Consider the following 144,179-nt stretch of genomic DNA (forward strand, 5'->3'; position numbering starts at 1 on the left):
TTTAAACCTTAAACAAATCCACTAATTCTCAATGGAGCATTAAACATCTGAATTCATTTTGCAAAGCTGAATGTCAAAGTGGCTTTTTAAAGTGAGAATAAACATAAAGCCATTTATTACCAGTGATCACACCAGCAGTTCTAACAAGTGGACTTGGCCAATTAGAGGTCAGGGCAAACCCTGCATTTTTTACTGTGCTAGATTAATCCCATCAGTGTGAAAGTGGATTAATCATTAATGTCTTCAAGATGATGCAGGTGTGTGTTTTGAGTCAATTGGTGTTCTAAGTCATTTGCCCTATAGAAGATTTGCATTTTTGTGTATTTGATGAATGTTTATTGCATGCCTATCTTCTTTCAGATGCTACATTTACAGGGTGTGTTTTGTTAGACTACAGTAAGCTGATTTCCACAGAAACCTCTTAGAAATTTGTTTCGCCTGTTCTTTCCCCATTACCAAGAGCCCACCCTCTAAATAGTGTACTTCATCAGCTAGCTCCCCGCGTGACATATCTATGCAAGTGAGAAGGAAGGGGTTAACAGCTGATCTGCAATCCAGCCTTTCTTACCCAGGGGGCGCACCAGAGAGAAATGACCAGTCACATGTCCTTGTGAATTTGCTAATTGGACTTCCTGATGGTAATTGCCAGTGGGAGTCCTTATCTATAGAATGCTTTTGTCAAGATATACCAGGTTTCTCTAGGCTTATTTATGGTAAACACACCTAGAATCTGTGAATTTCTGGAGAATGGTCAGCTGGTAAATGGCGTTTTTAGTGATCATGGTATAAAATGAAGATGTTTCATGACAAAAATAGCTCCTTTTGTGAAAATAGTGTCTCTCCACTCCCCACCTTATGACACTTAGAGAGATATCCTATGTTAAATCTGGGCCAGGATCATTTCACCCTACAGCTGTAATTCCCTGGGAACAGACAGCACATCTTAATCCTCTTTGTAACAATGTCCAGCACAGCACACAGCACCTAGAAAAGACTCAATAAATATTTAATTTATTTTAAAGAATATACATACATAACATAACCCACTTATAAATGGCCGTAAACTACTTGGTTAGCAAAACCCACACAAGATCATAACAGTTTTAACCACAATTATTGCAGCCAAGAAAATGTTTAACAGTCAAATAAAATGAGAAGTCACTTAGAAAAAAAAAAAAAGACTTTTAGGTTGGGTGCAATGGCTCACGCCTGTAATCTTAGCACTTTTGGAGACGGAGGTGGGAGGATTGCTTGAGCCCAGGATTCAAGACTAGCCTGGGAAACATGGCAAAATCCTGTCTCTACTAAAAATATGAAAATTAGCTGGGCATGTTGGTGCACACCTGTAGTCCCAGCTACTTGGGAGGCTGAGGTGGGAGGATGGCTCGAGTCCAGAAGGCAGACGTTGCAGTGAGCCAAGATCATCGCACTCCAGACTGGGAGACAGAGCTAGAAAAAAAGACTTTTTTTTTTTTTTTTTTTTTTGAGACGGAGTCTCGCTCTGTCGCCCAGGCTGGAGTGCAGTGGCCGGATCTCAGCTCACTACAAGCTCCACCTCCCGGGTTTACGCCATTCTCCTGCCTCAGCCTCCGAGTAGCTGGGACTACAGGCGCCCGCCACCTCGCCCGGCTAGTTTTTTGTATTTTTAGTAGAGACGGGGTTTCACCGTGTTAGCCAGGATGGTCTCGATCTCCTGACCTCGTGATCCACCCGTCTCGGCCTCCCAAAGTGCTGGGATTACAGGCTTGAGCTACCGCGCCGGCCAAAAAAAGACTTTTGAATAAAAGGTAGGAGTCTTTTGGATGAATGTTTTTCAAACTTTAACGTGCATATGAATCACTTGGGAACCTGCGATCTTGTGAACATGCAGATTCTGATTCATCTGGGATGAGTCCTGAGATGTGCCTTTTCTAAAATTTCTAAAGGCTTGTTACTCAAAGTGTGGTCTGGGCACTTCAGCATCAGCATGACCTAGGTGTTTGTTAGAAATGCAGGATCTACAGCTCTATCCCAGCCCTTCTTAAATCAGACTCTGGCTCCTTTTTCAATGATTCCTTCAAAAACACTCTTGGCAAAGGTCCAAGGACTTCTTATTGATCTTCTCTAAGGTTACCTGGCCCTGCTTAAGAACTGGTATTTCTTTGATGGCTCTATATCTCCATTATAATTGATTGGCTTGTCCAAGCTTATTGCTAAGGGTACACAAGGCACATTTTTATTCCTACTTTTTCTGAAACCATAGAACTTTGAACTTTCAGTCCCTTTGATTCAAGCGTGTCTGCTTTGGGACTGCCTAGCAAACAGTGTAATACTATTATACATGCTGTTTACTGGAGGTCAGGAAAATACAATATTGGCTAATGAGTCCCACGGGCAAGAAAAGGAACTCAGAAATTTCATGTGTAATCTAGTCAAAGAACATTAGATTCAATAAGTAGCAGAAAGATGTGCCCGGGGTAAATAAAATGTGTTTGGATATAGGAAGCTCAGAGTTACCTTTTTTTCCCTGGACTCTTAATAAAAATGTATATGATTTTAAGTCATGAAATGAAAGCATTAATGGGTATAATTAGCCAAAACTCAGTGCTACAAATTCAAATTCAAAGATGTAAGTGAAGAAGAAAATACTCCTGGAATGAAGGTGAAGAACTCAGCAGAATTTCTGTCTTCAGAGAAACAGCAATATGGAAAAGAAGACTCAAAAAGGAAATCCTATTAACATACACAGAGATGCAGGCTGAGATGAAAGAATTACATGCAGTTAAATCCAAGTCTGCCAATACTTACAAAATACCACTAGCTTTAAGCAAGTATTATCTGCATACTTACATTTAGGATCTATAATGAAGTCCCCTAAATACATAGGAACCTCATAATGCCCCTGAGGTCTACTTGGATTTGCCCCTAAATCAATGAAAGCCAAAGGCAGGTGTATGTCCTGCAGGTAATCACGGCCTACTGCCAGGAGCTTGTGTTCCAAGGTGTGTGTGGGTTGGCTGAAGTCCTGCTGAGCAGCGAGCAGAGAGCAATAATGGCTGGTTGTCATGATGAACTTCCATCCCAGAGAGTCTCAAACACGTTTCACATATTTAACCAATCCACAGAAAGATGACAGACAAAAATCAGTCCATATAGGGATAAGAAGGAAGAGAGAGTCAGATGTATGCAATCTGGCCCTGACTAAACTATGAATTGCTGTAGTGAGCAAAATAGGACACAGAAATGCAAATCCACAGAAAGGTCTTCAAGATTACATGCAGCTTTTAGTTAAAATACACATGCTGTCACATTCAATTAATTTTACAAATGGAATTAAGAAAATGAGAATACAAAGATCTATCCTGGGCTTTAGCTATAAATCTCCTCTCCTTTATTTACCAGTGTTGTGGAATTTTAACTTTGACCATCACCTTCAGCTCTGTTTTACATTTCTGTTGCAGGTTGGGCTTACAGGCACACAGGGACCCTTCAACTCTGTGTTAAAACCCCCAACACAATGTATTCTCAGGATATTTAGTCCCAAAACATAGTGCTTGAAAAGAGGATTCCATGGTTTTATAAATTTGGGAAATACATAATATTCTCAGAGATTTGTCATACACATTAGTACACTAAAGATTCTGATAAATTCTATGGGGGAAAACTTTAATTTTGTTTAACACAATGTTTCTCAAAATTACATGGCAAGGGAAACTTTTTGGCCCACCGTAAACTATGGAATTAAGTGTTCTAAGGGACCTACTTGAGAAAATGCAGGTCTACAGAGATAGAAAACAGCGCCTGAAAAACTGCTCTAGCATATTAATGGGGCATAGTTGTCCCTGCTGTGAAGTGAGTAGAGGGTAAGAAAAGCTGGGGGAAGCTCCCTGCTCATTAAACATCTGGGTGAGTCCAAACACTATCCTGCTGTAGTGAGTCCATGACAGAAGAAACGTTTTTGCAAGTCTTGGAGAGACCAGGGCTCTACTGACCTATAATTCCCATTAGAGCTGCAGACCAGCTATTCCAGATTCTTTGAGAACAGCCACTGTCTCTTATAGTTGCTTTTCCCCCTAGAGCACCAAGTGATATGCTTTGCCTAAAACTGTGCTTGATGAATGTCAGTTGATTGATATACATGAGGCAAAAAGCTAGAAATGAAGAAAAGGAAGGCTAGAATAGAACTTAAAAATAGTCTATTTTTAGAATTTCAGGAATATTTTCATCAGGTAGGCTCCACCCATGTGGCAAGTACTGTATTGTGCTATGTGTTGGGGACTAGATGGTGAATACTTCATGGAGTTTATAGTCTAATTGGGAGTGAGGCATTATAAAAATTGTACATGTTTTTAAATGCAAGCTGTAATGAGTGTTATGAAGAAAACATGGTGGCATCGTGGGAGCATCTGATAAGGGGACCTGACTACCTAGATTCCTGGGATGAGGGATTCATTCTCTGAGCAAATGATGAGCTGAGAGTAAGCCTGAAGGGGTAAAGGTGAAAGGCTGAGATGAAGAATTCCAAGCAGAGAATGGGATTGAACAATGAAAAGGGAGCAAGGGGAATGAGGCCAGAAAGCAGGTAAGGACTGATCATTCAGGGCTTTGTAGGACAAGTTAGGAAGTTTAATCATTGTTTAAAAGCCATGAAAGCCACTTGAAACTTTTAATCAGGAGAGAGATATGACTGGATGTGCAGTTTCGATAGGCCCTGAATATTCCTGTATCAGTATGGAGAAAGGATTGTAGAAGATGCCTTGAGATTGTTTCAGGAGTAGTTCAAGTGACAGAGCTGTGGACTGAAGTGAGGGTGGCAATGAAGAGGTAGAATTGGAAGAGGGTGAACTCTGTGGCGTCAAGGATGGAGTTCAGTTTCTAGCTGGTGTAAATGGATGGAGGTCCCCTTATTAGATTCTCCCACGACACCACCATGTTTTCTTCATAACACTCATTACAGCTTGTATTTAAAAATTTGTACAATTTTTATTAATGTCTCACTCCCCATTAGACTATAAACTCCATGAAGTATTCACCATCTAGTCCCCAGCACATAGCATAATATAGTACTTGCCACATGGGTGGAGCCTAGTCTAGCCTACCATCCATTGAGATGGGAGTGGAAGACAAGGTTACGGGTTGGTTTTGACATTTTCTGATAGATACCTGGAACTACTGAGTTGATACTGGGTACATGTGTCTAGACTTAAAACAGGAAGTCTGGGTTAGAAATATACAAGGGTTAATGGCTTATTGATGGTAATTGCAGCCATGGGTATGGAGGAGTTAACTAAAGGGGAGTGAGGAAAGAAAGTTCAGTTCTTTTTTTTTTTTTTTTGAGACGGAGTCTCGCTCTGTCACCCAGGCTGGAGTGCAGTGGTGTGATCTTGGCTCACAGCAACCTCCGCCTCCCAGGTTCAAGCAATTCTCCTGCCTCAGCCTCCCATGTAGCTGGAACTACAGGTGCCGGCCACCATGCACAGCTAATTTTTGTGTTTTTAGTAGATACGGGGTTTCACCATGTTGGCCAGGCTGGTCTTGAACTCCCGACCTTAGGTGATCCACCTGCCTCAGCCTCCCAAAGTGCTGGGATTACAGGCATGAGCCACCATGCCCGTCTAAGAGAGTTCAGTTCTGACTTTAACATCTTAAAGACTTGGTGAAGGAAGATGAGCCAGTAAAGGAAACTGAAGAATATCACTGGGAGAAAAAAGCAGGAGTTTGTTGTCTTACAAAACTTGTGGTTGATACAGTCAAATGCTGTTGCAAGAACTCACTTCAGACTCAAGTCAAAGTGGGTCCATTGGAAGAAGCAACAAGGAGGTCATTGCTGGGCCATAGCAAGTACACGGTACTGTTTTGCCAGAGTGATGGATGTAAACAATAGAATGGAGTGCGATGACAAGGAGAGGGATGCAAGTGGAAATGTCCTGAGGACCCTTTTTAGAGATTTGTCTAAGAGGAAGATCAGATTTCAGTTCGGAGTTTGGCCCTAACTATGTGAGTGACCTCACTTATATCTTAACTCTTAGAATGAAGAAGGTCTGTTCCACTCTACACATGTAGAATGGTAAATAATACTGTTTTTCTTTCATTCGTTCTCTATTCTCTTGTCTTCTTAAAGCAAGAGAATCTTGCTGATGGTGATTCTAGTTTTAAAGACATATTACATATATTTATTAGACTACATGACCCCCTCCTCCTGGCAAAATAATAAAAAGTAAGCCAAATACTTTACCTGGTGTTAAAAATCAATGTCTAATTGACCAAGATAGGTGTTATTATGGCCATTTCTGTTGTGGCACCTTCCTAATGATTGATTGATTGATTTTATTTTATTTTTTTTTGAGACGGAGTTTCACTCTTGTTGCCCAGGCTGGAGTGCAAAGGCGTGATCTTGGCTCACAGCAACCTCCACCTACTGGGTTCAAGCAATTTTCCTCCTCAGCCTCCCGAGAAGCTGGAAATACAGGCATGCACCACCACGCCCGGCTAATTTTGTATTTTTAGTGGAGGCAGGGTCTCTCCATGTTGGTCAGGATGGTCTCTAACTCCCGACCTCAGGTGATCCACCAGCCTCGGCCTCCCAAAGTGTTGGGATTACAGGCATGAGCCACGGTGTCTGGCTGACACCTTCCTAATGATTTTTAAAGAACAATTCTAACTATACTCAATTCTATCCTAAGCACTGACTTTAGAATATAGCTCCTGTGTAAGATGCACCTCCACCTTTAATGACTAAGTTCTTAAGCAGTTTAAGAAATCCTAGAGCAGTAAATACTGGATTTGCAAGGAAGCTTTGCTTTTTACGTCAATTTCCCTTCACTTATCCTTTTTAGTAACTTACCAGTTCAGTCACATTTAAAAAAATTAAATTCTGCTAGACTGTGTCATACTATTGTTATTGCTTCTAATAATAGCTTCCTTCCTCTGCACCCCCACTAAAAGGAAGTAGCTGGAGTCACAGAATCTAGAATATTGGAAAAGTACCCAAAACACATTTTTGATACTTAGTTTATGACTGAAAACAGTTATTTGGTATTTGATTCAAGTTGTTCAACCATATTTGCATGGTAGTGGGTGAAGGCAGTTCAGGGCAAATTTCATAAGTTCTACTGAATGAATCTGTATTGTAGTATTAGAGTGAAAACTTGATGCAGAAAAGCATAAATGGATACTGGATTGAGAAACACAAATGATTGACTTCGTGGTTTGTTATGGTCTCAGATTCAGCAAGGGAAAGGGTCAAGCATAATATTAGGATTTTTGGAAGTTTCTTGCATTCAGAAACTTACTAAGAATACACACATATGTACATGATTTCCAAAATGAACCAGGAAATCAGTGAGATTTTTAAACACATATACATGTATACATAGCTCCAGAACAGCCTGAAAATGTGCAGAGGACTTTCTGAAATAATAGAATTCAAGGCACTAGAATTTAATCCAAAATAAATTAGAGAGTATAAATGTTGGATATCATGATGCAGGTTTCTGTAAGAATTGTTTCCTTTTTTGTTGTTTTTTAATAGTTTTATCCTTCTTATTTACTTACATCCACAGAGCATATTTATGTCTAAGAAAACTAACTCAAATTAACTGATGCAAATGGATTATTCGGAAAGAAAAGGGAAAGTTAAAAAAAGCTAATTGCTTTCACTAGAGCTTCATTTATAAAAGAACACAATTACTGGAAGTATCCTTTGTCCTAGCAAATTAACTCATTGTGAGAATCTTTCTTAAGCGCTTTTTATGATTGAATACATGTTTAAAATAGTGGTGACATACTTTCCTCTAACAATTTACTCATAAACGTTTGAATACTTGTGTGAACTGAATCTACGAGACTAGAGAAAGCCAACCAAGATAGAGATATATGGTCTCAACACCTGCCATTTGGTGCCTAATAAAGAAGTTCTAGTCTATTTCCTTTCAGGTGTGGAACATCTGTGAATTCAAAGCCGCCAATCACACTGCTTAAAGTTGAGTTCAGTTCTTCAACCCTCTGTTTCCTGGGGGACTGAATTGGATGAGTTTGCAGGTCCCACCCAGCACACACACAGCATCTCTTCTTGAGTACGGAGTGGGGGTGTTGCTTGTGAATGTGATGGGATGTCACTCTCATGATTAAGAAGGACTTCGCAGATATAATTAAGGTTCTGGATAAACTACCTTAGAGTGAATCCCAAGGGATATTGTCCTGGGTGGGCTTGACTTAATCAGGTGAGTCCTTAAAAGGAACCGGGTCCTTTCTGAAGGAAGATTGGTGGTAGCAACAGCCATGCTGTAAACTGCCTATAGGGGTGGGGAGCCACAAAGACCCTTTTGCTAGCAAATTGACAACCTCAGTCCTATAGCCACAAGGAAATGAATTGTGCCAACAACTTGAAGGCACTTGAAAGTGGATCTTTACCTAGTGGAGCCTCCAGGGAGGATGTAGTCAGCTGACATCTTGATTTCAGACTACTGAGCCCCTGAGCAGAGAACCCAGTCATGCTGTACCGGTGTAACCCACAGAAACTGTGAGATGATAATAAATTTGTGCTGTTTTAAGCTGCTAAGCTTGTGGAAATTTTTATATGGCAATAGAAAACTAACATATGTGCTCTGATTTTATTAAATACAAGACTTGTTCAGGTTACTAGACTATGGCTCCTCAGACAGCTGGTGGTAGCACACCCTACTGTATGCCCTTCTACCGAGAGTTGAATAAACCTCCCTGAAGGTTGATGCTGCACATCAAACCACTCCACAAAGCAAACATATGTTAATCTGTATGTTTAAAGCCTTTTTGAAGATAAGGTCTGTGATATGGTTTGAATTTGCGTCCCCATCCAAATCTCATGCCAAATTGGGGAATGTTGGAGGAGGGGCCTGGTGGGAGGTGACTGGATCATGGGGGTGGATTTCTCCCTTGCTGTTCTTGTGATAGTGAGTTCTCATGAGATTTGGTTTTTTTAAAAGTGTGTAGCACCTTCCTCTTCTCTCTCTTCCACCTGCACCAGCCATGCAAGATGTGCCTGCTTCCCCTTTGTCTTCTCCCATGATTTTAAATTTCCTGAGGCTTCCCCAGCCATGCCTCCTGTGTAGCCTGCAGAACTGTGAGCCAATTAAACCTTTCTTTATAAACTACACAGTCTTAGGTAGTTCTTTATAGCAGTGTGAGAATGAACTAATACAGTCTGTCTACAGCTTAGAATACCAAGAAACTTCCAGCCAAGGGTCCTGAGTGGCTATTCTACTTTGTCACCTATTTTATCTTCATTTTCTTTTCTTCTCATACTGTTGGTGAAAGTAAAGCTCTCAGACGTACCTGTTCAGCATTTTACCTACTACTCCAATGTGGCAGCTCTGGGCAGTTATGACAGCATTGGACTTAAAAGATTAAACTCTTTGTTCTGACACCAACTAGTCATGTTACTTTGGGTTTCCTTATCTATAAAAGACAGTATGTTATGATGTATTCCACTTACGACTGAAAAATTATTTGGTATCTGACCCAAGCTGCTTAACCATATTTGCGTGTTATGACAAGTATGTTTTGTCTCGAGACTGCTCAAGATGAGCGTGGGAAAACTGCTGGTTTCAAGGACCCCTCAAATTTTCCCCCCCAGGAAGACTTGAAAATGTGCACAAATCTTGTCCCTATGGGTCAGGGAGATATTTTTCTGTATTCTTGTCAGTTAAACCAGTTGTCTTCAAATATGTTAACACGTGGAAGAGATTGGTCTCACTCTTCATGGCAGGCCACATGTGTGGGGAATAAGGAAGGTATAGACTCTTGGACATTACAGGGAGATAATTTTTATTCAATATAAGGACAAATTAAGATGCAGATGTGAAAGAACTGATTTGATAATTTTATTGAGGTGCCAAGAATGCAAGAGTGGATAAAAGACAGGAAAAAGTTTGGAGAATTGACAAGGAGGTGGAGGCAATGTATCAGCAAAGCAAGGCTACACTCCATGGGTGCTTTCAACGCATTATTTCCTCTCATTCTCACACCTCACCTGTGGAGTAGTACTACGATTATCACTTAGGGAAGCAGGCTGAAACTGGCTCAACTTTCCCAAGTCACACAGGTAGTCTTACCTCAGAGCCCTCACTCCTAACAACCACTGTTTCAGTTGGAACAGAAGATTTCTAGTCTGTCTCTTTGGGCCAGGGAGAGAAGGGGAGCCCTATGCTTTCGAGGGCCCATATTGTTCTGATATCAGGAAACCTAGAGTTGATGGTAAACATTTAGGGGAGAAAGAGCTGAAGACTGTTGTAAAGGAACCAATCCTTTCCGACCTAGCTGGAGAGTTTCCTGACAGGAGCTCTAGTCTCCTACAAAATTGTGCCCTTTAGGGACGGAGACCACCCTGTCACATCCCAGGTCAGTATGGTGTTTGTTGGCAGGTTAACATTCTTTGTGGCTCTATTTTGAATTTATCAGAGGGTTGGGACTCTTTAACCACCTGATTTTGTTATCTCCAGGATATTTTTCAGTGTAGAAGAGGGACCTGTCCCATTCATGCTATTTTTATGGAGAGGTAGCTGCCATTTGGGAAGTTGTGTATTTCATTGGTGACAGACCCTGAGAACCTCTAACATCACCATCCTGGGCTTCCCTGCTGCCCCTCTGCAACACCCCCCAGGTCCCAGGTCCCAGGTCCTGAGCATGTGCCTGATTTCAGAATGATCAGTGCCACACTGCTATCTTCCCTGTGTGTCTGGCAGTCAGGCAGACTTCTTGTTAGCCTGCCTCCTGCTTGCTCCTGTCAGAGAGCACTATGTGTGGATACTAGGATTGGGGAAACTACGTGGCAATTCTGACTCGTTGCAGCTTCAACAACAGGCTCCACAATGAGCTCTAAGCATGACAGTGGGTCCAATGCTATGTCTGGGGAAAACGAAGAACTACACTGAAGAGCAGCTACACCTGACACGGGGACAAGGAGAAACAGGACACACTAAAGGACAGGCTAACCTGACACTGAACTGCATCTCTGGAGGCCTGCAGTGCTGTCCTTATAGAAATGCAAAGCAGATCCAAAATTACTATGATCTTTAAAAGGTCAGAGTGAGGTTGAATATTGATTTTCTTTAAGATGCTTTATCAATTAGAGACCAGAGGTTTTTTTTTTCCTGATGATATTTATTTCATAAATGTAATTATTTTTCTAAAACATATTAAAATAGAAAACATGTTCTTTTAATCAATTTATACAAAGAAAATACCAATATAGTAATAAAAATACTGAAAATATATGAAAAGCACCAGAACATTAGAGAAATTACACTGGCAACAATTCTAGGAATATATTTTTTTTTGTAGTTGTACAATAAAGTGCTATTAAATCCAGTCAAAATTAGTGGCGATATATCAAAACAGTTATGGTAGTATGAAATTTGAGGCCAGGTTTACCAGCAATCGCATTTTTAGGCTACTTGCAGATCAAGGTAATGATATTTCACTAATGCTTCCATGGAAAATCTATTAATTTCCATTCCTAAGTGAAAACAATTATCTAAATCTAAATGTTGGTTCCTTGGTAATTTGGTCATGAATAGGTAATGGCATGATTAAAAATAAAATTACTGATTAGAGTACCAAAAATAATCATGCAAGTATGATGAAATAAAATCAAATGAAGACAGAATAAAATCAAGTGTAAATATATGATTAATCAAGACAAGTACAAACATTAGATGCCTTTGATTTTATAGTTAATTTTCAGTAATCCTGCTTAGTCACATTTAATAGATACACAAACATGAACAAGATATGTTATTAAATTCAACTGACCAGACATTGAGCAAGGATATTTTAGTGGGTCAACATAATTTTTCATATGAAACATTAAAGGGACACCGTTAGGACAATGCATTTTCAATCTTGGCTAATTATTTCCTCATTTATTTGCCAAGGAACAGAAAACATACACAACTACTTTGGGATTAGATTATATTAAGGCCAAAAATCTACCATGTCAGGGGAAGCCACTGTGCACACATACAGGGAGATACTGTGCACAGTACTTAGGGTGGACTGCAGTCCGTTTCACAGCGGGAGGTGGCAAACTGAAACAGAAAAGCCCAAATTAAGACAAAGTAGCACACCAGTGTCCTTTTAAGGTTTTATTTTCTAGGCCAATTTTGAAGGAATTCTGTAGATCATTCTTCATAACTCAATTTTGGAATCAACTTCTTGAAGATGAAAGCCAACAACACTACCCTTCAGAATAGTAGTAACATCTCCAAACATGGCTCAATCGAAACTCAACATTTTACAGGCAGACTGTTTTTTCTTTCAAATAAAGTAGATGTACATGTGAAGCAACATAGACCCAAACTGGCCATATTAATGAGAAAACAAACTAATTTCATCGCCTCTGCTACTGCAAGGTGTATCTTTTTAGGATTTTAGGAATACCAGGTGGGTACTACCATATCAAAGGCAGAATATCAAGTAAGTCAGTCAATTGGTCCTAGTTTGAAGGTTTCACAGATCATCGTGAGTTACATTTTTCATTCTTTAAATGGAGAGCTGACACCTGGGCATCTATGTTTCTTTTTATTTTTTCTTTTCACCTTTTTAGATACTCTAGTATTTTGTAAATTTCCTTGTCATGGGCTGACTTTAACAAGGAACATTTTAAAATCTAAATTTATTATCCTGCTTAGCATCTCATACAACTAACTTTTCAAAACATTTATCTCTAACACCTTTCATTTAGAAATGAGGAGGGAGACAGTGCAATTCATGGTCCACAGAGACTCCTCTGCTCTGGAATGGGGGTGAAGATGGGACAACAGAAGGTCAGGCCTTTTTAATAAATTAGGCAAAAGGTTCAGTGTCCAGCTATAGTGGACAACATGAAACTCCATAAAAATGACTGGATAGGGGGACTGCTTGAGACTTTTCTTTTGGGCATTACTAACAGAATTCAAAGAAATTCCAACCACACTTAGTTTTCCAAATTCTACTGAAATGAGAGTGTTCATAAAAAAGCCTGAGATTAATAAAAGGCAGGCTGTTAAGGAACACTGAGAAACAAGGGTTAAGGTGGTTTGGCATTAAATCGGTTTACATTCCAAAAGAATATTGACCATCACCTGGGAGGAATTCTCAAAATTACAAAGTCATGGTTACATAAATTCCTCTATATAAGTATGTTTTCTTTCTCAATATACATGTTCTTCTATATACATAGTATAGAAAAGCTAGTAAGTCAGCTCAGCTATAATAATTCTGTCATAAAAAAGCAGATTACATTTTTTGGCTGCAACAAAGCATGTTACTTATACTTTTCAGTTTAGCTAATGTATTTACACGATAAAACTTAAGCTTTAAAAGTATTCAGATCAAAAGAAAAAATAAATATATTTAAACTATTAATTTACATAATGGATATGCCTTTACTTACTTTACTAAATAGCTATAGTCTCTTATAATCAATTTCTCCAGCATTTCTTTATTCTAGCAGTTTATTTTCAAGACATGTATGTGTTCCCCTCTAAGTGCTGCATATTTCCTTTTAGGAAGCACAGATGTGCAATGTTTTAGTAGCTTGGAAGAGTTTTAGGTCTGTTACTTTTTCCAACTAATGGACGAAGGAGCCGTGGTTCCTACTCGGCACCACTTCTTTAACTGTACAATAAATAGAAGAAAGAGGTGACAAAAGCAAGCAAGAGCATTGTTAAGGAAAGCAGCAGCTGCTGGAACCAGATACAACGCTGAACTTGGTCTTCAAGCTTCCTATTGCTTTCTAGTAAATGACTGAGCTGAAGAGGGAAAAAGGGATGAAAGATTTATATCAATAAAACAGTCATTAATCATGGGCATGACAAACAGGAATACTAGAAATCCCAACACTGAAAGGATGGGGCCCCCTACTCTGTACGGCTGGTGGAAGGAGGTGGAAGTGCAACAGGGCATTAGATTTGTTTGGTGGACAGATATGTCTATGCTTATTCTCATTTTGAGACGTCTAAATTTCTAGCTGAGACAGGAGCAGAGCAGTCAGTTCCTGGAGGTACAGAAACCCTTAAGTAGTTCAGCTACTCAGAGAGCCCCTCAGTCTCTTTCAAATTGAAATGCACTACTTGGTACTTTTTTTCTGCAAGACTGAATTATCTGATACTCCCCAAAGCACCTTGTGCTTTGCTAAAAATGGCCAAAGCTTTCAAATGGTTAGTAGATCTCCAAAAATAACTCACTTCTTACACCATTTCTTTTCTTTTTTTATTGAGAAATGGTCTTGTTCTGTTGCCCAGACTGGAGGGCAGTGGCATGATCACGGCTCACTGCAGCCTTGACCTCCCAGGCTCAAGCAATCCTCCTGCCTCAGACTCCCGAGTAGCTGGGACTATAGATGTGTGCCACCACACCTGGCTAATTTTCAGTTTTTTTGTAGAGACAGGGTCTCGCTATATTGCCCAGACTGGCCTCAAAATACTGGGCTCAAGTGATCCTCCTGCCTTGGCCTCCCAAAGTGCTGGGATTACAGGCAGCACTGCACCTGGCCTGCCTACCATTTCTGATTTGGCATCTCTTCACAAAGAAGACAGTATTTCTGTTGTGTCTATGCCAAAGGTTTTTCCTTACGTCTGTGAGAAAAAAAGGGATTTCTAATGTTGATCAGCATTAACAACTTTGTCTGGGTAGGAAGAAAGTATACTTACTTGTAGACATATATCTTCACTGGTTTTATCTGACATGTTGAAAGCATTGTCTTTTAATGTAAGAGTGTTTGGTTTACTGCTTTCAACAGTATGGCATCTTAACCTATGAAAATCCAAAGAAAACATAACTTCTTAAAAATGTTAATGAATTTTCTTATAAAAGTAAAATATAAAATGAAAACAGCTAAACACAGAAGACTATGTAACAGAGGTGAAAACCCTCACTCCTCTTCCCCGGGTTCACCTAAGACAGCTGCTCTGTGTATATGTATCTTCCAGCTTCGTTAATTAATGTACGTATAAGGAACACAACATATGGCAGATCCCATTCAGTAAAATTCAAATGAAAGTTTTATATGGTATTCAGTAGAATTCATCAAGTATCTTATGATTTGAAGGAAATCACCCTTTCTAGGTAGGAGAAAGGTACTTTCCTTGAGCGTCAGTACCCCACCACCAAGCCTCCCTCCCACTTTCTGCAGAACAGTGATCTCCTCTCACAGTCATAGAAAAGCAAACCATCAGTAATTGGTAAAGCAAAAAACAAAGCAAACAAAGCAACTCGAACATCACAAAACCAAAAATCACCCTTCATTTTGAGAGACTGTTTCATAAGAACTTCAAATTAATCTACAACACCTTTTATACCAGTGTTTCTTACCCTTTCAAAATATTCCCACAACCATGTCTTTGAACAAAAGAAAAACTGTTGATAAAAACAGAAAGTAGGCCCCCCTGTAATAGAATTTGAAAATTTAAATATTACATGTAAGAACAAGGCAGGCTGCTGACCTCCATTTGCTTCTCCCTCCTCTGGACTAAGGCTAATCTCCCCTGCTTTGGTCCCCCACACACTTTCAGCCTTCTCAGGGATTTCACTGTTCATAATCTATTTTCATGATCTATCAGCTAAGCTCTTGAGTTTTTGTAGTGAGGAGGTTTCCCTATGTTGCCAGGCTGGTCTTGGACTCCTGGGCTCAAGCAATCCTCCCACCTCAGCCTCTCAAAGTGTTGGGATTACAGGTGTGAGCCACTGTGCCCAGCCCCGAAGATTTCATTCAACCATAGCCATTATCAGGTTTTCCAGCTTCTCCTCTATAAAGTAGGAAAAATGCCTTCTTCCCTCACAGGGCTGTCTTCATGACTGAATGAATCAGTATGTCTAAAGCATCTAGAACAGTGCTGGCATACAGCAAATTCCACTGTAGTGTGAACTTGGTATCACTGCCCACCGTCTAGTTTCTACACAGTACCCAGAAGAATCCTTTAAAAAAATAAGCCCGTATCACCTCATGGCTCTGCTTAGCACTGCCTAGTAGTTTTTCCTCTCACTCAGAAGTCCTCACCATAGGGACGATCTGATATCCTACTATCTCTGTCCCCATCTCTCACCATGCTCCTCCCTTAGTGGAGTCATGAGACAGTGACTTCCTTGTTGTTCCTCCCAAAGGCCAAGCACACTCCTTTTGCATTTGTTGTTCTGTCTGGAAAGGTCTCTGTCCAGTTATCTATGTGGCTTGCTTCAGGGCCTACTCTAATGTCATTGGACTGGTCATCCTTAACTACCCTATAAAGCAAGATTTCTCAACCTTGGCACTATGGACATTTGGGGCCAGATCATTTTTGGGGGATGGGGCTGTCCTGTGTACTGCTAGTGGTTTAGCAGCATCCCTATGCTGCCCCCATTAGATGCCTGTTGTACCCCATCCCCCAGTTGTGATAACCAAGTGTCTCCAGACATTGACAAATGTCCCCTGGTGGGAAAAAATGGGAACACTCCAGTAAACCACAATTCCAATAAAAAGAAAAAGCAAAATAAAACTACAATACAGTCTTTTCTATTCTCCTTTTCTATGCATCTTTTCAAGAAATTTGTCACAACCTGATATATCTATATACATGCACATACATGTATATATCTATATACACACGCTTTCCCTCCTCTTAAGTAGGATAATGTCCATAACCAATTTTTCTCACTAGATTTGTTTTCTAAAATATATCACAGATGTCTTTCCATGTCAGAACAAATAGACTTGCTGTGCCTTTCTGAGTGGTTGCAGCACGCTTTAGTGTGGATATACTCAAACGTATCTCACTATTGCTTTACTGGTTACCATTTAGATTGTTTTTTTCCAGTTTTTCACTATTACAAACAATGCTGTAAAAAACATTCTAGTATGTAAGGTGAGCGTTCCTACAGGGAGAACTGCTGAGACAATCTGTGTTTGTGATCTGGACAGATCCAGACTCTTGCACTGACCTGCAAGTGAGTTTCTGCTACTAGTGACCTCCCTGAGCAACACCAGGTCTCTTTCATCTGGGCATCCCCAGAGCCTTGCAGGGCACCCAGCAGATGTAAGAAGAAATGGAGGCCACCTGGTCCAAGGAGGCACTTTTCTCTTTCTGATTCTTCCCACTACATTTGAGAAGAATGTGAGGAAAAAGCTTACCTATGTTCCATCACTTTGTTTCTGGGAACTTCTTTCCAAAACTGAGTTAATTCTGCTGGGCCTGTGCCAGATGACTGTTCCATTTCTGCAGCCATTATCAGAAAACGGTCTTGGGCAGAGACTGTTAAACCTGCATTCCAAAAGAGTAATTCAGCATATTAACAGGAATCTTCAAAGGGGTTGGATATGCATGTGGTTTAAAGCATTATTCTGGAACTTAACATTAAGGAAAAAGAAGAAAATGGAAATATCTTTAAAAAGGAAAAAGTTCTAAAAGTGAGGAATTTCTCCTTTGAAATTCAATTTCAATTGGTGTCAGTTTAAACAATTTTACTTGTTAGAAACAATTACATTTTAATGCTGGAAAGGGCTTTAGAGACCTCTTTGACCATCCCATTTCACATGTGGGAAAATAGATGTCTACAGCGAGGTGAGGTGACTCGTGATACTCTGCTAATTTCTAGATTCTAGCCCGACATCTCTGCTGACTCAGAGCCCAGCTCCAGGTCCCCTTCCCCCCTACACTCAACATCTGCTGTGGCTACTAAGTGACAACTCACCCCCATGGGGAGACACAACTATATCCACTGATGCCCCGGGGTCACAGCTGCTATTGCTTGGCTTGACTCTGTATTTTTCTGGAGCTGTTGTTCTCACCTGTTTATAAACACAATAGTTACATAACATCCTTTGTGCTTTTTTTGCGGGGGGGGGGGGGGGGGGGGGGAAATGGCTTAGAATGACTTTTTAAAAAAAAATTAGCAGTGAATAATCAATAACAAAGAGTTTACAAAGTAACAGTGATGTTATGCATAGAATAGATTTTTTCCCCACTAACAGGAAGAAAGCATCTCGACCTATCTTTTTAGATACTTGTAAGTCAAATTGTCATTCAGACTCCCTCTTAAATAAAACAATCCATCTGTTAAATATTTATCCTGTTAATTGCCTGAATTTAATGACATAAATTCACAAAAACAATGCACATTAGATTGCATGTAATTAATACAATGGTGCTCAGAAATTAAAAAACAGTAGATAATCAAAGCACATCAGGAACATCCTGGTGGTTACATCTAAATTAAATAGAAGATTTAAGGCAGGAAAACCTACAATATGGGGTAGAGACGGACTCAGTCTTCTTACATTTAATGCTCAGTATCAGGTTAATATCTGATATAAACTACATTCCAGAATATACCACACTTGGGGAAAATGCACTATCATTTTACAGTTTTATGTTTCACTGTTATTATAAATTAAATTATTCACATAGTAAAGAGTAATTTTTCCTGGTTGTTATTTACAACAAACATTAAACCCTTGTACTAACTTAGACATTAACCTATTACTGCACATAAAAGATTCAGATACAGAGTTCAGGGAAAATTTTTTGATAAGCTATGCCACTTGGTTAGAACTAGAAGGGAGTACTACATGCCTATTGTCATAAATTAAAACACTGTACAAGTTCAAATTTTTCAATCTTTCAATTAGAACATGTCTAAAATCACTTTCCATGTCAAATTCTCAAACATAATTTATTGTAACTTTGAGATATTTACCTTAAATGCCACTATATTTTTAGTTACATTTGTCAACACTATTAAAGTTTTCTTCTCTCCGGATTCTGTATTTCCAAAATACAGTTCTTCTGCTGGGCTAGGGAGTGACAAAAACATACAACATTTGTAATAATCAGAACAAATGACAATCTAATCATTAGCCTGAAGAAAAAATATTTAGTTAATATTTTAGGCTCATTTGTATAAAGACATTTCACCAAAAAAGACTTACAAAACAATTACCTAATACAATTTTGTATTTTAATCTTACTGATTCAATGTACACTATTTAAAAAGTCCTACGGTTTTCCCCAAGATCAAAAGCAAACCAAGAAGAACAGAAGAGAGAATGACGAAGGCTCTGATTAATCCTATAATCAGCACTATCTTAAGGTGCACTGATTTAAACTATTTAGAAGGTTATAGATAATAAAGCAAAGAAGGCATTGCTGCTTCAACTTTACCTAATTACAAATAATTAGAATGAGGCATATTTCTATACACCAACAGGAAAGAGCATAACTTAAAAAGAAAGATGATTAGGAATGTATTTAACAGAATAATTTCTTACTATATAGCAGCTTTTCTAAGTAATAGGGAAGGAGAGAAATAAACATAAAAGTAAATTTGGGATGGGAGCTGTAGGAAGAACTTATTAAACAGTAAAATCAGTGAGCTTCAAAATTTAAATGTTACTATTACTTTCCATTGTAATGCCTATGACCTAAAAAATTTTTAAAAAGATTCAAGCAAAGTTTGTGTAGTTTAATTACACTATCCAAATTGTATCAGGTGGCTCAAAACGATGGGAAGAATAGTGTTTTTGTTTTATATAAAAAGGTGAATAATTTAAAGTGGATTTTCAGCGAGCCCTTGATTTTGAGATACATCTTTAAATAGGTTAATTTTATATCAGGAATGTCTGTACCTTGGGGGTGTTTTTTAATCTAACTAACACATGTTTTTAAGAATGAGCTCTCCCAGAAGGGCTTTGCCTAGTTTTGGACAAGGTGGTAACTTTGCATGGTTGCTGGCTTCCTTTTAGAACCCAATCTTAAGTAAGTCATAGAAAAACACAAGGTTATGGATCTCATTGTTCTTAGTAACCAGCACAAAAACTGAGCAGCTCCAGGAAGACAGAGGTTGGTTAGGTCCTTATGTACGTGTAGGAGCAGCTCTGGGACTTCACCGGGGGCGGAGGAAAGGAGGAGCAGAGCCCGACATGCGGTTGAGAAGCTGTCTGGCTTTCTCCCTAGCCTGCTTTTCCTGTCATACCTCTACAATTACAGGCAAGGGCCTATGATGTGACAGGCTTCCAGTGAAAACAGAATGTGTAACTTCCAAATAAGTAGGGAGAAAAAGGGAACAAGTAAACGAACAAAAAAGATAAACTACGAAGGGAGAAAATGGGAAAGAAAAACCATGAAAAATAGAAAATGCATGCGCATCTATGTCTCTCTTGTTTGTTGGCTTTCATACACATAGATGGTGGAGATAAATCCAAATATAACAGTAATCAAAATATATGTAAACAAACTAATATTATCAATTAGAGAATGTCAGATTAGATTTTTAAAAGTCTGGCTGTATTGTTCATACGAGACATACATAAAGCAGCTATATAGAAAGGTTTCAAGTAAAGGGACAGAAAATGCTACATGAGATCATGAAGTTGGTGTAGCAATTTAACGTAAGGCAAAATATATTTACCAACCAAAAACATCAGTGAGAAAAAGGTCTTTATACACTTTATACAATGCTGAAAGAAACCTGGAATCTTTTGAATCAAATAACCAAGCAGAAAAACAGAGATGTCCTGAAGTTTAGCTTTAGTCACAAACCTATTTTTCTAGTTCATCTTTGGCTTTTGGAAAGTAAAATCAACAAATCCTTCGTGTCATTTCTGGCATTCCCGAACTTGGGCAAGTCTAATAGTATCAGTAATGTGAGGAAACTACTGCCATTCAGATTCACTAATATATAAATATTTACTTTTGTTATCTGATGTGTGATGAGAGCCCTTTAAAGACACTCGACATAGTAATAGAAAGGTAGCTAAAAATATCCACTATGTCTGGAAACCAAGGTAAGTCTTCAGATAACTCTTGGTTTTATATTTCTACAGTTTCAAAAACCAAAGAGAAGTTTTCTTAATTTTGTGGCTCCCTCAAGGTGATCAAGATACGTTATAAAATTATAGCTAATAAAATATTTGGCGATTACCTGATGTGTAGTAAGGGGCCTTTAAACACACTCAATGGTTTCTTGAAAGCTTTCATTTTTGAATCAACTTTTTCATTTTCTTCTGCTTTGGAAGTAGATTCGGTTGGGTTAATCTAAAGACAAAAAAAAAAAAGATAACTATTTAGCATATATTAACATGACCATTAACATCTATTTTAGTGCCTACATAGGTTACTGTAGAAAATACAACATGGCCCTTCCCTTAAGAGTCTTTAAATTTTTCTAAAATATAACATTGTATTTATCCATCTATCAAGTTCCTGATTACCTGTAAAAAGAGTGACAACTAGTAAGTGCTCTTTTAAAAATTAGAGAAAGGAACTAAATCAGTTTTAAATTTATTACTTTTAGACAAATAAAAAAATTTAGATAAAACAATTACTTCTAGATGTGTTTTGTTAGTCTTTATACAAAAGCATGGAATCAGCCTTTATTTTATTTTGAGACAAAGTCTTACTCTGTCACCCAGGTCAGAAGAGTGCAGTGGCACAATCATGGCTCACTACAGCCTTGACCTCCTGGGCTCAAGCGATCTTCCCAACTTAGCCTCCAGAGTAGCTGGGATGACAGGTGTGCACTATCACATCTGGATAATTTTTTATTTTTTGTAGAGACAGGGCCTCCCTATGTTGCTCGGGCTGGTCTGAAACTCCCGTGCTCAAGCGATCCTTCTACCTTAGCCTCAGAAAGTGCTTGGGATTACAGATACAAGACACAGGCCCTGGCCTGGAATCAGCCTTAAATACACTAAAGTGGTGCTTCTGGTTAGCTAATCCCATCCTTTCTCTTTCTTTTTACACACAAAAATGTGGAAGGGTAGCAGGTTAAGTGAATTACCCAAAATCACATAGCTGGCTAGTGGCAGAATTGGGGATAGACCATAACTTGTGATTCAGTTTCATTTTATTTATAAAGTTACCTTTTTAAGAAGAGGTGTTTGTTCTTCGTTAGAAATTGTTTCCAGTGTTTCTTTGCCATCACTTTCTGTGTCTTCTTTACTTGAAGTTTCATCCTCACTGGTAATAGGCCCATTCTCACACAATGGGGTCTGGAAGTCATCATCTACTAGTGGTGGATAGCTATACTTGAAAGGATCCTAAAAGAAAATAATTCACATGAGCCTACTAAATGGTGGGTGGAGAAATAATTCTCTTAGTAGATTTACAATTCATTACTTTGGCCAAGAAAATAGACTTAATTAGATCATGAAATTTAAAATAAAGGAAGTATTTCAAACCAGAAAGAAAAGCAGCAATAAGTGGTGTGGGACAACTGGCTAGCCATCTATACAGAATCACCTTAGATCTCTAGCTCGCTCTCTACACCAAAAAGAATTCAGATGGATAAAGCTTTAAATGTATATGTTTTTGTGTGTGTGTGTGTGTGTGTGTGTGTGTTTTAAGAACCATATAAGTTCTGTAACAATACAAAAGAGGGATATAGAATACACTGAAAAAGAACGAAAATTGTCTTTTGAATCATAAGGAAGTTTTCAACATCACTTATAACTAAAGAAATGCAAATTACAATGACAATGAAATATTTTTTACCTGAGACTGGCAATGATTACAAAAATGAGAATATGCGATGCTGGCAAGGCGGTGGTTCAAGAATTCTCATACATTATTGGTAAATGGGCACAATCTCTTTAGAGGAAATGTGGCTATCAAAATTAAAAACTATACCCACTGAATTTTTTTCTAGGAGTTTATTCTGTATGCATTCTTGCTGCACCCATACATCAAGAGTTATTACAAGGACATTCACTGCAGCAAAACTAGTAATGGCAAAAAATTAGAATACAATTATCACTGCAGTCCTTTAAAAGAGGAGTGATTAAATAAATTATGTTATATCCATCCACACAATGGAATATTTTGGAATGGTTTAAAAATGAGATAGACCTCTGTGAATCAATATGGTATAACCTACAAAATAAAAGATGTGAAAAAAGCACAAATGGACAATATATATGGTATGTGAGCATTTGTGTAAAAAACTGTAACAGATAACTCCAGAGGGATAGAAAACTTAATGGTGACTGCCTCTAGGGAGTGGCAGTGGGCAAGGACCTGGGAAGGGAGATGTAGTTTTCATGGTACTGTTATACTTTTCAATCTCTGGTACTGTGTTTACTTTATTAAAAAATCATGTATATGTATTACTTTTTGAAAAAAAAACTTAAAAATTAACGTTAAAAAATAGTCCTGCTATAATTTTGACTGTAATTCTGAAGAAATATGTCACTAAGAACAGAGAGGGGAAATAAAATAACCTTTTCTATACATAAAATTAATATAATTTAAAATGTTATGAATTATATTAATTATAATTATTTAAGATATAACAATTTTACGAGCAAGTTATTAAAAATAAACAAAATTTTAAATCAAGCATAGCACCTGAAATGAAGTGTATTTGGTTTTTCTAGGTGAAAACGTGAAATAAAGCCTTAGAAAAGAAAGAAGCAGACTTCAAATAAAAATATTGGTTCGGTCTTTTCTAATCAAAGACAATAAACAGAAGGACATATCAAAACTATCCTCTTGCTAGTTCTGATTGAACACAATTTTGCCAGGCAGGCAGTATAAAAAATAGATTGCAAAAAAATCAAATAAGTGAAATATTATCAAGTTAACCCAAGTGTACCAAGTCCATAAGTTGTACAGTTTTTTGTAAGTAGTAAAATCAGCTCAAAAAAAATTGACAGTATATGCTTAACAGTATCTTTTTAACTAAAAAGATTGTTGAACAGCAAACAATTGGAAGCACACTGAAGACACATCAAGAGGAAATTCACTAACTTATGTCTAGATAGTAGAATACTATGTAGCCATAAACGAGTATGAGAGCCTGCTACATACTGATTTGGTATAAGACATGCTGTGAAGAGAAAAGCAGGATGCACAGTAGCACATAAATGCACTAACTGTTTAGAAGAGATGAGAGGGAGGAAGAATTATATACTATACTTGTTTAGATAGGTAATACATATCCCTGGAAATTAATATAAGAAATTCAGCTGGGCAGGGAATATGGTGATTGGAAATAGAAGTAGGAGGAGATATTTTTACTGAAGACTTATTTCTCATTATTCTTCTGAATATTCTTCAGTTTAGAACCACATAAATATATTACCTATTAAAAAATAAAAAATCAACAACTTTAAAACTTTAAAAATGTGTGTAACACTACTTGCTATTTGAGGGTATCTGTGATACTTCTTTGTATATTATGATACTACTTTTCTTTTTTCCTTGAGGAAAGTATACAGCCTAAGTGTCATTATCCAGTATGGTTTTATAAACAAGTTTCAAATATTATACTTACAGTTCCACCCATGTGGGGAGGCAGGTATTCTACACTGACATAGTCCTGAACTTCATTTTTGCTTGTAAACTTCAACAAGCTCACTGCCTCCGGACCAAGCCAGGTTTTCACAATTTTGAAAGCAGCTGAAGAAAAACCAGTCACTTCATTAAAATTCTCTTCATTCCTATTCTCAATTAATTTACCATAAATGCTAACCCAGGTCTTCTGAAATCAGTTTGGGCTATAATCTGTTAATATTTATCTTTACGTGATGTACTTAATTAACATTCTCTAATTTCTGTAGGCGTTTACATTGTGGCTCTCCCTTATGGGTTTCAAATGTTCCATGAAGATTCAGGAAGATTAAATTACCCTGATGTTCATTAATAAACTTATCAGGGTTTTGGCCTCTGAACAAATCCATCAATGATCCCAACTATTTAGATTTCCAGACACTGAATCAAACAGCAATATGATTCAGGAAATAACTGCACAATAGTATGGAAAGAGTCATTTACCTTATGGTTCTCATAAACTATCTGAAAAACCTTCTCAAACAGCGAGTCAGAAGAGAAAGAAAGAAACAGCCCTTCTTATTATGAGTGTGAGCTGGATCCAGACTTCCTTTCTAACCCTACACTTCTCTGCCTCTCTCCCAGGCTTTGCAGTTTATATAATTGTGGGGAACTTACAGAATATCAAAAATAAACTGGTTTAAAAAATTTTTTTGAGACAGAGTCTCACTCTGTCACCCAGGCTGGAGTGCAGTGGCACGAACTGCACTGTTCTGTTGTCAAACACAGCTGTTTGGTAATTATAATCTTGTTCTGTCATGTCATTCTTATTTATGCTTAATTTTTAAACCTAATTTTCACTGCGACAATCTAAGTACATTTTTAAGAAATTACATTAGAAATACTGCATTAAATTTGTAAAACTGTCAATTAAAAAAAACAAATAAGAACAGCATGATAGACATTAGCGAAGTATCTTTTATTTTAGCTAACTATAAGTTTTTTACATAACATTTAAATTTTCATTAATTTCAATTTAAAATGTGAGTTGACATATTTGAAACTATGCTACTTTAACTTGATAAATCTGATTTTTCATGACTTTACTGAGATATAATTTACATGCCATAAAATCCCCCTTATACAAGTCAATGGTTTTTAGTATATTCACAGAATTGTGCAATCACCACCACAATCTAATGTAGAACATTTTCATCACACCAAAAAGAACCTTCATATAGCAATGTCTCTTTATGCCTCCTTCTCCAAGTCCTTAGGAACTACCATCTATTTTCTGTCTTCATGGATTTGCTTATTTTGGACATTTTATATAAATGAAACCATACAACGTGGCTTTTTCTACTGGCTTTGTTCACTTGGCATGTTTTCAAGGTTCATTCATAATGTAGCATGTATCAGTACTTAATTCCCTCTTATGACTGAATAATTGTCCATTTTATAGATATGCAATATTTGCTTATCCATTCAGCAACTGATGAATATTTAGGCTGTTTCCACTTTTTGTTATTATGAATAATGCTGCCATGAACATTTGTGTACAAATTTTTCTGTAGACATATGTTGTCACTTCTCTTGGGCATATACTAAGGAGTGGAATTCTGGGTCATATGGTAATTCTATGTTTAGCTACCAAACTGTTTTCTGATGTGGCCGGACCATCTTAACATTCTCACCAGCAGTGTACGAGGCTTCCAATTTCTCCACATCCTTGCCAATACCTGTTATTGTGTCTTTTTGATTCTAGCCACCCTAGTGGGTGTGAAATCACACCTCACTTGGTTTTGACTTGCATTTCTCTAATGACTACTGATGCTCAGCATCTCTTTATGTGCTTATTGCCCATTTGTTTATCTTCTTTAGAAAAACATCTATTCAAATCTTTCACTCATTTTTTAATTGGGTTGTCTTTTTTTTTTTTTTTTTCTTTCAGAGAGAGTTTCACTCTTGTTGCCCAGGTTGCAGTGCAATGGTGCAATCTTGGCTCACTGCAACCTCTGCCTCCTGGGTTCAAGCAATTCTCCTGCCTCAGCTTTCTGAGTAGCTGGGATTACAGGCTTGCGCCACCATGCTCAGCTAATTTTGTGTTTTTAGTAGAGACGGGGTTTTACCATGTTAGGCAGGCTGGTCTCGAACTCCTGACTTCAGGTGATCTGCCCACCTCACCTCCCCAAGTATAGGATTACAGGTGTGAGTCACCATGCCCGCCACTTGTCTTTTTAACGTTGCATTCTAAGAGTTCTTTATATATTCTAGAATAAGTCCCTTATCAAATGTCCGGTTTGTAAATGATTTCTTCCATTCTGAGAATTGGCTTTTCACCTACTTGATAGTGTCCTTGAAGGCACAAGTTTTCCGTTTTAATGCAGTCCAATGTTATCTGTTTCTTTTGTTGCTTGTGCTTTTGTTGTCATACCTAAGAAACCATTGCCCAATCCAAGCACGAGGATTTAATCCTGTGTTTTCTTCTAAGAGACTTAGCTCTTACATTTAGGTCTCTGATCCATTTTGAGTTAATTTTTATATATGATGTGAGGTAGGGTCCAACTTTATTCCTTTGAATGTGCATACCCAGTTGTCCTAGCACCTTTTATTTAAAAAGTCTTATTTCTCTACTGAATTGTCTTGGCACCATTGTAAAAAAAAATCAACTGACCATAATAAACACTAGGGTTTATACCTGGACCCTCAATTTGATTTCACTGATCTATACGTTTATCCTTATGCCCATACATGCCCAATGTCTTGACTGTCATAGCTTGTAGTAAATTTTGAAATCAGGAAGTGTTAAATCCTCCAACTTTGTGTTTCTATTTCAAGATTTGACTACTCTGGGTTTCTTGCATTTTCATATGAATTTCAGGACAAACATATCCATTCTGCAAAAAAAGGCAGCTGGGCTTTTGATAGGGACTGCACTGAATCAGTAGATCAATTTGGGAAGTGTTGACCTCTTAACAATACAGTCGGCCCTCCATATCCACAGATTTCACATCCATGGATTTTTTGATTGACCAACCACAATTGAAAATATTAAAAAATAAATAAAACCAATACAACAAAAATATGAGAAACAATAGAGTAGAACAACTATATAGCACTCACACTGTGTTAGGTAGTATAAATAATCTAAAGATGATTTAAAGTATATGGGAGGAGCCAGGTGTGATGGCTTATGCCTGTAATCCCAGCACTTTGGGAGGCCGGGGCAGGCAGATCACTTGAGGTCAGGAGTTCAAGACTAGACCAGCCTGGCCAATATGGTGAAACCCTGTGTCTGTAAAACTATAAAAATTAGCCAGGTGTGGTGGTAGGGGCCTGTAGTCCCAGCTACTTGGGAGCCTGAGGCAAGAGAATCGTTTGAACTTGGGAGGCAGAGGATGTAGTGAGCTGAGATTGTGCTAATGCACTCCAGCCTAGGTGACAGAATGAGACTCATTTAAAAAAAAAAAAAGAAAAAAAGGTATACAGGAAGATGTGTGTCAGTTACATGCAAACACTATACCATTTTATATGAGGGATTTGAGCATCCAAGGATTTTGGAGTCTGTGGTGGTGTGGGGGAGGGGTTCTGAAACCAGTCTCCCATGGATACTGAAGAGAGACTGTATTAAGTCTTCCAATCCATGAACAAGAAGTCTTTTTATTTATGTAGGTCTTGAATTTACTAAAATGGTGTTTTGTAATTTTCAGTGTCCTTGTCGTGAACTTCTTTTATTAATAGAAGTGGTAAGAGCAGACAGCGTTGTCTTGTTCCTGATCTTAGGGGGAAAGCATCCATTCTTTCCCTGATAAGTAAGATGTTAGCTGTGGGTTTTCATAGATTCAGGTTTTTCATATATGCCCTTTATAGACAGGCAGAGGAAGTTCTTTTCTGTGAAGGATTAGCCTTACCCAAAGAGAGGTCTGGCCTTTGCCCTCAGCTTCTGAGAGGTAATCTTCATGCCTGATAGGACTGTCTTTGTCTGGGGGCCTTGAGTGACAATGGAACAATATGACTTAGGGTAGGAGCTGGCCATGGAAGAAAGACCAACAATGTGATTCAGGGTAGGGGTTTGGGTTACACGGTATCAGTAGACCTTGGGGGAAGACTAAGATCAACCACACGGGCAATCAATCATGCTTACATAATGGAGTTCCAATAAAAACTCTGAACACTGAGGCTTGGGTGAGCTTCCCAGGTTGACATACTCCATGCACACTGCCACATATTGATGCCAGTGAAGTAACATGCTCTACATTTGGTACTTCCCTGGACTCTGCCCTACACCTTACTTTCTATGGTTGACCTTAATCTAAATTCTTTCCCTGTAATAAACCATAATTGTGAGTATAATAGTTTTCAGTGAGTTCTCAGAGTCCTTCACTAGAATTATCAAACCTAAGGGTAATTTTCAGCACCTCCTGAACTTGCAGTTTGTGTCAGAAATGGGGGTGGTCTTGTGTGGACTACTGTGGTTTAACTTGGCAGTTGTTTCAACTCTTTGCACCTTATGTTGCTAGTTTGTTGAGTACTTTTATCATGAGAGGGTACTAGATTTTGTCAAATGTTTTTTCTGTGTCTCTTGAGATGATCACATCATTTTCCCCTTCATTATATTAATATGGTAGATTACATTAGTTGATTTTGATATGTTGAGCCCACTTAGTCATGGTGTATAATCCTTTTTATATGCTGTTGGATTCAATTTTTGTTGAGGACTGTTGCATCTATTTTCATAAGGAATACTAGTCTGTAGTTTTCTTTTCCTGTGATGTTTGATATTATGGTTATACTAGCCTCATAAAATAAGTTGGAAAGTATTCCCTCTTCTTCTATATTTTGGAAGAATTTGTGAAGGATTCATGTTGATTCTTCTTTAAATATTTCACATAATTTACCAGTGAAGCCATCTGGGCCTGGGCTTTCCTTCGTGGAAAGTTTTTTTGATTACTAATTCAACTTCCTTTTTTATATTTCTATTCTGATTCTTCTTGAATTAGTTTCAGTAGTTTGTGTCTTTCTAAGAATTTGTTAACTTCATGTAGGTTACCTAATTTCTTTGCATATAATTATTCACAGTATCCCCCTATAGTCCTTTTTATTTCTTTAAGGTCAATAGTAACGTCCCTTCTTTCACTACAGATTTTAATAATTTGAGTCTTTCCTTTTCTTCTTTATTAGCTAAAGGTTTGTCAATTGTGTTGCATTTTTCAAAGAACCAAGTTTTGGATTTGTTGATTTTCTCTATTGCTTTCTATGTAACAACTGACTTTTGCAAACACAAATGAGAATGTACATTCTGAAAATAACATTAAATTTATAGTATTTTTAAAGTTGGTCAAGATAGTTTACCAATCAATGGCTTTTTCAAAAAAAATTTACCAAAAAATATATCATGACTGTCAAAAGGGTCATGTCACTACAGTGATTTGGGGTGAGTTTCAGACTGATTCCACCTTCCTTCTCAACACCTGAAGCCCACGAGAAAACCTTGACAAGGCCTGTATTCTGTGACACACCTTATCTGTGCATGTCAAAGTCAGGCTTCTGACTACAGTAGTACCTTAATGGTTGAATATTTTGAGGCTGTTGTTAATTTTTTTTTTTTTTTTTTGAGGCAGAGTCTCGCTCTGTCGCCCAGGCTGGAGTGCAGTGGCCGGATCTCAGCTCACTGCAAGCTCCGCCTCCCGGGTTTTACGCCATTCTCCTGCCTCAGCCTCCCGAGTAGCTGGGACTACAGGCGCCCGCCACCTCGCCCGGCTAGTTTTTTTGTATTTTTAGTAGAGACGGGGTTTCACCGTGTTAGGCAGGATGGTCTTGATCTCCTGACCTCGTGATCCGCCCGTCTCGGCCTCCCAAAGTGCTGGGATTACAGGCTTGAGCCACCGCGCCCGGCCAATTTTTTTTTTTTTAAGAGAAAGGTATCATTATGTTGCCCAGGCTGGCCTCAAACTCATGGGCTCAAGTGATCCTCCTGCCTCAGCCTCCTGAGTAGCTAGGACTATAGGTGTGCAACACCATGCCTGGCAAGGATGTTTTCAAAGAAGACTAATGGGTGCCCCCAGATCCTGGTATAGAATTTTAGCCCTGTTTGCTTAGGAATAGCCTTTGAGTGTTCTAGCTCCAGTCTCTTAAGAGTGCATGCAAAGGACAATATAAACATTATTTTAAACAATTGTAGAAATATGGCTAAATTGGCAAAGAAAATTAGACATTTTGTTTTAAGAAAGTATAAATATACTCACCATTCATTAACCAAGGCATATCAAAGATCACTATTTTTGCTGAAGATGAAAAAAAAATTCATTGAATGTGAATCAGTACCTCTATAATAATATCACTTATACTGGCCTAGAAAAAACTGGTCATCTAAATGTAAGTAAAAACTGAGCTCATTGTCTGAGCTCTAATTCAGTGAAGTGTATAGTATCATGAATAGTATTCCATGTGGTGCTGGAACTGAACTAGCATGTCACAATGGTGAGGTGCCAGCCCAGGAGGAGGACTTGTGGGAAATCAATAGTGCACTGTCACTGTCCTCTGGTAAACAGCCTATTCTTTTGTCATTCACTGCTTTTGTTGTTTGCAGGGAGGTACAAAAGAAAACAGTTAAGTGGATAAATGGAGTCTTTGGATGTGGCATGTCATAGTAGCGCTGAGGCCACTGAACTTTAAAATCATTTCCAGTTCTAATTTATGGTTTCAATTACAATTTTCTAGAGATTCTATTGTTAAACCAGTCTCACAGTTGCCCCCTCCCCTTTTAATACATCACTACATTTTCAGAAGCAAAAATTATTTCTACTTTATATCATGAGCTCCAGGAAGCTAATAATTCCAAAGTATACAGAAGTATTATTTACACACTGAGTTGAAGATACTAAACAGCCCTATTAACAAATGAGACAACTGTGAGAAAGAAACAGAAACTGCAAAGAAGATTTTTGAGATTCATTCATTCTTCTATTCCAGAGGAATCAAAATGTAATTTCACTCTTTTCTGAGCAGAGAACCTCCTAGAGTTGTTGTATTAATGTAGGACAAGTAAAGTACATATAAGGAAAAAGGCATCTGTGAAGAGGCACCCTGGTGCTTAATACCGCAGTCTTCATCTGGGATAGGCTTAAAATAATGTGGACTCAAGATTTTAAGATACAATAGTTATTCTTCATGACAGATTTTGAAGAATAATCAATTAAGATTCCACAAAATTCAATGTCTGCAAAGCTCATTATGTAGGTAGAACACATATATATATGTATATATGTATATATAATCTCTAGTTAATTAAGATGAATGGTATTACAATTCATCTTTATATAGATCTATTAACTTTTTAATAGTTTTCTCAAAAGAATCTCAGATGTATTTTACAAAGTAATAATATTTATACTATTGATAAGTGGCTCTTCACAAACTCCTTTAGATATTTCAATGATCAAGTGGATATTTTTTCATTTTGTCCATAAGAGCAACAAACTAAAACTATGGGGTAGTGATTTCCTACTGACCAATGACTGGCACTGCTCAGGAGGCCTTAAGGAATCAGGGTACATGCCAGATACAGGAAAAAATCCATAAGGAACCTAAGATAGTACAGGTTCCCCAAACTGGACACTATTGATCATTCTTTTCACCTAAAAATATTCATGAATACTCTCTCTGAAAAGATGAGAGTATAGAGCTAGGGGTGGCACTGACTCTTGATATCCATTATGCTTTTTGTCTATTCCTCACTTCTCATTAACAACAGTAAAATCAATATGCCAAATTAAGACAATTTAGGGATTTTATGCTAAAGTCACCTGAATCACAAGTCTCAAAAGACCCAATTTGCTGTTTTCTAGGAGTACGCTCAGGCAGATCTGTAAATTCCCATTTTCTGATGTCCCTGTTGCCTCTCTTCTGTCTTTTCACTTTTAAACCATTGGGGTTAAATATACTTGACTGTTTATGTGAGTTGGCATCTTGGCTTCCCTAGGGGGAACCCATCATACAAATTCAACAAGTAAAAAATGGACTATATAAGATTTAGGAGTTCATTTAGGTAATTAATGGAATAGTCACAACGGAAAACAAACAAACTCCAAATGCCAGATTCAAATGTTGTACCTTCTAGTCAGGTATTTTCTTAATGACAATTTTTAAATAGCAGTTGGTAACAGTATACTTTATATATCAATACTGCTTATCATACAGTGTACTTTATCAGTACTGCTTATCTGTTTCATATAATAAATACTATTTGAAATGAATTTCTAAATTAAAATATTAGTAAAAATGAGATAATTTTGAAATAAATGTATGCTTTTATGTACCTACGTGTGTGAGTGGGTGTGTGTGTTATAGGATGCCATACATATGGTTTAGAACTTAAACTCTTAAAATTAACTGTGAAGGACAATGAATACTTATGAAAAACTGTCCTCTGTATGTGTTAGAATAATGTCTATGAACATATTTAAAATTCTTCATCAGAAAACAAAGTTTCAGGTATGAAAGTCTATAATACTATAAGGCTCCACAATTCTCAGACATTGTCTACAGTTTCAATATGTTATATTTTTATAAAGGAGTAAGTTACTTACAGAGGTATTTAGGGTAATAAACCTTAAAGCAGTTGATGATAAAGCGTACAAAGTCCATGTCCTAAAATAAAGATTAAATCTTTAAGACTGTCCACATTAGGTAACTTAAAATTGCACATTTCTAAAGGTGAGAAATTATTAAATACAAATGAGACAATTATTAAATTCTTTAAAAAGTAAGCTCATATGTAAATATCTATATTCTCAAGGATTAGGTTTTAGGTCATTAAGCTATTTATAATAATCAGCCCTAAAACTGACCTGAAGAAACCAGATGCTTTAGTGATGTTTTAAAATTATTCACATTACCTCAAACTAGTTACGTACTTCAGGCTGCTAAGGCAACGGGGCATAAAATGGATCTAAAAGCAATCTCCATAGAGAAATTCTAAAATTCTGTTGAATAACTAAAGAATTATTGAAACAAGTAAACAGTTTATAATCAGACTACTTGGAATGATAATACACATGTATGTAAATTCTCATATATTTGCTTTTTAATCCTAATTTTTACACCTCATAACAGTGTCAATAAAATATATTTTATCAATCTTTTTTAATGACAATATTAATCTAATCACATTGGCCTGCTGTATCTACTCCACTTCTGGCTTTTTTCATTTTATTTAGAGACCTATAATTAGTTTTTCAGTTTATATTCCAGTGTTGTTCACTGATTCTGATTTCTGGGAGACTACAAACATAGCTATCTGGTTGGTTCTACTGCTTTGAGCACAACAACAGTAAATTAGGTCATTAAGGTTATTATTTCCATGGGTCATTTTACTCCATGGCCACATACTGATTCACTAATTCCGATTGGTCGTCTTATAAAGACTGTGGAATGAAAGATATAACCAAGCAAAGTGAAATCCATCACAATTACTGGAAAGGTGGGTTGTCCTAGAGATGAAAGTCTATAAATTCATCCCTGGAATGTTAGTTGCAGCATCTTTAATTGCAGTAAACTAAAAGTAAGCGTCCTTAACTATCTTAAGTATTTGTTATGGGTATATATATAATAATACCTTTGTGTGTGTGTGTGTGTATATATATATATAAAATAATACCTTTGTGTGTGTATATATGTATATAAAATAATACCTTTGTAACTAATTATAGCCACTGTGCATGGAGTTTTCATAATTGGTAGTTAAGTAACAGTCAAAGAAAATGGCTGAAAAGAACCAGTTATATAAAAATTTGGTTACCTAGTTTACCTAGTTTATAATTTATGGCCCCCAGAGACTTTGTCTAAATAGTCTTGGTATAACATTCTTGTTTCTATCATTTATTTAATTGAATATCCTTCTTCGTAAAATGGTGAGTTACTGCTAATTCAAGTGGATATGATAAGATGTCACTGGTATATTCTATTAATGGAGACTACAAGAAATAGCTCCATCAACCCTATTGCTCAGCATTATATAAGGAAGTTTTCGAGGCTGTTATTCATTATCTTGTAAAACGTCCTTTTGAGGACCCATGAAAGACTTTCTAGTTCAAGTATTAGGAATGCATATACTTCTAAGACACTGGTTGTGAAGGATGGTTGCTGAATAATTTTAAATGATTACATTTCTTTCAGCCAGGCAGCTGAAAGCTTAGAGCCAAACTGGTGTCCCAACTCTAGCAAATGATTTTCTTATTTTTGCCTTGAGATTTTGTAGACATCTTTATAAGCTCACTTAAATTCTTTGTGAATCATGAAAGGGTCATTTATCAAAATAAATTATTCAGCAAGATTCAAGTATTTTAAAACATTAATAATGACTTAAATTCTTAGCAGTGCAAATACACCTTATTTACAAATTAAAGATGGTGAGATATAAGTAGCTTGAAAAAAATAAAACAGTTCAAGTCAATTCTCTTATACTTGGCAACAAAAATATTAACATTTATTCTTCATGATTCTGGGTTATAATTAGGAAACTATCATATCCAAAGGATAAAAGAATCATGATTTATTTTTATGGCATATTTATTTATCTAGGCAAATTGATTTTGATTTTGGATATAAAATAATTTACTCTCTCTAATTTAAAACCCATTGACAAGGAAACTAGGTTGGAAAACTCCAGGGCATTGGATCCTTGAAAATTAAAGAGAAATAGAAACATGAAAAAAAATTTGTGGTCCTGCCACTGCAAAAAAACTCTTGTTAGCAGTTCTCTCTAGCCTATTTTGTGTTTGTTATAATGTCTACAGTTTCCTTTGTTGGGCTATGTATCACCATGGTATAGTACACATGCATATTACAGTATGTGTAATCAAACAGCTTTTTTCATCTCAGAAAAAAGTGTGCTCTCCAATATTACTATAAATTCCTTATAAACAACATTTTACATAGCTATATATACTCCATCAATTAGATATACCATAATCTGCCATTTCATCATGTTGAACATTTACATTTCTTTTCTAATTTTTCATTACTTTAAATGACACTGAGAAAATATTTTGATATATGATGCTTTTTCTGTATTCAGGATTATTTCTTTAGAATAGATTTCCAGAAGTTGGTTACCAGGCAAAGAGTATAAATACGAACACTTTAAGGTTCTTAACATACTTTGCCAAATGGAATTCCGAAAAGATTTCAACACTGCCCTGAGAACGTTTGCGAATACGACATTACTGCTCTCAGAATCAGCCACAGATTAAATATAAGAGACTGTAGTTAGAATAAACGTGCCAAGTAATCTCAATTGCTGCTGAAGGGTTTGTAGGTATCACTAAGGTCACAAGGACCCAAATTAAAGACAGGTAGGTTTTACTTATTTTTCAAGCTTGGCAAAATCACCTGAAGAAAACTGGTTTCCAAAGCTAACCAAATCAAACAGATAGAAAACAAATCCAAACAAGCAAACAAAAACACTCAATAAAATCACAAAGTGTTATATGTGCAAAACTCATGTGAACATCTTGCAACTGTAAAACATGGTATGAATATAACAAATTCGAGATGGTCTATTACCTTACTTGATATTTCCTGAATATACTACTCTGTGGCACACACTGGGGCAGGTGCTATAGGATATTAGCTTTGATATCAAAGTTCACAGTTATCACATCGATTCATACCTTGCCAGCCTTGACATGCTACCTCCCCATCCTGTGTCTCAGACAAGGAACATTTCTAGGAAATCAACAGTTTCAACGCCAAATACAGAAACAAATTTAATTCTTTGCAAACCCTATTCCATGTTTGACTACACTCACGCTGCAAGGAGAAAAAATAAATCCCTAATATAAGTTAGTTACCTCAATTTTACAGCAATATGTGGTTGGCAGCAAGGACAGGAGAAAGGGAGGAAGCCATGATAAACACTGATTTGGAATGAATGAAAAATGCTTACAATGCTATTTATTCCAGTTTCTGACAGGTCAAACATCACTGTTACAGGTTTCCCATTTTCCCTCTTAGCATAACGCTCCAACCAGAATGCTATGAGCTTCTTTTTGTCCGATATGGTTTTCTGGTCTTTTATATGATACTTCACCCTGATCCAGACTTTAAGCAGAAGATAAAAATAAGAACAAGAATTATGGCATTATATTATTATTATACATATATATTGTCTTTCCCTTGACATTTTTCATTTACAATTCATTTTGTTTCTTAGATCAAAAACATCTCTTTCTTATTTTCAGTGAGAAACAGTTGGCACTTGAGAGCCTTAAATTAAAGAGTAGCAAAGAGATAGACTGTTTCTTTCCCTTAGGAAATAAACAAATTTCACTTGTAAGAGGGAAAAGAAAATACAGATGAACAAACACTATTTGATAATAATCTAAACGTGCTCTGCATTGTGCTTAACAAAAAAGAAAATCACTGCTTTTGTCGAGCACTGGAAAAAATGTTCCATCCAGAGGAAAGATACTGACACAGGGCGATGGAGGCATGAGCCAGTGCCGTGCATGTGTGTGGAGCACGGTAAACTGTTCAGGTGGTGGTAGCTAAGACAAATGTGATGAGTGGTGAGAGGAGAAGCAAAATAGGAAAGAACTGGACTTGAAGGACTCTGAATGAAACTCTAGGGCATTCTGATTTTCCTATTTTAGAACACCTTTCAGGCAATAGCACAGAGGATAGAGTGGAGGAGGCAGAGAAGGAAACCCACCAGGTTATGACCTGGGAAGGGACTGGGGCAAAGGGGTAGTAGTTAGAAACTGAATTGAGGAAGTAGCTGGTGAGGATGGAAAAAAGGCCAAATTGAAGCTATATTAGAGGAAGAGCCAATGAGTGGGCCTGAGGTGGGCAATACAGAAAGTGAGCAAGTGGAGGGGCATGGATGTTCAGTAGTGTGTTGTGCTAAAGGCTGCTGACAGGCAGGTGGGGCCAGCCAGTGGGTAGCTAGGTATGTGCATGTGTCCCGGGATAGTGTGGGGTCAATACTGTGCTGGGGGAGGTAGCTAAAGCTGCCAAGATGCTCGTGATTGATCACCCAAGGACACTGTATCAGCTGTAAAGTAAAAGATGTAAGAAAGGAATAAAGCCTGGGAAACACCTTTAAGGGACAGGAGGAAGAAGAAAAATGAGAAAAAAAGGTTGAAAAGGAAGCGGTGGCAGTAAGAGGAAAATGCAAAAAGAGTATTGCTGAAACAGGGACAGACAACATGCTATGGAGAAGTGAAGATGAGTGCAGGACATCTGTTCAGTATGGGGCTCAAACTCGCCTGCCAAGTTGCATCCCGGGTACAAAACCAGGCTGGATTTGGGGCCAGTGGGAGAGAGGTATAACAGGGGAGTCATTGGAACAAAAGAGATGATTCTTACTGTTCCTTTCATTATAATGCACATTTCAGAAAAAGCTAGAGTGAGATTATGGGAGACTTGAAAAGGAAAAGGCCTACTTAGCAACCTTTAGCGACTGTCAAAAAAAATTCTCCATAAAAACACTAAGTTGAGTTTTAATATCACAGTCAGATTAGAAAGAAGATAATGACTCTGAATTAAATAACTTTGTTTATGCTGTAGGATGCAGCGCTTGCCTTTATTGCCTACTTTATTATAACGCAAACAGTATGCACAGCTACTAAGTATCTAACACTCTGTAAAAACGGTTCTACCAATCCCTCATTGCAGTAGACTTGAGGAGTGCTACAGATGGAGAAAGTTCTGCTAATTCTTAATTCAGCTGACATAGATATCTCAATCTCAAAATCTTGAAAAGCCAGAACATAAATATACTTACACAATTTGTTACCTTCTTTGTCATAACCATGGAGATAAATAACACCAATTTCCAATAACCATCTGGGAATGGAGGATTCACTAAGGTCTAAAAAGTGGTAAGCTTTGATCAGTAGTTGTAATTTAGGGGTTTAAAAATAAAACTCATAATGTAAAGATAATGTTATGTAGTAGTTCTGATATTTAAAAATGATACAATGTACCCAAACATTCAAAAAGAAAGTCTCTGGCAATATAAAGTGGTGTTTCCTACCAAGGAAACAAACGAAATAATGACACAGGTGACCAAAATGGATAAACTCCGTTCCCCTGAGAGGTCATTATTTATGTGTATACATTTCCACATTTTGATTGTTTCACATAATGACTTGCAAACAAATATCACTATCAGAGTTTCAAGAGAACATTCCAGTAAATATCCACATTGCAGCCTCAGAATTAGTAGAAAAAAATCACTTTGGTTTCTTTAGTAAAATGGTATTTTTCTATTAGGTTGGTGCAAAAGTAACTGTGGTATTTGCAGTTAAACATAATGGCAAATGCTGCAATTACTTTTGCACCAATCTAATACGAAGTTTGTTATCTAGTAGACTTTAATGCATTTAAAAACCTTTAGGAAAGTGGAAAATACTTCAAGAAAAATGGCCAGGCATGGTGACTCATAAAATCCCAGCACTTTGGGAGGCCAACACGGGAGTATCATTTGAGGCCAGGAGTTCGAGACCAGCCTGGGCAACACAGTGAGAATCCCTCTCTACAAAGATAAATATATAAAAATTAGGCCGGGCGCGGTGGCTCACGCCTGTAATCCCAGCACTTTGGGAGTCTGAGGCGGGTGGATCACAAGGTCAGGAGATTGACACCATCCTGGCTAACACGGTGAAACCCTGTCTCTGCTAAAAATACAAAAAATTAGCCAGGCTTTGTGGTGGGCGCCTGTAGTCCTAGCTACTTGGGAGGCTGAGGCAGGAGAATGGTGTGAACCCGGGAGGCGGAGCTTGCAGTAAGCCGAGATCGTGCCATGCACTCCAGCCTGGGCGACAGAGCGAGACTCTGTCTCAAAAATAATAATAATAATAATGACAAACAAATTAAAAATAAATAAATAAAAATTAGCCAGGCATGGTGGCATATGCCTGCCGTCCCAGCTACTCAGGAGGGTGAGGTGGGAGGCTTACCTGAGCCCAGGCATTGAAGGCTGCAGTGAGCTATGATCACAACACTGCATTCCAGCCTGGGTGACAGAGCAAGACCCTGTCTCAAAATAAAATAAAAGAAAGAAAGAAAAGAGAAAATAAGAAATGAAAACAAAAAATGTGAGGACTTGAACTTCAGCAGGAGGAACAAACAGAGTGCCTCTCCAGTTTTTGGGGAGGCTAAGGATCAACATAGCAAGGCAGCAAATGCCAATGCTTTTGTTTCACTCACCAGCAGTACCTTAAGATCTTTCAAAGATTTATCTTTCCCCATCCCCTTTTACCAGATCTCTGCTATTTTCCACCAGAAAATAGCAATTCTATGTAAGAAAACAAACATTGTTGAATTTAAATATTTATTGGGTACTTAATTCATTTAGAAATATCAGATTTATATTTCTTTGTTTGGTTAATAAATGCTTCACTGTTGAAATTACCTACGGTTGTTAAATTTCCAATCACGTTATTTCTTACTACTCCCCTTTTCAGGGAGTCCTTCTGCAAGCATAAAGAGTAAGGAGAGTATCTGCTCTAGATTTATTTGTTGACCATTTTGTGTTAAGTCTTCAGATTCAAGTCACTTCAGAGGTTATAATCCTCAAGGACAGAAAATTCTGCTTTATGCCTAACTGAAATCAGAAGTTATGCCAGTTTCTTCTTATTCAATTTTTTGGAGGAGAGAACTAACAGGTCATCATATACTTGAAGACCATTATAAAACTACAAGACTTGAAACTCCCATTTTTGGAAAAAAATTCAATCTAGTAGCAGACTTAGAAATTAAGAAGCTAAGGCTGCATGTACCCCAAAATATATACATCTACTATGTACCGACAAAAATAAAAACAATATAAAGAGAAGACTGTGATAGGCTTCCCTGGGGATAAGCTTGCATTTTTGGGGTGACTCTCATTCATTTAAGAATTCTATATGGTGCACCTATTAACCTATTAGCACAAGGAACTGTGGGGATAGAGAAGGGCATAGGAAATAATTGAGAAAAATGGACAGTATCTCCTTATTTCTAGGCCTAGTAGCAAAGCTACTGTCTTGCTATTGCTTAATGGTACTGAATTAAACACAGATTAGGAAACTCTGCTGTGACTGAAGAATCTGAGTGTGATTCTGCTCTCTGGTGATCTGATTTCCTTATGAACGTTCCTACTAAAAAGACTTATAAGCTGTTCCTTTGAAAGTATTACTGGGTCTTTATAAATAATTATATTTTGGTGTTTATGATGACTGCTAGGAGTATGTGCAAATACATGATTAGATAAATGTAAAACAATACCATTTATACAGGATATATTACAGTCAAGGTTAAATTGAACAGCTTACCATTGACAGAAATTTCTTTCCTCCACTGAAAACTCTCATCGAGCATCTTCAGTGTTTCATCTACAATATTATGTCTCCAAGATAAGTAACTTTCAACCCAGTTATCATCTTGTTGTAGCCTTTCAACATCACGTGCATCATATTTATCTGACTTATCTAGGGAAAAAACAGGAATAAACATCCAAGTCAGATTAATTCTGCAGCAGAAAATAACCACTAATGGCAAAGGAGAAGAAAGACTTCAAAGACAAAGTTAAGCTATTTGAGGATAGACTCAGGGATGTAGTTCAGATAAAAGTGCCATTTAAAAGATTGATGGTGCTATTGTCTGGGATATGGTTTGTTTGGTTCCCCCAAGTCTCTTGTTGAAATCTGATGCCCAGTGTTGGAGGTGGGGCCTAGTGGGAGGTGTTTGGGTCATGGGGAGGACCCCTCAAGAGTGGTTTGGTGTCATTCTCATGACAACGACTGAATTCTTGCTCTTAGTTCACACTCGCCAGGCTCACCTCCTCCTTTTTCTCTTGCCTTTTCTCTCACCATGTGATGCCTGCTTTCCTTCGTCTTATGTCATGAGTGGAATCTTCCTCAGGTCCTGACCAGAAGCAGATACTGACACCATATTTCTTGCATAGCCTGCAGAACCATGGGCCAAATAAACCTCTTTTCTTTGTACATCACTCAGCCTCAGGTATTCCTTTATAGCAACACAAATGGACTAAGACTGATGGAATTTCCAAGTGTGAGGAGAATACAGTTATCCAAAGACTGCAGGTTTAAATAAGCCACTACAGATGTTAAAAATTACACCAGAGTAAAATATTTGGTACAGCCCTCTCTAAAACTATACACCAACATCTGGGAAGATGAATTATGTTATCTGAACTTGAAATTCTTAAGTCAATGAAAAATAAAGAAATTTCATACGTAAAGAAATAACTAAGTTGTACTTTAAAAAGACATTTGTTTGGCAAGTGTCATTAAAAAAAAATTAAGTAGGCTGGGTGTGGTGACTCATGCCTGTAATCCCAGCACTTTGGGAGGCTGAGGTGTGCAGATCACCTGAGGTCAGGAGTTTGAGACCAGCCTGGGCAACATGGAGGAACCCCCACTCTACTAAAAATACAAAAATTAGCTGGGCATGGTGGCGCACCCTGTAGTCCCAGCTACCTGGGTGGCTGAGGCAAAAGAATCGCTTGAACCCGGGAGGCGGAGGTTGCAGTGAGCTGAGATTGTGCCACTGCACTCCAGCCTGGGTGACTGAGTGAGACTCTGTCTAAAATAAATAAATAAATAAATAAAATTAAATACAAAAATAAGGACAAAAAAAGAAAACAACAACAACAATAAAAAAACAGTAAAAAAAAAAAAATTAACTAAGTACCTATGGAAAACTGATCATGTATGCCATATTATGGTATTTACTATTTTCAGGCTCTGGCCAACATTTTCAATAATTTCTTGGAAAAATTATTTCTAATAACAATAATTTCTCATCATTTGCTCTCACACACACTCTATTCCCACTAATTTGCATAGCAGACATTCCTCCTTCCTTGCCCTGCTCTATTATCCTGTAACTGAACTTCCCTTATCTCTGCACATCCAAATGCTACCATTCTGCAAGTCTCCTTTCAAATGCTCCTCTTTTCATAAAATTTTCCCTGAGTCTAGAAGTATTAGGTTGGTGCAAAAGCAATTACTTTTATGGGACTTGAACTAAGCTTTTCTTAAGGTGCTTACCACTTTTACCTTGAAATAAGAGTTACTGGCATGGAAGACATATCTCCCAATAGACAGTAGAGACAGACAGTCTATACATCTAAGCATCCTCCAAAGCAGATTACAGTAGTGCCAATGAAGAGGCCTTCCATAAACATCTGTTGATGGAATCTATTCCTTTTCATTTTTTTCTCAGTTAGTCATACCCTCCTAAGGTTCATACAAAAAAACAAAACAAAACAAAGCAAAACAACTTCAGGAAATTCCCTGGCTCCTTCATTTCCTTTTCTTCTGCATCTAGTTAGTTGCCAGGTTTTATGGATTCTATCTCTTCTTGATTTGCACTGCCTTACTTCAGGCCCTCAGAGATAATAGCTGAAAGGCCAGGAAAACATAAAATGCATTCAGAGAATTGTCTTCCTTGAGTCTCAATTTCCTTATCTTTAAGCTGTTTTACATACTCACAATGCTGTATGAGGATTGGATGAAAAAGTGTATATATATGAAAGTATTTGGAAATTTAAGGCATTATAAAATATAAGATGAGGCCATAAATCACGCATCTGTAAGAGTGTTGTCTTGGATATGGCTTTTAATATCTGGGTTGTATTTTTCTAATCTATAAAATGAGTTGTTCTGTGGTAGGTAATCTTAGACATTGTTATTTAGCTCTGCTATTTGAAAATTCATCAGTATTCAAAGGACATTAAAAAAATTTTTTTTCAAATAAAGAGGGTGGCCTGTGAAACATGACTAATTCAGTTGGCAACTCAAACATATCTAGCATGTAGAAGTGTTTTATGCATAGTTCCCCATTTTGTCACACAGAACATTGAAAGGACATGTATTCAAGGGTCAAGACTTAATACATCAAGCCTGTAATCCCAGCACTTTGGGAGGCCGAGACGGGCGGATCACGAGGTCAGGAGATCGAGACCATCCTGGCGAACACTGTGAAACCCCGTCTCTACTAAAAAATACAAAAAAAAAACTAGCCGGGCGAGGTGGCGGGCGCCTGTAGTCCCAGCTACTCGGGAGACTGAGGCAGGAGAATGGCGTGAACCCGGGAGGCGGAGCTTGCAGTGAGCTGAGATCCGGCCACTGCACTCCAGCCCCGGCGACAGAGCAAGACTCCGTCTCAAAAAAAAAAAAAAAAAGACTTAATACAATTTACTGTTTTATCAGGGACTTTCTAAAATAAAATGGGCTGTTTTTTTTTTTTTAAACTAAGAATGCTGACAATGAAGACTACAATGACTACCTGCCTTGATTTGGGCGAAGCAACCAGTACTGATTACATGCCATTGCTTCTGTGTAATCAGTGCAAATGTAAAGAAAGTGAAAAAGGCAAATGATATCTTAGCATTATTATGAAAACAGTTTTGACCTCATAGCTTTCTGAAAGTCTTGGCCATCCCCGAGGGTCCCCAGATATATTCTAAAAACCAACTACTTAGAACAATATATGGCAAGTGGTAAAAAGTCAGCAAATATTAGCCATATTAAGAAGAATAAAACACTATTGTTGTTGTTGTCATTTTTCCCACCACTGCTAGTACCATCACTAGGGATACCATAAAAGAATGAATGCCCATTACTAAGAAATTTAAAGTCCATGGCTCTTTGATAGCTTTCAGCAATGTTGATCTTTGAAATTAGAAATCCCCATTTATATTAAAATGATTTTTATTAATGTTCTTACATATAACATGCTAGTTGTTGACCATTTACTCCTAGACAAATAGAAATGAAATCAGAGTGGGGGAAAGAAAAGAGAAGATAAAGATTTGAGAGCTAGGCACATGGGGGTTGGGGGAGAGAGGCAGGAGAAAAGTAGAGGCAGAAGTGGACAGAGGACAACAGGACAGAGGAGAGGGGTGAGGGGGAAGAGAGGGGAAGAGACAGAATGAGACACAGAGAAGAGAAAGGTGAGGGAGGTAAAGACAGAAGAGGCAGAGAAAGAAACATAATAAAATGAGCATTGAAGGTAAGGAAAACATGGCCTGGAAGCACAAGGCCAAGGGTGATAATTAATTGTGCTTATGTCAACACAATTTGCTGCTTTCACACACAGCCTACAGACAACTGAGCCCTCAAGTGATTGGAAATTTCAGAAAACCAGTCCTTTGCTAAGTTCAGATGTGCTATGGTTTGAAGCAAGTCTCTCCTAAATTCAAGTGTTGCCAATGTGACAGGATTAAGGGTAGGGTCTTTAATAGGTGATTAGGCCATGAGGGTTCCTCCCTCATGAATGTCATTAAGGCCCTCATAAAAGAGGCTTCATGCAGCAGTGTCCTCCTCTTGCCCTTCCACTTGCTGTCACAGGAGGACACAGCAAGAAGGCCCTTACTAGACACTAAATACTGGCACCTTGATGGGAGACTTCCTAGCCTCCAAAACTGAGAAAATACATTTCTGTTCTTTATAAATTACCCTGTTCTGTTCTTTATAAATCACTCAGCCTCAGGTATTCCTTTAAAGCAAGATAAATGGACTAAGACTGAAGAAATTTCAGGTATTTTGTTATAGCATCACAAAATTGACTAAGACAAGATGTTACAGAAAGATGCTAAAGATGTACACTCAAAAAGGTTAAAGATATAAAAACATACATGAGGCCGGGCGCGGTGGCTCAAGCCTGTAATCCCAGCACTTTGGGAGGCCGAGACGGGCGGATCACGAGGTCAGGAGATCAAGACCATCCTGGCTAACACGGTGAAACCCCGTCTCTACTAAAAAATACAAAAAAAAAAAAAAAAAACGGGCGAAGTGGCGGGCGCCTGTAGTCCCAGCTAATGTAGTCCCAGCTACTCGGGAGGCTGAGGCAGGAGAATGGCGTAAACCCGGGAGGCGGAGCTTGCAGTGAGCTGAGATCGGCCACTGCACTCCAGCCTGGGAGACAGAGCGAGACTCCGTCTCAAAAAAAGCAAACAAACAACAACAACAACAACAACAAAAACACACATGAATGCACATACACACACACACCTAGGACATTTTTTTGAAAAACTTTATCAACAATTAAAGTGTAGAGATGAGGGTGAGAAGGTGTATTAGTCAGGGTTCTCTAGATGGACAGAACTAATAGGATATATATATATATATTTCCTGGGTTAGTCTGTTTTCATAATGGCTGCTGATGAAGACATACCTGAGACTGGGAAGAAGAAGAGGTTTAATGGACTGACAGTTCCACGTGGCTGGGGAGGCCTCACAATCATGGCAGAAGGCAAGGAGGAGCAAGTCATGTCTTATACGGATGGTGGCAAGCAAAGAGAGAGGTTGTGCTGGGAAACTCCCATTTTTAAAACTACCAGATCTCGTGAGACTCATTCACTATCATGAGAACAGCGCAGGAAAGACCTGCCCCCATAATTCAATCACCTCCCACCAGGTTTCTCCCACGACACATGGGAATTGTGGGGGTTATAATTCAAGATGATTTGGGTGGGGAGAGAGCCAAAGCATATCAGAAGGTGTGAATAGAATAGAATATGATCAGTTTTATAAAAAGATATATGTGTGTGTATGTGTGTGTGTGTGTATATATATTCTCCCAATACTTGTCCTCATACACAAATGATACCTTGTCTCATAACAATGGTGAAAACCACATCAAAAACAACATTAATTCCAAGTGGTGGATTTTTAAGCCTCATCTCTGTATTTCTTTAAAATAGCTAATTTCAGCCAATCCTTCATGAAGAAACCTTCTTAATGAACTATCAGCACCCTGTGGTTCATTGGCCCTTCTACTATTTATTTGTTCTAACATGAATTTTGCTCTGTAAATTGTTCTTACATTTATACAAGTGTATTACCACCAAATAAATTGTAAAGTCCATAATTTGGCAGAGAAAGAATTAAAGATACAAGACAATGGGGATATGTCTCTAAGAACACACAGTATTAAATGTTCCAAGGTAAAGATGACCTGTCTCAGCTTTTCACGTCTCTCCATACACATGCATGTGTATGTTCTGTTTCTCTCACACATACGATTTTTTAAATAAAAAAAATTTTTTAAAAATTGTGTTGTAAGATAAAGAAACTATAGTTCTTACTTGTAAAATAGCAAACTTTATTATAAACTTTTCTTTTTTTTCTCTTGCATTTGTTGGCTAGTGATGTTACCAACAGGTCAGAAACTGTGTTTTAAGGTTAACAACGTGAGAAAATTTCTGACCACATTCAGGATGTAGAGTAGAATGATGGACTTGGAAGACCCATGCCACTATGTATAGTGAAGCTAAGCAGGCTCTAGGCTTTCTATTCTTCTCTGTAAAATGAAAATGAGGTCTGTCTACCTACAGTCTTGGAAAGATCAAGAACACTGAAAAACTTAAACACTATACAAATGAATTTCTATCAACATATGATAGAATGCTAACCATGAAAAGAAGACTAAATTCAAATTTACCTATAAGTTAACCAGTAAGGAAAATCTTGGAAGTATATTGTTATTATAAATGTGCCTAAATTTCAGATAAAGGCTGAAAAAACATGAAAGTATTCTGATAATGAAAACTAGAGAACAGTTAATGTTCCAAAGCAGCAAACATATAACTCTAGATCATTATAGTAGTTTAAAACATCTTAGGATTTCTTATTTCTCCATGACTCTGAGCACAGATCCACTGAAAGTGCTTCTAGGGCCTTAAAAGAGCATTTGTATTGGATGGACTATTTCTATTAGCTGGACTGTGTAAATGTCAGTAATGGGTGTGATCAAGACAAAAGAACAAAATGTTCCCTCAAGATTATTCTCTGCTAGTTGGCCACAATCTATTCCGAATCTCCACTTTTTTGTGAAACTGGTGAGACTGAGAGACAGGTAATCTTTTATAATGGGATTAAGCCATTGGTCTATAGCAGTGATTCTTCAACTTCAGCACATATCAGAATGATTAGGAGGGCTTATTAAAACTGGGATTACTGGGCCCCACCCCTAGACTGTTTAATTCTGGGTGGGATCTGACAATTGGTATTTGTAACCAGTTCCTACAAACTGCTGATGCTGCTGGTCAGGGATCACACTTCGAGAACTGTTGTTCTACTGCAGGGGCTGGCAAACTTATTCTGTGTAGGCCCAGATGGCAAATATCTAAGACTCTGAGGGCCATATTACATTCTCTATTGCTGATTTCTTTCTTTCTCTCTCTCTTTCTTCTTTCTTTCTCTTTCTCTTTCTCTCTCTCTCTCTCTCTTTCTCATGTGTGTGTGTGTGTGTGTGTGTGTGTAACAACCTTTGAAAGGCTTGGCTCAAGGGTCATACAAAAACAGGACTTTGTTGATCTCTGGTCTATTGCAAAAAGGCGAGGTGCTTTCTGTTTCAGTTCTTATCCTTCAAGAGCTGGATTCCTTAGTACACTTGAACAAGCAAAGCTAAACTTTCAAAACTGTTCCCCAGGTCCTCATTAGTCACCAGTCAGTTATCCAGGTTAATTAGATATAATGGACCTTGGTCTATTCCTATATATTACAGACTCTGTCTCAAGGTCTTGGCATAAGCACACTATCTATAATCATTCACTTGGCTCATTTTGGTCAAATGGGAGAATGTAAGGCCAATTTCATCAAAACTAATAGAATAATAGTAAGAGTCAGTCATTTTGAGAGGAGCTCCTCAAATAGGGGATGGCCTGAGAGGAGAGGGACTGATGCTGTCTCCTCTACTAAGCTCCACGAGGTCAAGGACTTTGAAAAGTCACACCCTGTTCCCTCCAACTCTGCCCAACATACAGTAAGTACATGCTAAATCTTTGTTACTGAATGATTAGCCATGTACAAGCCTATCCCCTAGCAGATCTTGAGTTCACTGAGGACCCAGAACTTCACTAACAAACTGTTTTTCTTCCTTCTCTTTTGAAAAGTTAAAAAATTATAGAACAGAAAATGATGTTGACAAATACTTATGTAGCTGTAGCCCAAAATTAACAAATATTAAGTTATTGGCTTCAGTTTTTTTTTTAATAAAAGGACTAGAATGTCATAGATAAAGCTGAAGTTACCCTTCATCTTCCCATAAAAGCCTTACATTTCTTTGCTAGATTAGGCAGTTTAGAAGTTTTTGTGTTGTTATCATAAGCCTATGATAAGATTGGCAAACTTTATACCTCATATTTTCCTGCCATGTTCATAACTAAGTTATCCTATATAATGTAGAACTATTGAAATACTAGCAGAAATCACTGTCTTTTTCTTGACTTTATGGGAATTATTCTAAAGTTCCCCAATTAAACATGACATTTGCTGTAGTTTTTAGAAGATACACTTAACTTTAAGTACTCTGGAATTTCCATTGTGATGTCCTCTTTAACCCATGGGCTATTTAGCAGAAGAATTACACACATTGCTGAGAAGTTGGTAATCCATGGATTATTTAGAGGTGTGTTATTCTAGTTTTCTATCATATGACATGTGTTTAAGTACCTGTTATTGTGACTTCTGATGTAGTTGCTTAATCATGTATGAGCATGGTCTGTATGATGTAGCTTCTTTGGAATTTTCTGAGACCCCCTTTATGACTTAGTATGTGGTGAATGTTTGCAAAGACTCTGAAAGTACAAATATATATTCAAAAAGTATATATTCTCTACTAGTTGGGCAGGAGAGTCTATATACTCATATACATACACATATATATCTATAATCAAATTTACTCATTGTAGTGTTAAAATCTTCTAAATCTTAAATATTTCTTGCCTGCTAGTTCTATTTCTGAAAGAGGGTTGTTAAAATCATTCAACAAGTTTGTAGATTTCTTGAGTTCCCTTATGATTCTGGGTGCTTTTGCTTTGAGTATTTTAAGGTTATATGGTTAGGTAGTTTTTTATGTTGTTAGTTCCTAGGTGTTATACACTTTTATGGTTCCTTTTATCACGAATAGTATCCCTTTTTATATGTATTAATGTCTTTCACCCTAACTAACATTTTACCTAATGAAAGTACTGCCGAAACAAGATTACTTTTGGTTAATATTTGTTTTGTATACCTTTTTCCATCTATTTTCAACCTTTCTACATTAATTTATTTTAGGTTAGTCTCTTTTAGATTGCATGCAATGAAGATCTTTAAAAATCCTTCCTCTGTGTTTTCTAGTAACCATGCTGCTTTTTTTCTCCTTTTCTGTTTCTTGCTGGAGAGGACTATCTTTCTATTCCCCTTTTCACTCCTCCACTGGTGTGGAAGTCAAACACTTTATTTCTGTCTTTCAAGGGTTACCCTTATTTTAAGTATTCACATTGAAATCAACAAAATCTGAAGTTAATACCTCTATTGTCATTCTGAAAGTTCCTTGTAATACTTTACCTCCATTTCTTCTACTCTTATTATTATTTCTGTTATTTTTTCTTACTATCCACAGAGATTTTTTATTTACTAATTTGCCTACCCATTTCTTTGCTTTTCATTACTTCTTGCATCCCTCTGCTTCCTTTGGTGTACTATTTACTTACTAGTGAAGTAGACGAGTAGTTGTTCCCTGCCCCCCGCCCCCCAGTAATGGTCAATCTTACAATGCCCAAAAAGTTTTTTTTTCTTTCTTTTTTTTTTTTTTAATATACTTTAAGTTCTAGGGTACATGTGCATAACGTGCAGGTTTGTTACATATGTATACTTGTGCCATGTTGGTGTGCTGCACCCATCAACTCGTCAGCACCCATCAATTCATCATTTATATCATGTATAACTCCCCAATGCAATCCTCCCCCTCCCCCCTCCCCATGATAAGCCCCAGTGTGTGATGTTCTGCTTCCTGAGTCCAAGTGATCTCATTGTTCAGTTCCCACCTATGAGTGAGAACATGCGGTGTTTGGTTTTCTGTTCTTGTGATAGTTTGCTAAGAATGATGGTTTCCAGCTGCATCCATGTCCCTACAAAGGATGCAAACTCATCCTTTTTATGACTGCATAGTATTCCATGGTGTATATGTGCCACATTTTCTTAATCCAGTCTGTCACAGATGGACATTTGGGTTGATTCCAAGTCTTTGCTATTGTGAATAGTGCCGCAATAAACATACGTGTGCATGTGTCTTTGTAGTAGAATAATTTATAATCCTTTGGGTATATACCCAGTAGTGGGATGGCTGGTCATATGGTACATCTAGTTCTAGATCCTTGAGGAATTGCCATACTGTTTTCCTAATGGTTGAACTAGTTTACAATCCCACCAACAGTGTAAAGTGTGTTCTATTTCTCCACATCCTCTCCAACACCTGTTGTTTCCTGATTTTTTAATGATTGCCATTCTAACTGGTGTGAGATGGTATCTCATTGTGGTTTTGATTTGCATTTCTCTGATGGCCAGTGATGATGAGCATTTTTTCATGTGTCTGTTGGCTGTATGAATGTCTTCTTTTGAGAAATGTCTGTTCATATCCTTTGCCCACTTTTTGATGGGGTTGTTTTTTTTTTTTCTTGTATATTTGTTTGAGTTCTTTGTAGATTCTGGATATTAGCCCTTTGTCAGATGAGTAGATTGCAAAAATTTTCTCCCATTCTGTAGGTTGCCTGTTCACTCTGATGGTAGTTTCTTTTGCTGTGCAGAAGCTCTTTAGTTTAATTAGATCCCATTTGTCAATTTTGGCTTTTGCTGCCGTTGCTTTTGGTGTTTTAGACATGAAGTCCTTGCCCATGCCTATGTCCTGAATGGTACTACCTAGATTTTCTTCTAGGGTTTTTATGGTATTAGGTCTAACATTTAAGTCTCTAATCCATTTTGAATTAATCTTCGTATAAGGAGTAAGGAAAGGATCCAGTTTCAGCTTTCTACTTATGGCTAGCCAATTTTCCCAGCACCATTTATTAAATAGGGAATCCTTTCCCCATTTCTTGTTTCTCTCAGGTTTGTCAAAGATCAGATGGCTGTAGATGTGTGGTATTATTTCTGAGGACTCTGTTCTGTTCCATTGGTCTATATCTCTGTTTTGGTACCAGTACCATGCTGTTTTGGTTACTATAGTATTGTAGTATAGTTTGAAGTCAGGTAGCGTGACGCCTCCAGCTTTGTCCTTTTGACTTAGGATTGTCTTGGCAATGCGGGCTCTTTTTTGGTTCCATATGAACTTTAAAGCCGTTTTTTTTCCAATTCTGTGAAGAAACTCATTGGTAGCTTGATGGGGATGGCACTGAATCTATAAATAACCTTGGGCAGTATGGCCATTTTCACGATATTGATTCTTCCTATCCATGAGCATGGTATGTTCTTCCATTTGTTTGTGTCCTCTTTGATTTCACTGAGCAGTGGTTTGTAGTTCTCCTTGCAGAGGTCCTTGACATCCCTTGTAAGTTGGATTCCTAGGTATTTTATTCTCTTTGAAGCAATTGTGAATGGAACTTCATTCCTGATTTGGCTCTCTGCTTCTCTGTTACTGGTGTATAAGAATGCTTGTGATTTTTGCACATTCATTTTGTATCCTGAGACTTTGCTGAAGTTGCTTATCAGCTTAAGGAGATTTTGGGCTGAGACCATGGGGTTTTCTAAATATACAATCATGTCACCTACAAACAGGGACAATTTAACTTCTTCTTTTCCTAACTGAATACCCTTGATTTCTTTCTCTTGCCTGATTGCCCTAGCCAGAACTTCCAACACTATGTTGAATAGGAGTGGTGAGAGAGGGCATCCCTGTCTTGTGCCAGTTTTCAAAGGGAATTTTTCCAGTTTTTGCCCATTCAGTATGATATGCTGTGGTTGGTCATAAATAGCCCTTATTATTTTGAGGTACGTTCCATCAATACGAATTTATTGAGCGTTTTTAGCATGAAGGGCTGTTGAATTTTGTCAAAAGCCTTTTCTGCATCTATTGAGATAATCATGTGGTTCTTGTCTTTGGTTCTGTTTATATGCTGGATTACGTTTATTGATTTGCGAATGTTGAACCAGCCTTGCATCCCAGGGATGAAGCCACTTGATCATGGTGGATAAGCTTTTTGATGTGCTGCTGAATCCGGTTTGCCAGTATTTTATTGAGGATTTTTGCATCGATGTTCATCATGATATTGGTCTAAATTCTCTTTTTTTTTGTGTGTGTCTCTGCCAGGCTTTGGTATCAGGATGATGTTGGCCTCATAAAATGAGTTAGGGAGGATTCCCTCTTTTTCTATTGATTGGAATAGTTTCAGAAGGAGTGGTACCAGCTCCTCCTTGTACCTCTGGTAGAATTCAGCTGTGAATCCATCTGGTCCTGGACTTTTTTGGTGGGTAGGCTATTAATTGTTGCCTCAATTTCAGAGCCTGCTATTGGTCTATTCAGGGATTCAACTTCTTCCTGGTTTAGTCTTGGGAGAGTATAAGTGTACATGAAATTATCCATTTCTTCTAGATTTTCTAGTTGATTTGCGTAGAGGTGTTTATAGTATTCTCTGATGGTAGTTTGTGTTTCTGTGGGGTCGGTGGTGATGTCCCCTTTATCATTTTTTATTGCATCTATTTGATTCCTCTCTCTTTTCTTCTTTATTAGTCTTGCTAGCAGTCTGTCAATTTTGTTGATCTTTTCAAAAACCAACTCCTGGATTCATTGATTTTTGGAGGGTTTTTGTGTCTATCTCCTTCAGCTCTGCTCTGATCTTAGTTATTTCTTGCCTTCTGCTAGCGTTTGAATGTGTTTGCTCTTGCCTCTCTAGTTCTTTTAATGTGATGTTAGAGTGTCCATTTTAGATCTTTCCTGCTTTCTCTTGTGGGCATTTAGTGCTATAAATTTCCCTCTACACACTGCTTTAAATGTGTCCCAGAGATTCTGGTATGTTGTATCTTTGTTCTCATTGGTTTCAAAGAACATCTTTATTTCTGCTTTCATTTTGTTATGTACCCAGTAGTCATTCAGGAGCAGGTTGTTCAGTTTCCATGTAGTTGAGCGGTTTTGATTGAGTTTCTTAGTCCTCAGTTCTAGTTTGATTGCACTGTGGTCTGAGACAGTTTGTTATAATTTCTGTTCTTTTACATTTGCTAAGGAGTGCTTTACTTCCAATTATGTGGTCAATTTTGGAATAAGTGTGATGTGGTGCTGAGAAGAATGTATATTCTGTTGATTTGGGGTGGGGAGTTCTATAGATGTCTATTAGGTCCGCTTGGTGCAGAGATGAGTTCAATTCCTGGATATCCTTGTTAACTTTCTGTCTCGTTGATCTGTCTAATGTTGACAGTGGAGTGTTGAAGTCTCCCATTATTATTGTATGGGAGTCTAAGTCTCTTTGTAAGTCTCTAAGGACTTGCTTTATGAATCTGGGTGCTCCTGTATTGGTGCATATATATTTAGGATAGTTAGCTCTTCCTGTTGAATTGATCCCTTTACCATTATGTAATGGCCTTCTTTGTCTCTTTTGATCTTCGATGGTTTAAAGTCTGTTTTATCAGAGACTAGGATTGCAACCCCTCTTTTTTTTTTTGTTCTCCATTTGCTTGGTAGATCTTCCTCCATCCCTTATTTGAGCCTATGTATGTCTCTGCATGTGAAATGGGTCTCCTGAATACAGCAGACTGATGGGTCTTGACTCTTTATCCAGTTTTGCCAGTCTGTGTCTTTTAATTGGAGCATTTAGTCCGTTAACATTTAAGGTTAATATTGTTATGTGTGAACTTGATCCTGTCATTATGATATTAACTGGTTATTTTGCTCGTTAGTTGATGCAGTTTCTTCCTAGTCTCGATGGTCTTTACATTTTGGCATGTTTTTGCAATGGCTGGTACCATGTTTAGGGCTTTCCATGTTTAGGGCTTCCTTCAGGGTCTCTTGTAAGGCAGGCCTGGTAGTGACAAAATCTCTAAGCATTTGCTTATCTCTAAAGGATTTTATTTCTCCTTCACTTATGAAACTTAGTTTGGCTGGATATGAAATTCTGGGTTTAAAATTCTTTTCTTTAAGAACGTTGAATATGGCCCCCACTCTCTCCTGGCTTGTAGAGTTTCTGCCGAGAGATCTGCTGTTAGTCTGATGGGCTTCCCTTTGTGGGTAACCCGACCTTTCTCTCTGGCTGCCCTTAAGATTTTTTTCCTTCATTTCCACTTTGGTGAATCTGGCAATTATGTGTCTTGGAGTTGCTCTTCTGGAGGAGTATCTTTGTGGCGTTCTCTGTATTTCCTGAATTTGAATGTTGGCCTGCCCTACTAGGTTGGGGAAGTTCTCCTGGATGATATCCTGAAGAGTGTTTTCCAACTTGGTTCCATTTTCCCCCTCACTTTCAGGCACCCCAATCAGACGTAGATTTGGTCTTTTTACATAATCCCATACTTCTTGCAGGCTTTGTTCATTTCTTTTTCTTCTTTTTTTCTTTTGGTTTCTCTTCTCGCTTCATTTCATTCATTTGATCCTCAATCGCTGATACTCTTTCTTCCAGTTGATCGAGTCGGTTACTGAAGCTTGTGCATTTGTCACGTATTTCTCGTGTCATGGTTTTCATCTCTGTCATTTCGTTTATGACCTTCTCTGCATTAATTAGTCTAGCTGTCAATTCTTCCACTCTTTTTTCAAGATTTTTAGTTTCTTTGCGTTGGGTACAGAATTCCTCCTTTAGCTCTGAGAAGTTTGATGGACTGAAGCCTTCTTCTCTCATCTTGTCATTCTCTGATCAGCTTTGATCCATTGCTGGTGATGGCTGCGCTCCTTTGCAGGGGGAGATGCACTCTTATTTTTTGAATTTCCAGCTTTTCTGCCCTGCTTTTTCCCCATCTTTGTGGTTTTATCTGCCTCTGGTCTTTGATGATGGTGACGTACTGATGGGGTTTTGGTATAGGTGTCCTTCCTGTTTGATAGTTTTCCTTCTGACAGTCAGGACCCTCAGCTGTAGGTCTGTTGGAGATTGCTTGAGGTCCACTCCAGACCCTGTTTGCCTGGGTATCAGCAGCAGAGGTTGCAGAAGATAGAATATGCTGAACAGCGAGTGTACCTGTCTGATTCTTCTTTGGAAGCTTCCTCTCAGGGGTGTACTCCACCCTGTGAGGTGTGGGGTGTCAGACTGCCCCTAGTGGGGGATGTCTCCCAGTTAGGCTACTCAGGGGTCAGGGACCCACTTGAGCAGGCAGTCTGTCCATTCTCAGATCTCAATCTCCATGTTGGGAGATCCACTGCTCTCTTCAAAGCTGTCAGACAGAGATGTTTGCGTCTGCAGAGGTTCTGCTACCTTTTTGTTGTTTTTTTTTTAGCTGTGCCCTGTCCCCAGAGGTGGAGTCTACAGAGACAGGCAGGTTTCCTTGAGCTGCTGTGAGCTTCACCCAGTTCGAGCTTCCCAGCAGCTTTGTTTACCTAATTAAGCCTCAGCAATGGTGGGTGCCCCTCCCCCAGCCTCGCTGCTGCCTTGCAGTTAGATCGCAGACTGCTGTGTTAGCAATGAGGGAGGCTCCGTGGGCGTGGGACCCTCCCGGCCAGGTGTGGGATATATTCTCCTGGTGTGCTCGTTTGCTTAAAGCGCATATTGGGGTGGGAGTTACCCGATTTTCCAGGTGTTGTGTCTCAGTTCGCCTGGCTAGGAAAACGGATTCCCTTCTCCTCGTGCTTCCCAGGTGAGGCGATGCCTCGCCCTGCTTCAGCTCTTGCTGGTCGGGCTGCAGCAGCTGACCAGCACCGATTGTCCGGCACTCCCTAGTGAGATGACCCCAGTACCTCAGTTGAAAATTCAGAAATCACCGGTCTTCTGTGTCGCTCGCGCTGGGAGTTGGAGACTGGAGCTGTTCCTATTCGGCCATCTTGCTCCGCCCCCCCAAAAAGTTTTACCTTCACTTTTGAAAAAATGTTCTAAGTGAGCAGTTATTTCCCTCAGCACTTTCAGAAAATTATTTCACTGTTTCTTGGCAATACTGTTACTGATGAGAAATCAAGTATCTGTATGATTTTTGTTTCTTTATGGATAATGTGTCATTTCTCTTTGGGTTGTTAGATTTTCTCTGTCCTTGGTGTTTTTTGGTTTCACTAAAATAAGCCTTGAGATTAATTTCTTTTCCTCTATGATGCTCAGATTTTCTTATGGTTCTTTAATCTGAGGATTTGATATCTTTTATAAATTCTGGGTTACTGTCAATTATTATTTCTTCTAATAGCACACTTTTTTTCCTTCTGGAAGTTTGATTAAATGTATATAGGGTTTCTCATGCCTTTTATTTTTCCTTACAGATTTTTATCTGTTTTTTTCCTCCAATGATCTGGGTATAGAGTAAGTACTTGTGGAAAAACTTTAAAATTGTCTATGAATGTCCTATGTCAGTTGTGAATATATAGCAGTATAATGGGTAAAGAAAAGCTTCTGCAAATCGTGGCCCAACTAGTAAGTACTCTAATATCAAAGAAAATTCTACACATATATGTCAAATCTTTATAGTCACTACAAATTCAGCTTAAACTAGTTTTGATTGAAATGTAGCAACTGTTGTCCTCCTATTCCTTGCAAAATGGCTGCAGGAAGAAAAAATCCTTTAGGAATTTCTGTGAGCACTACTCAATCTCCTAGAGCTCTTATCAAACCAAAATTCTTGTTAGAGGGTAAATTTTCAGTAATGAAAAACATTCATATGATAGAGTACTACTACCAAGAGCACACAGTAGATTTGGTAAACAGACCACTCCTCTCATGCAAGCTTTCCAAATGACAATGACTAAAAACAAACTGATACCTTAGAAATGACAGTATTCTAGTTACAGACTCTATTTTTTTTTTTTTTTTTGAGATGGAGTCTCACTCTGTTGCCCAGGCTGGAGTGCAGTGGCCCGATCTCGGCTCACTGCAACCTCCACCTCCCAGGTTCAAGCAATTCTCTGCCTCAGCCTCCCGGGTAGCTGGGATTACAGGCACCTGCCCCACGCCCGGCTATTTTTTGTATTTTTAGTAAAGATAGGGTTTCACCATCTTGGCCGGGCTGGTCTTGAACTCCTGACCTGGTGATCCACCCGCCTTGGCCTCCCAAAGTGCTGGGATTCCAGGAGTGAACCACTGTGCCCGGCCCCTAGTAACAGACTCTTTAGAGCCGCACATTTCCCTAACCATTCAGAATGAGGATATATGAAGAACAGGTATAAACAACTTAAAGAGATGAGTGAAAAAAGAAGAAAAAAAAGAGTATTCGCTAGGCACTGCAAAAAGTCATTACTGAAAAGAACATTAAAAAATAAATAGGTTTACCAATTCTCTATCCCAACACAAATTTATCACTCAAGTCTCCAATGTGAAGTTACAATCTGATATTCTCTAAAGCAGTCTTGGTATTTTTAGATATGTAATAAGGACAAAAATTGATAACTCTCTTTTAAAAATTAAGTTTTTAATTGACAAAAATTATATTTATGGTATACAACATGATATTTATATATTGTGGAATAGCTAAATCAAGCTAACTGACATGTATTACTTCACATACTTAGCTTTGTACTGAGAACACTTAAAATCTACACTCTTAGCAATTTTCAAGTATACAATACATTGTATTAACTATAGTCTCCATGTTGTACAATGTATCTCTGGAACTTATTCCTCCTGTCTGACTGAAATTTTGTTTCCTTTGACTTGTATCTCTTGAATCTCCTGCCTCAACCCTCACCCCTCCAGCCCCTGGTAACAGCCATTCTATTCACTACTGGCGTGAGTTCAACATTAAAAATCTAAAAGATTCGCATTTATGTGAGATCATGTGGTATTTGTCTCTCTGGGACTGGCTTATTTCACTTATTTCATTTAACATGTCCTCCACGTTCACCCAAACTGTTACAAATGATAGGCTTGCCTTCTTTTTAAAAGACTGAATAGTATTCCACTGTATGTATGTGTGTGTGTGTGTATATATATATATATATATATAAATATATATATACCACATTTTCTTCCTTTTTTTTTTTTATCATACTTTAAGTTCTAGGGTACATGTGCATAAAGTGCAGGTTTGTTACATATGTATCCATGTGCTATGTTGGTGTGCTGCACCCATTAACTAGTCATTTACATTAGGTATATCTCCTAATGCTATCCCTCCCCGCTCCCCCCACCCCATGCCAGGCCCCGGTGTGTGATGTTCCCCACCCTGTGTCCAAATGTTCTCGTTGTTCAATTCCCACCTATGAGTGAGAACATGCGGTGTTTGGTTTTCTGTCCTTGCGACAGTTTGCTCAGAATGATGGTTTCCAGCTTCATCCATGTCCCTAAAAAGGACATGAACTCATCCTTTTTTATGGCTGCATATATACCACATTGACTTTATGCATTCATCTCATAACCTCTTAAAATCTTTTCTTCTTATTCTGATGATGACAACTTTAAAAAGGTTGATCTTGAGAATGTTAATGATGGAGCAGAATTTAAGCAAATCCAAGTGTGTCTGTTTATTTATCTTTTAAAGGCTTCCTCACTTGGAATAATAATAACTCAGTTATGAGCACTAATCTGTGATCACCTGCCAGATGCTAGCCTAAAAGAGCCAGGTATTGCAGATGCAAAGATGAGTGGAGCCTGAGCTGGTCCCTTGAGTGGTTCATAGTCTAGACACAAAGGCAAACTCTCCAGTAGTATAGTTATATTTTATTTTATTTTATTTTTTAATTTTTTAATTTTTTTTTTCTGAGGCGGAGTCTCGCTCTGTCACCCAGCCTGGAGTGCAGTGGCCAGATCTCAGCTCACTGCAAGCTCTGCCTCCCGGGTTCACGCCATTCTCCTGCCTCAGCCTCCCGAGTAGCTGGGACTACAGGCGCCCGCCACCACACCCGGCTAGTTTTTTGTATTTTTTTAGTAGAGACGGGGTTTCACCGTGTTAGCCAGGATGGTCTCGATCTCCTGACCTCGTGATCCGCCCGTCTCGGCCTCCCAAAGTGTTGGGATTACAGGCTTGAGCCACCGCGCCCGGCCGTATAGTTATATTTTAAATGTCATTTTCCTTTCAAGAAAGAGTAATCAATAAGGACAATCCCTGTTATATGTTCCCTTTACCCTACAGGAGTTTTTTCCACTTACTGCTTATCTTCCTGTCCTTGAAATTCTCTCCTTTTTGTTATCCACAATAATAAAGTTTCCTGGTTCTCCTACTTCTCTAACCACGTTGTCTCCTTCAGCCTAATAAAATGAAGGCATTCCTCAAAGCTAATTGCTTACTTAAAAAAAAACCACACACACAGGCCGGGCGCGGTGGCTCAAGCCTGTAATCCCAGCACTTTGGGAGGCCGAGATGGGCGGATCACGAGGTCAGGAGATCGAGACCATCCTGGCTAATACGGTGAAACCCCGTCTCTACTAAAAAAATACAAAAAACTAGCCGGGCGACGAGGCGGGCGCCTGTAGTCCCAGCTACTCGGGAGGCTGAGACAGGAGAATGGCGTGAACCCGGGAGGCGGAGCTTGCAGTGAGCTGAGAGCCGGCCACTGCACTCCAGCCTGGGTGGCAGAGCAAGACTCCGTCTCAAAAAAAAAAAAAAAAAAAAAAAAAAAACCACACACACAAGGACAAAATAAAGGTATTTTCAAGATCAAGAAAGTTTACTACCAACAGATCCCACCAGGAGAAATCTAAAGGTTATACTTTAGTTGAAACAATAATGACCCAGGATACAAGATCTGAAACTCAGGAAGAAAATAGTAGTAAATACATGGTAAGTAAACAAACACTGATATATAAAACAACAATAATAAATTGGGGGAGTGGTGAATTCGGGAATCAGGTTGTGCTAAACAATGAACATATCTTACAGGGAATAGAAAAGAGGGAACACTCACTCTGAAGCTTAGATAATCTTGGTGTTAATATTGCACAAGAAAAACACTAGAAAGGAAAATTATAGGCCAATTAAAGAATACAAATGTAAAATTCTTAAACTATTAGTAAACTGAATTTAGCAATTTATTTTAAAAACCTTATCAATGTAATCTACCATATTAACAGAGTAAAGGAGAAATACCAAATGAAAATGTCATCAAATACAATAAATGTGTGCAACAGATGAAGAAACTGCATTTAGTAAAACGTAATAATCAATCATGATCGGAACTAAACAAAACAAACAAAAAACCCAAACTAGCAAACCAAAAGTGGAAGAAAATGTCTTCACTTTGATAAAGGGTATATACAAAGATCATACTTAATGGTGACATGTTCAGAGCTATCTTTCTATCATCAGGAATAAGATAAGTAGGCTGTTATCACTGGTTCTATTCAACAGTGTTCTAAAAGTTCCAGCCAATGTAGTAAAGGAAAAGCATTGAAAGATTTAAGAATTGGAAAGTTAGAAAGAAAACGATCAATATTTCAAGGTGGTTATTATGTACATAAAAAATCCCAGGTAAATTATCAGAATTTATAAGAGTAAATTCAATATTAATGCAAAAAAGTCATCTGTATTTCCCATAAACCAGCAACCATCATTTAGAAAATATATATTAAGACATACCATTTAAATAACAACAACAAAAATAAAACACACACAGTATTTGGGAAGAAATATAACAAAAGATTGTGTTAACCACTATAAGGAAAATTATAAATCTTTCAATAAGGAAGACTTTAGCAGATACAAATATATACCAGGTTCTTGGATAAAAAGACTGAACCATGATAATGTCAACTTCCATGAAATTATATTCTGATTTAACATAATACCACTGAAATCCCAGCAAAAGTGGTTTTTGTTTTGTTTTGCAGAAACATGATAAGCTGATTCTAAAGTTTACATGGAAGAAATAAGGACCAAGAAGAGTCGGAAGGAGTAATTTTCACAGAAGCAGAAACCAAGGTCCCATCATAAAGGTATGAAAAAAAAAAAAAAAAAACCGCTCAATCTCACTGGTATTCAAAGACACTAAAACCACAATGAGATCTCCCAACATACCCATCAGATGGGTAATTACTATTTTTTTAACTTGCAGTGCCTATTTTTAGGGTGTAGAAAAGTAAGGATGCCCAAATACTGCTGGTTAAAATGAAAACTGGTACAATCACTTTGGGAAACAGTTCAGCATTACCTACTAAAGTTGAACAAGAAACAATGTGCTTATTCTACCACCTACCCATTTTACTGTTGGGAACAAACCCTAGAGCAGCAGTTCTCAAACATTTTGGTCTCAGGACACCTTTTACACTCTTACAAATAATTGCAGACCCTCCAAAAGCTTCTTTGTTGATATGGGTTATATTTATTGGTAGTTACTGTATTAGGTATGAAAATTGAGAAAAAGAATTAGACATGAGAACATAAAGTACACAGTCTATCAGCCGTCAGAACAATGGCATCATCACATGCCACCCAGCCTCTGGAAAATGCCACCATATGCTTGTGAGAGGATGAAGGTGAAAAAGGAAAATGGTAGTTTAGTATTATGAAAATAGTTTTGACCTCTCAAAGTCCTTGCAACGGCCTCAAGGAACCCCAGTTCTTGAACCAACTTTAAGAACCACTGCCCAAGAGAAATTCTTGCATGTGTGCACCAGACATGTATAAGGATGTTCATAGCTATACTGTACATGATACAAAAACCTAGAAACAACCGCAGACCCATTAATTGGTATATTCATTCTATGAACTACTACACAGCCATAAAAAGTAATAAATTAGTCATATCTGACAATATAACTGAATTTTGAGCAACAGAAGTAAATCATGAAAAAATATATTCAGCTTTAATAAAAAGTTCAAAAAGAGGCAAAACCTAATGAAGTATTGGTGAGGAATATGTCATAGGCTGTAAAATCAATGAGAAGTAAGAGAATGAGTAACATCAAATGCAGAAAAAGTAATGTTCCCTGAATAGCAGGCACGGGGATACACAGGAGGCTTCTAAAGTACTGGGAGGCTCTAGTTCTTTGGCTGAGTAGTGGGCACATGGGTATTTATTTTATTCACGTTTTATACGTTTTATACGTAAACAGAATTCCAAAACTCAAAATTAAAAAATAGTAAACCAAAACAAAACAAAAATGAAAAGACTAGAAAGTCACTTTTAAATGGCAAAAACCGCAATTACTTTTGCACCAACCTATTAACTTAATACCTATAGAAGAAACCACAAAGGTATTGGTAATTTTGAATATATTCAAAAACTGAAAAAAAAGTAAAAGTGACATAAACAAGAAAAGCCCAGATCAATATTAAAACTCATACTAATAAAAAAAGTTTAAACTACAAATGGATGTAAATGCATGAAAATAATTTACCCTTATTAGCAATCAAAAGCAAACTAAAACAACCATCAGTTAAGAAATAACAACACTAACTATGAGTAAGGGTGTGGTAAGACTAACACTCTCCTACAAGCGGGCAGGAATGAATATTGGTGCAACTTCCATGTAGGAAGTTTAGCACATATGACCAAAGGCCTGAAAAATAGAAACACTCTTAAAACCAATAATTCAATTTCTGAACATGAATCTTAAGGAAATAATCTGAACAACTGCACACACAAAAAAATGTATTAAATGAAACTGGAAAGAATCTAAATGTCCACAAAGGGACTATCTAAGACAAAAAATAAAAAAAAACTATCTTTTATTTATAGAACCAAATATTGAATGGCTATATACAATGTTGTTTACTTCATAAATATGGAGAAATAAAATCATGTCAATAAAAATGTATTTTATAACACACAAAACTATATATAGAATAGTTTTTTTTTTTTTTTTGAGATGGAGTCTTGCTCTGTGCCCAGGCTGGAGTGCAGTGGTGCGATCTCTGCTCACTGCAAGCTCCACCTCCTGGGTTCATGCCATTCTCCTGCCTCAGCCTCCCGAGCAGCTGGGACTACAGGCGCCTGCCACCACACCTGGCTAATTTTTTTTTTTTTTTGTATTTTTAGTAGAGACAGGGTTTCACTGTGTTAGCCAGGATGGTGTCGATCTCCTGATCTCGTGATCCACCTGCCTCAGCCTCCCAAAGTGCTGGGATTACAGGCGTGGGCCACCGCGCCTAGCCCAGAATAGTCTTCTAACTTTGTTTTCTTAAATGTATAGAAAAAAGACTGTAGGCCGGGTGCAATGGCTCACGCCTGTAATCCCAACACTTTGGGAGGCTGAGGCAGGCGAATCACCTGAGGTCAGGAGTTTGAGACCAGCCTGACCAACATGGAGAAACCCCGTCTCTACTAAAAATATAAAATTAGCTGGGCATGGTGGAGCATGCCCGTAATCCCAGCTACTCAGGAGGCTGAGGCAGGACAATCGTTTGAACCTGGGAGGTGGAGGCTGTGGTGAGCCGACATTGTGCCATTGCACTCCAGCCTGGGCAACGAGTGAAATTCCATCTCAAAAAAAAAAAAAGAAAAAAGACCGTAAACAATGTATCCACTGTTATCACACCTATCTCTGAATGGTGACTTTATGGGGGTTTCTTCAGATATTTTTGGTATGACCTAAATTAATTTAAATGAATTCATATACTTGTAAAGCCAGACAACAAACCTAATTACAAAACCCATAAACCTCTCAATGGCTCTCCATATTAACTAAAGTACAAACACATCACTTTGGTGCCCAAGGCTCTCTACACTATATTTCCACTGTATTTGGCCATGTGTGCTTACCCTCCTTAAGGTTATCAGAGTAGACTTCCTACTGCTTCTGAACATGCCCCATACCTTTTTTTTTTGAGACGGAGTCTCGCTCTGTCGCCCAGGCTGGAGTGCAGTGGCCAGATCTCAGCTCACTGCAGGCTCCGTCTCCCGGGTTCACGCCATTCTCCTGCCTCAGCCTCCCGAGTAGCTGGGACTACAGGCGCCCGCCACCTCGCCCGGCTAGTTTTTGGTAATTTTTTTTTTAGTAGAGACGGGGTTTCACCGTGTTAGCCAGGATGGTCTCGATCTCCTGACCTCGTGATCCGCCCGTCTCGGCCTCCCAAAGTGCTGGGATTAGAGGCTTGAGCCACCGCGCCTGGCCGCCCCATACCTTTTGACCTCAGTGCCTCAGTTCAGACTATTCAATCTGCCTGGATCACCTTCTCTACCGGCTGAGTTCTACCATCTTCTGAAGTTCATGAGAAACACCACCTTTTTAATGAATGTTTTTCAACTCTGTGCTAAACTAGTCACCCCATCCAGATGTTATTTCTCTCTTTGATTTCTACAGAAAATATTTCAGCACCATTACTCTTAATATAATTTGCCTTAATTTTAATAGCTATCTTTGTTTTAATGCCTCTACCAGGTTGTAGTAGTTTGAGAAGCGGCTCTATCCTTCCTCTGCTCTTTCTCTAATACTGATACACTGCTTCCCAGAATTAGGCATATAATGAGTACTTAAGGAACTTAATACATTATTGTCACAAGAGATTAGTCTCTTTTCTTGGGCATGAGAAAGAGGAAGAAAGAATGGGAAACGTTTCTCATTTGAGACTCAGCATGGAATTTCTCAGAAACAATAAGGAAACAAGTACCATAATTATGGGCTAATATTTTATTCTTTTTGCCAGCTAAAAATCTATACATAATGATAACTTCGTTTCTATGGACACAGAACTGCTTGGCATTCCTAAGAACCTACCTCCAAAAGCATTTCTGGAATACAGTTTGTGCTTGAAGTGACACACCTGCAGAAAATAAATATTTTCCTTTCATCAACTTTGCTTAAGTCTGCCTTAAGCCTCTTCTGAAACCAAATACTGTTAATGACAATAGAAAGGGTGAAAGAAAAGGAAGGAAAGTGGATGTTCTAAACACCTGAGTTAATTTCTAAAAGCAAATTCTAAGGGGAAAACACAGGCAAACTAAAAAAAAAAAACCAAAAAAACACCCCTTTTATTATCACTTTCCAATTCTACCTTCATCTGTTGCCATATTCCAGGAAACAACTGAAATCTTAAGGTAAGAAGGTCTTCAAAGGCTTCTATTTCCTTTTTCCATGCAAATCTTTAAAATCGGACTAATCTTTTTATGTACATATTTAAGTATTGCTATATTCATTCAGTATATATTGAGGACTGTCCTGGGCATACAGAGGTGAGTAAGACACACAAGGCCTCTGCTCTAAATGTCTATAGGCTGCTAGAGAACCCATGTACATTCTACTGGAGAGAATGAAAAACATACAAACCAATGAACAAGATAATTACAGATTACGATAAGGGCTGTAAAGCAGAGAAAATAAACAAGACACAGAGACATTCAATAATCAGTGAAGGCCTCTCAGATACATTTAAACACTGAAGAGAAAAAAGGACCAAGCCATGCACAATACCTGGGTAAAATCTTCCCAAGCAAAGACAAGTGGAAAGGTCCGAGAGGGAAACAGCCCCATTCTGTTTAAGGAACACAAACAAGGCAGTGTGGCTAGCTGTGGTTTTTCAAACTGGGGGTCACATTTTAAATTGCGATGTTAAGTTTGTGGGTAATTGCATTTTTTAAAAGGAAGTCAAATAGAAAAAATACATCAGAGAGTCACATGTTTTCAGAAGTATTCTTTAATGACTTTTGCTTCAGTTATGTGAGTGGGCACATGTTTGTACTGGGTTGCAACATATAACATGTATCTTACTTTGAACCGTGGTCAAATCTGCACTAAGCAAGCAGAGTAGTAACAGATGACGATAGGGGGTGGAGGGCTGGCAGGGGCCAGATCACACATGGCCTTGAATTATAGGCCACCATAAAGAATTGAGATTTTATTCTAAACGCAGTTGGAAAGGCACTGAAGGGTTTCAAGCTGGAGAGTGACATGATCTAATCCGACATCAGGGTATTGCCAAAAGATTACTGTAGTGAAAATCAGAAGACATGAACACTAGTCCTGGCCTAGCCAATAACATCAGGGATTTTGAGCAAATCTCTTAATCTCTCTAGACCTCACTTTCTTCATTTTAAAAACGAGAAGGTTGCCCCAAGATGACCTTTAAGATTTTGTTTATTGCCTAATTTCTGCCTGTATTCTGCTTCCTCCCTTCGGCATAAATAAATGACTATTGGGGTGTTACTAGCTCTTTAGGTCTAATTCTGAGTTACTTCTTAAAATATTATAAACCATGTATTAACTGCTATAATAGTTACATTTCTGTAGAAAGCAATTGAAGAATGATCTCTATTGGAACCAGCTATATCATTAGAAGTGGGAACTCTGGGTGAAAAGTGAATCAAGTGCTTTTGCAACTCTCCGGAACAAAGTTTGGGGTGTGAAGAAAATTGGCAAGGAGGTATGAAAAGATTTACTGACAAGCATTTGAAACCAGATTTGTTCTGTCATCAACTGATGTATAATCTAGGATGGTTTAAAGTTGCAGGGAACCTCTGCTAAATACTAGCCAACATGTAGAAGCTTCACTCCTTTCACAGTAACCAAAATGACAACTGAGGCAAAATATTCACGGAGAGTCTACTATATGTTAAGACATGCTAGACGGTTTGATACATGTTTTTTTAAAAAATTTAATCCTACTATATTATTTGCACTTCATAGATATGAAAACAGGGGCTCTGAATAGACAAGCTATTTAGTGGCAGGGTCAGGATTATAATCAATCTTAAGGTAGGTAACATATATATCCTTATTTAATTCCATATTTACAATAAGTTATTCCATATGTTTTACAAAATTACTGTACAGGTATTAAATATTCAGTTAAGTACCTGACAACTCAAGTATCTGTGACATCTGGACACAGAATGTTCGACCAATAAATCAATTCTGGACTCATAGGTACTTTGCAAGATACAGTTTGGGATAAGAATTTGTTCCAGCACTGGACGGCCTATTCTGTGGGTAGCATGCTGGGCTGTATGAAAGCGAGATCAAGCAAAATATCCAAGGAATTTGTATACCCAATTAAGTACACATCAATAGTATTATGGCAGTTTCCAGGTACATTTCTCTAGTGTTGCTGGTGAAAGGCCAGCAGTGGAACCGTGGACTGGACAATGTCACCCGTCTTGTGGGCCTAACAAGTATCCTGCAAGTTCCATAAACACGAGGACATGCTAAAAACTTAACCGATTTCCAACTTACATTAACCCTTTAAAGAGAGCATGGGACACACCACTTGACCATTTGAAGCAGTGCACACGGCTTGTCATGGAGAGGAAAACCTTAGAGACGTGCCCTGCATCATTCTTGTGAGGGTCGAAAGGGTCCCTAACACCTCCCACAAATACACTCACAAACACTCCAGCAAAGTTGGGGATGCTCACTGCACACTTCCTTAACACCCGGAACAGAGTACCCACCTGTCACATACTCAGCTTCGAACCTCCGCCGGGTCTCAGAGATGAGCTTGGCTTTATTCTGGGCGTGATTCTGGATGGGAGACATGACCGGACCTTAGATACTACTTCCATCAACCCGTTTACCCTCAACCCAGCCCACCTGCACACGAGCGCTCGGTCCCCGGGCCTTAGAGGCGGCTTCCGGGTCCGGGGGGCCAGCGGCGGTGCAATAGGCTCCTCACCTCGGCCATGATCACGGTCGTGGAAGTGATTGCAGTTGTCGCCGTCGCCCGTTCTATCTTCGCCAACCGAGTATCTCATCACCCGCGAGTCCCGCCCAGAGGTAGACAGAGAAGGGTGGAGGGGGGAGGCGGTCGCGTGACACCGGAAGGCGGACAGAAGTGCCGCCGCACCGCCCAATCCAATGCGGACGCCTGGGTCTAGAGGCGGGACCAGGCCCTTAGCCTAGGTCCCATTCGATTCTCGTCCGGCCTCGCCCCGCGACATCCCCCGCACTGCGGTCCCGCCCCCGCCAGCCGGGAGATCGCCGGCGCTTCCCCTGCGGAGCTCCGCCCTAGAGAGCTTGCCGGCTATTTGCTTTCACAACACTCCCCAGGGCCCCGCCTCCTTAGCCTCCCTTGGCAACCGTCTCCGGGCTGGCTTCTAGGCTCCGCCTCCTCTGCGTTCGACGCAGCCTCCGCCCGGCCTCCCAGGATGCAGCGCGCTGGCGGGAGGTTTGGAGCCCATGGATACTGTATCCGCGTGGGGCATTCGGTGTGTTGCCGCTGCGTTGAGGTAGGATGGGGCTGGCAAGTCTTCCCTTCCCGGGACTTTGCAGAGGGGGCAATGGGGCTGGATTTCCTCTCCCTTGTCCCCGCATTGCGCCGAGACCTGGGTCTGCCATTCCTTGGAATTATAATTGGATTTTATTTTATTTTATTTTATTTTTTATTTTTTATTTTTTGAGACGGAGTCTTGCTCTGTCGCCGGGCTGGAGTGCAGTGGCCGGATCTCAGCTCACTGCAAGCTCCGCCTCCCGGGTTACGCCATTCTCCTGCCTCAGCCTCCCGAGTAGCTGGGACTACAGGCGCCCGCTACCTCGCCCGGCTAGTTTTTTGTATTTTTTTAGTAGAGACGGGGTTTCACCGCGTTCGCCAGGATGGTCTCGATCTCCTGACCTCGTGATCCGCCCATCTCGGCCTCCCAAAGTGCTGGGATTACAGGCTTGAGCCACCGCGCCCGGCCCTATAATTGGATTTTAAGTGCTACATTCGGGGGTTATTTCTCTTGAAGCTTTTTTTCATCCCTTCAGTATCCTTCCAACTTGGAGTGTGAGATGCTTAATGAGCAAAATTAAATCCTTATTTAATTACATATTTACAATAAGTTATTCCGTATGTTTTACAAAGTTACTGTACAAGTATTAAATATTCAGTTAAGTACCTGACAACTCAAGTATCTGTGACGTCTGGACACAGAATGTTCAACCAATAAATCAATTCTGGACTCACAGGTACTTTGCGAGATACAGTTTGGGATAAGAACTTGTTCCAGCATTGGAGGGCCTATTCTGTGGGTAGCATGCTTGATGAGATGCTTAATGAGCAAAATATCTGTGAAATCGTTAATCGTTATATAAAGTTAAATGATAAAAGCGTCTTTCGGCTTATAATTAAGGTAGTTGTTCTCAGCCGGGGGCGGGGGAGATATGGGGGGCGGTTTTACCACCCAGGGGACCTTTGGCAACGTCTGGAGACATTTTTAGTCGCCACTGCTGGGGGCCGGGGGCAAAAGAGATGCTCACTGGCTTCTAGTGGATAGAGACCAGGGACGCTGCCAAACATCCTGCGGTGTACGTGAAAATTCACAACGGTTATCCAGTCCATAATGTCAATAGTGTCAAGGTTGAGAAAGATTTCGAATTAAAGGGACCAGAACAAATTTTGTTCGTCAGTTAAAAACGATTGAAAGAAAATTGTTGCGCATACAATATTGCCTTTTTTAAAGTTGGAAGATACTGAAAACTACAAACAAGTTGAAAGAATAGTCCCCCATATTTCCATCAACCGTAGTCGTCCATGACAGAATGGCATGTTAGCATCTTTTGTCCTAGACTTTTAAATATATTTACACTTTTTGGGAAAAAATGAACACATTGTCTAAACGTTGTTTGACTACATCCTTAAAAGATATTTCAGATATAACTAAAGTCTCCTTCTACCTCTACTCATCTATCCTGGACACTTCCTTGTTCAGAATCAACAGTCATTCAGAATTTGGCATGAAATGTTTATAGTTTTACATTTTTTATTTTGGATCATACTGCCTGGGTTTGAATCCTGGCTCTGTCACTTCTTATCTGTAAGCCTTTGAGAAGATCCTGAAACTCCATGCCTTAGTTCTCCATCTATAAAATGGGATAGTAACAGTGCCTGTGTCTTAAGGATGTTGTGAGGAAGAAATGAGTTAATCGAAAGTGCGTAGAACAGTACCTGGCACTGTTTCTTCAGGAAAAAAAAATACAGTACATGGCACTATTTCTTGAGAAAGCACTCAGGGAATGTAGCCATTGTAGGTAAATAGAACATATATAATGCTGTTTTATTTGTTTTAATTTATGTAAATATACTGCAGTGTACATTTGTCTGCAACTTAATTTTTAATTCATTTTATTTTTGAAATCTAACCATGATTGTGTATATATATATATGCATATACATATACATATAGATAGATAGATCTAATTAGTTTCTTTTAACTCTCCTATGATAGTCCGTCTGTACTCATTCCCCTATTGGTGTTCACTGAGGTTTGTACTTTTTTTATATTGCAAATATCAGCACAGTGAGCATTCTAGAGCAATGTATTCATTCATATGTGGGATTATGTCTCTGGGTTTTTATCTACAAATGAAACTACTGGATATATGCATTTCAGTTGACTGCCAAATTACCTTCAGGGTCATCGCTCCCTTTTATTTAAGTACTCATAATTTTCTTCTAATTGTTAGCTCTTTTTCCAGTCTGATCTCACTCACATCTTTAACACTGTCACCAGGATCTTTATAACCCAAAAGTACAGTCCTATGATTTCTGTTTTTGAAGTCTTTCAGTGGTTTCTCATTACTTATATGAGAAATTTAGAAGTCTTTAATATGACATAAAAATCTTCTTTAATGTAGTCTTCCCAAATTCTCTAATTTAGTTGATCGCCATTCTCCCACATTTACTCACATTTCAGGTATATTAGATAATGTTGAAAAAGGTGAGATGAATTCTGTATAGGGCCCAATAAATAACTTACGTAGGGAGAAAAAAGCTTTTAACAGTGGCCCTATTTTGTAGGAATGTTAATTTACTTTGGTTAACAATGTCATATGTCTTGGAAAAACAATATCTATCATTATTATCTTCATAAAATTATGTTCAGTGTTTTTAGGTGCCATTTTAGTTGGGTGTCTTAATTCTACTTTTTTCCCAAGGATACTTTCTCTTGGTCACAATTGATACGGTTTCTTAGACTTTTTGGATGTCATCTGCTCTTCTAGGATAATCTGGAACCACACTGATAGTTTATTTGAAGAATTATCACATTTATAGGGCCAAAATGATTTATGAGCATTTAAAGAGAATGAACAACATGTTTATTAAGTGGGGGTGGGGAACAGTAAAGAATAGATGAGGATAATAGTTTTATTGCCAGCCTACTATTGTTGTGTTAGCGTATGCTTGTATATATTATCATTTTTCTAGTCTACACACACATCTGTTTTAATTTTATATATAAAATAGATACAGTCAACTTTGATGTATTATAATATAGAACAGGAAAAGCTCAAATTGATTATGTAGTATTTTATAAATAATCTGCTTTCTGGTCTCCACTCCCTGCCCTGCCACCCTGCCCCACACCGCCATCCCTAGTTACTTCTTCTGTATCTTCTGCAGCCACTGTTACAATGTTAAGTAAAAAGTCAAATAACTGATAGGCTAGAATAGTAAACCTGGCACCCTGATAATCAGGGTTTAAAATAGTGAGGGGTTGCTTATAATTGGACTAAGAACCTCTAAACTGAACGTTGGTTTGATTTGTTTCCAGATATGTTTCTATTTTTTAAAAAATGCCAGTTATTTCATGGCCTGCAGGTTTTATGAACATATGCCAAGAACTTTAAAAATAGACGTTGCAGCAGCAATACTTAATATCTACTCTCTTAGCAGTTACACCTCAATAAAGCTGGGAAAAAAGTTAAAATTCATTTTAGCAATGAATTAAATTTTAATGATTGAGTATTAATTAGATATAATAAACAGCAAACATTAAAAACAAACGAGATTAGAAACATGTTGCATTAGTATAAAATATAGTGGGTATGCACATATATGTAAATTCAATAAGTCTTGCAAAAACTTTTCACTCAATAGTCATTTATGTTTTTAGATCAGTTTACGTTCATGAGAATAAGTTTGCTTTTTGCCTGGAGATCATATTGAAAGCAGGTTGAATTAGGATTACACAACAGAGTTTTGAATGCCATGCTAAGCTTCATAGCAATGGTTTGCAAGCTTTTTTTCTCTACACCATTCATATGTTCAATACACAGTGTTTAGCATCCGGTTTTCCAGGTAGTAATTCAAGAATCACAGGTCTGTTGAGAAAGGCAAGGACATGCAAGCTTTTGGATTAGGGGGTGGACAGTGACAGGATCAAGTGTATGTTTTAGAACAATTAACTGATGTATTAAATAGCATAAATGTGTTGATGTTTTGGAGGGAAGAGAGATTAGATTAAGGAAGACTAAGAAGCTTTTACCTCAGCCTGAGAGATCACAGATTGAACTATAGTAGTGGCAACTGGAACAGAGAGTTGGAAGTTAGATGTTTCTAACTTAGGGAACTTGATGATAACATTTAAAGAACAAAATGTAAGGGGCCTAACTTTCCTAAATTCTGACCATTTTATAATCAGATTTTCCTTACTCCTATCACACTAAGTTATTGGTAAGTGAACCAGAGCATTGTACTGATAAACATTAGTTGTGATATTTAACATTAAAATAATAAAATTCATACAGAGGTGATTTTTGTTTGCTTTTGATGTTAAGAAATCTGAAAAACTTTGACTAGGTAGTAAAAGATGATGAATTCTTAAGAGCTTTACCTCAGAATGTGTAATTTTCATGCTTTTCCTTTCTAGAAATCTAGGAAACCTGACATGGGACCTTTGGTAAATACATGATTATTCATACATTTTGATGGAATATAACTAATACATTTATTTTCTCTAAACTATAGTGTCATAAGTAAAAGCCACACCTTTGATTTACCTACCCTATCTTCTTTACTGATGAAGCTAAAACTACTTTGTGATGGCTGTTGTCCCAGATCTTTCTGTTAATTGCCTAACAACAAACCAGTAAGCCAATGACTTCTTTTTTCTTCTTTATTTACCTGTTTTTATTGACACATTGTAATTGTATATATCTAGAGAGTACAGTTTGATGTTTTGATACATACATATATTGTATAATGGTCGAGTCAGGGTATTTAGTGTATCCTTCCCTCATGAATGTATTCTTTCTTCCTGGTAAGAACATTCAAAAACCTCTAGTTATTTTGTAATAAGTAATAAATTACACCTTACTGTTAACTATTTTTACCCTACTGTGCAATGGGACACTGGAACATATTCCTCCTATCTAATTGTAACTTTCTACCCTTTGAGCAACCCCTCCCCATCCTCCCATCCTCTCTCCTTTCCCCAGTCTCTGATAACCAGTATTCTACTCTCTGCTTCTATGATAGCAACTCTTTTTAAAAAAATTTTAGATTTCAGATATTAGTGAGATCATGCGGTATTTGTCTTTTTGTGACTGGCTTATTTCACTTAACATGATGTCTTCCAAGTCCATACATGTTGTTACACGTGACAGGATTTCATTTAATTTTGTGATTGTATTAATAGTATTCCATACTATGCACCAAAAATTGGTATATACACCAAGTTTTTTAATCCATTGATTCGTTGTTGAACACTTGGGTAGATTCCATGTTTTGACTGTTCTAAATAGTGCTGAATAAACATGGGGGTGCAGACATCTCTTTGAGATTGATTTCATTCCTTTGGATATAGACCCAGTAGTGGGATTCTGGATCATATGGTAGTTCTATTTTTAGTTTTCTGAGGAAACTTCCATACTGTCTTCATAGTGGCTATACTAATTTACATTCCTACCAGCAGTGTGTAAGTGTTCCTTTTTCTCCACGTGCTTGCCAACCTTTGTTATCCTTTGTCTTTTTAATAATAGCCATTCTAACTGGAATTAGATGGTATCTCATTGTGGTTTTGATTTGTGTCTCCCTGATGATTAGTGATATTGAGCTTTTTTTTTGTATACCTTTTGACCATTTGTGTGTCTTCTTTTGAGATATGTCTATTAAGTTATTTTGTCCATTTAAAAAATGGGATATTGCTGTTCTTTATATATTCTGATATAAATCCCCTGTCAGATGTATAGTTTGCAAATGTTTTCTTACATTTTGTGGGTCATCTCTTTACTTTTTTTTTTTTTTGGCTGTGCAAAAACTTTTCAGTTTGATATAATCTCATTTGTCTCCTTTTGCTTTTGTTGACTATGCTTTTGAGATCTTATTAAAAAATCCTTGCCCAGCCCAGTGTCATAAAGTGTTTCCCCTGTGTTTTGTTCTGGTAGTGTAATAATTTCAGGTTTACATTTAAGTCTTTAATCCATTTTGAGTTGATTTTTTATATGGTGAGAGATAGGAGTCTGGTCTCTGCATGTGGATATCCAGTTTCCCATCACCGCCATTTATTGAACAGACTGTCATTTCCCCAATATGTGGTTCTTGGCACCTTTGTCAAAAATTAGTTGGTTGTAGGTGCATGAATTTATTTATGGCCTCTCCATTGTGTTCCATTTGTCCATGTGTCTGTTTTTATGTCAGTACCATGATGTTTCAGTTAACGTAGCTTTGTAGTATATTGTGAAGTCAGATAGTATGATGCTTTTAAGTTCGTTCGTTTTGCTCAGTATTGCTTTGGCTGTTAGGGGTCTTTTGTGGTCCCATATGAATTTCAGGCTTGTTTTTTTCTATTTCTGTGAAGAATGTCATTGATATTTTGCTAGACATTGCACTAAGTCTATAGATTGCTTTGGGTAGTAGTGCCATTGTAACAGTATTAATTCTACCAATCCATGAACATGGGATCTTTCCATTAGTTTGTGTCATCTTAATTTTTTTATCAGTATGTTATAGTTTTCATTGTAGAGATCGTTTTGACCTTTTTGGTTAACTTTATTTCTAGTTATCTTTTTTTTTGTAGGTTTTGTAAATGGAATTGTTTTCTTGATTTCTTTTTCAGATAGTTCGCTTATTAACATATAGAAATGCTGCTGATTTTTGTATCCTGTGACTTTACTGAATTTATTAGTTCTCACAGTTTTTTGGTGGAGTCTTTAGGGTTTTCTTGTATAAGATTATGGCATCTGCAAACAAGGACAGTTTTACATTCTCCTTTCCGATTTGGATGTCTTTTATTTCTTTCTCTTGCCTAATTGTTTTGGTTAGGATTTCTTGTATGCAGTATATAGAAGACTGAATAAAGAGAGATTAACAACTTTTTTTATACATGTGTTCATATTGAGGATATTCTTTTGTCCTTTATTTTACTGATTATTTCAAGTTGCCTTTCTTATAATGAGTTTGTTCGGAATAAGGGAATGCATGCCAGGGCAGAGTGGTAGTTCTGGAGCCAGAAGGCCCCTTTTCCAAACTAGCACCATTGCTGATTACTATTAACTGTGGATTAGTGTTGTAACCTTGGAAAATTTTCTTATCTTCTTTAAAATAAGGCTTTCTTGCTTAAAAGGTGGAATAATAAGAGTACTTATTTTAAGAGAATAGTTATTAGAATTAAATAATGCATGTATTGTACCTGCCATATATAAGCTGAATGATTGATAACTATTGTTTAATTCTTGTGTTCATTATAATAAGTTGTGTTAATCCTCCATTTTTTCCTAATTTGAATAAGAATAGTGACTTTGTTGGGTCATACAAATGCATACAAATGCATTGCCTTTGTAAACTAAGATTTATTTGTATTAATCCTATGGAGATTTTTTTAAAGCCTTGTTACAGCATCTCCTATTTTTATTCCTGGGATTTCTTCTTTGTCTTAGAGCATGTATAGGCTCCTGTCTCTAGAAAGCAGAAGTCCAATTGCCTGGGCTGTGGGAGAAGTATAATCGAAAGTCACCGTATTTGGGGAGAGTGAGTTACAAGACAAGTAAACCACTAATTGAATTGTCATTCTAAAGGGGCTAAGGCAGAGAGTGGGAAACCACATTAGAGTTGTTAGGTTTGAAACAGAGAAGTATAACCCTTAAGCAATTTTCTGAGCCAGAACAAATATCTGAAGTCACTTTTAATAGAGCATCTAAAGCTTTAAATATATGCTGCTAATACATTCAGTTATCTTTTTTGATATGGTTATTTGTATTCTTAGCAAACTTTTTAAAGGTCTAGAGAAATAGTATTTAGGATTTTTTTGATACGTATGATATTGTCAAAATAGTATAAAAAGCTTAAAATGTTTACTTAATAAAATGTATAGTTACCTATGTTGTAGTTCTCTAACAGAAACGTGTTTTCTTTTCAACTTTTCCTACTTCATGGCAGTTTTTCCTCATTTCTTTTTTAGGTTTGGAAACATCAACTGGAATCAATTTGCATTTGAAAATTAGATCAGCACAAAGACTTGATGTTGTGGAATGACTAGCAAACAAGCAATGTCATCTAACAAACAAGAAAGGCTCTTGTGTTATAATGGGCAAGTCCTTGTTTTCCAGTTGTCTAAAGGAAATTTTGCAGATAAAGAGCCTGCAAAAACACCCATATTACATGTCAGAAGAATGGTATTTGACAGAGAAACAAAAGTATTTGTTCAGAAGTCCACTGGATTTTTTACCATAAAGGAAGAAAACTCTCATTTAAAAATCATGTGTTGCAACTGTGTGTCAGATTTCAGAACTGGAATTAACCTCCCTTACATTGTGATACAAAGCAATAAAAAGAATAATGTTTTTGAATATTTTTTACTGATCCTTCACAGTACCAATAAATTTGAAATGCGTTTGAGTTTTAAACTAGGCTATGAGATGAAGGATGGCCTAAGGGTCCTTAATGGCCCTTTAATTTTATGGAAGCATGTCAAAACATTCTTCTTTATCTCTTCTCAAACTGGCAAAGTTGCTAGTGTGTCAGGTAACTTTTCCTCTATTCGTGGGCAGGGGAGATTGAAAATTTAGGTATGGTTTTATTGGGACTAAAGGAATGTTGTTTATCTGAGGAAGAATGTACTCAAGAGCCTTCAAAATCAGATTATGCAGTTTGGAATACCACATTTTGTGTATATTCTCTTGAAAGTCAAGAAGTATTAAGTGATACATACATTATTCCTCCTGCTTATAGCAGTGTGGTGACTTGTGTACATATTTGTGCAACTGAGATCATCAATAACCAGTTAAGAATATCTCTCATTGCCCTTACTCGAAGGAATCAGCTGATTTCATTTCAGAATGGAACTCCTAAAAGTGTGTGCCAGCTTCCATTTGGAGATCCTTGTGCAGTTCAACTTATGGATTCAGGTGGAGGAAACCTCTTTTTCATTGTATCCTTATGTCCAGTAATGCTTGTGCTGTATGGAAAGAGAACTTTCAGGTACAACACTTATTGTGATAATAATTCAGTTGGTGGTCTCAGACCTTTTAAACATGTCTGTACTTCATAGAGTTCATTCTGGAGTCTTATTATTTAAGTCAATTTTCAGTTCTGTACTTGAAGTAATGTATATTACATTGTTCTTTTTTCTTAAAGTTACCTGAATACAACCTGATGGTGTTTTTTTGTCTTGCCATTTTGAGTCATAAAGCCTTTGAGTTGTTTGGAAATGTGTAAATATGTATGTAACTATAATTATGTATTTACTTTCCTGTTAGTATAACTTTCTAATTTTTATTAATATAGTAGATGTGCATTTTTACTTACAATAAGATTATTAGTGATTTGACTAGATAGATAAGCCTTCCTGGAAAATTTGAATCAGTTTTTCATGTTTTTATTTTTTATTTTTTATTTTTTTTGAGACGGAGTCTCGCTCTGTCACCCAGGCTGGAGTGCAGTGGCGCGATCTTGGCTCACTGCAAGCTCCGCCTCCGGGTTTACGCCATTCTCCTGCCTCAGCCTCCCGAGTAGCTGGGACTACAGGCGCCCGCCATCTCGCCCGGCTAATTTTTTGTATTTTTTTAGTAGAGACGGGGTTTCACCGTGTTAGCCAGGATGGTCTCGATCTCCTGACCTCGTGATCCGCCCGTCTCGGCCTCCAAAGTGCTGGGATTACAGGCTTGAGCCACCGCGCCCGGCCTATTTTTTATTTTTTATATATTTTTTTGAGACAGGGTCTCGCTTTGTCACCCAGGCTGGAGTGCAGTGGTGTGATCTCGGCTCACTGCAGCCTCCGCCTCCCAGATTCAAGTGGTTCTCCTGCCTCAGCCTCCCGAGTAGCTGGGATTACAGGCATGTGCTACCATGCCTGGCTAATTTTTATATTTTTAATAGAGATAGAGTTTCACCATGTTGGCCAGGCTGGTTTCAAACTCCTGGCTTCAAGTGATCCGCCTGTCTCGGCCTCCCAAAGTGCTGGGATTACAGGCATGAGCCACCATGCCAGGCCAACTTTTTAAACATTGATATTTATCTGCTTAAATTTACTTGTCTCTGATTCATTTCTGAAAGTGAAATATAGAGAAATTCCTAGAAATCTGGAGAGACAAATAATTGTTCTTCAGAGACAAGTGGTAAGCATTACTTTTTTAAAAAACTTGCTCAGAGATTTTATTATGTTATATTTTGAAATGCAGAAATGACCTTTGAGCAAGTATTCTCTTTTAAAGTAAGTTTGGAAATTGCTGTAAAATATTTACTGGTATTGAGTGTTAAATAACAAGTAAAAAGGCACAGAAAACCAATAGGAAATTAGAGTTTTGTAACTGAGTGTCTCCACCAATAATATTTCTCTGACTGTTTTCTTTTGGGTAATGTTGCATCCTTCTGGCTTAAAATGTATTCAGTTATGTGATTTGAAGTGTTTACGAATTAAGACAAATCATTACTAGTTAGAAATGTCTCTTCCAAAAGTAGTACACTGTACACTTTTTAGTTTTTGTGCTACTTAGGAGAAAAAAGCAGATATTGCCTTATTTTGTGTGCCCTGTCCATTTAATTAGAAGCTCAATGAAAATTTTTATCATATTGTCACCTCTATATGGAATACTGTTAAATGTTTTAGAAAGTTTGAAATTCACTTTTAAATGTGAATCATTATTGTTTGTGGGGGGAGGAATGTCAAGTTGGAATTGTGAATCAGGCTTTGCCTTACCAAGTACTTTTATATTAATAGGGATTATTTTGAATCTCTGTAATACATATGTATCCTCTATAATACATAGAGAATACAAAAGGAAAATAATTTGAAAGCTATCCTATTTTATTTTGAACACAATCTTTTAAAAGCACATTATACATTTATTTGAAAGTTATTTGGAATTGTCTTTTTCTATTCTCTTTTCCTTTAAAGAAATGGTAGGGGGAAAACATCTGGTATACTCTATAGTCTTTTACTGTGGTCAAGGTGATATAATAGAAAGAACACACTTAGCCGGGGTTTGAGTCCCAACTGAGTCACTTACTGGTGTTACCTTAAGGAATGTAATTCTTGTGAACTCATTTTCCTCCTTTATGAAATTTGGGATCATCCTGACTCTGAGAGGGGAGAATTAAGTCAAATGACATTATAAAGTGTCTTGCACAGAGCTTGGCACACAGGAGGAACTTGGTAAGTAGCAGGTATTACTCTGTTATGTTACTGTTAGACAAAAGTCAGGGCTGTCCTCAGTTATTTGCACCTACTCAAGATCCCCTATTCACCGAGATAAGGGAAAAACAATTCCTTTATATGTCATTAATTGTAGTACTCACTCTCTTGAAGTGGGTCTCCTGCTTGGACCCTGTAAAGCTTTGCCACTAACATGTTACTCAAGGCAGGAGACTGCATCATTCCCTGTAGGTGGACCTAACTGCTGCTTCCCTGACCCGAAGTTGTGTTCTAGGGCACTCTCTCTACAATGGACCACTATCTTTTCCACACATTGCTTCCCTAAGTCCCTACTGACTTACCCCCTAAGTTGCTTCTTCAGGAATTCTGTACTGCTAACCTGCTCTCAAATGCCCTGTTTTAAAAACTCTGGAATTCACCCTGATATCTACAAGTAAGTGCTTCAAAGTTGCCTCTAACCCGGCCACTTTGGGCATATTCAGGTCCTGCTTCCATCTTGGTATTACATTTATACTCAACTTCTTTAAAAAAAAGGGAAATATTAGTTTAGTGTAAAATATTCAGTTACTTTAAAAACAGAAAAAAGGCTGGGCACGATGGCTCACGCCTGTAATCCCAGCATTTCAGGCTGCCGAGGCAGGCAGATCACTTGAGGCCAGGAGTTCAAGAGCAGCTTGGCCAACATAGTGCATGCCTGTAGTCCCAGCTACTCAGGAGGCTGAGGCATGAGAATCGCTTGAACCTGTGAGGTGGAGGTTGCAGTGAGCTGAGATCGCCCTGCTGCACTCCAGCCTGGTTGACAGAGCAAGATCTGTCTCCAAAAAAAAAAAAAAAGCAGAAATAAGAGCTAAGAATCTAGAAATAAAGTGGGAGTAGAAATAATTATGCCAAAAACCCAGGTTAAGAGAAGTAATTACACTTGAACAATTACATTTAGTTTTAACAGTTAAGACAAAAAAAAAATATGGTGGGTTTTACAACTGAAAGTAACATACTACAAGGGAAAAGGTTTTTTCTGACATTAAGTTCCGAGAGGAATTTACTGTTTGTGATATTTTGTAAAAGGTTTTGAGTAATAAGATGAATACCTTATTAAATAATAAGGTGGGTCAAGGCCGGGCGCGGTGGCTCAAGCCTGTAATCCCAGCACTTTGGGAGGCCGAGACGGGCGGATCACGAGGTCAGGAGATCGAGACCATCCTGGCTAACACGGTGAAACCCCGTCTCTACTAAAAATACAAAAACTAGCCGGGTGAGGTGGCGGGCGCCTGTAGTCCCAGCTACTCGGGAGGCTGAGGCAGGAGAATGGCGTCAACCCGGGAGGCGGAGCTTGCAGTGAGCTGAGATCCGGCCACTGCATTCCAGTCCGGCGACAGAGCGAGACTCCGCCTCAAAAAAAAAAAAAAAAAAAATAAGGTGGGTCTTTGATAGCAGTTTTCCCCCAAAATAGAAAGCGATAGAAGCCGTCTTCCTTTGGGTTGGCTATGGATCCATCCATCCATCTATCCTTTTATTACCTCATTCCAAGAAGGAATTAAGCCAGCTTACAAAAATAGGTAAAATACAAACAAGCATAAATTAGAGTAAATAATGAAAGTCAAGGTTAGTGTTTTCCCAGATCAACACTTCATAAAAGCCCGAGGTATGATGTTTAATGTGGTAATAGGACTGGAAACAGAGGTGAATCTAAAGGAATACATGATTAGCTTTTTTCTTCTTCGGCTTTCTCTCTTGAGTAGAAATTGTCTCTGCAAGTTTTGACAAGAAACTATGTGGCAGGCATTTCAAAATTGAGATCATAGGCCGGGTGTGGTGGCCCACGTTTGTAATCCCAGTGCTTTAGGAGGCCAAGGTAGGAGAATTGCTTGAGGCCTGGAGTTTGAGACCAGCCTGGGCAACAGTGAGACTCCCATCTGTACAAAAAATTAAAAAATTAGCTGGGCGTAGTGGCATATGCCTGTAGTCCCAGCTACTTGGGAGACTGAGGTGGGAGGATTGTTAGAGCCCAGGAGTTCAAGGCTGTAGTGAGCTGTAATTGTGCCACTGCACTCCAGCCAGGGCAACAGAATGGGACCCTGTCTCAAAAAAAAGTCCGTGTCAATAAAATTGAGGTCATTGTCAAGTATACCGGAAGCATAGCTATTGGTGTGTTGTCGATAGAGGTTAATGTGTTCTGGTGCTGTGCTGTCTAATATGGTAGCCACTATCCAGATGTAGTTATTCAACATTTGAAATGTGGCTAGTCTGAATTAAAACATGTTATAAATGTCAACCATCAAATTTCAAAGATGAATAGAAATGGTAACATCTCTCAATTTTTTAATGATTACATTGAATTGAAATGACAATATTTTAGATATATTGTGTTAGATATATTAAAATTTCATTTTTTTACTGCTACCAGAAAATTTAAAATTATATGCCTTGTATTTGGGGCTCGCTTACCTTTCTATTGGATGGCACTATTCTAGAGCTATAGATTGCAAATATGTGTGTGCACACATGCATGCATATATAGTTCTGCGCTGTTTTCTTGCCAAACACATTCTTATTACTAATGTCTCTTCCCATAGTCCATTATACTCCATGATACTGGTGGGAGAAAGGGAGGATATGGGTTTACAGATAAATTGTCTCTCTGCACAAGTGAAGAATCAACTTTGGAAATTAGCCTTGTAGGGGAAGATTGATATTTGGGTATGTGGGTTGAAGAGCCTTACTTTCATTCTTGCTGTAATGAGAGCTACCCTCCTGTGTCATCTAGATGATGTATCTGTGCTCCTGGAATTCTGAGAAGGGGTTTTAGCTTTTTTGTCTCAGGGAGAAGGGGGATTTGATCCTCATGGTGTTAGTTTTCCCTGGGACCAATCTTGAGGCTTTCAGCTATATGTACCTTTAAGAAGTTGTCCTCTATTTTAAACGTGAGGTCTCAGGTTCTGATATAAACTGACCAAATCATTCCATGAGGCTAGGACGGTTCTGGCTGTTCCACTCTTAGGACCCCTCACCTGTGTACCCGATACTAGCTATATTCCCCTCCACACCCACATCAGGGTTTAAGGTTTTAAGCTCATCTTGATTCTACTATAGGTGAGTTTGCATTAAGAGCTCTTAAGGTGTCTACTAGTACTGTCTGGTTACCTAACGCAACTGAATTCTTTGGGTAATTTGTCTGATCATAAATATATATCCACTAAGAGTTATGGGAATGAGGGTCTTCCTTAAATTAGCTGTGTGAGAGAAAGAATCTTCACTAGGGTTTGACTCATGATAAATGTTAGAGTTTCCAAAGGTTTAGTCATGAAAAGTGTTAGAACTTAGAGATTACAATAAAATTTTAATATAGAAATCAAGAACGTGACAGTCCCTGGACAAACCTGAATAAAATATTAAATCTAAGTACCTTGCTGTTTATAAAGTTGTTATAACTCTTATATTTTCTCATCCCCTAATATCTTTATTTTTAGTTTTTGCTATTTTCATTACTCATTTATAAGATTGAATTTTACAAATTACAACTACATGAAACAAAAGGACTTTTGTTTATTTCACATTTGATTTTTTTCTTGTCTATTCCTCCTATAATGCTCCCTTTCTTTTAGGTTGCTGCTAAGTGGGAAAAACTTAGCTTAGTACTGATAGATGATTTCATTGGAAGTGGAACTGAACAAGTACTCCTACTTTTTAAGGACTCCTTGAACTCAAATTGCCTGACTTCATTTAAAATAACGGATCTTGGAAAAATAAACTATTCAGTAAGTTCTATTTACTTATTATATGGTATTTTAAGAACTATTTTAGAAAACTTAAGTGCTCAAAAGCTTTGACCTATCATTTAAATATTTGTGGTTTTATACTTAAAATTTTGAACTTTAAAAATATATAGATTGAATCTTTTAAATATAGACATTGAATCTCCTTTCAACAAATGTTACAGAAATTGACCATGCTTTTGATATAAATTTGAGTTATAGTACATTTGGTGATCACTTAAGTGATGGCAATACTATAAATTAACTTTATTATTGCTTCTGAAAATCACATTTCATCCCAATAAATATAATATTGGATTAAATAAGGAATAAAATGAAGCAAAACTGCTTTAGTAAAGGAAGTAACAGCTCACAATATCTTGAGATCTTGGACATAAGGGAAATTATGCCCCTGAAGTTTCAAATCAATAAAAATCTCAAAGCCTCAGTTTTTTCATTAGTAAAAATAGCATCATTTAATTTTTCTCCAGTTGTGGAATTTTAGGATTTTTTAAAAAGCTAATGAGAGCCCAGGAATTCAAGGCTGCAGTGAGCTGTGATTATTATGTTGCACTTCAACCTGGGTGTCGGAGCAAGACACTGTCTCTTAAATAAATAAATGGAAAAATGTTTGCTCTTTAAAAAGAAAGCTAACCAGCTGATAATTTTTAAAGCAGTACATAAATGTTAGGTGGTAGTAGTAGGAATTGTAATAATTTTTTTCTAGTTACAAGAAGATGATGGGGAAAATATATAGTTTGCCTTTGTTTTGTTTTGTTTTGTTTTGTTTTTTGGAGACTGAGTCTCGCTCTGTCATGCCCAGGCTGGAGTGTAGTGGTGCAATGTCAGCTCACTGCAACCTCCACCCCCAGCTACTTGGGAGGTTGAGGCAGGACCTCAACCTCCCAAGTAGCTGGGATTACAGGTGCGTGCCACTATGCCCGGCTAATTTTTTGTGTTTTTAGTAGAGACAGGGTTTCACCATGTTGGTCAGGCTGGTCTTGAACTCCTGACCTCAGGTGATCTGCCCACCTCGGCCTTCCAAAGTGCTGGGATTACAGGCGTGAGCCACCGCGTCCGGCCTATAGTTTGCCTTTTATAAAATAGTGTATAGCATGGGAAACTGTTCTGACTGGATATACTTTAATTGTGTTTTGTTAGTTTTATGAATTTTCAATTATTTCAAAATTTCAGTCTTAGTGTATTTATTTATTTATTTATTAGAGTGAACCATCGGATTGCAATGAAGATGACTTATTTGAAGACAAACAAGAGAATCGTTACCTGGTGGTTCCACCTCTAGAAACAGGACTGAAAGTTAGTGTCTGTTTGCTTCTTTTGCTTTTCGATTAGTGTTATTCTAAATGAAGGAAAGAACGTTGAAAGAAAGGTCCTTAAAGTATAAGCAACTTGGTGCTTGGGGAAAAATGGTATTTTAAAGGATCTTTATCTTTTTGGCACCTGTGTACAAACTATTATGATACTACTTATAAATGTATCGTCTAAACATGATACCTTTTTTGTAGTAAGACTATATAGATTTAATAAGCCTCATGAGAGAAAATAGAAGCAACTCACTTTTGAAAACACGTTCTTTCCGGGATCAGTATACCACAGTATCTTTTTAGAGTAGCAGTGAATATGATAAATCATAATACATTCCAGACATGAACAATTTACTCTCATATTTTCCATAAGAAGTTCCCTAAAAGAGTTTTTTGTTTTTGATTTTTCCCAAGTGTACCAAGGTAATGCATATTCCCTATAAAATACTGAGGCTTTGCAAATAAATGTCAAAACAAAACAAAACAAAGCTAATGATTGTCTGTGATTCCACTTCTTTGAAATAACCAATTTTAACACTTTGGCATGTATATTCTTGCAGATTTTTAAATGAATTTATGCAAATTTACATAGAAATGTGATTATAAGATGTATGTTCTTTTGTAAGCTGCCTTTTTTGTTTATAGCATTTTCAAATATACAGAAACATTCCAAGAATACAGTGATTATCTCTGTATCCCCACACACATTCAACTCTTGTTACTTTTAAAAATCTTGTTGGCCTCATTTGTTTGTGTTTGTGTGTGTGTGTATATATTTTTGTAGAACCATTTAAAAGTTGCAAATGTTATATTTCACTCATAGGTATTTCAGCAGGAATCTCCTAAAAATAAGGATGTTCTCCTCATGCAACTACAATACCATTTTCAAAGTTAGAAAATTATTAATGATCCCTTAATCTTATTTGTTATCTTGTCCATATTCAAATATATTCAGTTATCACAAAAATGTTTTTATAACTGTTTTTTCCAGGATCCAGTCAATCAAAGTTTTTACTCGCATTTGATTATATCTCTTATTGGTCTTTTTATCTAGATAATTCCCCTTTCCCCTTTGAAAAATTATGCTAAAGAGGAGGCCATGCTAGTTGTGTCCTCTCTTTTGGATTTGTCTCTTTTCTTGCTGTGTTATTGAACTTTTCCTCTTTGCCTAGGATTGGAAAACTTTTTCTGGAAAGGGCCAGGTGGCAAATATTTATACTTTGCAGGTTGTTTTAAAATTATTTTGCAACTATTTCATTATTAGAGTGAGTTTACTTTAATAAATGCTATTGAACATGTATTAGACATGAATTTGAATAACAGATTAATAAAACATCATAACAGACATAGAACCATGAATAAAGACATTGATCTATTCAAAATTTTTGTACCCTGAACAAAGTAAAAGTAATAAGACAAATTGTGAAAAAAGAAATTGTAATAAATGACAAAATATTAATTTTCTTAATATAAATGTACATTCTTCTATCGTATTTTTGTGAATGTATAGTGGCCCAGCCTTCTCAGAGGTAAAGTTATTATAGTTACTAAAAGATGAATTACTCATGTCTTTTTACTCTTGCAGTTTCACTTCTAGAAATCTCTTCTAAGGATAGAGATGATTTTACAAGAATGTTTATGTAGCATTTATAAACTACAATGTTGGCCGAAATCTAAACATACATCATTAGGCGTATGATAAGTAAATTGTGATGTGCCTGAACCACGGAATACTATGTAGCTGTCAAAGAGAATAATGCATATTTTTATACTGATTTAGAAATGATGCCAAAGTACTTTAATTTAGGAAAGTATGACTTTATGAAAGGTTTACTTTATGAAGCAGAATCAACTCTCCTGATTAAAACTGAAAATGATAGATGAAGTCTCCTTTAAAAACCTTCTTAGAAGCTTCAAAAAGCTGACGCTGTAAGAATAAATTATCAAATCAAACTTTAAAGGCTGGAACCCAGAGAGATAAGCAGAACACTGATGCTACTTTTGCCCTGGGAGCATGTGTATTGAACTTAAATTGGTGGTGCCCCAGGCACCTGACAGAAACAAACAGAAAATCCTCTCTGGAAACACACATTCATCCTAGCCCTCATAAATCTCACAAGTAATTTTTCAAAGAAAATGAGCTGTCCACAGAATAACTAAACACATAAAGAAAAAAGGCATCATGGTAATTATTCACAGAAAATAACCAAACAGCATCTGTTTCAAGCAAAAACACACTGAAATAAAAAACTCAATAGATGACTTTAACAGTTAAAGACATAAAAGAGATACAGAGCAAATTAGTGAACCCGAATATATGAGAAAAATTATCCAGAATGTAGCACAGAGACAAGGAAAGTATGAAAGACTTTAAACAACATTAAGGGAAGGAAGGGAGGAATGGAGGTGGTGGATAAGAGATAGTTGAATATCCATTTTGTTTCAAGTATCCACATGTTAACAGTAGCTTTCAATGTAGATAATAAAGTTCTAAATGCTGGAAGGCCTTTTAGAGATGAGCAAGCCTACCTTTGCACCATTTTGCACATGATGTAACAAATAGAGAGCCAGAAAGGTTAAGTGACTTACGGAGCTAGAACTAGAGTCCATTTCACTGTTCTTTCTCCCCTGAAATTTGTATTCCAATCAGTTACTGGAAGGGGAGATGGGGAGACCAGGACCTTAGAGAATCTTGTACACATGTACACAGATATTCACAGCAGCATTGTTTGTAACACTGCACAACTGAGCATAACCCAAATACCCATCAGCTGGAGAATGGAGAAGTAAATTGTGGCAGTCATATGATGGAATAGTGTAAGCAATGGAAGGAATGAACTACAGCTACTAGTGTCAACATGGGCAACTCTAAAGCCTGATACATGCAGAATGATTCCATTTATAAAAGGTTCAGAAGCAAAACACACAAAAAACTTAAAATACTCCTTAAGAATTCATGCAAAGGTTGTAAAATTTGAAGACAGGTAAGAAAATTATCTTAAAAGGCCCAGGTAGTACTGACTGCAGGGGAGAAAGGGCAATTGTGATTGTGGAGGGCCCCTGGGCAGCTCCTGGACTGCTACTTTTTGATTTGGGTGGAATTATATGGGTGTCGGCCTCATTATTAGTCTGTAAAATGTTATTTTGTAGTGTGCATTCTTTTGCATGTATGATAGAGATCACAATAAAGAACAAAAAAGCAAGGTTCAGTGTCATGCAGTACGATGTGCTCCTTGTATTTGGTTTTGGGTGGGTTTTTGTTTGTGCAAAGGAAAAAGCATTCCTTAACATACACATGGAAAAGTTCTGGGAAGGTACACAATCTATTGGTTTTGCAAATGGGGTTGAGCATCTAGGAAGAGAAAGTGAGGTGTACTTTTTCACATTGTTTAAGTTTCTTACCGTGTGTCTAATTTATTTTTGTAGCTTTGTAGCAAAACTTCACAGCCAAGATTATTTAGCTACTCGACTGAATCACTATATCGTCCTGGAGTAAGGGGCATGTTAAGGAGGAAGGAAGAGTGAACGCTGATAATTTTCGAGGGCGCATTTCAGTCTGCCCACATAGTTTTTTCTTCTACTCCCCACCTCTCCAGTAGCTCAGTTGTGGCTACATACCTTTGATGGGTACATCTGCCTCTCCCTGTCACAAATTACTGAGTGGTGGAGTGTGAATCATGTGCAGCCCACAGAACTAGGTCAACATAGGAAGTTTTAAAACATTAGCTAGACACTTCACATACTTTGCGCAATAAGGTGACACATAGGAATAATTCAGTCTTCATTCTCCAATTTCTATTCATTGATTAAAAGAAAAATAATTTACTTGCCTTGAAATGTAATTTAAAAGAAAAGAATCCCAAAAGTGATGCATTTTGTTGTTTAAATCTAGAAAAATGTTTCATTAAAAGCCAGATGAATACTTAAACAGCCTCAGATATCCACCTGAAATGAAACAAATTCTATCAGTTCAATAACATGACTCTTTAAATTTTCAGTAGCAAAATATATTCTGTGAATGTTTCATCCTTACTGCTGAAATCTAGTTATCTGGTATCATGAAAGGAATAGATTGCTGTATGCCCGGTTCAGAGCCAAATTGTTATTTTTTTCAGTAGTTTTCAGTAGACTCTAGCACCAAGTTTATTAGCACAAAAATAAACATAGTTTGGGAGCTATTACAATTTTAATTTTATTTAAAAATTTTGCTATAAAGGTTACATGAACAGAAAATTTCAAACAGTATCAGCTTAAAAGTGATAATTTCTATTCATTATGATGTCTTTGCTTATGTGGATGCCTTGTTTATGAAGCAGAATTATTTCAGCAAGAAAAAGTTATTTTGTGTGGGGTGAGTGTATTTGTAGGCCTTGATTTTATTCACATTGATTCGAAGTTACTTAATGACTCACTAGTGAAACATGCTAATATATTGCCAGTCTCTCGATTTGATACATAAACTCTATGTTGCAGTTATTTTCTATATTTTCCTTTGAAAGAAGATACATTTTTTAAACTTAGAGACTTAAAATCTATAAACAAAACAGTTTTGCTCTGAGAAGTATTTTATTTTCTGTAGAAAAATGAATTGATACGCACATTTGGAGAAAGTACTTCCTGAATTATTGGTATGTCTGGTTTCATTTGAAATCATGTTTCTTGCAGCTGTTTTTCTTTCTACTTTACAGGTTTGTTTTTCTTCTTTTCGGGAATTACGGCAGCATCTCTTTCTTAAGGAAAAAATTATTTCAAAATCTTACAAAGCTTTGATAAACCTGGTTCAAGGAAAAGATGATAATACATCAAGTGCAGAGGAGGTAAAAGTAATCATGTGACCATTTTATCATTTTATGAATTGAAAATCTGTGAGCTATTGAAAAGTTATTTAAATTGGAATATTAGAATATATTAGAAAATGCGGATCAGTGGATCAAGAAGAAAAGCAGCAGAGGTTATAATGGTGGACTTTTATGACTTTGAAAAATATTTGATTAAGGAGCCAATATTTTATCGATTTGTATGTAATTCTGTAGCATATTAAACTTTCAGTTATCAGGAACCTTGGGGAGCAAGTCCTTTTGTTTACAGATTTAACTGTTAAACTTTTTTATTTGTATTGTTTGGATAGAAATTACTCGTAAGTGAATTATGTGTTTACTGACTTCTTAAATAGAATATACTGAGTATTATTTAACTTTGTATTGGTGATGACATAATTTTATTATTAGTATAATGATTGTTCTTTTAGTCTGTTGGATTGTTTCTTTCTAAGGATATTTTTCCCTCTAGCAAGTGTTCTTACACTGCTATGGGTTTTTTAGTCCTTCTATCTGCTTTTTATAATTTTACTCTCTTTTTCCTTGTGGCTGATTATAATACGATCCTCCTCAGGGCCGGGTGTGGTGGCTCACGCCTGTAATCCCAGCACTTTGGGAGGCCAAGATGGGTGGATCATGAGGTCAAGAGATTGAGACCATTCTGGCCAACATGGTGAGACCCCATCTCTACTAAAAATACAAAAATTAGCTGGGCGTGGTGGCGAGTGCCTGTAATCCCAGCTACTTGGGAGGCTGAGGTAGGAGAATCACTTGAACCTGGGAGGCAGAGGTTGCAGTGGACTGAGATCCTGCCATTGCACTCCAGCCTGGGTGACAAGAGTAAAACTCCATCTCAAAAAAAAAAAGAACTTCCTCAGGTCTCTTATGTGGTAACTTATGTCAGTACATTAATGTAGGAAGTTAGTAAAAACTGCTGAAACTTCATAAAAATAATATTTATGCACATTAATTTCATAGCGAGAAAGACACACATGGCGACACTAGAAGTAAATCAGTAAGAGCTGAACTAATGTTGCTTTTTATTCCCTCAAGTCACTGTAGTGCCTAGCTCTGACTTCCTTCTGGATTGACCATTTTTGTCATGGGCTATGCTTTGTATTTGTATTCCAGTCTTAGCCATGTAAGGATTTGGGTCCAAAATATGATCTTGTTAATGTAATAAAACATAACAAAAACACATTGTGTTGCATTTCTGTATTACTGTTCTAATTTCCTGGGAAACCTCATGAAAGTCATTGTTAAAACTGCTACACCATTTCCTTTCCTCACCTCAATGATTTTGCCAATTTTAGAAAGGGGAAGGAATGTTTAGAAATTAATATATTGAAACCACTATGTGCAAGGCCCCATTTTTGGCCCTTTACATTGTTAGTTTTAAAAGCAAACCCGGCAGGTAGTAAAAATTTCCCCAGGTTTCAGATGAATAGCCTGCTTCAGAACTCACAACTACTGACAGAAGTGTCAGATTCCTGGGAACATATTTTGTCTCCTATTGAGTGAATGCCCCTATCTTTCTTCAGTAATTACCACATAGAGAGGCAGTGTAGGGTAACAGTTAAGGAAGAGCATGGGCTCTGGGACCAGTTGGATTCAGTTGAGATCCCAGCCCTGCTACTTGCTGTGTGACCCTGGGCAAGTTACATAACTTCCCTGTACCTCATTTTTCTTATCTGTAAAATGTAGATGATAATACCACAGACCTAGGGTACTAGGGTTATTGTGTGGGTTAAATGAATTGATACAAAAATGGCATTTGGAACAGTGCCTGGCATAAAGCAAACACTCAATAGATGTTGTATATTATTATTATCATTACTATTATTACTACTGTTTCTAATGTTGTATATCCATATGTGTGTGGAAATGAGTATGGCTTGGACTTTAAGAATAAAATTTTAGCAATAAGCTCTAAGTAGTCTAAAGATAGTTTAATCAGTTTTATTCATACAAAAGTTTACAGTTATAGGCTTAGTGCAAGTCACTGATAAAATACAGACTGGATTATTTTCAGTATAACTGGGGTACATATTATCAGACTTTTTTTTTTTTTCCAAAATGGACTCCAGGTTTACCTCCTTTTTGACTCTCTGTTGGATACCCCATCTGAATAGATAGGGAATTTTATATATTTTATACATTTCATATTAGTAAATTGTGTATAATCTATAATATGATAGGTTATGATTTGTTTTTAAATATTTAGGTCATAAGCCCTAGCCAAAAGCACACTTAACTTTTTTTTTTTCAGTTTTGCTACACATAGTACATGTTTTATAATTAGTTATTAAACTTTTTTTTTTATAAGGAATGTCTTGTTCCTCTTTGTGGTGAAGAAGAAAATTCTGTCCATATCTCAGATGAAAAGTTATCAGACAATTTTCAAGATTCAGAACAGCTAGTAGAGAAGATATGGTATCGTGTAATGGATGATAGCTTGGTTGTTGGAGTGAAAACTACATCTTCTTTAAAGCTGTAAGTAAATTCCAACATGATAACACTATCTTGATGCTCCAGAACAGTACTGTCCAATAGAAATTAATGTAAGCCACATGTGCAATTTTAAATGTTCTAGAGGCCATATTTAAAAATGTAAATAGAAGCAGGGGAAATTATTATTATTATTATTTTTGAGACAAAGTCTCACTCTGTTGCCCAGGATGGAGTGCAATGGGATGATCTCGGCTCACTGCAACCTCCACCTGCTGGGATCAAGCAATTCTCATGCCTCAGCCTCCCCAATAGCTGGAATTACAGGCATGCACCATCATGCCTGGCTAGTTTTTATATTTTTAGTAGAGACGGGGTTTCACCATGTTGGCCAGGTTGCTCTCAAACTCCTGACCTCAAGTGATCCCACCACCTCGGCCTCCCAAAATGCTGGGACTACAAGTATGAGCCACCATGCCTGGCCATTTTAATGATATGTTTTATTTAACCCAGTATATCCAAAACATTATCATTTTAACATGTAATTAGTATAAAAATTGTTAATAAGATATTTTGCATCTGTTTTTTCATACAAAGTTTTTAAAAGTTGTTGTGTATTTTACATGTGTAACATATCACAATTCCAACTAGCCACATTTCTGGTGCTTAATAGCCACATATATCTAATAGCTACTCTCTTGGCCAGCACAGCTCTAGAAGTATCTCTTTTACACAAATGCATTGAGTTAATAATATGAAGAGGATGAGGTTTATGAAATTAAGACACTGTAGTCTCACGATGGAGATAATCAAACAGCGTACAGAACTTTTTAATCAAAACATTTAGAGGTATTAGGGATACTTAGAGACTATTGACCAAAGTGAATAGATAAAAGTTTAGTTAAATAACAAAGTATCTCCCTCTGATAACAGACGATATTCTCTTTTGGGCTGTTGAAATCACGGATAGAGAAGTAATGTGCATGCCATCTATATCTGCAGTCTAGCAAAGAGCTTTTTAGCCAAAACAGGCTAAATACAGGCATTACAGTAACTACACTGAATTTGAACCACAGATACACAAATAGAGAGAAACCAGATAGTGCCTTGTAATAGGTGATGGCAGTATATTTGAGCAGCTTAACACAGTAAGGGAGCCAGACTACTTATCTCGTGGGTTTGAGATACGGATTTATTGTTTTGTTTCAGTGAATTTCTAAGCTGTTTTGGGCTGGTTGATCATCTGGGTTTTTCTTCTCTTTAATGTATTAATCAATTTTATATTGTAAAATAAGTCTCGCATTCTTGTGATAAACAGTTTGTCACTGGATTTGGTTTGCTATCCTTTGGTCAAGAATATTTGTATCTAAATTCATGAGTGAAATTGGCTTGAAATTTTCTTGAATGATACTTGCCTGGTTTTAGTATCAAGGCTATCCTAGTTTATAAATGAATTGAGGAATATTTCCTTTTTTCCTGTTCTCTGGAGCAGTTTATGTAAATTTGGAATTACCTGCTCTTTGATATTTGGTTGTGGTCGCCTGGAGTGCAGTAGAAATCTGGCATTTTCTTTGTGAGGTGACTTTTAACTACTGATTCAATTTCTTAGTTATAGGATTATTCACATTTTTATTTATTCTTGAATACATTTTGCTTATATTTTTCAATTATTATATTTATTAGCATAAGTTGTTCCTAAAATCCTCTTTAGGTATTTATCAACTGTATTGTTAGTGTTTGTCAGTGTCTTTTTATTCCAAATCTTATTTGTGTCTTCTTTTTCCTTGATCTTGCCAGAGATTCATCCATTTTATTAGATCTTTTCAAATAATTAAATTTTTTGTTGATCTTCAATTGTGTATTCCCTGTTCATTTCTGATCCCTTTTTATTTACTTTTACTTTATTTGGATGTATTCTGTTATTCTTTTTCTAAATATTTGACAGTGACATGATTAAGTGCAGATTTCTTTTTTTTTTTTTTTCCCCTCCTTTAGATTGTTGAGCTTCCTCAGACTGTTTTGTTTTCTTCTGGCAATTCAAAAAATTCTTAATTCTTAATTCTCAACATACTGATGCTTCCTAACTTTCTCCAGTATCTGTCTCCTTCTGGAACTTCAGTTAGTACTCTGTTAGACCTTCTCATTCCATACTCTATGTCTCTTAACATCTGTTTCATATTTTCTATTCCTCTAGATAATTTCTTCTGATCTGTATTATTTTCACTAATTATATCTTCAGTTCTTCTATTCAGCTATTTAATCCAGTCATTGAGTTTCTAAGTTTTATTATTATTTGTATTAAGTTTTATTCTTTCTTTTTTAGATCTGCCTGGTAATTTTTTATTCTCTATTTTCTGTCTTGTCTTTTATTTTTTTTCATACGCTAAACAGAGTTACTTAAAATGTTTTTATGTATAGAACATTTCAAACATACAAGGAGAATAGTGTGGTGAACCCTTCTGCCCATCACTCTGCTCCAGTAATTATCAACTCATTGCTAATCTTGTTTCATCTATACCTCCATGCACTCCTCACCCACACGCCCCAGATTATTTTGAAGCCCTCAAAGGCATTATATTATTTCATCTGTAACTATTCCAGTGTATGTATCTAAAAAATAAGAACTTAAAAAATATAATTACCCCCCAAAATTAACAGTAATTCCCTCAGTAAATGGTCAAATTTCCCATTTCTGAATTTAAAAATATTTTTTCAAATCATGAGTCAGATAAGGACTATAAATTGGACTTGACTGTTATCTCTAAGTCCTTTGTAATCTGTAGTCTGTAGGTATCCTTTTTCTTTTTTTTTTTTTTTTAATGCAAAGTATATTTTATAGAAGCCAGGCAGTTTGCCCTGTGAAGTTCTATAGACTGGATTTTGCTGATTACTTCCTGTGGTATTGCTTAACATGTTTCTCTGTCTCCTGTATTTCCTCCAAATTGATGGTTAGATCTAGAGACTGGGTCAGAATAATGCCTGGATTTTTGTTAACAGAATACTTCATAGTATTGCTTTCTTCCATGGGGAAGTATATAAAATGTGGTCATTTTCCTTTTGTGATATTAGCAACTATTGATGCTCATTGCTTAGTTTCATTGTTCCATTACATTTTACAGCATGATGGTATTCTAATTCTATTATTGCTTCTTTATTTATTACCTGGAGTACTTCTATAAAGAGAAACCTCTTCTCATCAATTATTTAGTGAGACCCTCAAATATAGTTTGTAATTTAGAAATCAGAATTTGAGTGCAAGAGGTACTTATTTATCCTGAGTGGGTGTTGTTTCTGGGCCTTTTTAGTAAGCAGAGGTAGGAAATAATGTGTTTTGTTAGTTTGGTTTGTTGTGGTTTTGGTTTATTTAGAGATAAAATATACTGTAAGTCCATGCTGATACTTCAGATTAAGGACTTCATGTTTTTACTTATCACCATGATGTAAAAACTTCAAGGTTTTTGCTTATCATTATGATATATCTTCTTCTTTCTGTATCGTCTTTCTCCCCTGTTGATAATTCCAATTCTCTGTTGTACCTACTACATAATTACTCTACAGTATATATGTAGTGTTGATAAAACGGCATTCCCAACAAAACAGTAGTTCAATTAGTGCAAATGAAGATTTTTGAGTTCTTTTAAAGTCTTTAGTGTAACTCATTAGACATGGTCAAATTCCTGTAGTAAAGGAGTTTTCTGTATTAGGTCATGTCACCATTCTTACCTGTTTGACAATGCTGGAATGTACTACAATAAGCCTGTATATATTTGTAAATTATTATAAATGTAGATATGGAAAGAATTGCTGAGGGATAAACAATATTCTGACCGAAAAAACATTTTATTCAAGTCATTTAGAGGAACAAAAAATACAATTTTTAGTTTAGAGCTATTTGCATTCTAAAATATTACTAAAATAAACTCTTAAAAAATAATGAGTAGATTTTTTCTTGTTTAAAAAGAGGAGGCAAAAAAAGACCTACTTAAAAAATAAAATCCAGGCATTATTTTACCATTCCTTTACCTTAAATTTTTTTTCCTTTAATTTCTCTTACTATCATTCCTAATACCATTCCTCTATCTTAAAATTTTTACTTTCCTAAACCCTAGCATATTTACAATGTTTTTGCTTGCCTTTTTAAAGAGAGGTGCTATCACAGGACCTTTAAAAATGTGTTTGGCTTTTACTCTTAACTTTCTGATATATTTTACATTTGAAATGATGTTTTCCAGGAAAGGAAAGAATAAATATTTTTTTTTTACTGTTGTTTATATGACATTTAATTATCAATTTGATTTTAAAGAATGAGCTTTTAGATTAAACCAAAGTCTGGGTTTTTTACAGGTCCCTGAATGATGTGACTTTATCATTGTTAATGGATCAAGTCCATGACTCCAGATTTCGGCTTCTTAAATGTCAAAATAGAGTGATTAAGTTGAGTACAAATCCTTTCCCAGCACCATACTTGAAGCCATGTGAAATAGGATTGGAAGCAAAAAGGGTCAGGTTGACCCCTGATAGCAAGAAAGAGGAAAGCTTTGTTTGTGAACACCCATCTAAGAAAGAGTGTGTACAGATAATTACCGCTGTAACATCTCTTTCACCACTTTTAGCATTCAGTAATTTTGTTGCACTGTACTGCTACACATTATGGAGAGAGAGAGTGGTAACTGTCCCAAAGATCGTTATGTTGTATGTGGCAGAGTGTTTTTAAGTCTAGAAGATCTTTCAACTGGGAAGTACCTACTGACGTTTCCAAAGAAGAAACCTATAGGTAATTTTGTTGGCACTTTTAGATTATATATTTAATTGAATTAGAAAATTTTAAGAATTCTGTTTATCTGATAATGGACAGAGTTTAATGACAGAGCTTGTGACTTTTTTTGTAGAGCACATGGAAGATCTTTTTGCACTTCTCGCAGCATTCCACAAATCTTGTTTTCAAATCACGTCACCTGGCTATGCCCTGAATTCAATGAAGGTGTGGCTCTTAGAACATATGAAATGTGAAATAATCAAAGAATTTCCAGAAGTGTACTTTTGTGAAAGGCCAGGAAGTTTCTATGGGACACTCTTCACCTGGAAACAGAGAACACTATTTGAAGGGATTTTAATAATCTATTCCAGGTAATGCGCATTAAATGTAATCAATCCAGAGAAGTTAGTGTGTATGAGTGTGATCAATGTGTGGTTCAACAGCACTCTGCATGGGTTTTGTATTATTGCCATGGCTTAGCATGAATGAACACATTGGCTTCATTTAGAAACTGAAGATCTCTGCTTTAATTTTATATTTGTTTTTGGCTTTTTTTAGTGCCTAGTAATTATTTTGAGATTTCCTGTTACCTCTCTGCCACAGTAAAATTTTAAAAAATATTATATTGACCTTATTACTCAGCAAAAAAAAATTTAATTGGAAGCAATCTGATTAATATTAACTGACTTGATATGGGATATGTATATTTGATTGCTGTAGTCTGAATTTTATCAATTTTCACATACGTATTGATTCTGTTTATCATTATGGTGTTTATAAATGAATATTAATTGATTACTGCAATATATTGTACATGACTGCTTTGTGCTGTCCTAATTTTTGTAATATTTTGTTTGGTTTTTTATTTTAGGAATCAAACAGTTATGTTCCAGTGCCTTCATAATCTCATCAGAATTCTCCCTATAAACTGTTTCGTCAAAAATCTAAAATCAGGAAGTGAGAATTTCCTAATTGATAATATGGCATTTACTTTGGAGAAGGAACTAGTCGCCCTTAGTTCTCTTTCTTCTGCCATAGCTAAACATGAAAGCAATTTTATGCAGAGGTGTGAAATGAGCAAAGGAAAGAGTAGTGTCGTCATGGGTGCTTTATCAGACAGAAGGGAAAATATCCATCCCTACAGAAAAGAACTTCAGAGAGAAAAGAAGAAAATGTTGCAAATGAACCTAAAAGTGAGTGGTACCCTTTACAGGGAAATAACTTTAAAAGTAGCTGAGGTTCAGTTGAAATCAGACTTCGCTGCACAGAAGCTGAGTAATTATAATTATAATTTCAATTTGATCATATTTTAAAATATGTTTTCACCACCATATAAGATTTTGGTTCTACTCGCTATATGCCTCCTTTGTAAAATAAACACTGAGGCTTACTGTAGTAGAATCTTTAGTTTTGATGATGCACAAAATAAACAGCAGCAGTTCTCAACTAGGGCCGTTTTGTCTCTCTCCCTCTCCTCTACCCCTAAGGGGCATTGGCTATGTCTGGGGATATTTTTTTTTTTTTTGGTTGTCAGAAGTTGTGGGGTCAGGAAGGAGTGAGGCAGAGGTGCTGTGGGTGTCTAGTGGATAGAGGAGACCAGAGATGCTGCTAAACATCCTACTATGCAAAAGACAGCCCCCTACAACAGAGAATTATCCAGCCCAAAATGTCAGTAATGCAGAAGTTGAGAATCCTGTCTTAGAGTTACTTAAGTGAAGACTGAAGTGGCATAGTAGTATTTTGGTCTAAATCTTTTAAAAACTTCATTTTTTTTCTTGCTTTCTGCTTAGTAAACCTAGCATGTAAAAATCAACTTCAAATAGATAAATTAAGCAAGGTTGTAAAGATCCACAAGTTTCTGTAAATATCAATATTTCTCCTACAAAAATTTAAATGGCAGATTGTCTGGGCGAGACCTTTAAAATGAAAGTTTTTGAAACCCTTGTCAATTTGAATGTTATTACAAAGCTGCCCTGAAATCATATAAGTCTATAAGAATGTAAAAATTGTAAGGCATTTTTCAGAAAAGCATATCTCTTTCAAAAGGCTGAGTATACCTTACAGGCCACTGTTTAAAAAAAAAAAACAATGAAAATGCTTTTAAACTATCTGAAATTCCAACTCTAGGCAAAATTAAAATATAAAATTCTAACTAAAGTAATGTAAAGAATATGGTACTCCTTAGGGACTGAGAAATTTAAAAATAATGGAAAATACACTTCAGTTAAGAAGTGATTTATAAGGGGTCCAATGAGATACATTTCAAAGGGATAAAAATTCAAGCTAGTCTTTTCTTTGAAAAATAAGAATACTGGATTAAAAAGAGAGCTTCAGGAGAAAGAAAAGACACAAAAGGATACGGGCCAAAATAAATGTTCCTGATCCTTTTTACTCTAAAATCCTTAAGTGAGATGCAAGTTTCCATCTCAGTTGAAAGAAAGAAAGATGATTATAGAATGTAGCATCTTGTGCTTGTAGCTGTGAAGTGCTAATTCTCTCATGCCTTACAAATGCTTATACCTAATGATCTTGTGATGCACATGATTTTTAGAGAATATAGGTTATTAGTTTCTTGTCTTGGTTTTTATGATGATACATAAAATAAGGGACCTCCTTTCCTAGTAATCGGTTGCAAATTGAGATAGAACTCTACAGCTGTATCCCTGTGAAATGTCAATGGAAAATATTTCAGACTTTCTCCAAATGGAAATGGAATAAATTCAGGATTATTGTAGAAATCTGGAAAGAATATATGTCATGTGCTATCTGTTGAAACTGCCCATGACATGTTCTGAAAGAACAACCAAATGTATAATACAGGAAGTAAATTGTAAAGTAGAAGTGGTGAAAAAACTAAACAGTCATGTTAGTAGAGTTGCTTAGAAAAAAAAAACTAAACAGGATTTAATTGTAATAGTTTATGTGTAGGGAAGTTAAGATACTAAAAATAGCATATTGCTTATTTTTTAATTATCATGCAACCAAAAGATACAGATATGCCAATTACTTACAAGTGAATTTTGTACTCCAGTAATTTTTTTAACTTACTACAAACTAGAAAAGCCAAAGTTGAAGAAATGACACTCTTGCAACTTTGATGATTCAGTGTCTCTTTGCATCTACAAGCATATTTTATTGACTACTGCCCTGGTCACACCTCTGAGACTCCTCTCAAAAACACAGTCCTCCCAAATCCACACTGCCAAATTGAAAATGAATTCTGTTTTGGAATGTAGCTAAGGAGATGTATGAAAACACCTTGATCCTGTACTCTTGTTGCAAATTATTTCAACACTGTAGACCCTTAAGAATTCTAATAGTACACAAGTGAATCTCTTATTGTCCTCAGAGCATCTCTTTATACCATGTAGAATTGACTACTCATTTTTTTCTAGTGTTAGAAAGGAAAAGATCCTATTAACTTACATCTCTCCCTGCTCTCCCCAGTAGAAACAAAACTTCAACTCTCTTGGCTAGAAACCTGTGTAAAACTTTGCTTTCTTTTTCCCTAAAGCTTGGACAGTATCAGAAACTGAGAGGATTCCATTTTCTTCCTTGTCTTCTAAATTACAAAGATGTTACTTTCCACTCTAAGAATTTGGGAGTGAAACATCTTTCTTGTGTAACCCATCTGAAGGATTTTAGGCTTCTGCTAAAGACAGTGTGGTGCAATGAAAGAATGCTGATACATAAACAGTATTCTTAATTCTTCAAGGGTTTGTTCTGTTTTCCATTTTGGACTTTCTATATTTGTTACTGTATTGCTTTACTGCCTCAACAAAATAGCCCTGTCCTGTAAGATCCTACTATAATGAATATCCTTGCAATGCTAATGGTCTGGTCACTTTCTAGGGCCTTATTTCAATGATCCTGCCTTTCCTTTTTATTCAGAAGGGTGTCATACTATTCAGGTCCTGAACTTTAGTAAGGGTGGTAAATCAGACCCCTACCATGCTTTGACTATTCAGATTTTTTTGCTGTGCTACACCTGTGAGCACCTATACTGGACAAAAGTACCTGTGTGCATACTGTGACTCGTGATGGCCTTAGGTTCAGCTAGAAAGTTTCTTTAGCATCCTTAACTTTATCTTTAATTATTCATTTCCCCAGCAACAGCCACTCACCACTAAATGTACAAGCAATGCTATAGTCAGTAAAGCATGCTATTAGTAATCAGTCAAAATATTTAACACTAGATAGCGAGTCAGTCAGGAGAGAGAAGTGCAGTCTATTGATTACCTTTTCCACATCTGTTTCACTCTTTTTCTTACTGAAACTCTCGTTTTGTCCAGGGAACTTCCTTTCCCATAGTTCATGTGATTGGGGAGGTGAATCCCATCCCAAATTCCGGAGATTAGTCCTGACTAATCTAAGCCAGTTAGTGCAAGACCTTTCCCTGGCAGCTGTTATTGGTCTGGGGTAGACACAAGACCTAAATGGGTCTAATCAGACTGAGGGGAAGGGCTTGGTTCTTTCTGAGAAAAAGACTATGTCGGACTGAAGGTAGGTGGCCCTTATGTAAAAAGTTGAGAGTTACCTTATAATCACAAGGCAATCAAGCCTTAGAATGAAATTGACACAGTAGAATGCAAATTTTTTTTATTGTTGTACCCCAGAATCAAATCTAAATCTCACCCTTTTCCCGGACTGCCGATTACTTAAAAAAAAATTCCTTGGCCAGGTGGTAGCTCACACCTGTAATCCCAGCACTTTGTGGAGACCGAGGTGGGCGGATCACCTGAGGTCAGGAGTTTGAGACCAGCCTGGCCAACATGGTAAAACCTCGTCTCTACTAAAAATTAAAAAATAGCCAGGTGTGGTGGCACACGCCTGTAGTCCCAGCTACTTGGGAGGCTAAGGCGGGAGAATTGCTTGAACCCTGGAGGCGGAGGTTGCAGTGAGCCAAGATTGCGCCCTGCACTGCACTCCAGCCTGGCGACAGAGTGAGACTCGTCTCAAAAAAAAAAAAAAAAAAAATCCCTTGTAACAGAACTCAAGGTTTCCATTACTTGTAGTTAAAATTGTTTCTAACTGTTAAAAATGGGAAAAAAGAATCCTAGAGAACAAAGCATGGGGAGTCCCAGGATAGAAACAGTTTATTACAGAAACAGGATGCTTTTACCTTTAAAAGAGTAGTAAAGAACCATCCACTCACCACCCCCATATGCCCCTTTTATTTCTGGGCAGTGGTTTGCTTTTTTTCTGAGTTATAATTCAATTTATTATATACTTGATAGTAGTATATACATGAAAATAGATGCTTAAATTATTTTTTGTATCTTCTTTTCTTTATTTCTTAGCTTCTCTCTGGTATTACATGAGCCAGTTGATTTATTATACCTTCCTCATGGGTAGAAGTATAGTCAGATTATTTACTTGTTTCTCATATTTCATATTTTAGAATATAAAATTATAAATGTAAGGGCCATATCTGTCTAGTGTGTTTCTTAGATATCTGAATTCAGACTTTTAGTTCTCATTTCTTTATTTCTTTCCTTTTTTTTTTTGAGACAGGGTCTTACTCTGTCGCCTAGGCTAGAGTGCAGGGGCGTGATCTCGGCTCACTGCAGCCTCCGCTTTCTGGGTTCAAGTGATTCTCCTGCCTTAGCTTCCCAAGTAGCTGGGACTACAGGCGCATGTCACAATTGCTGGCTAAGTTTTGTATTTTTAGTAGAGATGGGGTTTCACCATGTTGGCCAGCTCATCTTGAACTTCTGATCTCAGGTGATCCGCCCTCCTTGACCTCCTCCCAAAGTGCTGGGATTACAGGCGTGAGCCACTATGCCCAGCCTCAGTTCTCATTTCTCCTGACAGCCATTCTCATATTCTAGCTATATCCTCTCCAGTAGGAAGAGAAGGAAATCTTTATCAATTTGTATTGTTCTAGGAATCTTTCTGCTAGAAACAACTGGTTTAATGTCATGGGACTGTTTAGGAAATAGAATAGTATTGCTATATAAAAAGAGATGCAGAGTATTATTAATTAGAGCTTATAACCTTTTCAATGATAACATATACGTGCTAAAACATGAGTGGTTGCCTTTTAGTATATACTAGGAAACAAAAGATAACCTTTCTAACTTCATTCTAACCTCATTAAAAAACAAGGTGATTATATTTTAGTAGGTTTTTTTGTGAGCCTGATGAGATTTTTTTTTTTTTTTTTTTTTTGAGACACAGTCTCGCTCTGTCACCCAGGCTGGAGTGCTGTGGCCGGATCTCAGCTCACTGCAAGCTCCGCCTCCTGGGTTCACGCCATTCTCCTGCCTCAGCCTCCCGGGTAGCTGGACTACAGGCTCCGCCACCTCGCCCGCTAGTTTTTTTGTATTTTTAGTAGAGATGGGGTTTCACCGTGTTCGCCAGGATGGTCTCGATCTCCTGACCTCGTGATCCGCCCGTCTCGCCTCCCAAAGTGCGGGATTACAGGCTTGAGCCACCGCGCCCGGCCTGATGAGATGTTTTAAGATTTAGAATGACTGAGTAATTTGGTTATGTCAAGTACAATAATAAAATCATCTTACAAATTATCCCAATAGGAAATCAATATGCTTTAATACTTGAAAGATTCTGGTAAAAGTAGTAAAAACATTGGGGGTGGGATGGGGGTGGGGGGTAATGGTGGTGGTAGAATGTGAAGGAGACCAGGATCAAATGTGTTCTTAATAGTATGCAAAATCTTAAGAAAAACTCAACATGCAGCACATGCGTTAGGCCCAGGAAGGGTGGATAGGGCTTGGTGTGCAGGCTAGTCAGGTGTTTCCTGAAGCCGGTGCCAGCTGGAAGGGGAATTAGCCAGTAAATATAAATAGTAGAAAAGAATTATCCACAAGATTTAGGAAAGTGTTAAAGAAAATTATAACCCATACTCGCATATCTATTTTCTATGACGTGGTGCATAATATCAATAGTGAATATTTATTGATTATTGTGTGCCAGACATTGATCTGAATGCGTAGCCCATGTGATCCTTACAACCCTATAAAACTGTGCTTCCCAGGATAGTAGCTATGAGTCATATAGGACTATTTATATTTAAATCAATTAAAATACAATCAGTTTATACATTTAGTTCCTTAGTTGATCCTAGTCACATTTAAGCTGCTCAGTAGCCACATGAGGCTGGTGGCTACCATTTGGTCATTGCAGAGAACATTTCCATAATCACAGAAAGTTATATTAGGCAATGATGTTATAAAATGTATACTGTTAACTAACTCTATTTATCGATAAATCAACTGAGACTGAGACAGGTTAAATAATATATCCAAAGTCACATAGCTGGTAAGGAACAGAGCCAGGATTCTAATCATCCAGTCTAGCTACAGAACCTTTGCTCTTTCACCACTATACTATTCTGTGTATAAAGTCAATTTGTAATAAAACACTATCATGTCTTGACAGTTTTATATTACCAAAATGCATTTTTTGTTAAAAAGGGAAAGTCGCATGTAATACACAATTCTATAAAAGTATAAATCTGTTAACATAATTGAATTGTCAGGGAGAATGTGGACCACATCATCCTAAATCCTGTAATGAACAGGTTATTAGAGTTGGTTGATGGCCCCAGCTGAGTTTTAGCTCTTGGCTACTTCCCTCCAATTATGTCTAAATGCCTGTGTATCTGTTCCCTATTTCCTCTCAGTTGTCTTTGTTAGAACCACCAGTCTCCAGAATTATTGCATTACCATTGCTGGTTCGTGCTTTGGGGATTTTTAAAATGAAAGTGTCAGTTCTCTAAATAGCCCTTTATGTAGTTTCTCTTTGAGACATGTCTAAGTCCTGAGAATCTCTGAAGTGTTTGTCAGTGGCTGGTGATCACTGCGGTTGAGGGCTTGGAATTCCGGGAAAGGTACAAGGTGTCTAGCCAGGAAGATTTACGTCTTTATTCTCTATGAGCACTACAGCACTTGAGAAGAAAAGGAGATAGAATTCTGTTTTCTATTTGTACCCTTTGTCTGCTCTAATCATTCCAAATGATACGCCTATAGAAAGCGTTTCACCTCTTGCAAATTATCAATAGTGTACAAAGTGGAAGGGAATATAGAGATCTTTTATTCAATCTACATTCTCATGCACATCTAGGTGCCAAAGATAGATAAATTTAAGACTCTTCTTGGTTTTCAAAAAGCTTGCAGAGTTGTAGATGACACTGAGGTAATTAACACAAAGTTTTACTGCAGTTCCATGGGAACACCCTTCTAGGGCACTCTACCCAGTAGGGATACCCTGTGAGAGCAGGAGTTCTTAATTTTGGATAAGAGGACTCTTTGGGGTTCTGACAAAAGCTAAGGAGTTCATGTTGGGGCAGTTGTAAGATTAAAGTGGTATTTTAATGTAGTGGTGTTTTTACCTCATCATTTAGAGAGAATCTCAGAGAAAAATGTCTACACAAAGAAGTTCAAACCAAAGCACTTTGAATAGCAAAAAGGGGTCTAAAATATTTAAATCATGATTTTGAAGTATTTCTTGATTGAAAATTTGGTTTATTTTATTGGGGAACTGTAAAATAATTATATTTGAAGCTTTTTAGAATAAAATTTGTTGTAAAAATTTAAATAACATATGCATGTACGTTAAAGCAAATAACTTAAAAAGTGATTATCTGAATTATTTTGCCCTATTTATTGTAGTTGAAAAACATTACATTTATCCTAACATTTTTAAGCATATAGTTCAATAGTGTTAAGTATATTCATGTTGTTGTATAGCAGATCTCTAGAACTTTTTCATCTTGCAAAACTGAAACTCTATACCCATTGAGCATTAATTCCCTCTCCCTCTTCCACCAGCTCTTGGCAACCACCTTTCTACTTTCTATGATTTTGACTACTTTAGATACTTCATATGAGTGGAATCATAGGGTATTGATATTTTTGTACCTGGCTTATTTTACTTAGCATAATGTCCTTGAGGTTCATTCGTGTCATAGCTTGTGACAGTATTTCCTTCTGTTTAAAGCTGCGTAGTGTTCCATTGTATGCGTATATGACATTTTGTTTATCTGTTTATCTGTTAGACATCTAGGTTGCTTCCACTTCTTAGCTGTTGTGAATAATACTGCAATAAACATGGGTGTGCAAATAATTCTTTGAGATCCTATTTTCAGTTCTTTTGGCTATATACACAGAAGTGTGAGATTGCTAGATCATATGGTAATTTTATTTTCAATTTTTCGAGGAACCTCTGTACTATTTTTAATAATAACTGCACCGTTTTACATTCCCACCAACAGTATACAAGGATTCCAATTTCTCTGCATCCTAACACTTGTTATTTTCTGTTCTTTTGATAGTGGCCATCCTAATGGGTATGAGATAATGAATTATTTTGCCTTTAAGAGACCCTGGGCAGCCTTTTGAGTTTCCAGTTCAGTCACTTTTTTTTCTCTACATCAGTGGTTCTCAAAGTGTGGTCCTGGAGGAACAGCATCAGTAACATCTGAGAATTTATTAGAAATGCTAATTATTGGGCCTTACCTGAACCTGCTAAATCAGAAATTGAGAGTTGGGCATGGTAATCTGTATCTTAACAAGCCCTCTAGGTTATTCTGATGCACACTCAAGTTTGAGAACTGCTGCTTTACACTAATAATTCTCAGCCACAGTTGCATATAAGATCACCTGCCCAGGTGTGATTCTGTCCTGTGTGGCTGTTCTCTTGAGTGGGGTCGTTTGTCTCTGTCCACCTTCTCTCCCACCTAAGTGTGTGTAGCTACCCAATGGAAGATTCGATGGACGTGGACATGAGCCCCCTGAGTCCCCAGAACTATCTTTTCGCTTGTGAACTAAAGGCCAACAAAGATGATCACTTTAAGGTGGATAATGATGAAAATGAGCACCAGTTATCTTTAAGAACAGTCAGTTTAGGGGCTGGTGCAAAGGATGAATTGCACATTGTTGAAGCAGAGGCAATGAATTATGAAGGCAGTCCAATTAAAGTAACACTGGCAACTTTGAAAATGTCTGTAGAGCCAACGATTTCCCTTGGGGGCTTTGAAATAACACTACCAGTGCTCTTATGGTTGAAGTGTGGTTCAGGGCCAGTGCATATTAGTGGATAGCACTTAGTAACTGTGGAGGAAGATGCCGAGTCAGAAGATGAAGAGGAGGAGGATGTGAAACTCTTAAGTATATCTGGAAAGTGGTTAGCTCCTGGAAGTGGTAGCAAGGTTCCACAGAAGAAAGTAATACTTGCTGCTGATGAAGATGAAGATGATGATGATGATGATGATGATTTTGATGATGAAGAAACTGAAGAAAAAGCGCCACACCAGTGAAGAAATCTATACGAGATACTCCAGCCAAAAATGCACACAAGTCAAATCAGAATGGAAAAGACTCAAAACCATCATCAACACCAAGAGCAAAAGGACAAGAATCCTTCAAAAAACAGTAAAAAACTCCTAAAACACCAAAAGGACCTAGTTCTATAGAAGACATTAAAGCAAAAATGCAAGCAAGTATAGAAAAGGTGGTTCTCTTCCCAGAGTGGAAGCCAGGTTCATCAGTTATGTGAAGAATTGCTTCTGGATGACTGACCAGGAGGCTATTCAGGATCTCTAGCAGTGGAGGAAGTCTCTTTAAGAAAATATTTTGGACAATTTGTTAACAATTTTCCATCTTATTTCATTTCCGTAACAGTTGATACCTGGCTCTCCTTTTTATAATACAGAGTGAGAACTTTCCCTACTATGTTTGATAAATGTTGTCCAGGTTCCATTGCCAAGAATATGTTGTCCAAAATGCCTGTTTAGTTCTTAAAGATGGAACTCCACTCTTTGCTTGATTTTAAGTATGTATGGAATGTTATGACGTATTAGTAGCAGTGGTCAGACATGGAAATGGTGGGGAGACAGAAATATACAAGTGAAATAAAACTCACTATTTTAATAAAGGAAAAAAAAGAATCACCCAAGGGCTTCTTAAAATGTTTTTCTGATCTTAAGCCCAACTCAAAGAAAAATTTTGATCCATGTGGTTTAGGGGGGTTTTGCCTTGAGCCTTAGCATCAGTTTAAAAGCTTCCCAGGTTATGATTATTATTATTATTATTATTATTATTATTTTGAAACAGGGTCTCACTCTGTTTCCCAGGCTAGAGTGCAGTGGCACAATCTCGGCCCACTGCAGCCTCCACCTTTTGGGCTCAAGCAATCCTCCCAGCTTAGCACCCCCGAGTAGCTGGGACCACAGGTGCACATCACCATGCCCAGCTAATTTTTGTGTGTGTATATATATATATATATATAGAATTTTTGTTTGTTTGTTTGTTTGTTTGTTTTGAGACGGGGTTTCACCATGTTGCCCAGGCTGGCCTGGAACTCCTGGGCTCAAGCGATGCGTCCACTTCGGCCTCCCAAAGTGTTGGGATTTTACCTGGGATTATAGGTGTGAACCACCACACCCAGCCTCCCCAGGTGATTCTAATGTACAGCCAGGGTTAAGAGCCACTGCTGTACAATCAGCTTGACCATTTCAGGGCACAGGGCTTCACAGATTTTTCATTTTTGGTAGCATAATTGTCTTAACAATGTAATATGCTAGTGCTTCTCAAACTTGAACATGCATACTATCACCTGGAGATCTTGTTGAAATCTACTTTGTGATTCAGTAAGTCTAGGGTGGGGCCTGAGACTGCATTTCTAACAAGCTCACAGTTGATGCTGATTCTGCTGGTTCATGGGCCACACTTTGAGACTCAATAAGTAACCCTCATCAAAGTCAGGGCTTTTGTTTTGGGGAAAATTCAAGTATTCAAATAGAGCTTTGTTGTCATTCCAAAAAGTCCTCACCATCCGATGTGTTCTCTGAATGGATAAATACAAGGTAATCCATCTTTGCTGGTGTTGTGCTTTCATTGATAGAAATTTTGTACAAAAGTATTTCCGTGCATTATCTGTGTTCCAGCATCTTTGCTGATGAAAGGAAAATGAAAAGATATATAAACTTAATCTTTTTCTATTTTTACATTTTACCATTTAGGTTATTGTTCATGCCTTATGTAAATGATCATTGTGGAAGGAAGAATATGTTTTCTTTAATTCCTAAATTGAGAAATTATTCTGAACACAGAAGCAATGGGAAGATGATGATTGTACAATGCCTAATATCCTTTATTCATTAAGACTTACACTAAAAAAAACCCAACTCAACAAATTTACACATGAAAGACATAAATAATGGTGGTTGTAACCAGTGGAAAGCATTCAAGCTTGAGTCAGTTTGATTCAGCAGCTCAGCAGGATATTAAGGAGATTGTCAGCTTTCTCCTAAAGTTGTCCCCCCACGTGTTATGGAAGGGCTGCAACACTTCCAGGATACACATTTGCACACCACCCCATCCAGAAGAGAGATTTACGGAAGAGTGAGGAACCTTCTTTTCCAAAGGAAAATCTTCCCTCATGTCTTACTGCCCCACGTTCATTCACACATTCAATCCTGAACTATTATCTGTGGCCAGTTGAATACCCTGTATTAATTGGCTTAGGCTTGAAGATAGAGAAGGAGACTTCACATTTTACTGTTTACTACTACTGCAGTTTTTTGTGTAGGCACTTATTTATGGGTTGAATTATGTCCCCCCCCCCCAAAAGATATGCTGAGGTTCTAACTCCTGGTACCTCAGAATGTGGCCTTGTTTAGAAATAGGGTTGTTCCTGCTCCTGAATGACTACTGGGTACATAACAAAGTGAAGGCAGAAATAAAGATGTTCTTTGAAACCAATGAGAACAAAGATACAACATACCAGAATCTGTGGGACACATTTAAAGCAGTGTGTAGAGGGAAATTTATAGCACTAAATGCCCACAGGAGAAAGCTGGAAAGATCTAAAATCCACACTCTAATATCACAATTAAAAGAACTAGAGAAGCAAGAGCAAATACATTCAAAAGCTAGCAAAAGGCAAGAAATAACTAAGATCAGAGCAGAACTGAAGGAGATAGAGACACAAAAAACCCTCCAAAAAATCAATGAATCCAGGAGTTGGTTTTTTGAAAAGATCAACAAAATTGACAGACCGCTAGCAAGACTAATAAAGAAGAAAAGAGAGAGGAATCAAATAGACGCAATAAAAGATGATAAAGGGGATATCACCACCGACCCCAGAGAAATACAAACTACCATCAGAGAATACTATAAACACCTCTACACAAATCAACTAGAAAATCTAGAAGAAATGGATAATTTCCTGGACACTTACACTCTTCCAAGACTAAACCAGGAAGAAGTTGAATCCCTGAATAGACCAATAGCAGGCTCTGAAATTGAGGCAATAATTAACAGCCTACCAACCAAAAAAAGTCCAGGACCAGATGGATTCACAGCTGAATTCTACCAGAGGTACAAGGAGGAGCTGGTACCATTCCTTCTGAAACTATTCCAATCATTAGAAAAAGAGGGAATCCTCCCGATCTCATTTTATGAGGCCAACATCATCCTGATACCAAAGCCTGGCAGAGACACAACAAAAAAAGAGAATTTTAGACCAATATCCCTGATGAACATCGATGCAAAAATCCTCAATAAAATATTGGCAAACTGGATCCAGCAGCACATCAAAAAGCTTATCCACCATGATCAAGTGGGCTTCATCCCTGGGATGCAAGGCTGGTTCAACATTCGCAAATCAATAAACGTAATCCAACATATAAACAGAACCAAAGACAAGAACCACATGATTATCTCAATAGATGCAGAAAAGGCCTTTGACAAAATTCAACAGCCCTTCATGCTAAAAACGCTCAATAAATTCGGTATTGATGGAACGTACCTCAAAATAATAAGAGCTATTTATGACAACCCACAGCCAATATCATACTGAATGGGCAACAACTGGAAAAATTCCCTTTGAAATCTGGCACAAGACAGGATGCCCTCTTTCACCACTCCTATTCAACATAGTGTTGGAAGTTCTGGCTAGGGCAATCAGGCAAGAGAAAGAAATCAAGGGTATTCAGTTAGGAAAAGAAGAAGTCAAATTGTCCCTGTTTGCGGATGACATGATTGTATATTTAGAAAACCCCATCGTCTCAGCCCAAAATCTCCTTAAGCTGATAAGCAACTTCAGCAAAGTCTCAGGATACAAAATAATGTGCAAAAATCACAAGCATTCTTATACACCAGTAACAGACAAACAGAGAGCCAAATCATGAATGAACTTCCATTCACAATTGCTTCAAAGAGAATAAAATACCTAGGAATCCAACTTACAAGGATGTAAAGGACCTCTTCAAGGAGAACTACAAACCACTGCTCAGTGAAATAAAAGAGGACACTAACAAATGGAAGAACATACCATGCTCATGGATAGGAAGAATCAATATCGTGAAAATGGCCATACTGCCCAAGGTAATTATAGATTCAATGCCATCCCCATCAAGCTACCAATGAGTTTCTTCACAGAATTGGAAAAAACTGCTTTAAAGTTCATATGGAACCAAAAAAGAGCCCGCATTGCCAAGACAATCCTAAGTCAAAAGAACAAAGCTGGAGGCATCACGCTACCTGACTTCAAACTATACTACAAGGCTACAGTAACCAAAACAGCATGGTACTGGTACCAAAACAGAGATATAGACCAATGGAACAGAACAGAGTCCTCAGAAACAATACCACACATCTACAGCCATCTGATCTTTGACAAACCTGAGAGAAACAAGAAATGGGGAAAGGATTCCCTATTTAATAAATGTGCTGGGAAAATTGGCTAGCCATAAGTAGAAAGCTGAAACTGGATCCTTTCCTTACTCCTTATACGAAAATTAATTCAAGATGGATTAGAGACTTAAATGTTAGACCTAATACCATAAAAACCCTAGAAGAAAACCTAAGTAGTACCATTCAGGACATAGGCATGGGCAAGGACTTCATGTCCAAAACACCAAAAGCAACAGCAACAAAAGCCAAAATTGACAAATGTGATCTAATTAAACTAAAGAGCTTCTGCACAGCAAAAGAAACTACCATCAGAGTGAACAGGCAACCAGAAAATTTTTGCAATCTACTCATCTGACAAAGGGCTAATATCCAGAACCTACAAAGAACTCAAACAAATTTACAAGAAAAAAACAAACAACCCCATCAAAAAGTGGGCAAAGTATATGAACAGACATTTCTCAAAAGAAGACATTCATACAGCCAACAGACACATGAAAAAATGCTCATCATCACTCGCCATCAGAGAAATGCAAATCAAAACCACAATGAGATACCATCTCACATCAGTTAGAATGGCAATCATTAAAAAGTCAGGAAACAACAGGTGCTGGAGAGGATGTGGAGAAATAGGAACACTTTTACACTGTTGGTGGGATTGTAACTAGTTCAACCATTATGGAAAACAGTATGGTGATTCCTCAAGGATCTAGAACTAGATGTACCATATGACCCAGCCATCCCATTACTGGGTATATACCCAAAGGATCATAAATCATGCTGCTATAAAGACACATGCACACGTATGTTATTGCGGCACTATTCACAATAGCAAAGACTTGGAATCAACCCAAATGTCGATCAGTGACAGACTGGATTAAGAAAATGTGGCACATATACACCATGGAATACTATGCAGCCATAAAAAAGGATGAGTTTGTGTCCTTTGTAGGGACATGGATGCAGCTGGAAACCATCATTCTTAGCAAACTATCACAAGAACAGAAAACCAAACACCACATGTTCTCACTCATAGGTGGGAACTGAACAATGAGATCACTTGGACTCGGGAAGGGGAATATCACACACCAGGGCCTATCATGGGGAGGGGGGAGGGGGGAGGGATTGCATTGGGAGTTATACCTGATGTAAATGACGAATTGATGGGTGCTGACGAGTTGATGGGTGCAGCACACCAACATGGCACAAGTACACATATGTAACAAACCTGCACGTTATGCACATGTACCCTAGAACTTAAAGTATTAAAAAAAAAAAAAAGAAAAGAAATAGGGTTGTTGCAGATGTGTTTGAGATGAGGTCATACTGGAGGAGGGTGGGCTGCATTCCAATGACTGGTGTCCTTTTAAGAAGATGGCCATGTTAATACAGAGACACAGAGAAAATGCTCATGACAAGGCAAGGACTGGAGTTATGTAGCTGCAAACCAAATATTGCCTGTAAATCACGAGAAGGTAGGAAGAGGTAAGAAAGGTTTCAGAGGGAGCCTGGCCCTGCCAACACCTTGATTTCAGACTTTTAGCCTCCAGAACTGAGGAACAATAAATTTCTGTTGTTTCAAGCCACCCAGTTTTTGGTATTTTATTACAGCAGCCCTAGGAAACTAGTACAACATTCATTACTTTTAGAAATTAGAAAATCAAGGGTATGTTGGAAGAAGGAGGGTAGGTCATTCTAAAGGCAACAAAAAATGAAACACCATGATGTTTCCAGGGGACTATAAACATGATTGTAGTTGGTCAGTCTGTTCTAAATATCTTTACTTTTTTTTTTTTTTAGTTTTCCTCATCTTCGTTGCTACTCCCTACTTCATGCTACCATTATTTCTTAACTGGACTATTTCAGCAGCTTCCCAACTTGTCTCCTTGTCTTTCCTCTTGCTTTCTTCATTCTTGTTCTACAAACTGCAGCCACAGTTGTTTTTTCAAAGCAGAAGTCTGATCGTCCACTGCTGAAAAACTATTCATCATCTTTCTACTGTTTCAGTGTTCATTCAATGACTTACCATCACTTTTAGAATGAAGATCAAATTCCCTATATGGTGTCATCTAGCCTACCTCATGAGTCTAAGATTCCATTCCCCATCTCTGTGGGCTCTAGTCTGACATCCTTTCAGTTCCAGCACCAGCGATTTGCCTCCCACCTCAAACTCTGGACAGGCAGTTTCCATTGCTTATACTGCTTTCTCTTCAATCCTACTTCCCCATTCACCTAGTTTTATACCCATTCATTTCTCACCTCTCAGCTCTGATTCATTTCTTTCCAGTGTTCACAGTTATAATTTAATAGCTAACAATAATTATAGACGGGTCATATAGTTAACACCAATTTGAAATCATGGCTTGTTGACTCTAAAATGTAAAACCCCTAGTACTCTAACTTCCTTTTAGGCAGAGCCCATTTTCTATCTTGATCATCTTTGTATCCCATCTAACATAATGCTTTGCATGTAGTAGGTGGTAAACTAATGTTAGTGTAATTTTTTCAAGAAAACATGAATGAATGAAATGTATTACTGTTTTAAGAAAGTAAGGGGCTAGTCTTTGTGTCAGAGATGAGGGTCCATTAAGGAGCTTGTACTTCATTCTGCAGTCAGTGGTTCCCAGAATTTTCGATCACATTGGCAAGTGTCATTTTAAACACTGTGGAGACTAACATAAAGTTCACAACCTTTTCGTTTTGCCAGGTCAGAACATTTAAAAATGCTACCTCTGCCACCATGATTTCATAAAACAAAGAATGTGTTGATACTAAATGTGTAATCATAGAATACAGATAATCTAAAGTGAATACATTTGGTTTCATGGAAAAATCACATTGTCTTTATTTTTCTCAGTCTCATTGTGCAACACACTAGTGGAAAGGTATGGATGGGCATCCGTCAGCAGGGGTCAATATTTAGGATAATTTTGAAGGAATTTATGTTGGCACATGGCATGGTCAGCTTTTTGTTTTACATAGGTGACCATGTCATCTGTTTGGAGGCAGGATCGTAAGGGGCAAAGTAGATTCTGGAATGAGGATATTGCTAGAGTGGTCTAGGTGTGAGTAGATGAAGTATTGATTTAAATTCACAAAGGTAAGGGTGAAGTGTATTGCAGAGATATTTAGGATATATTGTCAATTGGATTTAGTTTTTCTTTTATTAATGATTATCAATTGGATTTAGTTTTTCTTTTATTAATGATTATCAATTGGATTTAGTTTTTTTATTAATGATTGTCAATTGGATTTAGTTTTATTAATGATTTTTAAAGGGTGGGGAGCCAGAATCACTGGAGCTAAATATGTGTGTATGTACATGTACACAAAGACATGCATATAACAGGCATACCTTGTTTTTTTGTTCTTCACATGTATTACATATTTTACAAATTGAAAGCTCCACAACCCTGCATCAAACAAGTCTACCAGCACCATTTTTCTGACCTAAGGTGCTCATGTTGTGTCTCTGTGTCATAGTTTGGTGATTCCTGCAGTATTTCAAACTTGTTCATTATTAGTATGTCTGTTATGGTGTTCTATGATCAGTGATCTTTGACACAGCTATTGTAATTGTTCTGGGGTGCCACAAACCACACCCATATAAGATGGCAAACTTAATTGATCAACGTGTGTGTTCTGACTACCTACCGCCGTCACCCTGTTTCTCTCCCTCTCGTCGCACATTCCTATTCCATGATACACAACAATATTGAAGTGAGGCCTATAGTGGCCTCTTGAGTATTCAGGTGAAAGGAAGAGTTGCATGTCTCTCACTTGAAATCAGAAGCTAGAAATGATTATGCTTAGTGAGGAAAGCAGTTGGAAGCCAAGATAAGCTAAAAGCTAGGCTTCTTGCAACAGTTAGCCAACCCATGAATGCAAGGGAAACATTCTTGAAATTAAAAGTGCTACTTCAGTGGACATACTAAGAAAGCAAGCCTTCCTTATCTTTGGTATGGAGAATGCTTGAGTAATTTGGATAGATCAATATTCTTCTATTACAATATTCCCTTAAGCCAAAGTCTAATCCAGAACAGGCTCTAACTCTCTTCAATTCTGTGAGAGCTGAGAAGTGAGGGAGTTGGAAGAAAAGCTGAAAGATAGAAAAGGTTGGTTCATGAGGTTTAAGGAAAGAAACCGTCTCCATAACACAAAAATGTGAGGTGAAGCAGCAAGTACTGATATAGAAGCTGCAGCAAGTTATCCGGAAGATCTAACTAAGGTCATAAATAAAGGTAGCTATACTAAACATCAAATTTTTAATATAGACAAAACAGTCTTCTACAGGAAGAAGATGTTATCTAGGACTTTCATAACTAGAGAGAAGTCAATGCCTGGCTTCAGAACTTCAGAGGACAGGCTGACTCTCTTGGTAGAGATTAATGCAGCTGATGACTTAAAGACAATGCTTATTTACCATTCTGAAAATCCTAGGACTGTTAAGAATTATGCTAAATCTATTCTTCCTGTGCTCTATAAATGAAACCACAAGCCCGGGTGACAGCACATCTCCTTACAACATGGTTTACTGAATATTTTAAGCCCACTGTTGAGACCTACTGCTCAGAACAAAAAGATTTCTGGCAAAGTATTACTGCTCATTGACAATGTTCCTGGACACCCAAATACATCTTGTAAGGCTATAGCTGCCATACATAATGATTCCTCTGATGGATCTGGGTAAATTAAAAATCATCTGGAAAGAATTCAACATTCTAGATGCCATTAAGAACATTTGTGATTCATGGGAGGAGGTCAAAATATCAACATTCAGCTGGGTATGGTAGCTCACACCTATAATCCCAACACTTTGGGAGGCCAGGGCAGGAGGAATACTTTGGTCCAGAAGTTTGAGACTAGCCTGGGCAACACAGGGAGACCCTGTATCTACAAAATATAAAAAATAAAAAATATAAAAATAGGCAGATATGATGGTGCACACCTGTGGTCACAGCTACTCGAGAGGGTGAGGTGGGAGGATATCTTGAGCCTGGGAGGACAGGGCTGCAGTGAGCTGTGATTGCTCCACTGAACTTCCAGCCTGGGTGACAGACTGTCTCAGAAAAAAAAAAAAAAAAAAAAAATCAACTTTAACAGGAGTTTGGGAAAAGGTGACTCCAGCCCTGATGGATGACACTAAGGGATTGAAGACTTGGTGGAGGAAGTAACTGCAGATGTGATGGAAATAGCAAAAGAACTGGCACTAGAAGTGAAGCCTGAAGATGTGACTGAATTGCTACAATCTCATGATCAACCTTGAATGGATGAGGGGTTGTTTCTTATGGATAAGCAAAGCAAGTAGTTTCTTGAGATGGAATCTACTCTTGGTAAAGGTGCTGTAAACATTATGGAAATGACAACAAAGGATACATACATAAACTTAGTTGATAAAGCAGCAGCAAGGGTTGAGAGGATTGACTCCAATTTTGAAAGAAGTTCTACTGTGGGTAAAATGCAATGAAATGACGTTACATGCTACAGAGAAATCTTTCCTGAAAGGAGGAGCCAATCAACATGGCAAACTTCATTGTTGTCTTATTTTAAGAAATTGCCACAGCTACCTCAGTATTCAGCAACCACCACCCTGAGCAGTCAACAGCCATCAACATCACGGCAAGATCCTCAACTAGCAAAAAAAATTACAACTCGCTGAAGGCCCAGGTGATGGTTAGCTTTTTTTAGGAATAAAGTATTTTTAAATTAATGTATATATATATATATTACGATTTTTAGACATAATGCTATTACACACTTAGTAGACTAAAGTATAATTTAAACATTTAAACATACCTTTCATATGTACTGGGAAACCAAAAAAATATGTGGCTCACTTTATTGAAATATCTGTTTTGTTATGGTGGTTTGGAACTGAACCCAAAATGTCTTGGAGGTATTCCTATATATGCCTAGACTTGCTTTATATCTGAACCAGAATCATCAAGAATAAGGCCTAGCTATATGTATTTTTTAAAGCTACAAATGTGATTTTGGTGCTCATCCTTAGTTAAAAACCATGAGATGGTCAGTGGAAGGAGCAGGAGTAGTCAAGGAGTACTCCCAGGTTTTTATTTTGGATTAATTATATAGAGGATTTTAGAAGAATAGTTTGAATTCCTTCAATAAATCTATCCCACTTTGTGAAAACAATTTTTATTAATGGGCTGACCTCAATGAGAGAAGCCTTCTTTCTTTACCCTCAGATAGTAATTCTGTTTCATCACTATGGCTTCTTTGGTACTTTAGGTACTGAAGAGCAATCTCATTTTCAGGGATTGAAAAGTTCATTCCAGTCTATTGTCTTCAAAATGAGACTATATAAGAAAGCGAATATAATTACATTAACAACTAAAACGTACTCATTACAAGAAATGTGTAAGATCTGAATGAAAAACACCATTTAAATAATACCAAAATATTTCAAAAAATGGCTTTAAAATAGTAATATATACCATATTCGTGGATAGAAAAACTAAATGTCACTGTCAGTTCTCTCTATGTTAATTTATATATTTAACCCACTCCTGATAAAAATACCAATAAGCCATCTAAGGCACAAATCAAGCTGATTCTAAAATTCTGTGGAAAAATTTGCAAGCCAGGAAAGCTGTGAAAACTCTGAAAAAGAAAAGCATGTGGGGAAATGAGATCCACTGTACTGGATATTAAAATATATAATATCAATAAAAGTTTGTTTCTAGTGTGCAAATAGATACCTGCTACAATAGAACAGGAAGTTCAGAAATAGGATCAAATACACATGGGAATTTAGCATATGATAATGATGACATTCCACTTTAGTGAGGGAAAGATGATCTTAGGAAATCTAATTAGCCATCTGGGGAGAAAGGAAAGAATGTGCCTATCAGCATGATCAATTGAAATAGAACAAAATTTCAAATTTAAAAAAATGAAACAAAAATATTAGATGAAAGCAGGGATAATTTTCTTATTAACTTGGAGTAGGGAAGGCTTATCAATCTGTCACAAAATTCAGAAGCCATGAAGTTCAGTCACATACAAAAAGCCAAAACGTCTTCAATTTAAAAATAACAACATAAGTCAAAAGACAAGATACACACTGGAAAAACATTATTTATGACTCCTATCTCAGAGAAGTAACCTCCAAAATACAGAGAAAATGTCTTGAAAATGATAAAGGAAAAGAGTCAATAGAAAAAGGGGCAAGGAAACTTAAAAATAGTTAACAGAAAAAGATATGCAAGTGAACTCTTAACATGTGCAACTTCACTCAAGTGAAATGAAGATTTCAATTACATTGAAAAAATGACTTAAGAGTGAAATAAAATAGGTTGCTACAGGCATACTCTCCCACTAGACAAAACTGGATACATTACAGAAATCATCTTAAAGGCAACGGAGAACTGTGAAAATAAGGTCTAGATGAGCTAAAATTATAGAAAAGGGAGACTTTTTCCAAAGTAACTTGATAACTACACTGTTTCTCTAGGGACAGGCTGTGAATCAGGCTTAGTCTGAGGAAAGTGCTTCTGCTTGGGAACAGAAGTCAGCAACCTTTTAGCAGCTGTATGGTGCTGTCATGACAAATTAAAATATTGAGGAGCCTTAAATGCAGAAATAATTTTCATTTTGGAATATTTTCATAGTTCTGTGGTTACACAAGAAATGGGAGAGCTAGCCCCAAACTTCTAAAAGGCAGATTGAAATTTCTTTAAATTGTACAGTGCTGCCAGGGAGGAGCTCTACTTAAAACACATGGCTGGTGTCCCTTTCAAGACATTTGCCAAGTTTTGAAACTGAATGAAGTAGGAGGCAAAAGAGCTAAGCTGAAAACTTTTGAAGGACAGAACTGTCTCTGTTAACTTCCAGTGCTAAGGCGATGTATACCCTTCAGGATTTAGGAGCATGAACATACCAGAGATAACTTGAATCTTACTAAACTTGCAGTATATTTCTGATTAAGCACAAATTCTGATTGGATTAAGTTGATTAACCACTCTTATTGCCTAATGGGGTAAAAGAGAAATCCTCTCTGGTGGAAGATAAAATTATCTGGAACATCTATGGTTCCTCTATATACAGTGTCTGGCACACAATATAATATCTAGATATGTAAAGAGGAAAGACAATGAAAATCAAGAGAAAAATGCAGATCCACAGATATTAATGTTAGCAGATAGTTATAATATGTTAATGATATGTTCAAAATACAGGAAAGGACAAAAGATGAAAGGATGGAAAATTGAAAGCAATCAGAATACTTAAATAATAATCAGAAAGTTTAGAACTAAAAAATGCAATATCTAAAATTAAAAATAATGAATGAGTTTAGCTGGAGAGGGCACATAGCAGAATCCAGAATTAGTAAACTGAGATATAGATCAATATAAAATACTTAAACAGAAACACAGAGAGGGAAAACAAAGTGGGAAAAAGACTAGCATATAATAGACATGTGATACACATAATTGAAGCTCCAGAGGAAAAGGACAAAGAGAATAAGGCTAAGGCATTATTTGAAAAGGTAATAACCGATAATTTGTTTAAAACTGATGAGCAACATCAACCCAGAGAATGAAGTTCACAAAACCCCAAGTAGCAAAAAAAGAAGAAACCAGACTTATGCACTTCATGGAAAATCAGCAGATAAACAAACGCAAAGTCATTGAGAAGATCTTTAAAGTGGTGAGAGAAGATTACCTTCAAAGAAGCAGCAGTGTAACTGACAGCTGATGTCTTGTCAGAAACAAACCCCAAAAGCAGTGGAATTAATATCTTTAAAACTGCTTATAACAAATAGCCTAGAATTCTATGCCTAGCAAAAATTTGCTTCAAAAATAAGGAAAAGATAAAGACATTTTTCAGACAAAGACCAAGGGAATTCCTTTCCAGCTGTCCTCCTCTACAAGAGATATTAGGAACGAAATGATACTGGACAGAACATGGAAATGCAGGAGGTAATGAACAACACATGAAATATATGTAGTATGTAAATATAAATAATTTCTTTACAAGACAGTAATTGCCGTGTCTTGACTTTATTTGCGGAACTAAAATGCAGAACAACACTCAAAAAGAATTTAGGACAGCAAGTAGATTTTAAGTTACTACATTCTAGAAGAATCAGGAAAATGAAAAAATTATTTGTATTATGATGTAATACAATAATGTGTTTTGTGATCTATAAGTCAAACACCAAAAGTTAATAGAAACCTCTGTGACTTAGCACTCCTAAGTAGTTACTTAAAATAAATGAAAATATTTGTCCACAGAAACACCTGTACACTAATGTTTGTGATAGTTTTATTTGTAATAGCCTCTGAAGGAAACAACCTAAATGTCCTTTAATAGCAGAATAAATAAGTTGTGGAACTTATGTTCCTACCATGGAATACTAGTTAGAAATAAAACAGAACAAAGACATGGATTAATCTCATAAACATAATGTGTAAAAAAACTAGTGAATATATCCAGATATTAAGTTAACACCAAATATAATGTGATCCCCATGTTCAAAATAAAAAACTACCATGGTTCAGATTAGTGAGAGAATTCTTTTCAGGTAAAAAGATCAACAAACATTTTTCAAAACCGTTAGAGGGAAGCAAATCTAGAAATAAAGTTAATAGGAATTTTCTAGGGTTTGTAGAACCAGAAGAAAGTTATTTCCCTCGGCCGGGCGCGGTGGCTCAAGCCTGTAATCCCAGCACTTTGGGAGGCCGAGATGGGCGGATCACGAGGTCAGGAGATCAAGACCATCCTGGCTAACACGGTGAACCCCGTCTCTACTAAAAATACAAAAACTAGCCAGGCGAGGTGGCGGGCGCCTGTAGTCCCAGCTACTCGGGAGGCTGAGGCAGGAGAATGGCGTAAACCCGGGAGGCGGAGCTTGCAGTGAGCTGAGATCTGGCCACTGCACTCCAGTCCGGGCGACAGAGCGAGACTCCGCCTCAAAAAAAAAAAAAAAAAAAAAAAAAAAAAAAAAAAAAGAAAGTTATTTCCCTCAACCACATACCTGGTTTCAAGAGAGGTCAGATTGGAAATTAATACCAGAACCCTTTGTGTTATTTGCAATGAGTAACAAGTCTTCTGCTAAAGTTGACCATTTTGTGAACTCTGCTTGAAAGGGCTCAATCTTGTGGGTTTAATTACTCTCCGCTAGTTATGTATATTATTCTTAGAAAGTAAAGACTACTTTTTAGAAAATGGCCAGTGTTCAAATCTGGGATCCACCACATACTAGTTAGGAATACTAGGCCAGTTCCTTTACCTCCATTGGCCTCAGTTTCTGTCAGGAGCTCAGGCAAGCTAGAGAGAGCTGAGCTGCCAGTTGTCAGGGCAGCTGATTAAGACCACAAGTCAAAATGAAATTAACATTCAAGTGTTCAATCCCTTAGTGACAATGTGAAGGGTACCCCAACCCTGTTCCATTTTCCCCCACGGCATCAGTGGAGGATCAGGCAATCAAGCAGAGTTGGCTACCTACCTCCCACAGCATCTATTTGGCCTACAGAGAAACCAGTCACCCTTGTGCCCCTGAATCTCAGGAAGCACAGTTGCTTGCACTGCTTCCTTCTCTCCCAGCTGTCAGGGGGCAGCTCTCAGACCTCTCCAAAGGACAGTCTGGCACTAGTCTTGGTGCTCCTTAAAGGTCTATGATTGCTATCAGGTCTTCCTAAGAATCATCTCGCCCTCTAGTCTGGTGGGACAGGGCAAACCTGTGAATGTGTGCAGCTCAGCAAGCACCAGCTGCAGAATGAGATGCTCTTCTTCCCTTCTGACAAGCATTTCTCCCATCTCTTCAAAGGATTTTCTTAGTGTCCCCTTGACCTAGCTTGAAGGAGGAGAGAATGTCCCTGTGAGGAAGAAAACAAAATGCCAGGATGCTCTCATTTCTTCTCACTTTGAGAATCACCTCTCCTCATTTTTCTGTCTCTCTGGGTCTCTCCTAAATAAGTTGAGTGTAGGTGGTGGTTACTAAACCAGTCTGGCAGCCTCTAACTAAGTTAGCAGCTGACTTTAGAATGAATGCACACTTGTTGCCCATTGGCTTCAGTTCTGGGGACTTAATAGGACTTCCCAGATGATAAGAAAAGCCCCATGTGAATTTGTAGCAGACTGAAAGAGAACCAGAATAATCATCTGTTTAAATAACTAGTTATATATGTCATAAATTATATTGAGTGTTTTGTCTTATTCTGTTAGGGTCTATGTCATGTCATATGTCTTAGCTATTTGTCAGCTGTGTAACTGAGGGTTAATTTGTTAGAGGATGGCATTTTCTGAACAAATATTTTAAAATATAATTAAAATATGAAATTGGATAGACTCTTTTCCCTGCTTAACTGGCTTTTATGACTTATACCCTCAGCATGGGGCTTCACTTTTCATATGATTTTTCTCTCTTAAGGGTTTTCTGTAATTGAGACACATAATCTATTACTGAACTGTGATACAATTATAGTGTTTCAACTAAATTGATATGGCAGTTTCTTAACTAAGAATAGTATTTTAGCCATGGTGGGCATTATGGAATTTTGAGAATCAAAGCATTTTTGAGAACCAAAGCAGTTTATGGCAAAAAAACTTAATTTTCTATATTTACTTTTATCTTTACAGCAAGAAAAAAAAAGTTGTATAGACCAGACTCATCATAACATGTTTACTAATGCAATGAAGAGAATATTTTAGGCATTCTGAATATATATCTGAGACCCATGATCAATATTTATTTTGGAAAACTTTCAGATTTTCATTCTTTTGCCCTCACATTTTCATGAAATTTCTTTTTTGAAGGGGATTACATACCTAAGAAGGAGAGAATGCATCCAAAATCATTTTAAAAAGCTTTTAAATTTGGGATCATTTTAGATTTGCTTTCAATGAGTTGCAAAAATAGTACAGAGTTCCTGCATACCATTCCTCCAGCTTTTCCTTATGTTAACATCTATAACTATAATAAAATGCATTTTAATAATAAAATACCATTTTTGTATAAAGATCTGGACAGCTGAGATCATTGCTATCTATCTTTCTCAGTTATCTTTTTTAGATTTAAACTTTAAGAAGGTAAAATTTGGGTCTAATTGGATTGATGCCCTAACAAAATTATTTATTGCCACTACTCTGCATTTAGTAAGTCAGAGTTACTTTTGTTATTAAATTGTATTACATTCTATTTATTTATGTAACCCATTTTTATTCTGTGTCTCCTATCAGCTAAACTCTTACAGAGTCCTTGTCCTTAATGAGCTTATCTTCTAGTTGGAAAACAAAAAAGAAAAATGACATGGATAATTATAATACCAACACAATGGATATTACATTACAATAAAGTTCAGTAGTTGTGGGAGTATATAAGACATGATTCTAACCCAGTCTTGGAGGATCACCAAAGCAATGACATGGGTTTCAACTGTAACATAAGGAAGTAGGAAGCATACCAGTAAAGAACAGATTATTTCAGGCAGAGGAACAAGAAGGGGAAAGGCTGGGAAGTGAGAGTTGGAGAGAGAAGGGGAAGGAGGAATAAGAGAGACATAGGCAGAGTCAGAGGGATGGAGATAGAGAAAGAGAGATAGATTAGTGTTTTCCAGGAAGAGAAAACCAAACAGGAGCATAGGACTAGGGAAGAGGGATGGGTAGGTTAGTTGAGTGGTGAGAAAGGCAGGGGATGGTGAAATGTAAGGCTAGAGATGGAAGGAAAGGCCGCATCATGAAAGTCTTGCAAAACCATGTTAAAGGGTTCACTTGGGGGACAATGGGAAGCCTCTGACTTGTTTTAACCAAGTGACATGATCTGCTTTATGCTTGGAGAGAGTACTCTGGCTACCATTTGGAGAATGGGTTGGAGTGGAGCAATACTAAGCAGGCAGTGTTAGGATGCTACTGCAACAATCTGGGTAAAAGACGTGGCCTGAACAGGGCAGTCGTAAGGCAAATGAATGAAACAGAAATATTTTCACATCCAAATGGCAGAACTTTGTCATTGCTGTGTAAGAGATTGCCTATTCAGGCAGATATTAAATGGGGTGCTCTTTGCAGTGGTTTCCTTGAAACAGACCTTTACAGTACTTCACTCCTTTGGTTATGTAATTTTTCCTATAAAATATGTGTAGAAGAGAGAATAGAGAATAAACAAACACACACAAAAAAACCCAAACAACCAATCAAACAAAAATCAGTTTCCTCTGAGGTCTTTAGCTGGAGGCTCTTTTTCTGTATCCTATCTCTTCTTCAGTCTTGTTGGTTCTTCCATCCAGCTGCCTGTCAGATCCTCAGCTCTCCTGCGTTTCTCCTTCCCACCTCCAGTTTGAGTTCTCATTACTTCACATTTTATTTATGACAAAAAACTGTTCATTAGCTTCCCTGTTTTTTTTTTTTCTCTCTGTTCTGCTGCATTATAACCTCCCTAGAAATCTATTTTTATCTGGATCCTTTCCAAGTGTTGGATAGTATAGAGTGGCTCTGTTTTGTGAACTAGCTCATATACAGAGTCTACCTCTGTGCATTCTGGGTCTATGTTCCAAGGGCCTTATGTCATGGGACAACCCTGCTCCACCGCTGAAACCCACCTTCTAGACCTGAGCTGCCTAATGCGTAGCCACTAGCCACATGTATGACTCAACTCTTGAAATTTGTCCAGGGAGGCTGGAGAACTGAACTTTGAATTACTGTTAGTTAATTGGCATTTAAATTTTAAAAACTGAAGCAGTTTCGTCGGTGTGGATTTGAATATTAGTGGAAGATGATTTTTTGATATTTGATGCAGTTACTGGAAAAGTTTTAAGTGTGTTTGAAACAACTTGAGTATGTGAATTCACTTTTTCAGTTGCAAATTTTACCATATCTAAGTTCAGATGAAGTGTTTCTGTTGAAAATTTAGTACCCAAATTGAGATATGCTTAAGTGTGACATGCACATTCTATTTCAAAGACTTGGTATGAGTAAAATAATGTAAAACATCTCCATACTTTTTGTATATCGATTGCATATTGAAATAATAGCATTTTGGATATACTGAGTTAGTTAAAATATTAAAGTAAATGTCAACTGTACTTTTTGCTTTTTTAATGGATTTATTAGAAAACTTTAAATTATGTGTGTGGCAGTGTGGCATGTATTATATTTCTACCAGATAGTGCCATTCTAGAGCAGTTTGGGCCATTTTCCTTATACTCTCATCCCTTCAACTTAGATTTTCCAGGGAAGCCTCAATTTTTAATATTTTCGATAACAGCCCCCCCAGTCTTCATAAGTAACTCATACTTATTAAATAGTTTGTTTGAATGAATGTTTTGGAACATGATCCAGGCTTCTACCCAACCCCCCTAGTGTTTTCTAATGTTCTTCACATCTACAGTCTCTCTCTCTCTCTTTTTTTTTTTTCTTTTAATAAGGCCTACATATGCTTCTGGGTCCAACTCAGATATGCTTCTGGGTCCAGCCCAGGTGATCTTCCCCACCCCATTCCACCCCTGTACCTTCTTTGACCAGCAGCCATGGGTTGCCCTTTGCTATCCCTCCATTCCCAGGGCACCACTCTCCCTACTGCTTTGCATAGCTCTGACTTCTTACGTGTAAATCTTACCCTCCCTTCTAAAAATTCATCTGAGTCAACTATTATGCTTTCTCACTCCTTTGACACCCACCCATCAGATCTAATTTTTTTGAGCAATACAAAGGCTCAGTAAGGACCAGTTGATTAATAGTTCAGTGAGGGAAATTCCAATATTTGAAGTCTATCCCTGTTGAGTTGCCAAATATTAAATTTGGTACTCTTAATAAATTTAAAATATATATTTATGTTTGTGCAGATGTGCAGCAGTGGAAAAAGCAGTTGCTGTGGAGTTGGCAAACTAAGACCTTTATTCCGTTTCTGTCTCTCTGGTGCCCGACCTTGGGCAAGTGCACTTCATCTTTCTGGAACTGACTTTCTTCATCTAGAAAACAATTAGATTAGGGAATCCCTAAAGTGCATTGCAAATCACATATTTTACAAGCCTGTGATGGAAATCTTTTTCAAATGCCTTATACACTACCCTGATTGTTTTTTAAATGGAACATGGTGAACAGAAATTAGCATTTTTTTTCAAAATGTCAGAGTCATTATTAGGAATGTCAGTTATTATGCACTGACAATGTAATGCAACTAAGGGGTTATTGTGGTGGTGTTTATGGCTGCTTACTCTCCAGAGCACGTGGTTTTTATTTTTAAATTAATGTCTGCCCTTTAATTTACTCTTTTAATGTCAGACCTATTACTTCTTACTACTGACATCTTGACACCAGTCCTGATTGTATTAACACCTTCCCTATCCCTATCCTACCTAATTTGGGACTTCTTTGGTGATATAGAGAAGCCTGATAATGATAATCTTATTTACCTTATATCTGAAATTGGTCATTTCATTTCTCATTTATTGGGTGTCTATACCCATATGCGAGGCACAAGATGATGTAGGGGCTGAGGAGGAAATAATTTATAAACCATCTTAATAACTTCGGGGGCTTTATGGTGAGAGAAATGTATCTGACCTTTAGTGCAGGCCTTCTACATGCCCTTTTCTTCACTTCTCAGTTTCCAGCCTCTTTATGTATGAATGGCTGAGTTTCCCAGACAAGTCACCTGTGGATAATAGAGGGCTAATAATAATAATGGTTAATAAAAACAGCGGGGAACTCTCACAGAAATATGCAGAGACACAATAGAAGAGAACGGAAAGTTCAGAAATAGACTCCCTGTGTCTGTATAGGAACTGGGTGTATAATAGGAATAGTTTCCCAAAACAGAGAGAAAATAGTAGATAGTGTTTCATTTAATTCTTACAATAAGCTTCTGAGCTAGGTAACATTATTCTCATTTTATAGATAAGGTAAAGAGTGGTTCAGAAACTTGCCCAAAGTCACAGGGGAAATAAGTGGTAGATCTGGGAGAAGGTGTTTCTTTCATCTTTGATCTACTCGACCTCAATATGAGCCACTTGATATTTTAGATCATCTTCATCCTTTTAGATGATTTACTGGTCAAAAGAAACTTAGAAAAGTGGTTCTCAACCAGAATTAATGTTTCCACTCTGCCAGGAGCATTTGATAATGTCTGAAGACACTTTTGCTTTTCACAGCTGGAGTGGAGCCTGGTGGGTAGAGGCCAGAAAGGCTGCTAACGCATCCTGCAATGCACAGGACAGTGCCCAAGAATGATCCAGCTCAAAATGTCAATAATGTCGAGGCTGAGAAACCCTGTGATAGATTAAATAAAGCTCTCATTCCCTCATTAACAACATGGCTGGGATTAAAATAAATAAAGTGTTTGAAGTCTATTTTTTATTTCTTTTTTTCCTTGGTCACAAGAGACTGAAACAAGAAACAAGTGGGAGGAAGGTGGGAAAAAACTTCTGATCCTTGAAAATACCTGGAAATATTTTAATTTTATTTTTACTATATAACATTTGTATTTTTTTTGTCCTTCTTTGCCTACAAGTAAAATCTAAAAATATTCTATGTATCTGTGTAGACATTACTAATATTTGCCAAGATTTCTGATCCTCCTTTTAAAATTATTTTATTTTATATTTGTACATTTTATTTGTTCAATTCTTTCTTTTTTATTTACATAAATTTAGGGGATACAAATGCAGTTTTGATACATGGATATATTGCCTACTGGTGAAGTCTGGGCTTTTAGTATAGCCATCATCCAAATAGTGTACATTGGATACATTAAGTAATTTCTCATCCCTCACTCACCTCCCAACCTCCCACCTCTTGTAGTCTCCAATGTCTGTTATTCTACACTTTATGTCCATGTGTACACATTATTTAGCTCCCACTTACAAATGAAAACCTGCAGTATTTGGCTTTCTGTTTCTGAGTTATTTCACTTAAGATAATGGCCTCCAGTTCCATCTATGTTGCTGCAAAAGACATTATTTCATTCTTTATTATGTCTGAGTAGTATTTCACGGTGCATATGTACCATATTTTCTTTATCCAGTCATCTGTTCATAGACAGTTAGGTTGATTCCATATCTTTGCTATGGTGAATAGTGCTGTGATAAACATATGACTGTGGGTGTCTTTTTGATAAGATGATTGCTTTTCCATTGGGTAGACCCTCAGTAGTGGGTTTGCTGGATCGAATGGTAGTTCTATTTTTAGGTGTTTGAGAAATCTCCATACTGTTTTCCATAGAGGTTGTACTAATTTACCTTCTCACTAACAGTGTATAAGTGTTCCCTTTTCTTCACATTCTCACCAACGTCTGTTATTTTGTGACATTTTAATAATACCCATTCTGGCTGGTGGTTTTAATTTGCTTTTATCTGATTAGCAATATTGAGCTAATCAGTCTGTTCACTTTGTTGATTATTTATTTTGCTGTGCAGAAGCTTTTTTTTTTTTTTAACCTTTTATGGCATCTTTTTTTGATTTGGGATTCTTCCCCCCACCAACCTTTTTTTTTTATTGTTATTATACTTTAAGTTCTAAGGTGCATGTGCACAACGTGCAGGTTTGTTACATATGTATACATGTGCCATGTTGGTTTGCTGCACCCATTAACTCGTCATTTACATTAGGTATTTCTCCTAATGCTATCCCGCCCCCTACCCCCCACCCCAAGACAAGCCCCAGTGTGTGATGTTCCCTGCCCCATATCCAGGCGTTCTCATTGTTCAATTCCCATCTATGAGTGAGAACATGCGGTGTTTGGTTTTCTGTCCTTGTGATAGTTTGCTCAGAATGATGGTTTCCAGCTTCATCCATGTCCCTACAAAGGACATGAACTCATCCTTTTTAATGACTGCATAGTATTCCATGGTGTATATGTGCCACATTTTCTTATCCAGTCTGTCATTGATGGACATTTGGGTTGGTTCCAAGTCTTTGCTATTGTGAATAGTTCCACAATAAACATACGTGTGCACGTGTCTTTATAGCAGCATGATTTATAATCCTTTGGTATATACCCAGTAATGGGATGGTTGGGTCAAATGGTATTTCTAGTTCTAGATCCTTGAGGAATTGCCACATTGTCTTCCAGAATGACTGAACTAGTTTACAGTCCTACCAACAGTGTAAAAGCATTCCTATTTCTCCACATCCTCTCCAGCATCTGTTGTTTCCTGACTTTTCAATGATCGCATTCTAACTGGTGTGAGATGGTATCTCATTGTTCTTTTGATTTGCATTTCTCTATGGCGAGTGATGATGAGCATTTTTTCATGTGTCTGTTGGCTGCATAATGTCTTCTTTTGAGAAGTGTCTGTACATATCCTTTTCCCACTTTTTGATGGGGTTGTTTGTTTTTTTCTTGTAAATTTGTTTAAGTTCTTTGTAGATTCTGGATATTAGCCCTTTGTCAGATGGGTAGATTGCAAAAATTTTCTCCCATTCTGTAGGTTGCCTGTTCACTCTGATCGTAGTTTCTTCTGTTGTGCAGAAGCTCTTAAGTTAAATTAGATCCCGTTTGTCAATTTTGGATTTTGTTGCCATTGCTTTTTGTGTTTTAGTCATGAAGTCCTTGCCCATGCCTATGTCCTGAATGGTATTGCCTAGGTTTTCTTCTAGGATTTTTATGATTTTAGGTGTAACATTGAAGTCTTTGATCCATCTTGAATTAATTTTTGTGTAAGGTGTAAGGAAGGGATCCAGTTTCAGCTTTCTACATATGGCTAGCCAGTTTTCCCAGCACCATTTATTAAATAGGGAATCCTTTCCTCATTTCTTGTTTTTGTCAGATTTGTCAAATATCAGATGGTTGTAGATGTGTGGTGTTATTTCTGGGCTTCTGTTCTGTTCCATTGGTCTATATCTCTGTTTTGGTACCAGTACCATGCTGTTTTGGTTACTGTAGCCTTGTAGTATAGTTTTAAAGTCAGGTAGTGTGATGCCTCCAGCTTTGTTCTTTTGCTTAGGATTGTCTTGGAATGTGGGCTCTTTTTTGGTTCCATATGAACTTTAAAGTAGTTTTTTCCAATTCTGTGAAGAAAGTCCTTGATAGTTTGATGGGGATGGCATTGAATCTATAAATTACCTTGGGCAGTATGGCCATTATCATGATACTGATTCTTCCTATCTGTGAGCATGGAATGTTCTTCCATTTGTTTTTGTCTTTTTTTATTTTGTTGAGCAGTGGTTTGTAGTTCTCCTTGAAGAGGTCCTTCACATCCCTTGTAAGTTGGATTCCTAGGTATTTTATTCTCTTTGAAGCAGTTGTGAATAGGAGTTAACTCATGATTTGGCTCTCTGTTTGTCTATTATTGATGTATAGGAATGCTTGTGATTTTTGCACATTGATTTTGTATCCTGAGACTTTGCTGAAGTTGCTTATCAGCTTAAGGAGATTTTGGGCTGAGAAGATGAGGTTTTCTAAATATACAATCATGTCATCTACAAACAGGGACAATTTGACTTCTGCATTTTCTAATTGAATACCCTTTATTTCTTTCTCCTGCCTGATTGCCCTGAGCAGAACTTCCAACACTATGTTGAATAGGAGTGGTGAGAGAGGGCATCCTGTCTTGTGCCAGTTTTCAAAGGGAATGCTTCCAGTTTTTGCCCATTCAGTATGATATTGGCTGTGGGTTTGTCATAAATAGCTCTTTTTTTTTGAGATACATTCCATCAATACTTAGTTTATTGAGCGTTTTTAGCATGAAGGGCTGTTGAATTTTGTTGAAGGCCTTTTCTGCATCTATTGAGATAATCATGTGGTTTTTGTCTTTGGTTCTGTTTATGTGATGGATTACGTTTATTGATTTGCATATGTTGAACCAGCATTGCATCCCAGGGATGAAGCCAACTTGATTGTGGTGGATAAGCTTTTTGATGTGCTGCTGGATTCAGTTTGCCAGTATTTTATTGAGGATTTTTGCATCGATGTTCATCAGGGATATTGGTCTAATATTCTCTTTTTTTGGTTGTGTCTCTGCCAGGCTTTGGTAGGATGATGCTGGCCTCATAAAATGAGTTAGAGAGAATTCCCTCTTTTTCTATTGATTGGCATAGTTTCAGAAGGAATTGGACCAGCTCCTCTTTGTACCTCTGGTAGAATTTGGCTGTGAGTCCGTCTGGTCCTGGACTTTTTTTGTTTGGTAGGCTATTAATTATTGCCTCAATTTCAGAGCCTATTATTGTTCTATTCAGGGATTCAACTTCTTCCTGGTTTAGTCTTGGGAGGGTGTATGTGTCCAGGAATTTATCCATTTCTTCTAGGTTTTCTAGTTTATTATGTAGAGGTGTTTATGTATTCTCTGATGGTAGTTTGTATTTCTGTGGGATTAGTGGTGATATCCTGTTTCTCATTTTTTATTGCGTCTATTTGATTCTTCTCTCTTTTCTTCTTTATTAATCTTGCTAGCAGTCTATCAATTTTGTTGATCTTTTCAAAAAGCCAGCTCCTGGATTCATTGATTTTTTGGAGGGTTTTTTGTGTCTTTATCTCCTTCAGTTCTGCTCTGGTCTTAGTTATTTCTTGCCTTCTGGTAGCTTTTGAATGTGTTTGCTCTTGCTTCTTTAGTCCTTTTAATTGTGATATTAGGGTGTCAATTTTAGATCTTTCCTGCTTTCTCTTGTGAGCATTTAGTGCTATAAATTTCCCTCTACACACTGCTTTAAATGTGTCCCAGAGATTCTGGTACGTTGTGTTTTTGTTCTCATTGGTTTCAAAGAACATCTTTATTTCTGCATTCATTTTGTTATTTACCCAGTAGTTATCCAGGAGCAGGTTGTTCAGTTTCCATGTAGTTGAGTGGTTTTGAGTGACTTTCTTAATCCTGAGTTCTAGTTTGATTGCACTGTAGTCTGAGAGACAGTTTGTTGTGATTTCTGTTCTTGTACGTTTGCTGAGGAGTGCTTTACTTCCAACTATGTGGTCAGTTTTGGAATAAGTGCGATGTGGTGTTGAAAAGAATGTATATTCTGTTGATTTGGACTGAAGAGTTCTATAGATGTTTATTAGGTCTGCTTAGTGTGGAGCTGAGTTCAAGTCCTGGATATCCTTGTTAACCTTCTCTCTCGTTGTTCTGTCTAATATTGACAGTGCGGTGTTAAAGTCTCCCATTATTATTGTGTGGGAGTCTAAGTCTCTTTGTAGGTCTCTAAGGACTTGCTTTATGAATTTGGGTGCTTCTGTATTGGGTGCATAGATATTTAGGATAGTTAGCTCTTCTTGTTGAATTGAACCCTTTACTGTTATGTAATGCTCTTCTTTGTCTCTTTTTATCTTTGTTGGCTTAAAGTCTGTTTTATCAGAGACTAGGATTGGAAACCCTGCTTTTTTTTATGTTTTCCATTTGCTTGGGAGATTTTCCTCCATCCCTTCATTTTGAGCCTATGTGTGTCTCTGAACTTGAGATGGGTCTCCTGAATACAGCACACTGATGGGTCTTGACTCTTTATCCAATTTGCCAGTCTGTGTCTTTTAATGGGGCATTTAGCCCATTTACATTTAAGGCTTATATTGTTATGTGTGAATTTGATCCTGTCATTATGATGTTAGCTGGTTATTTTGCCTGTTAGTTGATGCAGTTACTTCCTAGCATCGATGGTCTTTACAATTTGGCATGTTTTTGCAGTGGCTGGTACCGGTTATTCCTTTCCATGTTTAGTGCTTCCTTCAGGAGCTCTTGTAAGGCAGGCCTGGTGGTGACAGACTCTCTGAGCATTTGCTTATCTGTAAAGGATTTTATTTCTCCTTCACTGATGAAACTTAGTTTGGCTGGATATGAAATTCTGAGTTGAAAGTTATTTTCTTTAAGAATGTTGAATATTGGCCTCCACTCTCTTCTGGCTTGGAGAGTTTCTGCTGAGAGATCTGCTGTTAATCTGATGGGCTTCCCTTTGTGGGTTCCCTGACCTTTCTCTCTGGCTGTCCTTAACATTTTTTCCTTCATTTCTACCTTGGTGAATCTGACAATTACGTGTCTTGGAGTAGCTCTTCTCGAGGAGTATCTTTGTGGTATTCTCTGTATTTCCTGAATTTGAATGTTGGCCTGCCTTGCTAGGTTGGGGAAGTTCTCCTGGACAATATCCTGAAGAGTGTTTTCCAGCTTGGTTCCATTCTCCCTGTCACTTTCAGGTACACCAATCAAACATAGATTTGGTCTTTTCACATAGTCCCATATTTCTTGGAGGGTTTGTTTATTTCTTTTTACTCTTTTTTCTCTCAGCTTCTCTTCTTGCTTCAGTTCATTCATTTGATCTTCAATCACTGATACCCTTTCTTCCTTCGAATTGGCTACTGAAGCTTGTGCATGCGTCATGCATTTCTTGTGCCATAGTTTTCAGCTCCATGAGGCCATTTAAGGTCTTCTCTACACCGTTTATTCTTTTTAGCCATTCATCTAATCTTTTTTCAATGTTTTTAGCTTCCTTGCAATGGTTTTGAACATCCTGCTTTAGCTGGGAGAAGTTTGTTATTACCGACTTTCTGAAGCCTACTTCTGTCAACTCATCAAAGTCATTCTCTGTTCAGCTTTGTTCAGTTGCAGGCAAAGAGCTGTGATCCTTTAGAGGAGAAGGGGCACCCTGGTTTTTAGAATTTTCATCTTTTCTGCTCTGGTTTCTCCCCATCTTTGTGGTTTTGGTGTGGATGTCCTTTTTGTTGATGTTGATGCTATTCCTTTCTGTTTGTTAGTTGTCCTTCTAACAGTCAGGTCCCTCAGCTGCATGTCTGTTGGAGTTTGCTGGAGGTCCACTCCAGACCTGTTTGCCTGGGTATTGTCAGCAGAGGCTGCAGAACAGCAAATATTGCTGCCTGATCCTTCCTCTGGAAGCTTTGTCTCAGAGGGGCACCTGGCTGTATGAGGTGTCATTTGGCCCCTACCGGGAGGTGTCTCCAAGTTAGGCTACACGGGGGTAAGGGACCCACTTGAGGAGGCAGTCTGTCCGTTCTCAGAGCTCAAACACTGTGTTGGGAAAACCACTGCTCTCTTCAGAGCTGTCAGACAGGGATGTTTAAATCTGCAGAAGTTTCTGCTTCCTTTTGTTGAGCTATGCCCTGCCCCCAGTTGTGGAATCTACAGAGGCAGGCAGGCCTCCTTGAGCTGAGGTGGACTCCACCCAGTTTGAGCTTCCTGGATGCTTTGTTTACCTATTCATGCCTCACTAATAGCTGACACCCCTCTGCCAGCCAGGCCTGTGGCCTTGCAGTTTCATCTCAGACTGCTGTGCTAGCAGTGAGCAAAGTTCTGTGGGCGTGGGACCCGCTGAGCCAGACGCAGGATATGATATCCTGGTGTGTCGTTTGCTAAGACTGTTGGAAAAGCACAATATGTAGGTGGCAGTGTCCCGATTCTCCCGGTACAGTTTTCACAGCTTCCCTTGGCTTTGGAAAGGGAAATCCTCTGACCCCTTGCACTTCCTGGGTGAGATGATGCCCTGCCCTGCTTTAGCTTGCCCTCCATGGGCTGCGCCCACTGTCCGACTAGTCCCAATGAAGGGAACCAGGTACTCAGTTGGAAATGCAGAAATCACCCATCTTCACTGTGCAGAAGCTTTTTAGGGCTTCTTAATGAAGTCCTATTTGTCTGATTTTGTTTTTGTTATATTTGCTTTTGAGGTCTTCGTGATGAATTCTTTGCCTATGCATATGTCCAGAAGTTTTTCCTAGGTTTTCTTCTAGTATTTTTAGAATTTCAGGTCTTACATTAAGTCTTTAATCCATCTTGAATTAATTTTTGCATATGGTGAGAGAGAGGCATACAGGTTCATTCTTCTGCATATGGTAATTCAATTTTCCCAGCACCATTTATTGAAGAGGGAGTCTTTTCGCTATTGTATGTTTTTGTTGACTTTGTTAAAGATCAGTTGGCTGAGGGTATGTGGCTTTATTTCTGTGTTTTCTCTTCTGTTCCATTAATGAGTGTGTCTGTTTTTATGCTAGTACCGTGCTGTTTTTGTTACTATATCCTTATAGGATAATTTGAAGTCAGGTAATGTGATGCCTCCAGCTTTTTTCATTTTGCTTAAGATTGCTTGGCTATTTGGGCTCTTTTTAGTTCCATATGAATTTTAGGATTTTTTTCTAATTCTGTGAAAAATGATGGAATTTTGATAGGAATTGCATTGAATCTGTAGATTGCTTGGGCAATATGGTCATTTAAATGATATTGATTCTTCCAATCCATGAATATGGGATGTTTTTCCATTTGTTTGTATCATTGGCCATTTCTTTCATCAGTGTTTTGTAGTTCTCCTTGTAGAGATCTTTTACCTCTTTGGTTAGATGTGTTCCTAAGTACTTTATTTTTGTGTACCTGGCTATTATAGGTGGGATTGAATTCTTGATTTGGTTCTCAGCTTGAATGTTATTGGTGTATAGAAATACTACTGATTTTTGTATATTGATTTTGTATCCCAACACTTTAGTGAATGTATCAGATCTAATAGTCTTTTGGAGCAGTCTTTAGGGTTTTCTAGGTATAAGATCATATTATTAGTAAACAGAGATAATTTGACTTCCTATTTTCCACTTTGGATACCTTTTATTTCTTTCTTTTGCCTGATTGCTTTGGCTAGGAATTCTAGTACTAGTGGTGAAAGTGGGCATTCTTGTCTTATTCAAGTTCTTAGGGGAATGCTTTCAACTTTTTCCCATTCAGTATCATGTTGGCTGTGGTTTATTGTATATGGCTTTTATTATTTTGATGTATGTTCCTTCTATGCCTAGTTTTTTGAGGGTTTTTATCATGAAGGTTGCTGAATTTTGTCAAGTGCTTTTTCTGCATCCATTGAGATGCTCATATGGTTTTTGTTTTTATGTGGTGAATCACATTTATTGACTTGCACATGTTGAGCTATCCTTGCATCCTTGGAATAAAAGCCACTTGATCATCATATATTATCTTTTTGATGTGCTGCTGGATTTGGTTTGCTAGTATTTTGTTGAAAATTTTTGCATCTATGTTCATCAAATTCTTTTCTTATTATTTTATTCGTACATTTTATTCAATCCTCTTAAACACATTTTTTTCAATTTTTAGGTTAGATTCAGAGGGTACATGTGCAGGTTTGTTACAAGGGTATGTTGCTTGAGGTATGAATGATCTCATCACCCAGATACTGAGAATAGTATCCAGTAGGTAGTTTTTGAACCCTTGCCTCCTCTCCTCCCTCTCCACTCTAATAGTCCCCAGTTTCTATTGTCATTGTCTTTATGTTTGTGAGTTCTCAATGTTTGACTCCCATTTATAAGAGAGAACATGTGGTATTTGGTTTTCTGTTCCTGGGTTAATTTGCTTAGGATAATGGCATCCAGCTGTATCCATGTTGCTACAAAGGATATGATTTCTCTTTTATGGCTGTTAAATCAAATAATAACTATATATTTATGGGGTATAATGTGATACTTTGATATATATATTTACAATGTGGAATGATTACATTAGGCCAATTAAATCTCTACTCACATACTTATTTTTTATGGTGAAAACATTTAAAATCTACTCTTTTAGCAATTTTGAAATATACAATGCATGACTTTGCCAAGAACACATAATGGAGAAAGGACAATCTTCAATAAATGGTATTGGGAAAATGAGATATCCACAAGTAGAAGAATGAAATTGGACCTGTATCTCACACCATATACAAAAATCAACTCTAAATGAATTTTTCTTAGGCTGGGCATGGTGGCTCACACCTGTAATCCCACACTTTTGGAGGCCAAGGAGGGAGAATCCCTTGAGCCCAGGAGTTTGAGATGAGTCTGAGCAAGATAGTAAGACCCTGTGTCAAAAAAATAATAAATAAATAAAAAGATAGGAAAAAAAGAGAAAGAAAAAATGAACTTTTCTTTGAGTGTACATGGTTTTCAAAATTTTAAAAAATTTTTTAAATTTTTAGTTTTTGTGGGTTCATTGTAGGTCTATATATTTATGGAGTATATGAGATGTTTTGATACAAGCATACAATGCCTAATAATCACATCATGGAGAATGTTGTATTATAATCCAATTATACTCTTTCAGTTATTTAAAAATATACAATTATTATTGACTGTAGTCACCCTGCTGTGCTATCAAATAGTAGGTCTTATTTGTTCTTTCTATTTTTTTATACATTTTAACCATCCCCACTTACCCCCAGTCCCCCGATATCCTTCCCAGCCTCCAGGAACAATCCTTCTACTCTCTATCTCTGTAAGTTCAATTGTTTTGATTTTTAGATCCCACAAATAACTGAAAACATATGATGTTTGTCTTTCTGTGCCTGACTTATTTCACTTAACATAATGAGCTCTAGTTCAATTCATGTTGTTGCAGATGACAGGGTCTCATTCTTTTTTATGGCTGAATAGTGTTCCATTGTGTGTATGTACCACATTTTCTTTGTCCTTTATCCATTCATCTGATGAGGGACACTTAGGTCACTTCTGAATCTTGGCTATTGTGAATAGTGCTGCAACAAACATGGGAGTGCAGCTATCTCTTTGATACACTAACTTCCTTTCTTTTGGGTATATATCCAGCAGTGGGATGACTGGATCATATGGTGGCTGTCTTTTTAGTTTTTTTGAGGAAACTTCAAACTATTCTCCATAGTGGTTATACTAATTTACATTCTCACCAAAAGTGTACAAGGGCTCCTTTTTCTCCACATCCTTGCCAGCATTTGTTATTGCCTGTCCTTTGGATATAAGCCATTTTAACTGGGGTGAGATGATATCTCATTGTAGTTTTTTTTTTTTTGAGATGGAGTTTCACTCTTGTTGCCCAGGTTGGAGTGCAGTGGCACAGTCTCGGATTACTGCAACCTCTGCCTCCCTGTTTCAAGTGATTCTCCTGCCTCAGCCTCCTGAGTAGCTGGGATTACAGACACCCACCACCACACCCAGCTAATTTTGTATATTTTTAGTAGAGACGGGGTTTTGCCATGTTGGCCACGCTGGTGTCGAACTCCTGACCTCAGGTGATCCACCCGCCTCGGCCTCCCATCATTGTAGTTTTGATTAGCATTTCTCTGATGATCAATGATGTTGAGCACCTTTCATATGGCTGTTTGTCATTTGTATGTCTTTTTTTGAGAAATGTCGATTCAGATCTTTTATCTACTTTTTGATGGGATTATTAGATTTTTTTCCCCTATAGAGTTATTTGAGCTCTTTGTATATTCTGGTTATCAATCCCTTGTCAGATGGGTAGTTTGCAAATATTTTCTCCCAATCTGTGGGCTATCTTTTCACTTTGTTGATTGTTTCCTTTGCTGTGTAGAAGCTTTTTAACTAGACGTGTTCCCATTTATACATTCTTGTTTTGGTTGTCTGTGCTCGCAGGGTATTGCTCAAGACATTTTTGCCCAGACCATGTCCTCAAGACTTTCTCCAATGTTTCCTTGTAGTAGTTACAGAGTTTGAGGTGTTAGATTTAAGTTTTTAATCCATCTTTATTTTATTTTTGTATATGGTGAGAGATAAGGGTCTAGTTTCATTCTTCTGTATATGGATATCCAGTTTTCCCAGCACCATTTATTGAAGAGACTGTCTTTCCCCATTGCATATTCATGTCATCGTTTCAAAAATGAGTTCTCTGTAGGTGTGTGGATTTGTTTCTGTGTTCTCTATTCTGTTCCGTTGGTCTATGTATCTGTTTTTATGCCAGTACCATGATGTTTTTGTTTCTATAGCTCTGTAGTATATAATTTGAAGGCAGGTAATGTGTTTCCTCCAGCTTTGGTCTTTTTATTCAGGATAGCGTTGGCTATTTTGGGTCTTTTGTGGTGCCATATAAACTTTCATATTGTTTTTTCTATTTCTTTGAAGAATGTTGTTGGTATTGATAGGGCTTGCATTGAATCTACAGATTGCTGTGGGTAGTATAGATACTTTAACAATATTAATTCTTCCAACCCATGAACATGGAATATTTTTCCATTTTTTTGGTGTCCTCTTCAATTTATTTCTTCAGTGTTTTATAGTTTTCATTTCTTTGGTTAACTCCTAGGTATTTAATTTTATTTGTAGCTACTGTAAATGGGATTACTTTATTTCTTTTTTCAGATTGTTCAATGTTGGCATATAGAAATGCTACTGATTTTTGTACGTTGATTTTCTATACTGCTACTTTACTGAATTTATCAGTTCTAATAGTTTTCTGGTGGAGTCTTTAGGTTTTTCCAAATATAAGATCATATCATCAGCAAACAAGGATAATTTGACTTCTTTCTTTCTAATGTGGATGCCCTTTGTTTCTTTCTCTTTTCTGATTGCTCTAGTCAGGACTTCCAGTACTATGTTGAATAACAGTGGTGAAAGTCGGCATCCTTGTCCACTGAGGGATTGTGTTACACATCTTAGAGGAAAGACTTTCAGTTTTTCCCCATTCAGTATGATACTAGCTGTGGGTCTGTCATATATGGCTTTTATTATGTTGAGGTATGTTCTTTCTATACCCAGTTTTTTGAGGAGTTTTATCATGACGGGATGTTGAATTTTTTTTTTTTTTTTTTTTTTTTTTTTTTGAGACGGAGTCTTGCTCTGTCGCCCAGGCTGGAGTGCAGTGGCCCGATCTCAGCTCACTGCAAGCTCCGCCTCCCGGGTTTACGCCATTCTCCTGCCTCAGCCTCCCGAGTAGCTGGGACTACAGGCGCCCGCCACCTCGCCCGGCTAGTTTTTTTTTTGTATTTTTTAGTAGAGATGGGGTTTCACCGTGTTAGCCAGAATGGTCCCCATCTCCTGACCTCGTGATCCGCGCGTCTCGGCCTCCCAAAGTGCTGGGATTACAGGCTTGAGCCACTGCGCCCGGCCGGGATGTTGAATTTTATGAAATGCTTTTTTAAGCATCAGTTGAAATGATCCCATGGTTTTTATTCTTCACTCTGTTGATATGATGTATCACATCGATTGATTTGCATATGCTGAACCATCCTAGCATCCCAGGGATAAATCCCACTTCGTCATCATGAATGATTTTTTTTAATGTACTGTTGAATTTGGTTTGTTAATATTTTTTTGAGGATTTTTGCATCAATATTTATTAACAATGTTGGCCTGCAGTTTTCTTTCTTGATGTGTCTTTGTCTTGTTTTGGTATCAGGGTGATATTGGCCTTGTAGAATGAGTTTGGAAGTGTTCCCACCTCCTCTGTTTTTTGGAAAAGTTCTAGTAGGATTGATATTAGCTCTCCTTTAAATGTTTGGTAGAATTTAGCAGTGAAGCCACCGGATCTTGGGCTTTTCTTTACTGGGAGACTTTTTATTACAGCTTTGATCTTGTTACTTTATTGATCTGTTCAAGTTTTGGATTTCTTCCTGATTCCATCTTGGTAGGTTGTATGTGTCTAGGAATTTGTTCATTTTTTCTAGATTTTCCTTTTTTTTTTTTTCTTTTTGGCATATGGTTGCTCATAGTAGCCATTAATGATCCTGTGAATTTCTGTACTATCTAGTTGTAATGTTTCCTTTTTCATTTCTGATTTTATTTATTTGTATGTTGTCTCTTTTTTTCGGAGTCTGGCTAAAGGTTTCTCAATTTTATTTAACTTTTCAAAAAACCAAGTTTTGATTCATTGATTTTTTTTATATTGTTTTCTTCATTTGTGCAGGCTTTCTTAAAGTTAGTATAGTCATGTAACCACAATGTGAGTTGCAGATTAATGTGTTTAAAAAGCAGTTCATGATGGGAGTGTGTATTGATATGGAAAAGCCGTAGAATCTAAGCATCATGGAGAGTAGTAGTCCTGCCCAGTCTTCCACATCTGTTGAAGACATTGTATGAGTAATAAATAATCTTGTTATGCTGCACCACTGAGAACTTTGATAGCTGCAGCATATCCTAACTTATCCGAATACATCAAAATTAATTAACAACTCTTCAGGAATCCTTGAACTCCCATATTTCAGAGATATAGCCTCTGCTTTAGCAATCATGATATATTATTTCTCATACATACTCCTTCACACTGCTTTCTTAAATTCTGTTTAGCATAGAAGTCCAAGAGAAATGTTAGCCTCCATAAAACTCTGGTGACTCTGCAGTAAGTACCAAATGTTCTCACATATAGTTGTTGGGGCTCTCTGTGTGAAAGAGTTTTTTTTAGGCTTTGGAAATGCACCTTATGTCTGAAATGATTTCTGTTGGCATTAAAATATGTCCTGAATTGTGACATCTCAAGCTTAATGACTTTTACCTGCCTATTATATACATTCTATTATGTAAGATATAATGGAAATTTGATTTAGTTTCCTGAATTTCTAACTTAGAGTTTGTGAAAATTCTAGGACAATGATAATAAACCTCTCCCTTTTCTTCCACACACTTCCCCCTCTCTCTTTCTCCTCGTTTGAATCAAACTGTGTCATTATTTATCTGCACCATTGGAAACAATATACCTTTTTTTGTAAATTAAGGATCTGGAAAATAAATGCCAATTTTTAAATAATCATTAGTCATCTTGTGAAGTTAATTCTTTTCTCAAGTCTGACATGATTTTCCCAATACCCTTCAATAAGTGTATTCATTTTAATGTATATTTTATGTATTTATCATTGTATATTCACTTTGACAGAAGTATTTATTTACTTCATAGCAATTCTGTGATTTTCTTGTATGGGCTATAACTATAACCAAAGGGTTAGCTGTCTGGAAATTCCTAATTTTTTAAGCCTTACAGGAATTGAGTCTCCTTTTCCTCTGTTGTTAAATAAACTTCCCTGAGACACAATTCCTCAGGTTGTAAAAAATCTAACACCCTGGCTAACATGTCTGTTTAGCTGTGTGCATCTCACTTTCTTGTGGTCAGTCTACACTGTGGCCTGCTTCCCTGTCACCCTTTAGATGATGGTGGCTACTGTCTTCTTCCCACACCAGCTCTGCTCTTGGTACACCTGCATCACCTCTGACTTGGACACTTCTCTGCACGAACACAAAATGCCATTGGAACAAATTTTTATAGAAGGTTTAGGAGTAATAGAGAGGGTAACAACTCAGAACAGTGAAGACAAGTCATGTAAAATGGAATCAAAGGCACTCCAGTTCTCTAGAATCTTTTGGCCATCCTCATCCCTGGGAAATTCTCAATGCATGTCTCTCTTCTCAGGCTGCAGCATCTCATCACAGTACTGGGCTCTCTTTCATTTTCACACTTGTCTAACTTATCCTCTTCCCTCCTTTCTCAGGGTCCTCACTCCCTCTCTGTCAAACTTCTCTCACTTCACTCCTTTGAAACTCATAATTCCCCTTACTCTTACTTATATGTACTACAATTTGCCTAACCCAGTCTTTAACTCAATTTACTCTGGGTATATACCCTTTAGAAACATGTGTTTTCAGATTAGCATTTTCTGTAACACAATCACATTGTTAGATGTGGGACTCCTACTCACCAATTTTTAGAACAAGGGGAAGCAATATAAAGTATCAAGGCATTTGAGAAGGATAAGAAGGACTAGACATCCTTGTGGGCAGGAGTAGCTTGTGAGTACAGGAATGTTGTTGAGCTGCAGTGAAAGGGATTAGAGCAGTCAGAACGGGCCATGTAATGGAGGATCTTGGGAAGAATCATGTGGGCAGAAGGAAGTTATTGAAAGGTGAAAGATGCAGAACATCGTGCTCAAAACTGCATTCTAGAAAGATCACTCTAACCGCAGTCAGAGGGACAGAGTGGAGTCTGGGAGAATAGTTATAAGACTTTTAGTCCAGAAGGAAATACAAAATGCCTGTGCTGAGACAGAGCAGTGTCATCCCTAATGCATTTGAGAGTTATTGAGAAGGTGGGATTGATGGGGGTTGGCAGCCAGATGGACCAATAAGTCAGTGAGAGAATGAAGCTGGCTTGAGCAGTTTAGCAGGGGTGATGGTGTGTTCTCCGTGATAAGGGAACAAGGAATCACAAATAGTTTGGGGTGGAGGTGGAGAGGCCCATGGGTTCAATTATTCCTGTGGTTAGTTTCAAGTGCCAGTGTGACACCATCTTAAATATATTGAGTAGCAAGCTGTGGACCCTCAGACACTGGCACCCACAGCTTTAACACACTTGGTTTTGAGTGTTCTTGAGGTTCATGACATCACTAAAGCACAAACGTGAATCAAGAGGTAAAATATTGGTGTTTAGGAGTGATCATGTAGCCTATGAGTGCGACTCATGCACTCACATTTTTGGAGATCGGGAGAAGTCAGGGATGATGGGCTCAGGGAGAAGTGGTGGTGTCTAGTAGTGTGAGAAGGAGGAGATGATAAATACAATTGAGGCATGTGGAGTTTGAGGGGACAGAGTGACATACAGGGGACATATCCAAAAGCCACTGAAAAATCAGGACTGGAGCTTGGGTGGTATCAGGACTGGAGGTATAGATCAGGGAAACATAAGTTTGGTTCATTTTGCCAAACTGCAGCCTTTGATTTCTTAGTTCTGTTAAGTGGTGGAGCTGAGAAGCAGGCCTTAGCTTTTGGAATTTTCTGAACTTTGTACAAGGCAGCCTGTGAAAATTGGCAGAGGCAGGTTAGGTCTTTAACAATCTATGAAGGGATTCAGGTAATAAATTTGGAAGAGGATGAAATATAATCCATATCAGCAGAATTATATGTTCATTATGTCTGTCTGCTGTGGGTAGAAAACAAGCATGGCATTTGAAGATAGAAGATGTAATAAGTTTTTACTTCTGTCACTTTAATTTTCCTCATTTTAACTTTTCTGATGTCTACGTGATGCTCCTCCCCCAACCAGAAAAAAAGAAAAAAGAAAAAAGTTGGCTGGAGTTTCTTCTCCTCCTTAATCTCCCTCCCCTTCCACACACACACATACACACCCAAGGAGTTGTTATTAGGTAATTTCCCTTCAAAAGGCATTTCAAATGTAATTTCTTCATCGGTGAAGAAACACATGGTGATCATTTAAAAATACTGAGTGGCAAAGGAATTCCTGAGTTTTTTTAAGATAATAGATTAAACTGAAGCCTTGTTCTGCAATAGCATTTGCTGATGCCAAATTTATGGCTGAAATCCCAGTAGCATCTCTGCTTTGCCCCAGCACAGTACATGCCTGTGGCTAATCAACATACAGGTCTTGAAATCCCTGGTTGATCTGTACACCTTGTCCCTAGGAATAAAAATCATTCCTTTTGGAGAGCTTGAGCCTGGATTGTACATAACCATTTCTTTTTGGGTATACAAACTGGTTGGTTTCTTGGAGTTAGAGACAAATTTGTGAGATCGGGATCACGGTTTGACCTGGA

At 37.5% G+C, this 144,179-nt stretch overlaps 2 protein-coding genes and 1 pseudogene across 3 annotated transcripts; 2 read left to right on the top strand and 1 right to left on the bottom strand.

Moving 5' to 3' along the window:
- Positions 1-11,257: 11,257 nt before the first annotated feature.
- On the bottom strand, positions 11,258-67,753 carry MOSPD2 (motile sperm domain containing 2). 2 transcript variants are annotated; one of them, XM_033201050.1, is made up of 15 exons: positions 67,595-67,665; positions 67,374-67,443; positions 40,556-40,711; positions 38,023-38,109; positions 36,184-36,338; positions 32,825-32,885; positions 30,482-30,520; positions 24,241-24,365; positions 21,830-22,006; positions 20,890-21,002; positions 18,667-18,763; positions 17,662-17,758; positions 17,102-17,231; positions 14,649-14,751; positions 11,258-13,748 (listed from the first exon to the last, which is right to left on the bottom strand). In XM_033201050.1, exons 1-15 carry the CDS (start codon positions 67,601-67,603, stop codon positions 13,611-13,613), a joined length of 1,557 nt encoding a protein of 518 aa, XP_033056941.1. In that variant the 5' UTR covers positions 67,604-67,665; the 3' UTR covers positions 11,258-13,610. The 2 variants fall into 2 exon arrangements, with proteins under 2 accessions (XP_033056941.1, XP_033056940.1); XM_033201049.1 differs by having other exon boundaries at positions 11,465-12,044; positions 67,595-67,753.
- Positions 67,754-68,057: 304 nt separating this feature from the next.
- FANCB (FA complementation group B) lies at positions 68,058-99,248 on the top strand. The gene is given in 12 exon segments (XM_033201511.1): positions 68,058-68,147; positions 76,077-76,654; positions 76,657-77,049; positions 77,052-77,095; positions 82,871-83,023; positions 84,245-84,337; positions 89,034-89,162; positions 91,489-91,655; positions 95,955-96,229; positions 96,232-96,384; positions 96,500-96,737; positions 97,238-99,248. Coding segments are annotated over 11 exon segments (2,595 nt in total). The 5' UTR covers positions 68,058-68,147; positions 76,077-76,146; the 3' UTR covers positions 97,680-99,248.
- Positions 99,249-106,072: 6,824 nt separating this feature from the next.
- LOC117077964 lies at positions 106,073-106,923 on the top strand (annotated as a pseudogene).
- Positions 106,924-144,179: the final 37,256 nt, after the last annotated feature.

This window comes from Trachypithecus francoisi, unplaced genomic scaffold (genome assembly GCF_009764315.1).
Source record: "Trachypithecus francoisi isolate TF-2019V2 unplaced genomic scaffold, Tfra_2.0 Lachesis_group6, whole genome shotgun sequence".
NCBI classification, from domain to species: Eukaryota; Metazoa; Chordata; class Mammalia; order Primates; family Cercopithecidae; genus Trachypithecus; species Trachypithecus francoisi.

What these genes read in the sequence shown, in the direction of transcription:
- MOSPD2 (XM_033201050.1), bottom strand. An exon ending in AAACTGGAATAAATAGCATT is followed by an intron (nt 32,886 to 36,183) that starts GTAAGCATTTTT and finishes TCTTTATTTTAG; the next exon opens with GACATGGACTTTGTACGCTT. An exon ending in AAAATATAGTGGCATTTAAG is followed by an intron (nt 17,759 to 18,666) that starts GTAAATATCTCA and finishes GTTTATAAACAG; the next exon opens with GTGAGAACAACAGCTCCAGA.